This window comes from Lachnellula hyalina (genome assembly GCF_007821495.1).
Source record: "Lachnellula hyalina strain CBS 185.66 chromosome Unknown contig00101, whole genome shotgun sequence".
NCBI lineage: Eukaryota > Fungi > Ascomycota > Leotiomycetes > Helotiales > Lachnaceae > Lachnellula > Lachnellula hyalina.
In genome coordinates this window covers 1-112,926 of record NW_022157215.1, presented here as the reverse complement: position 1 = coordinate 112,926, position 112,926 = coordinate 1, and the positions used below count along the sequence as shown (strand labels likewise).

The 112,926-nt window shown below is 47.0% G+C and overlaps 23 protein-coding genes and 1 non-coding gene across 24 annotated transcripts; 6 read left to right on the top strand and 18 right to left on the bottom strand.

Moving 5' to 3' along the window:
• Nucleotides 1–10,161: 10,161 nt before the first annotated feature.
• Nucleotides 10,162–12,160, bottom strand: patC_0 (Efflux pump; the record flags this gene model as incomplete). Its single annotated transcript, XM_031151944.1, has 7 exons — nt 10,162–10,194; nt 10,220–10,667; nt 10,728–11,246; nt 11,294–11,455; nt 11,521–11,679; nt 11,744–11,913; nt 11,990–12,160. The coding sequence occupies 7 exons, from the start codon at nt 12,158–12,160 to the stop codon at nt 10,162–10,164; spliced, it is 1,662 nt and encodes a 553-aa protein (XP_031004034.1).
• A 5,693-nt stretch (nt 12,161–17,853) lies between these two features.
• BEA4_2 (Beauvericin cluster-specific repressor) lies at nt 17,854–19,882 on the top strand (the record flags this gene model as incomplete). The annotated part of the gene is made up of 2 exons (XM_031151943.1): nt 17,854–18,021; nt 18,080–19,882. The coding sequence occupies 2 exons, from the start codon at nt 17,854–17,856 to the stop codon at nt 19,880–19,882; spliced, it is 1,971 nt and encodes a 656-aa protein (XP_031004036.1).
• Nucleotides 19,883–22,399: 2,517 nt separating this feature from the next.
• On the bottom strand, nt 22,400–23,442 carry LHYA1_G007010 (putative oxidoreductase; the record flags this gene model as incomplete). Its single annotated transcript, XM_031151942.1, has 2 exons — nt 22,400–23,301; nt 23,355–23,442. The coding sequence occupies 2 exons, from the start codon at nt 23,440–23,442 to the stop codon at nt 22,400–22,402; spliced, it is 990 nt and encodes a 329-aa protein (XP_031004035.1).
• Nucleotides 23,443–24,759: 1,317 nt separating this feature from the next.
• On the bottom strand, nt 24,760–26,448 carry hpxO_0 (FAD-dependent urate hydroxylase; the record flags this gene model as incomplete). Its single annotated transcript, XM_031151941.1, has 5 exons — nt 24,760–24,961; nt 25,052–25,187; nt 25,275–25,425; nt 25,540–25,842; nt 25,987–26,448. 5 exons carry the CDS (start codon nt 26,446–26,448, stop codon nt 24,760–24,762), a joined length of 1,254 nt encoding a protein of 417 aa, XP_031004044.1.
• A 5,976-nt stretch (nt 26,449–32,424) lies between these two features.
• LHYA1_G007008 (uncharacterized protein) lies at nt 32,425–33,080 on the bottom strand (the record flags this gene model as incomplete). Its single annotated transcript, XM_031151940.1, has 2 exons — nt 32,425–32,454; nt 32,622–33,080. 2 exons carry the CDS (start codon nt 33,078–33,080, stop codon nt 32,425–32,427), a joined length of 489 nt encoding a protein of 162 aa, XP_031004045.1.
• A 4,691-nt stretch (nt 33,081–37,771) lies between these two features.
• Nucleotides 37,772–39,070, bottom strand: APP1_0 (Phosphatidate phosphatase; the record flags this gene model as incomplete). Its single annotated transcript, XM_031151939.1, has 3 exons — nt 37,772–37,973; nt 38,025–38,430; nt 38,473–39,070. 3 exons carry the CDS (start codon nt 39,068–39,070, stop codon nt 37,772–37,774), a joined length of 1,206 nt encoding a protein of 401 aa, XP_031004047.1.
• A 2,816-nt stretch (nt 39,071–41,886) lies between these two features.
• LHYA1_G007006 (Acyl-protein thioesterase) lies at nt 41,887–42,726 on the bottom strand (the record flags this gene model as incomplete). The annotated part of the gene is made up of 1 exon (XM_031151938.1): nt 41,887–42,726. The coding sequence occupies one exon, from the start codon at nt 42,724–42,726 to the stop codon at nt 41,887–41,889; it is 840 nt and encodes a 279-aa protein (XP_031004048.1).
• Nucleotides 42,727–43,218: 492 nt separating this feature from the next.
• Nucleotides 43,219–44,549, bottom strand: LHYA1_G007005 (uncharacterized protein; the record flags this gene model as incomplete). Its single annotated transcript, XM_031151937.1, has 2 exons — nt 43,219–44,358; nt 44,436–44,549. 2 exons carry the CDS (start codon nt 44,547–44,549, stop codon nt 43,219–43,221), a joined length of 1,254 nt encoding a protein of 417 aa, XP_031004046.1.
• Nucleotides 44,550–44,623: 74 nt separating this feature from the next.
• Nucleotides 44,624–44,867, bottom strand: LHYA1_G007004 (uncharacterized protein; the record flags this gene model as incomplete). Its single annotated transcript, XM_031151936.1, is given in 2 exon segments — nt 44,624–44,662; nt 44,682–44,867. The coding sequence occupies 2 exon segments, from the start codon at nt 44,865–44,867 to the stop codon at nt 44,624–44,626; spliced, it is 225 nt and encodes a 74-aa protein (XP_031004033.1).
• Nucleotides 44,868–46,158: 1,291 nt separating this feature from the next.
• Nucleotides 46,159–48,279, bottom strand: SEF1 (putative transcription factor; the record flags this gene model as incomplete). Its single annotated transcript, XM_031151935.1, has 7 exons — nt 46,159–46,292; nt 46,341–46,414; nt 46,471–46,909; nt 46,972–47,261; nt 47,321–47,399; nt 47,474–47,832; nt 47,882–48,279. Coding segments are annotated over 7 exons (1,773 nt in total), but the record flags the coding sequence as incomplete, so codon positions are not given.
• Nucleotides 48,280–49,227: 948 nt separating this feature from the next.
• Nucleotides 49,228–51,439, bottom strand: LHYA1_G007002 (putative transporter; the record flags this gene model as incomplete). The annotated part of the gene is made up of 9 exons (XM_031151934.1): nt 49,228–49,497; nt 49,554–49,834; nt 49,901–49,989; nt 50,037–50,177; nt 50,238–50,607; nt 50,662–50,759; nt 50,830–50,946; nt 50,995–51,058; nt 51,247–51,439. 9 exons carry the CDS (start codon nt 51,437–51,439, stop codon nt 49,228–49,230), a joined length of 1,623 nt encoding a protein of 540 aa, XP_031004052.1.
• Nucleotides 51,440–55,104: 3,665 nt separating this feature from the next.
• On the top strand, nt 55,105–56,258 carry andH_1 (Oxidoreductase; the record flags this gene model as incomplete). The annotated part of the gene is made up of 3 exons (XM_031151933.1): nt 55,105–55,180; nt 55,231–55,509; nt 55,561–56,258. 3 exons carry the CDS (start codon nt 55,105–55,107, stop codon nt 56,256–56,258), a joined length of 1,053 nt encoding a protein of 350 aa, XP_031004049.1.
• Nucleotides 56,259–66,621: 10,363 nt separating this feature from the next.
• Nucleotides 66,622–68,515, bottom strand: cyp51 (Lanosterol 14-alpha demethylase; the record flags this gene model as incomplete). The annotated part of the gene is made up of 5 exons (XM_031151932.1): nt 66,622–66,803; nt 66,875–67,364; nt 67,431–67,819; nt 67,871–68,007; nt 68,184–68,515. 5 exons carry the CDS (start codon nt 68,513–68,515, stop codon nt 66,622–66,624), a joined length of 1,530 nt encoding a protein of 509 aa, XP_031004050.1.
• Nucleotides 68,516–69,622: 1,107 nt separating this feature from the next.
• Nucleotides 69,623–72,808, bottom strand: NCL1 (Multisite-specific tRNA:(cytosine-C(5))-methyltransferase; the record flags this gene model as incomplete). The annotated part of the gene is made up of 4 exons (XM_031151931.1): nt 69,623–71,106; nt 71,191–72,370; nt 72,536–72,733; nt 72,788–72,808. 4 exons carry the CDS (start codon nt 72,806–72,808, stop codon nt 69,623–69,625), a joined length of 2,883 nt encoding a protein of 960 aa, XP_031004053.1.
• Nucleotides 72,809–73,650: 842 nt separating this feature from the next.
• Nucleotides 73,651–74,748, top strand: LHYA1_G006998 (Fluoroacetate dehalogenase; the record flags this gene model as incomplete). The annotated part of the gene is made up of 3 exons (XM_031151930.1): nt 73,651–73,854; nt 73,919–74,020; nt 74,047–74,748. The coding sequence occupies 3 exons, from the start codon at nt 73,651–73,653 to the stop codon at nt 74,746–74,748; spliced, it is 1,008 nt and encodes a 335-aa protein (XP_031004037.1).
• Nucleotides 74,749–75,482: 734 nt separating this feature from the next.
• LHYA1_G006997 (uncharacterized protein) lies at nt 75,483–76,480 on the bottom strand (the record flags this gene model as incomplete). The annotated part of the gene is made up of 2 exons (XM_031151929.1): nt 75,483–75,933; nt 75,960–76,480. The coding sequence occupies 2 exons, from the start codon at nt 76,478–76,480 to the stop codon at nt 75,483–75,485; spliced, it is 972 nt and encodes a 323-aa protein (XP_031004043.1).
• Nucleotides 76,481–77,169: 689 nt separating this feature from the next.
• On the bottom strand, nt 77,170–78,145 carry mug14_0 (Meiotically up-regulated protein; the record flags this gene model as incomplete). Its single annotated transcript, XM_031151928.1, has 2 exons — nt 77,170–77,808; nt 77,879–78,145. The coding sequence occupies 2 exons, from the start codon at nt 78,143–78,145 to the stop codon at nt 77,170–77,172; spliced, it is 906 nt and encodes a 301-aa protein (XP_031004042.1).
• Nucleotides 78,146–85,486: 7,341 nt separating this feature from the next.
• On the top strand, nt 85,487–86,565 carry LHYA1_G006995 (uncharacterized protein; the record flags this gene model as incomplete). The annotated part of the gene is made up of 2 exons (XM_031151927.1): nt 85,487–85,907; nt 86,072–86,565. The coding sequence occupies 2 exons, from the start codon at nt 85,487–85,489 to the stop codon at nt 86,563–86,565; spliced, it is 915 nt and encodes a 304-aa protein (XP_031004054.1).
• An 11,162-nt stretch (nt 86,566–97,727) lies between these two features.
• Nucleotides 97,728–99,042, bottom strand: LHYA1_G006994 (Altered inheritance of mitochondria protein 6-like protein; the record flags this gene model as incomplete). Its single annotated transcript, XM_031151926.1, has 3 exons — nt 97,728–98,706; nt 98,768–98,963; nt 99,024–99,042. The coding sequence occupies 3 exons, from the start codon at nt 99,040–99,042 to the stop codon at nt 97,728–97,730; spliced, it is 1,194 nt and encodes a 397-aa protein (XP_031004041.1).
• Nucleotides 99,043–101,063: 2,021 nt separating this feature from the next.
• Nucleotides 101,064–101,589, top strand: LHYA1_G006993 (uncharacterized protein; the record flags this gene model as incomplete). The annotated part of the gene is made up of 2 exons (XM_031151925.1): nt 101,064–101,178; nt 101,351–101,589. 2 exons carry the CDS (start codon nt 101,064–101,066, stop codon nt 101,587–101,589), a joined length of 354 nt encoding a protein of 117 aa, XP_031004040.1.
• Nucleotides 101,590–102,299: 710 nt separating this feature from the next.
• On the bottom strand, nt 102,300–102,420 carry LHYA1_G006992. Its single transcript has one exon. It is a non-coding gene; the product is annotated as a tRNA-Leu (tRNA).
• A 1,442-nt stretch (nt 102,421–103,862) lies between these two features.
• LHYA1_G006991 (uncharacterized protein) lies at nt 103,863–105,832 on the bottom strand (the record flags this gene model as incomplete). Its single annotated transcript, XM_031151924.1, has 2 exons — nt 103,863–104,345; nt 104,393–105,832. 2 exons carry the CDS (start codon nt 105,830–105,832, stop codon nt 103,863–103,865), a joined length of 1,923 nt encoding a protein of 640 aa, XP_031004039.1.
• Nucleotides 105,833–107,702: 1,870 nt separating this feature from the next.
• ITP1_2 (Itaconate transport protein) lies at nt 107,703–109,298 on the bottom strand (the record flags this gene model as incomplete). The annotated part of the gene is made up of 2 exons (XM_031151923.1): nt 107,703–108,974; nt 109,029–109,298. 2 exons carry the CDS (start codon nt 109,296–109,298, stop codon nt 107,703–107,705), a joined length of 1,542 nt encoding a protein of 513 aa, XP_031004038.1.
• A 349-nt stretch (nt 109,299–109,647) lies between these two features.
• Nucleotides 109,648–110,354, top strand: rutB_1 (Peroxyureidoacrylate/ureidoacrylate amidohydrolase; the record flags this gene model as incomplete). The annotated part of the gene is made up of 2 exons (XM_031151922.1): nt 109,648–109,660; nt 109,723–110,354. The coding sequence occupies 2 exons, from the start codon at nt 109,648–109,650 to the stop codon at nt 110,352–110,354; spliced, it is 645 nt and encodes a 214-aa protein (XP_031004032.1).
• Between the last annotated feature and the right edge of the window lie 2,572 nt (nt 110,355–112,926).

Below are 112,926 nucleotides of genomic sequence, written 5' to 3'. Positions count from 1 at the left end.
GTCACAAGTGTTGTTACGTCTGTCATCCCACCTGTAACGATTACTACTTCGATTTCAGGCTCCCTGACTACGCTCATACTGCCTGCTTCGACCGTAACAAGCGACATTACGACAACGGCCACAAGTGTTATAACCTCAGTCATTCCGCCTGTCACAGTCACTGATACCATATCGGGCTCCCTGACGACATTTACGCAGCCCGCCTCAACTATTATCTCAAGCATTGGCCAAACATCCACTCTCACTCTACCAGGAATTACAATCACGCTCCCCGGATCAATCTCAACGCAACCAGGCTCGACTATTTTGTCGACTTTGCCGGGGTCGGTAACTACAATAACCGGCCCTGGGTCAACCGTCATCTCGGTTTCCACGTTGCCGGGATCGCTGACTACGATTGTAGGCCCCGGTGAGACTGTAACTGCCCCAGGCTCAATCGTTACCCTATCTGGAGCTCCAGGTCAGACTGTCACCATCACTGGTCCATCTGGTGCTCCCGGTACGACGGTAACACTTCCAGGTTCTCCTGGAGCCACCGTCACTCAAACGTTGACCCTCATAGACGAGCTCGCTTGTCCAAAACCCTCAAATACAGGTCCAGTGACTCCTCAACATACCGGAGATGATGCACTCTGGGGCTGCGCACCAGGATACGTCTGCAACCCGCCAATGCCTGATGGTTGTACCTTGTGGGTGGATCCACCTGATTATGATTATATCTGCGAGGCCCAGTATTGCAAACCGGCTATGCCTTTCACAGATGTCGTCTGGGCTACCAATACGACAACTTACTACCCGCCTCCCAAAGGATACTTCAACCTCAACCCTCATGCGTTTGGACTGGATTATGGTATTTTCGTAGAGAAAATTGTGACTGTGTATATCATTGGAAGTGATGGAGACGCAATCGTCTCAACACAAACAACAGGAAACTGGGAGTCTCAAACTAGCTTATCGCATTACCCACCGACCTCGACTGCCTCGGACATCAAGCGCCAGCTGACTAAGAGAGATTTGACGATCGTTCCTGCTAAATGCTACGCGCAGTGCAACAATTGCTACATCGAAGCGCAAAGGGTTGGATTAACAAGTGCTCTTTGCGATTCCGACTCTGCCTTTGAATTCGATTATGGATCTTGCACCTCCTGCGTGGTTGCCAACGAAGGTACCATCAAGGTTTCACAACAGGTTTATATCGATCCAGAATTCCAGCCCTTCATCAGCTTCTGTAACGCACAGTCTGCACAGCTGGATCTCGTATCAACGAGTACTGGAACGGTGATTCCCGTTCGAGCTACAGAGAGTGTTGCTTCCTCCACACAGACCCCAAGCGTAGCTGTCACGAGCCAGGCAGCCGCAAACACAAATACGATTCCCGGGATTATCAGCTCGGTCAGCTCGACCAGCTCGCCTTCCCAAACTACAACCACAAGTAGCAGTTCGCGGCAATCCATATCCTCTTCATCCTCAGTAGTAAGCTCGAGTAGTGCTGCATCGAGCATCGCCAGCAGTATGCCGTCTTCCTTGTCTTCTTCATCCTCAGGAGTGAGCTCGAGGAGTGTTGCATCCAGCATTGCCAGCAGTACGCTGTCTTCTTCATCCTCAGGAGTGAGCTCAAGGAGTGTTGCATCCAGCATTGCCAGCAATACGCTGTCTTCCTCATATTCCTTAGTAGTGAGCTCGAAATCATCAGCAATTGCAAGCGTGTCATCAAGCAGAGCTAGCAGCTCCGCCAGCGGTACACCTGGCAGAATACCCAGCTTTTCTTCCCCCGCTTCATCGTCATCTCCTTCATCTGTTGTCAGCTCGACATCAGCTAATGCAGGCGTTGCAACGAGTACAGGCCGCAGCTCAGCATCGGCAACAACATCATCTAGCTCTCCGCAAGTCACCGGCTCTGCAAACGCAGCGCGCCCTTCGACTTTCTTCTCCATGGCAGCACTGCTGCTCATCTCGCTCTTCACCTTGCTCTAAGAGCCCGATGAAGTTTAATTTTCAGCATCTTGTTTTAGCATTTACGATTCACGTGGCGCATATTTTAGCAGTATCATGATTCATAAGATTTTGGAATACGATACAGAGAAACAGACCATGATACCCCACATTCCTTAGAATAATGGATTTGGGACGAAAGAACCCCAAACGATACGACGCTCATTCACGATAGATACGACATATACACACTCTTTACGGCCTTTGCAATACATGGATTCAGGAAAATAAGATACCCACGGGGCACACTCATTCGACCACAATCGACCGGCGTTAAATGGGAATGGACATAGTAATAGGATGGGCACCATGATTGGATGGAAATTAATTTGAGGAAAAGTTCGAAGGGGAAGTAGTTTGCTGGATGAGATATATACGCGAGATATGGTGTTTAATATCTATTCTTAACTTCTTGTGTGGATATTTAAGGGACCCTTTTCGGGTGGTGGGATGGGAATGTGTCGAGTGCAAGGGGAAGAGGGAAGATGATACGTGTTGTCACTGATTGATTGACAGCATGGATGGAGCTGGAGAGAAGAGAAGATACATTCCAGGAGGAAGAAAATACAATTCTTGACTACATGTACTTGTTCTCGCTTTTATGCTTGTGATTGTGATTACGATTGCCATCTTTTCAATTACTCTCCTGCTTTACTATACTACCTTGTTACCCGCGCTTTCTGCTATAGCATACGTTTGTATATTTTCTCAAGGTGGTAGGGTTTCTAGTATATTAGCATCACGACATGCTTTCATGTAAAAACATATTCTAGAAGCGTTATGTTATATCTTTTCTTCCGTCCCATGCTCTTTGCAAATTGCAATTGCAATTGCTAGCTTTGAAGTCTAGGAGTTGGTTTAATTATCGCAATACTGACTAGGTAGAAAGAGGGCCGATTTCGGAAGGTTAGTGGTCCTGATTGAATTCTTCTGGGTGTGAAGATCCAGACGAATTTTTGGTATGCATCGCTGGGCGCGTGAAGCTTGAGGATACAGAAACGCTGAAGCTCTGATCTTCTCACGTGAAGTTGGCATCTATTCACATCTTCGATTCATATTTTTGTTTTGATTTTCAAAGTGAATGTCGTGTGTCCACCTTCTTGATGGTGGCTATCAGTAGTGGAGTGTGTTTCATCTATCCTTTGCACGCGTTCGACGCTGTTCGCTCTGACTTTTCTACCTGGACTGGTGCTCAAGGCATCTACCTAGTTGTCTATCCTCTGGTGTTGTACCTTACTTAACCTTACTCAACTCCTCCCTCATCAGCCTCTGCTCTGCGACACCCTCTTTCCCCTACTATACAGTCTATACTGTCTCGAGAACCCCAATGACCAGCTCTAACCTTCCATTCACGGACAAGCTAATCCAGCACCCGAAAAACATGAAGCTCATGCTGGCATTCCTAGGTCGTCGGTCCAAGCCCGCTCGCCGCACCCCAACTCACCGCACCAAGAATATGAGTGTGGCCTATACCCTCAATGGCAAATCCTACGATGCGCCCGAAGCAGAGTATCTGTCTGATTCGGTTGAGCGAGCGCACTGCAACCTCACCTTTGACTTATGCGACGAGTGGGAGAAGTCCGCCATCACGCTCAGCGTCCATGGACGCTGTGTGCAGAAAGTTTACGATGATGGAGCGCGCCTTGGGCCGGAGTACCATACTGTGTCTGTGACTTTTAAGCCGGAGAATATTGTTAGCTATCTTTCGTACCCACTTCAGGTAGGCTCATTCTCCGAATCGCTGTTCAGGAGCTCAGATGCAGGTCTTTAAGGCAGCTTCTACGCTTGGCCGTCTCCTGAAAACCATCCTTTACTGTGCTAATACGTCTTGCAGCCCGGCATCTCCATCCCAGCAAACTTCAGCCCCCCGGAAGGATACCTCACTAGCCAGAACTACCCAAAGCGTATCATCAACTTCAAAGCAACCAAAGGCACCATCATCAACCCCGCTATCCCCAGCATGACGAACCCATTCGTCGAGGAGCTCATGACCACTCTGGTGCGCGACGTCACGAGTTACAAGCAGCAGGATGAGCTCTTGATATTGCAATGTATCGTTGATGAGTGGCGATATGACAAGCTCGTTGTCATCAACATCAGACATCAGATCGAGCAAGAAAAGTTTGATCTGAAGTGCGGAAGATGCATGGAGTCGGGCCACGAAGCTATTCATTGCCAACAACTCTGGTGCACCGAGTGCAAGATGGTTGGGCATGTGGTGGAATGTTGCAAGGCGCGTTGGTGTCCGGAGTGTAACATGGCTGGCCATGTCTGCAGAAAGGTTTCCTATCCTTGCAAAGTCTGTGGGGAAGCTGGCCATCGCGCTACCGATTGCAAGCAAGATTGGTGTACGAAGTGTCAAATTTCTGGTAAGTACACCTTCCTTATTCGTATCACATCTTCTTCAGCCCACCCTGAAACACCACCACATGTACCTCAACTACTCTCAGTTTCTTAGAATGTGAAACTCAATTCCCTAAATTATACTTATAAGAACTTTCTAACTCCCCCGTCCGTCCTCCAGGTCACACCGCCATGGATTCCTGTCTGAAAGACAACAAGAAATTCTACTTCGCAAGAAAACGTTCTTCAACATGCAGCAAGACACGAACGTCTAAGGAGAGCACCAGTCAAACAATCAGTTCAAACTCCAAGAGCACGCGTAGCGTCAAGACGATCAAAAAGGCCACGGAATCGGCTACGGAGGGCGTCTACGGCGTCCACTATCTACACGGCGGCGGCATAATGTGAGGAGTGTCACTGTAGCTGAATACACATGTCTGTTTACCAGTACGTACGTTCCCGACGAATGAGTGGCTGGGTTCATGAGTGAGATGAGATGAGATATTACAATATATATACTAGGTTGAGCTATGTTAGTTACTCGGTAGCTCTGCTCACTTATAATGGATGAATTTTGAGGGAATCTTGCTGCCATTTGCTTTGTTTTCTTCTTTCCTTCCTTTCTTTCTTTCGGGCAAAAGCAGGGTGTTTCAGAGCTAGGGATATATGATGGTGGGCGGGCGCAATTGATGGCTTGAACCGCAGGATGAGATGGGAATATTAATGAATGAAGCATGAATGAAGGTGCGAACGTGGTGATTTGAAAGGTTGAGGACATCAATCTACTTGGTATATATAGTAGTATGCAAGAAGACGCTGTGATGGTTATGAGAACACCTTCTGCGCGATAATATGGGACAGAATATTGTTTATAAGACTATCATGCTATCATCCCACGAAAGCTCTCGCCCATCCATCCAAACCGCAAAGCCCGAGCCCCCAAACGGCTCTTTCCCAAACCGACCTCACCCAACCCCACCTTATTATATCCATCCTAAAGCCAGTACACCTGTCACTCGTCTCTTCCCTAAGTCCCAACTCCATTGTCCCCATTCCCTCGCTCTCAAACCTCCAGGCCTTTGGAGATCAGGAAGATCTACAAGAGTAGTTTCGAGACTTTTGACAGCACCCCATACGTAACTCAGCCCAAAATACCGTTCTTTGATCGATCGATCAACAAGACACACAGTCATGCAATCAATCAACCTGATATTCGTCTGCTTGAGTGGAAATTCGGATCCAAGATCTTGACAATTGTGTTCCGAATCGCAAACATTAAACAATCGCCGAAGAAATGCAAGATTTAGCAATTCAGTTCTCCGACATGTTCTCCAGTCGATATTCAACTCGTGATTGGATTGCGGTCCTATCTCCCACCACACTACCCCATCATTTGGATGTGGGTCTTGACAAGCTGCTGCGACATAATGTCTTTCTCTCACGAGCCCGAGAGATCTACGTCGTTCTTGCTCTTCTTGTTCTTACTGAATCTCACGGTACGTTGCCTCCGACTAGGTAGTGGTGGGTTGAACTGTATATCTTGGGTTTGTTGGAGGTGATGATGAGCCTGAGCTTCGTCGCGAAGTGGATGCAGCGAATTGTGTATGGTTGGCAATGTCAGGTAATTCCTACCTGATTTCTTTTCCATTGTCGCGAATAACTTTACCGAGCGACGGGTAATTTCAAGTCCAGCTGGGGGTACTTAATGTCCATTGTCTTATAAGACACTGAGAAGTTATTAAGAATTTATCTAAACTAGCGACAGCTTCATCGGGGCTGAGGAATGCCTCATGTCCAAGATTTCAAGAATCGAGAAGTATGGCGGTGGCTTTGCTGGGCTGATTCCGGGGGCGGACTCTTCACTGGGCCTCTAGTCCCAGTCCTCTACAATAGGACAAACCACAGGTGATCAACAACGTGCAGCCCTCATGCAGTAGGTTGTGATTTCTGCCGCCGCCCTATGATGGTATTCTCAGCAGATCTTAACCTGCCTTGTCCTTGGACAAGAACAAAGTCAGCCTTGTTATGGAGCGCGCGCGAAGTGATCTACCAGGTTCAGTGTCGCCAGAATTGGCCAAAGAGGGAGATGCAGGCGTGACGAGTTATCTATAGAGGCTTGAATTTGTTACCGCAAGACACTTTAGTCGGGCCAAGCAAATACAATGCTGTTCACGTGAACTTGCTTTCGACTGCATAGGTACAAGCTCTCTCTTTATAAGCGGAATGGTACTTCCTCTTTCCTCTCTATCTTTACCTAGATCTACTGTGGTGAGTAACTATACTTCCTTTACCTCCTTCGCTCTTAAGTGCGCTAGCACCTACCTCTGCGGCCTTCTTCTACTTCCGCTTAGATATAGATAATAAGCCAGGTAGCTAATGGCAATCTATGAGTATGATTAAAGTCCTGGAGCCAGGCGGGAGCATGGTTACTATAGAGTGCTCTATTTTATACTGTAACAAATGTAAGGTCTTAGGATGTTAATTAGGGACTATGCGCGCTGTGTTCTTGAAGCCCTCTTCCTCCCTGCTTTTAGACTATCATCTTAAATTTTATTACTTAGATCAACTATATAATTGTCCGTCAACAGGCGTAGAGACTTTCCCTGAGGATATACTACAACGACCAACCCCAGTTTCTGGGTTTATCGTGCTGTCAACCACACCCCACTGCACGGGCAGCAACCCTGCATCGCCTTCTTCTGGTGGAGCATGGCAGGCAGCGCTGATAAGCGCGCTAGAAGATCCAGACATAGGGATCCCAGGATAGAGCTTCCGAAAGCCGAGAACAATTGGAAACCCAATTAGCAGAACACTTACCGAAAGTACACAGATAATAGCAACCGGCGAATAATCAAGCATCCACCAACTGTTCAATTCTGATATATCAATGGCATTTTCTTCGTAAAGTCTAATATCCACTAGGTAGAGACTCGAGGAAACTAGATAGTGCATCACCGCCATGATTGACATAAGCGGTACTGCATACTGATATGGTAATTGCAGGAAGTATGTGCTTCGTTGTTGTCCTCGTGGAACTGTAGTTCGGAGCCTTGTCTTAAACTTTCCAAGCTTGCTCCATTCCCAAGCTCCCAACATGTCCGTCAGAAGGTTGTTTATAAGCAGATATCCTGTTGAGAGTACTAGTTGCGGAGTGTTTGCCAACAAGACAAATAAAAAGGGATTGCCTTCCTGGGAGGCTAGCACAGGCGAGTCACCGCCTGATCGAATGGTTGAATATATGGATGGTTGACCAAAGCTCAAGCTCCATATTGACGGATCGAAGCTCCTCGGCGAAGAAGCCTCGCGCGAATAATTATGGTAAATTTTAACAAGAGTAAGACCTAACATACCGCCTGTGGTTGCGACAAATGTGATACACCTGTGATAGTTAGAGCCAGAGAATTACATGTATTAGGACACGACTTACGTTAAGATCGAGAAAATCCATTTTAAACGGGATAGAGAAGAGCACCAACGCTTTTCTATACTAACATAGGGCATATCTTCTTGAAAACACCATTTTCCAAGGGGAAATCTGCGCCTTCCGGTATTACGTAGACCAATAGTAGTCGGGTCTTCGTCCTTCAAGAATGATGCTATTGCATCCCCACGTGTAATTAAAGAAGGATTTGTGAACTTTAATACCATGAGAATCATTACACCACACTTGACAATGTTGGCAATAATGACACCAACCAATAAGCCCGAATTAAGAAATAGTTGGCAGTCGACCTCTGCTGCGCCGGCCCAACAATCGGTAAGATGGGGGTAATAATCATTAGGCAGTTCCACACTGTGCCCCCCCAATGTGTAGTCTACCAGCGTTGTACTGTTGTTGTAGCCTAGGAGGTCCTGCACGAAGACAAGGACTTGGTATTTGTTTTGGAAAGTAGTTGCTAGGGTTTTATTGCATTCTGCTACCCCCACATGTTTCAACTGCTTTTGTGCAGCTTGTGTTCTGACTTTTGCTAACATTGCATTGTTCCAGAACGGAGGTGTATACTCTGCTGCTAGATCGAAATATTCAGGTGCGACATAGAGTGAATCCAAACCATTAACCGATGCGAATGACGAGGAGAGAACCGAGTTATAGCTGTAATCTCATTAGCCTGCAAGAAGGAAACATATATCCGGCGATGATTTACACCAAATGTAAGGGTACCGATGACAAAAAAAGAATTCCGCATGTCGCAATTCGATATTTCGATACCCATTTCAAGTTCCGGAAGGAAAACACCCCAACATCTAACCACTTCTGCTGTTGATGAGCCCTGTCGATATCGGCCCTGGAAGGGCTTGCAGAGATTTGTATCCCATAGTTGCTCGCAGCCAGAAGCAGGGTACTGAGAATGTTGATAATAACGTGGACCACTATGGATAAGTTTTCTGCTTTGGCACAATCGCCTGTGAAAACGATCGCGATGCCGTTTACGAATTTGAATTTTGCTGCAGCCCATATCAAGACTATAACATTGACCAGGAGGACAGCTCCTACAAAGGTGGTGTTTAGAACAATGCCACCTCTCCAACCAGAATATGTCCTTGTGAAGAAGGGTTTCTTTTCGTTGCTAGTCTCGTCATCTGCAAGTAGAGGTCTATTCGAGGGCTCCGGTGAATGGCTTCTAGGTAGCAATAGAGCCGGCGTTGACCTTCGGCTGAATATAATGTTAATATTAAGGTCTAGACGTTATATTTGGTGTTACTAACTCCGGAAACTCATCCAGCTCAAAAGCGTTCGTAACATCGCGTTCAAAATCACTAATAAATGCTAGCATGGTTGGCGAACTGATAACTGGCGAACTCGTCTCAACCCTTTGATATCCTGTACGAGTATCGGCTTCTCTAGATTGCTGCGACATTTTTCAAACGGAGGAAGAAGTTGTAGAATTTTGATTGAAGCAATTCAATTTCCAGACCACGATCGAAGCAACGGTGAAAAGTTTTTTCTTTCAATACTTTAGGGTTCCATGTGGCTCGGAAATATGCTGATAGACCTGGGGCCAAATAATATATCCTTGTTTTTACTACGGGGCTGAGTGAGGCTCTTGCCTGGGGCACTGCTTGAAATCGAGCGCTTCCCAACCCCCCTGTAATTTTCAACCCCATGGTTGGAGGGCGTAGAAAGAAGGGGTGAGAATTTCCGATTAAGGGAGGCCATGATATTGGCTCTATTTGTAAAGTCGCCTATTTAATGTGACCCTACGGTCTAATATTAGGGTTGTATCAATCAAAATAGATCCGCGTGCACCCCCCTACTTATTTAGTCCAATTGCAAACAGCTTTGGCGTTTTCATGAAGCGGGCGCGTAAAACTTGAAAAAGAAACCGTAGCTGAAGATAACGTTGTTGGTATACACATAGTGCACTGGGTTGGCCTAGGTTCACGTACTTCTCGATCGAGTTTATCGGTGGTTACGTGGTTGCATTTCTAGGTGTAGAAGAGGTTCTAGCTAAGGTTGCGGCGATGAGGTGAAGGCCTCATCGCTGCTTAGTCATCGGATTAATGGTCACGCGGTACACGTGATACATATCCCAACAAACGTAGTTATATTGCTAGTAGAGGGATACGAAATATGGGAGCATTAGTGTAGAGCATACTAGACGTAGTTTGGCTGCAATCCAATCATATTGTTATAAGGTTAAATTAGATGAAAAGAACTAAAGTACAATTTGGGTGGATATAGATCGTTTTCTCCTTAGAAAGTAGTGGCGGAGGAGTTCTAGCGTTCTAAAAGTAGGCTTAGCGCTCGTCAGGTTCTGGCCCTCGCAATAATGGTTAAATGAAAGTACTTTTCTTAACCCTTCAATCCAGAAAGTCTTTCCTTCTTCATAGCCAGAGCACAAACCAGCGACAAAACCCCTGCCACAATGCTCAAGATATAAACCTTCTTCATAGCATCCATAATCGCTTCCACTGCTTCCACCTTCACAACATCAGGCAGCCCTTCAAACACTAAACTTTGCGTTCCTGTGACCGTACTTCGGATCTCTGCATCCGAGAACCTCAAATTATTGTCATCCAGTACGCGCTTTAGATTTTCAAAAGCATAGCTTTGGAAGACCTGGCCAGATATCAGGAGCGAGAGCAGTGTACCGCCCACCTGGGAGATATTCTGCAGAGATACAGCGCTTTGAATATCCTTGACTGACCAGTTCTTGAGGGATGCTTTGACGCCTGCGATGGAGTAGGCTGCTTGGAAGGTGAGGCCGCTACCGAGGCCGAGGAGGATACTATAACCGTAGACTTTTCCGGTGTTACTATCAAGGCGGATGGTATACATCAGACTGCCGCCGATGGTCATGAAAACTCCGGTCGCAAGGTACATTACCCAACTGGGAAAAGATTAGCTCGTATAACTAAGTGCCCGGTGCAGCTGGCTTGGCGAAACGTACTAATAGCCCACTTTGGGAAGCAAGAACCCAGCGCTCATATTAGAGGCGATCAATATCAATACAAATGGAAGCAAGCGTACAGCAGCCATCATAGAACTATCGCTATGCACAAACTGAAAATACAGCGGGATGTAATACAGCGGAACTTGAATATTGGTGACTGTCACTGCCGTCTGGATGCAGAGCAGAACTTCACTCCGGTTCCTGGTAACACGTCCTGGAGGCATCATTCGAGCTTCGCGGGTTGTGAGGATGAAGAAATGTTGTTGAATAACTGTAAGTGCAAGCAGTACGCCGAACACGACGAACATCGAGATGGTTCGGTGGTCATTCCATGCCCATGTCGCGCTGGCAAATGTCAACACCATGGTGAAACAGACAAGCGTTCCCGTGCTGAGTATAAATCCAGCCCAATCCATACTCGCAAGTTTCTTCGGCGTGCTTTTATCAGATGTCGACGGGGGTTTCATTGAAGTTAGATAGATGAGGTAAATCGGCGCGCACACAGCTGCGATTACACTATTAAGAAATCAGCAACCATCCATCGTGAGTGCGGGTGTACACACAGGTTAATATAAAACGACCACCTCCACGTTGCTGCGCTAGTCGAAAAAGCACCACCAACAACTGGCCCCAGGATAGCCCCTATTCCCCACACAAAACCAATTAAAGACATATACTTTCCCCTCTCCTCATTTGTCGTAGTCATCGAGAAGAAGTTGAGGATCCTAACAGGGACAAAGAGTCAGTCTCTTTCCAAAGATCGCAGAGATAATGATCCAAGTGGACAAACCCAATATAAATCCCCGTGCCTCCCAATCCCGCAATCACCCGTCCCACAATCAGCGCATCCATGTTGGGCGCAGCACCACACAGGGCAGAGCCGGCTTCGAAGACTATCATGCTGGAGATAAACATCCATTTCAAATCAAAGACGGCGTAAAATGCCGAGCTGCTGTTTGTCAGCTTCTATGTTGAAGTTGGAATTGTAGGAAGGATAATTAGGTGAGATATACGCGGGGAGAATTCCACAAACAGATGCAAGTGGGAAGCCGGTTCCTAGCCAGGTGAGTTGGGATGGGCTGTTGAAGGAGTGGATCACGGCTGCTTGGATGTCGGCGCTTATTGTGGTGTCGAGGCCGTAGATCAGACACCCCAGGTAGAGGGAAGTACAGACTAGGAACCACTGGGATAGAGCATTAGTTGACGTTCATTTTCAGAAAGGTAGAGGGGTATAGAAGAACAAAAGCAGGGGTGTGTACTCTGTAGCCTTGTGGTTTTGTGAGGATATAATCTTCTTCTGAAGTTGGTATGGGCGGCGTGATTGTTTGAGGAGAGCCACTTTCTACTTTCTCGTTTTCAATGTCCGTGGAAGATGGAGAGGTCGACATTGGTCTATGTGATTTTGAATCGTTTTGAGTAGTGGAAGACATAATTAAGTGGCTAGGAAATGATGATGCAAAAGAATGAAACGAGAGATAACACCGCTTTATATTATACCTCCAGAACTTGACTTGACGAGCGTCAATTGAATTAATTACAAATCAGAAAAATAAAGAATGAGACCATGCGAAGATTGCAAATGAACGAAATGGTTACAAATCAGCATTGAGAAAGATGTTCAGGAGGCGGCATAAGTCATTTCGTTATCTGAGGGATGTGTATAATCGTGCGGCTAAATTCGCCTTTGCCATTGTTTCTATAGGTAAACAATCACGCTAAAGAGCATAACAGACTCAGTACCCGCCCTGAAAGGCTCCAATTAGAAAGGTAGCAAGTTAAAGAAGGCGGAGTGAAAACCCGGTCCCACTTTTGCGGGTCCGGCGAACTTCGCCGGTGCTGCATGACGGTAGAAGTCAGCCTTGGGATCTTACAAATAAAGCTTGCCATAAGGCTAATAGCATTAAAGCGGGATCAGGCTTACCTCGAAAATTGGCATCCGGGGTAGGTGGAAGAATTCATATAGTTGGCCTTTAGACTAACAAACCATGACTTTCAAGGAGTAATTGGAAGTGGTCTTCCGAAACCCGTTTTCAGACACCATCTTTGTAACAGCATCGTGTAAAAGAAGATTATACTTATGATGTATATAACCTTTCTAGGTCTATGCATGATAATCATATATGGATTCTCCATCAATCAAGACTTCCGCTAAAAGCTCAACACCATTGGCATCAAACCCAAGATTCAGGCTCTGTTCATACTGTGGCTATGGCAAGAGTGAGCAACGTCCCAAGATTATCAATATTCGAATGCCAGGCGTCGAGTTGGCCAGTCCTAGATCCTACATCAGCTTGTCGCTGTGTTTCAATGAGCTCACCGAAGAACGACATTTGTGCCACGTTGTTGATTTTGTACTCTTCTTCCCAGGTTGAACGATCTTTAGCCTCCCAGAGTGATTTTGCTGTGGGCAAAGGAAGCGCCTGGAATGCTTCTGATGTATCGCAGTGAAGATCTGTGGCAACGCAAACTACTCGAGTGACGAGAAACCAAAGAACTGCAACTCTGGATATAATTATCAGGTCTACCGATCTGCGAAGCAATGCTTTCAGGATGTTAAGAAGTACTTACCTTCGTCGAGATTCTGCGAATATCCAATCTTCCCAACTTTGTTTATCATCAAATTGTTCGTGGTGAGCAAATGGCCCAGGGCAAAGTTCTCGAGTTTCCAAGCACATCAACTTTCTTCATTAATCGAGCTACTGACTTAGACAGACTAGGTACTCACATGTAGAGACAACAGCATCTGGAAATCGGAATTGGTGAAACCAGTCGTATCATCAATCCTCATTATAACATATATCATGTAAGCTTGTATTGCAGCAAGTAGTTCTTCCTTCGGCAGGTCCTTGAACTAGAGATATGAACATTAGTCTGCAGGCATATACAAGGGTAGGGTCTATGAAAATAGCACTGACTTCATTTGCTAGGCGCTGCTGTTCCATCATTATAGTACGCCATACGAATGGACTAGTGTCTGCAGTTCGTGTTGAGAACATTTGTGCAATACTCATGCAATTTGCAAGGGGTGCTGGGAGATGGCCATGCCAATGCGGATGTATGAAAGGTGGAAATGTCGACTTTCTTAGCATCATCCGTGGGTAGGCTCGTAAAGTTTGTACTATGTACTTGGCGCTATGCTGAGCGACAGCATCTTGTAATAAGTATGGCTTGAGGACGCATGCATTTTGCTGCCGTGATACGGTCATCGGTATGGACAACTCAGAAGAGTACAGGCTCCAGTCAAACCCAAACATTTTCTGCGGTTGAGAAAGTGAGGGCAGTCCAGTTGGAAGGATATCTTGCAGCACAACGGGTTCTCTATATATCTCATGACAACGGGGTGAATCTATGTCTGAGTCAATAATTGGTGCTATTGTGTTGTTTGGCTCCGAGGCAAAGGGGTGTTGTGTCTCCCAGGCATCCGCTAGAAAAGCCGCATTTTCTATGGTCATAGCCCAGTCTGATGAGTCATTCTCAAGGCCCGAGTTGTCCCCGGCCACAAATTCCTCATTGAGATTCTTTGGGAGGTTGGAAGACATCGGTGAAGCCTTTGATTTCGAAGAGCAAGGCCCTCGAATCCTCCTAGAGTCATCGTAGATGCAATTGAGCCCCCTCGAACTGCATCGAGAACATTTCTCACCAGCGCTACATTTTGTCTTGGCGATACTGCATGCTTGACAGGACTTCTGACGAGTACGTTGCCGATTTTGACTCCGGCGACAATACGGAAGATGGCGATTGCGTGAATACTCTGCAATTTCATTAGATCTGAGCATAAATAAACTCAAAGAGGATAGCAACCGTTGCTGAATGGTTTCCTACAGATATCACAAAAGAACAATCCGAGTTGACCATCCGAATATTCGCTGGTTGGATTGGCGGACGTGGAACCGGCTGCAGACTCGTCCATGCTATTAATCAGGGCAGAGGTGGTCTAGGAACCCCCTATCATTAAATATTGGACATTGAACAGCAAATAATTGCATCACAAGTCGTGAACTGGACTGGAGAAAAGGAAACTCGGGAAATAAGATGTCGTTGGTGGGATTATAAATCAGCTACATCACGTGCAAGGACAATCTCTAGAATAAAGAGCTCTCTATAATTAGCCTTTTTCATAGGTTAGTAATGTCTAGTGATACTATTCCTAGTTAATACGAAGAAAAGTCGATTGATTTTCAAGCAGGAGCATACATATCACGTGTTGCCTTTGCTTCTCTACGGCAGCGACCATCCACCATTCACTTTCCCGAGATCTCAGCTTTGCTGCTTGGTTCTCGATCTTGTACAAAGATCCTCTGACACGACACACGTAAGATTGATTCTCATGGTTGCGTACTGGGGAGAACAGCCTTTGAGCATCACGCGGAAGAACGACTTGCACTTGAGGGATCAGCGACGCTCTGTGTCCATATGTGTTTTGTTCTTTGAAAATATTGAATTTGAACTGACGTTCTTCCAGTTGGATCTTTCTCCAAACCCCACACAAGTTTCTCGACAGATTGTCGCGATGAGTGACGAACCGACTTCACCAACCGCCTTGGCCGACGATAATATTTCCTCCAGCACTGCTACTGTTGAGGATGATCAAATGTTCGAGCTCTTGCCGAGACTGCCAGCTGAAGTTCGACTCAAGATCTGGGGAATTGCCTGTTCTGTCCCCCGAACTATTCCACTTTGGCTTCAACTGCTCGGTAGCGACCCAGAGTTTCACAAAGCTATTTCAGCTGTTGAGCGTGCCCTGATATCTCCGCGGGTCAACAAATCGATGTATCAGTTTGCTACCAGCACATATACACCACCAGTACTTGAGTCGTGTGCGGAAGCCAAAAGAGAGGGCTCAAGATATTACACACTTGAATTCGGTTCCAAAATACAGGACAAAATCAACGAAGTCGATCTCACTATCACAATCCCTCCCCGCATTTACGTCAATTGGGAAGTCGACACTCTATGCTTTATGCCTCCAAATTTTGATAGTGAAGTGGTTGAAATCGACGCAATGGGTATGCTCGAATCTTTTTTCGTCGACCTCGCCAAAGGCACGGAAATTGACAGGATGGCTTTCGGGGAAAGTTTTGCACGAGAGCTGTTTTATTATATTAAATTTTCATCACGTCGACGTTTATCACCGTTTGTTGAGTTGAAGGAAATCATTGTGTACTGGCCGTCCTTCGATCCCTTGATACCATTTCCAGCAATAGTCGACCCAGACTCCCAAAGACAATCGCCTCGCAATGTTCAGTATGCTCAGTTCGATCTGATCCCAGTGGACAATGCCAACGTCAATCTACCTTGGACTGCATCGAAAAGTCTCGAAAAGGCCAAGGAACACTTGGCAAACGAGCACTTTCATCCAGCGCAGCATTCATGGGCACATTTTGGATCGAAGCCTCCACTTAATGGGTTTCCAACCACCCAAGTACCTGCCAAGAATTGCCCTCGATTGCAGTCAGAGCACACTTCAGGTGGGTTAAGCTGCTTGAATGGGCCTAATTTAACGGATCAAGACAATCGACGCGTTTCCGTCACCCGCAGGAAGGCCAGGGCGATGTTTGGTGCTTTCAGCTCGTCATTTGCGTTAGATTTGGGGAACTGGCTGAGCTGAGCCTAGATTAAAGATATGAAGAGGACTTGTATTCAGAAGAACTTGGTACATAACGAAAAGTCTGCAGTTATACCGGACGGGGTCATTGCTCTATGCAATAAGCCTAGATACTAGATCTTGACGCACAGCGACGTGACATAACCAAACGTAAACCCACTCGGATTCAATAACCTAAATATTTCAGCTTGACTCCAATACAGTTAGTCTGTCAACGGCACGTAAGGTTGCTGATTCCATCTATCTTCTATTCTTGTCCTTCGGTGTGGTTACCCTCCACCTTCATCCCAGCCACTAATCTACCAATTCGCGCATCTTTTATCCCATCAGCCAACTAACTTGCCAATATAACTTCTTACTCTTCTAACTATTGCACAAATCACTTCCTTTCCAGTGTGAGAATGGAGACAAGGCGCATAATTAACCCATTAAACAGAACTAAATATTTGCGAGATTCTGACCCAAGGCCAGATACGCAAAAATCTAAAAGAGTGGTGGTATCAGGGCGGTGGTGGTCCCAGCTCTAAATACCCGTCGACATAGCACCTCCCATAAATTCATCCATATAGTATAAAGCTCTGAAAAGTCCAAAGCTTTAGTCTGCCAGGACCGTCATGCTCTCTACGCCCCTCAATATGAAGAAAAGAGCAAAGATCGTATGCACTGTGCCCCAAAGGTTTCTATGAACTTGAGGGAAACTAATGTGGAAGTACAGAAATTCACAGCAATGAGAAAATCATGAATGACATATAGATGAATGAAATGGCCGTTCATCAACTGCAAACGACCAACTAGAGCTGCGATCAAGTGAATGCCTCGACGGCAGCTTTATCAATCAAGGTTCACGGGGAATTTTTTCCAAGAAAAAGAAAATTCCTCAGAGTGATAATAAACATCGCTCCTGCGTTTCAGTCCCATAAAACAGGACGTGAGCTTCTGGCGCCTGGAAATATTCGCTTATTAAAGGGGCATGCGGCGCGAAAGGCATCAATATTTGCATGATTTAGTAAAGTCAATATGAGAAGTGCTTGTGCTAAATAAGGAAACGCTTCTCGAGCTCGGGTAGTCTAGTTTAGTGCTATTAGATTTGATATTTGCAGGTTGACGAGTTGCAGTAGACTGCCAGTGAAAGATCCAATGCACACGTGACTCGAGCTCCGACACGGACTGTATTAGAAAAAGGGGACGATGAATAGCGTCAAAGCTAGTATAGAGGTGATGGGCATATCATTCTGTGTAGTCCTGGTGGTCTAGAAGACGAGCTAATCATGATGAAGAGTTTTATGCCACAGACGGCTTATGTAAGCAGCTAAGTCCAACAGACGGTCGGTCCGCTTATCTGAGGCTTATCTTTCCGTGATGCATCATGCACCCGGACAATTGGGAATTCAAAGGCCTCAAAAGACTTTACGTTCAAGAGCATTCACTCTGGGTCTTATATGTACATCTTTGGCCCGAAGATCACTGCATACAATACGAAAGTTGTATCTGGAGAGCGGCCATCAGTGCTGAAAGAAGATGAACACCGGTACCCCACTTTCGGATACCAGTCTGCAACTCCAAAACGAAGCCTCTTTAGGGGAAGGTATCATGGCTGCTATCGAAGCGACTAGCCAAACTCAGGCAAAGAATCCAAGAAAAGCACCCAAGAGTCGTAATGGCTGCTTAAGATGTAAAAGCAAAAGAGTACTTGAGCCTCTCCCTGGCGTGTGTGGTGGAATATTGGGAGCTGACATCGCTGTAGTTGAAATGCGATGAGGGGAAGCCAGAATGCCTCCAGTGCAATCGCAAGAGCTTGTCATGCCCGGGATACAAGATAAAACCGCTTGTGTGGTCTACAAAGCATGAGAAATTGCTTGTGAGCAGTTCGCATGCTCCTCTTCCTGCGGCGTCCAAGAAACCAGAGTCACCACAGGACCTTCTACCTCCTTCTCCAGAAGAAGAGAAGGGGCCAGAGAGTTGTTTTGTTTCTCCCCAGCCACAGGATGAGTCCGATTCAATAGCAGAAACTTCTATGCAATCTGTTCCTGGATCCCCACTTATAGCAAGCGATTCTCGACGAGACTCCAACCAGACAGACAGTCTTTCAGCAATCCGGCAACAACTTCACCGCTCCACAGTTCCGGAATTCCTCTTACATCTTCCAACCATGCTCGTAGAATATTACTTCAACTATGTATGCCAGATATTTTCATCATTCGACGGAACCCTAAACCCATTTCGGTCAACGGTGGGGCGATTATGGGACGGCTCTGCTCCCATTTACTACGCCATACAAAGTATGGCTGCTGCATACTTGGCCAACCACTTTCCACGGATGACGCCTGTTGGGATACAAATGCAGCGAGAGACATACAAGTGTCTATATCAATCCCAGAAGGGAGTTCAAGGCCAGACAGAGAATCTTGACAAGACGCTTCTAACAGTACTGCTTGTTGGACAAACGACCGCGTGGCATGATCCGAAGGATCTGGGCCTCGTGCATTTGAAGACAGCAAAAAGGTTAAACAAAAAGAGAGTGGAACAGCAGGGCGTTGGTGTTGGAACTCGAGAGCAACGTCAGAATGAGTTCTTTGAGCAGTGTATATTATACTGGGATATGTTGGCTGGCTTCGTAGAAGATGACCTCGAGGAACTTGGGTATGCTGATATGTCAATACTCGAATCAACAACCTTGTCGAATGAGGCAAGCAGTTCGGCATCCAGCGCGGAGAAAGAAAAGGTCTTCCCTCATCCATGGACAGGTGTCGCTCCTAAAGTTCAGAAGCTATTCGCTCAAGTCGGTCGTCTCATCCGCAGTTATCGTAAGACCACAGCACAAGATGCAGCATCGCTCGACTTTTTCTCGCTCGATTTCTCGTTCGACATGGAGTTACCTGGCGGCTCAGGTGCTGAAGCGATTGCGAAAGCGCAATCTTTGGAAGAAGAGTTGCTCTCATTTGAGCCACCATCAGTGTCCGATCTTGTCGACGCAGGCGATGAAAACACACCAGTTCATCACTACGTCCTCCTTGCCGAAGCATATCGATGCTCTGCTCTGATCGAGCTCTACCGTGTCTTTCCGTCGATTCTTGTTCGGAGATTTCCAGTAGCGGATACCGCATTCGCTACATCTTCACCCTCACCCTCACCAAACCTCTTTCACTTCCTCCCCGTAGACAATTCACTCCCCCCAGAAGAATTTCTTCTCTCCCTCGCTTTACACACGGTATCAATCCTCGAAAAGCTGCCCCTGACTTCTGGAACACGCTGTTTGCAACCCATCATTCTTATTGTTGCAGGCAGCGAGCTCCGCTTCGACCCACTTTCAACTCTCAACCCATCCACATCGATCTTCAACAGTATTACGAATCGAGAAGTAGATATTGCTACAGCGAGACGGTTTGTTACTACTCGCTTGCAGGATTATTGTAAATCGTTGCCGGCGAAGCCAGTCAAGAAGGCATTGGCATTGTTGGAAGAGACGTGGACCAGACTCGATGCCGGGCTGGAGTGCTTTTGGATGGATGTCATGCAAGAGATGGGACTGGAGACTATATTTGGCTGAATCTAAAATCGAATAAACAGAAGGATAAAAGAAAATGAAAATGCGTCTGCTGAAGAAGGGGCGATTGATGGGATGGCTGCGATGCGCATGTTTTATTGTCGGGTCTCGCGATTGAACAACCACTAAGGATCTGGGAAAAAAGGAATCGTCTTCTTGAATATCGAGAACTGTTCCTCCTCCCATTAAAAATCTGTTCCCATGACCCAACACAAGTGAATCTTCAACATTCGTGGCGTCCCAGCGTTGTATGCTACGCTCTCATTCATGCAGACTCGGGATGATGTGGATATCCAAATTCCGATAACATTTTCACAACGTTCTGCTTGTCCATCCTCTCCGCCCATTCTAGAAGCGTGCTCTGGCAGCTTTTGGCGACTTTATCTTGTTCCACTAAAGCTGCGACAAGTAACCGCAAGACTTGCTCATTTGCATGGATCGTCGCGTGCCGCATATATTCGTTGTCAACACTGGCACCATACTCCAGAAGCAACTTGACCATTGAAGTATGTCCATTCTTTGATGCCCAGTACAAAGGTAGCTGGTCGATAGGATGAGTTGTGGGATTGTATCTAAAGGGCCGCTGCCCATTCACCATAGCGAGACGATCGATCCGTTCGCCTGGGGTATCGAGAAGAAGTTTTGCCACTTCAACATGGCCATTTTTCGCTGCATTTGCCAGTGCGGAACCAAAGCGATTAACCCCATAGTCGAGCAGGAGCCGTACGATAGATATCCGACCATGCAGTGCTGCTCTTTGCAGAAACTTTGGACGTCCAAGCAAACGGTCGCGCAATCCATGTTTGTCTAGTAGGAGCCAGCGGAGGACCTCATCCTGATCGGAGACGCAGGCTTCCAACAGCATACATTCCCCAATTTTGGCAAGTGACAGATCCTCTTTTATCTTTGGGTGTTCTATGAGTATCTGAACCAGGTGCTGATACCCGCCTTGGATGGCCGGGTAGACTGCACTGTCGGCAATTGATGTCAAAAAACTTAAACGATAAATAGGTGTGAGGAGAAGGTTCACTACTTTCTCGTGGCCATAGCGACTTGCAAAATAAAGAGCCCCTTTCTTTTGAAGATCCCTTGGCCGCGAGTACCCCAAATTAATGTTTGCCCCTGCCTCCAGCAGCAGAAGTACAATATTACAGTGACCCTTCCTAGCCGCTTGCTGGAGTGGGGGTCGAAAGTAGCCTTCCTCGAGATTAGGATCTGCGCCTTTCTGGAGGAGTTGCCGTACCAAGTCTTCGTGTCCCATCCAAGCAGCAGCACACAAAGCATTGAAAAGGGGCGACCACTCTTTGACCGTAGGCTTGTGCTCAGGAAATATTGGCTCCGTGTTTGGTAGAAATCCTTCATGTCTCATGCACGATCGCCAGTTCTCAGCTGCGCACAAGGCGTATCTGTACTCGTGTCGCTGTTCTTCCGTTTGATTGGGGTATTCCATCATCATATACTCTTCCGCTGCAAGGATTGTTGACAGATAATGATTGCGAGTGGCATACTTGCGGTTCAAACGCGACAATAGTGCACCTGTGACGAACGGCTCGGACACTGGCGGACCATCATCAATCCCATTCCCGAAGAGGTGCGGTTTGCTGAAATCAAGATTTTCTGAATGGCAAAACGCACGTAAGATTTCTTTGGCAAAAATCCCTAGGACAAAATTAATACACCTCAGAGGTATGCGACACAAAGCTCACTATTCACTAGCCTGGCGGGAATGATGTTTCTTAGGTCTGAGATGGAAACCGCATGATCGAGGATTAGGCTGAGCAAATCGGACGGTAGATTCATGAGTGCAGATTCTTCCATGATAGAAACGGCTTGTATTCGCGACATTTGTTAACAGCTTTAGAGGCACTGCTTGGTGTTGTTTGATTTTTCGTTGTCGTTGATTGATTATCGCCAAAGCCTTAGAACTTGATTGTTGCGGTGTGATGATGAAGAGCAATCCTTAGCGTCGCTGGTTCACTGTGGTTCTGGTGATTGGATCAGCTGCTTACATGAGCCTAGGTAGTATACCCTACCTAAACTAGGTAGGTAGGTACTAGTGATGGACATCTTCACTTACTTCTGTCCTCACTCTACACACATCAGACCGTGCCTCACCCAAAAGTTGAACCTTCACCTGACAATTACTACCTCTTATTCTAGCATTAAGGTACAACTCCTTCATCTTTGTAGCCTACCTATATAGGTATCCTTTCAGGGGTAGTACCACGTGATCATTTGTGCACCTACAAAGCACATGAACAGGTGCAAGGCGTTCAATCTACCATCCAAATAGATCATAGCTCATATAAGAATTTAGTCTTCAAATTATAAGATGCTAAGGACAATGGAGTGCAGACACCTTTCGGGATATGTAGCACGTGACTATATGTCACCACAAACACTTCACCGGTCCCAGCAAATAGAGAAGCGGGAACATTCAGGAAGTATAAAAAACCATGAACAGAACTACAAGGTCCCTTGTATTCCAATTACTGCGCCAAAACCTTCGAAACACACTACTTAATTAAACTTCTCCAGCTCCTTCTCAGTCCACTCCCACAGCCTCCTCGCCAAATCCCCATCCGTCGACGACCTCATATGCTTCCCCGGGACACCAACGGGCTCATAGTAAGAACCATTAACCACAAGACCCTTTTCACTCTCCTTCACACCCTCCCCGTTACCAACCTCCCCCTTATACAAAGGCGCAGTAACAGCCCACAACGCATTCCTACTCCCCTCCTCAGGAGTCATGAATTTATTCATACTCATCGCCACAAGAATCCGTCTACTCCACTGCCCTACATTCGCAAACCCGTCCGTGTAAACCTCGCCCGGATGCACCGACACAGCCGCTACATCCGCATACCTCCTCGCCAGCTCCGCACAAAACAGCACATTTGCCAGTTTACTTTGTGCGTACAATCGCCAAGGCGCAGCGATTCTGAATTCCTTCTCTTGCGTCGTGTGCAGACTATCGAACAGTATTCCCCCCGCAGGATGCATGGCGAACGCGCCCGAAGTGAACAGCACAATGCGAGGGTCTGGGCTCTTCTGGAGGAGCGGTAAGAGGAGTTTGATGAAGAGAGCGTGGCTCATGTGGTTTGTGCCGAATTGGACCTCGTAGCCATCTTTGGTGAGAGCTGGGGAGGCGAGGAATACGCCTGCACTGCCAATGAATATATCTAGCTTTGGGGTTGTCGATGTGAGGACTTGGTGGGCGGCTGATTGGACGGTTTTGAGGTCTGCGAGGTCGCAGTTGAGGAGGTGAAGAATTGAGACTGCTTGTATGCTGGGATTCTCGACCTGGATCTCGTTGACTAGGTCTTGAAATTTCGAAGGGTTCCGAGCTGTGACGTAGATTTTGGATGGTTTCTTTTTGATCAGGGTAAGAATGGCTGCTTTGCCTAAGCCTCCAGTGCCTGTAAATATCTTTATCAACGATGTATCTGAATATGATATTAATACTGCTCACCACCTGTGACAAAAATCACTTTGTTGGACAGATTTGGTATATCCCTGTCAGGAACAAAGTCCACGCCGGACCCTACTTTAAGTGGCATGTTCTGTAATTTTGATTTTGATTTGGGGTCCAATATAAGAAGAGGGAGAGAAAAGTATTCTTGAGACGTTGAAGAGTGATCGCATCCGATATCTTAAAGGTGATGTACTACTACATGGTACTTATAGTCAGTCAGTGATGAAAATCCTAAGCTTGGCTTCATAAATCTAGATTTGTAACGCGACTAAAAATACATTAAATCCGACGGCACGGCGCTCGACCTGAAATGAAATGACTGTCAATATCAATTAATAGTAAGAGTTCTGATGGCTGTGTATTCATTGGCTGTTGACCAGGGGTAGTCTCGCGGGTATCTCCCGAAACAGACTAGTGCCCATATTTAGTCACAGATACTTATTCATATAAGCAACCGTGCCTAGGAGGTTTTAACATGATGAGGCTTGGGGGTTAAGCCATGTCCGATATATCCGCAATGGGGACAATAAACATATGATGACAGAAATCACCCGCTAAATGCTGGCTGGTATCACCACCAGTAGTATCAATCTGGGGGCCTCTTTTGCCCTGACTAGTCCAATATTCGCACTCAAGAATATCCCAAACGCCTTTGACAAGTCTTGGATCCAAGGACATATTGCTAAGCTCACAGAGTATCTTTGACGATGACGGTCACATTATCTAGACTTCTGCGAATTGAAAGCCAGGGATTTCCCAAATGGAAGCAGAACCGACCTGGTGCGACCGCTATGATTTTGCGAATATTTTGATAAAACACGTATATGATCCTATTAATCCCAATGTATCGGGGCAGACACATCTGGTCATCAAAGAGAAACTCGGTATGCCTCTACTTCTAGTGACAGAGACTGTGGAGATCCAACTGAGGAAAAGACCGTTCTTCTTCCTTCCCCTCTTTCCTTCTCCCCTGTCTGGATCGGGATATGAGCCCAAAACCTCGCTGTGGGAGTGTCAAAGATGCAGGTGTAGAAGACTATATATGCGCGCGTGTTTGGGCTGGCTATCAAAAGAAGGGGACGGTTGTGCTGGTGTTTATGTCAGCTGATGTTAGCATTTGGTATTTGGTATGCCCGGGAAGAGATGACGCTGCTTAGACTGAGCATCACGCGGTTGCTTGTACGCCGTTTTAGGATTTGTTGTTCGCGAACTGGCCGAGGTATACTTTTTTGAGAGGGAAGGTTGATTATAGTGCAAGAGGATTGGTGGGGAGCGTGAAAAGAAATGTAGGTCCGGATGAAATTAAAAAGTAGACCGCTTGTATGTCCTACCTGCGTCTTTCAGGATTCCCGTTCAGCAAGAGTTTTCTTACTGTATTTGTGTTTACTGCGACAGTGTGCCACTACTTCACACTTTTTGCTGCTATTTTCCCGTCTACCCATTTCCTCCATACATCCTTGATATCATTGCCATATATCCAAGACAGCCGATCCTCCCCACCAAAAGCATTCACCCTCGCTTCCAAACTCTCCTCGAAGCTCTGAGTCGGATTCGCGGCTTTAGCGTTCTGCATACTGGCCTTTATCTGGTCGAGATATTGATACCTATCCAAGTCAGATTAAGTCAGGTGAATAGCAAGCCTTGCAAGCAGCATTCCGAACAAAAGGTAGGGAGGATGGATGGAAAGAACCCACATTTTATAATAATAAGGACTCCGAATCTCATCAAAGATATCCAGCGCCGCCTGCAAGTCTCCACGCGCATACTCAATAGCTCGAGCCAGAATCCAGCCGTCCTCCAAAGCAAACGCGGCGCCTGAACCAAACGCGCCTATAAGGTAGGGACCGATGCATCAGCTTCCAGGAGGTATCTAAAGGGGAGGGAACTTTCAGGCAGGTGAGAAGTGGAGTACTGTACCAGATAAAGGATGGCTCGCATCACCAATCAGCACGACACGTCCCTCCCACGCAACCAACTTCTCGAGTCTCGGCCCCGCGAACGCAGAGAACTCTTTCCACTGCCCCTCTGGGACTATGGCCAACGTTTCTCTCACCCTCGGATCATAGTCCTGCAACACACATACATATCAGCTAAACTCGACTAAATCTTATCTTCGAAACTTGACTCTTAATTTTCGGATTTCACATAAGAGTCAGGTAGACAGAAAAGAAATTCGGCCTACGGTAAAAAAGCTCTCCACACGTTCTTTAGTAGCTGGGACACCCCAACTAAACCTCTTCCCCGTCACAGTGGCCGGGTCACACACATCTCTCGCAGCAATCTCAAACATCTGCTCCTCCGGCCTTAATTCCGATGGGTCATCGACGAGAGAGCTGTACATGTGCCCCGTAGGACCATGCCACCAAGTTGTGGCGGGCGTCATATCAGGGATATGGGATACGGATGAGGCGGGGATGAGCGTGCGGAAGATAGTCGTGCCTGTGAACTTGATGCTGTGGTCTCGAAACACGTGCTCTCTCACAACCTACCACATTCATACCTCGTCAGCACACATAGACACAGTATCATCACCTGCGAGAAACAGAAAAAAGAGGAGGAAAAACGAACAGAGCGTATCCCATCCCCACCAACCACCAAATCAGCCACCTCCGTCCCCCCATCCTCAAACCACAACCGAACCCCCCTTGCCGCCCGCCACTTTCTCCATCCTTACCAACTTCCTCCCCAACTTAATAATCCCCTCCCCCACCTTACCCACCAACGCACTCTGCAACCTCGTCCTCCTCACCCTCTGCGGCTCAACCCCGCTCCTCTCCTTCACGCTCCCTCCACCACTCAACGCACCATCCAAATTCTTCTCCGCAAGCAACTCCCCACTCAGCCCATTCCTCTGCAGCACCCTCTCTTCCACATGCCCCTTCACACCATCCTCCGCACCTAGCAACCCCAGCACAGTCCAGCAATTAGCGCCAATGCGGATCCCCGCGCCAATCTCCCGCAACTCGCGCGCTTGCTCGTACAGCGTTACAGAGATGTGCGGGAGTGCTGAGAGGGCGATGGCGGCGCCGAGACCGCCGGGGCCGCCGCCGATGATGGCTACGTTGAGGGGCGGGGGCTGGGCTGTTGGCATCTTGCTGATTTGCTGAGTTGGTTGCTGGTGGGTTACTTTATTCAGTAAAAGGTTTATGGGGATGGTTGATGTTGGGGATGATAATGAATACTACTGTAGGATCAGGAGTGGTGATGGGATGACGTGCTTTGGGGAAATGAAGACGTGATGAGTGCTGATAAAGAATGCGTGGGGTTGGAAACACAACTGTCATATAGAGAGAATGCTTATCTGTGCATCAACGCGATATGATGTGCAAATAAGGTACTGAAAAGCAAAGGCAAAAGGTAAAGGCAGCCACGGAGCTTAGATTGATACAGTACTCTATTTTACCCCTCTAGACCCCTATCCGGCCTCGCGAGAACTTAAACCTCACATAAAATTCCCACACTCACTAGAGCCATGTCTCAAAGATGTTTGTATTTCATCTATAATACTAGCAATGTATGCTACTAGCATCCAATTACCAAGTAACGCCGACGCTTGCTCGCTTGGCCCGAATCATATCATACAGCAACCGAACCCAGTCCGCTCCAATCCACTTATGTCGCTCGCCATGTAGAGGGTATCAGCCATTCCAAACCAATGAATCAATCCACAGAAAAATGGCAAAAATGAAAATGAGAGCTTTCCTCCTGTCATATGCCGCTCTCCGTCTCCCGTGATATTCATATACTTCCTCTGTGATATACAACATTCGTCCTTACGATGAATAAGTTAATGTGTCTTCTTCCTTGGACTTGGCGTAGCAGCCATATCCTCCCGTGTCTTTATCCGCTCGCTCACAACAACAAATTCCTTGATAGCCTTCTCATGCACCTCCCGCGCATCCTGCCAATGCTTCAACACCACATCATCTTCCCTCAGTCCCCGTCTATAAAACTCAACGCCGTCCTCATCTTCCCATCTTCTGGCGCCGAGGGCATCGACTTGGTTTTTGCGGGCTACCAGGTGTAGCATAAATTGGTTGTTGAAGACATCCCACTCTTTCATATATTTGGCGAAGTTGGTCTTGAATGTAGAGAATGCTATGCGGCCGGGTCGCTCATAGTGGGATGGGATCTGCGGGGCGGCTGGTGCGGTGGGGGATGAGGGGAGGTTGAGTGATGAGATAAGATCTTGGATTTTCATGTCGTCGAAGTTTACTTTCAGACCCTCTGTGTCAGTAGGAGATTGTGGTTGGGATGAGCCAGCTGGTCGCTTCAGATTATCCTTATTGGTGCTCGGTCTCTCTGCGAATTGAGGAACAGTGTTTGTGATTGGTGGTGTGTCGACATCCATTGCATCTGGGCTAGGCGGAAAAGGTGTTGAAGGACCAGCCGGCTTAGCATCAAAGAGAGGCTTCTCATCAGGTGTTTCGCTGTCATCAACAACAGCAGCCTTCCCTCCCATCGTTGGTCGTGCGACAGACCCACGCCCCTTTTTAGTTGCTGGGCGAGGAGCACCGGGCGTAGGGGCAAAGAGACCAGGCTTTCCAGGCTTGAAGTATTGCGACCATTGTTCAGCAGAGAATTTGGTACCTCCAGGTGACTCGGTTGATGCTTCCTCTGCAGGTGCTGCGAAATTTGGTGCAGTTGATACTTTGATAGGCGAACGTCCCCTAGATCGACTGGCAGATTGAGCACGACCCCGAGGTTGAGGGCCTACAACTTTTGGGTCTAGCTTGAAGACATTCGTGCCAGCCTCAAACGTGCCAGCCCAATCCTCAGCCGCGAACTTGGTACTGATGTTCTCGGCACTGTTGCTAGTAAAGCCATTTTGAGTTGGTTGTGTTCGTTGAAAGGTATCATTGTCAACAGGGAAAGTAAATCTAGAAGGTTGGCGCAAGTGGTTAGCATTGGTATTCTTGCGCGCTATATCTGAATAAAAACCACGCGTCTTGCTAGTTGGTTGCAAATGTACTGAATGCAAATAATCAAGGGGTTTGGATTTCTTGGACGGGCCTGCGGTCTCAAATGGATCTCTGTAGTTTTGCCACTGATTAGACGGACTACAGCGATTGCCATTGATGGCATGCTTTCCATTCCGAGAGGCAACCGGAGACCCATCCTGTGCGCAACTATCACCAGAATTCTGACGCGAGGAGCTGTTGCTCTTGTTGGATAGAAGTTGGTCGACAAGGTTACGCTGGAGACCTTCAAAAGGATTCAGAGTATGCGGCTCACTTGCGGCCCCACTAGGTGTCGCGTGTTCCCCATCTCCAGTCGGGAAAAGATTGGGGAACTTTTCAAAGTCGAATGCAAAAGAGGTCTGTCTTGATGCAACTTTAGGATGCTTCGCTGAGTTCTTCTCCGATACTGTCGGGAGTTTGGCTGGATGACTGGATGTACGCTGTTTGCCGAAGAAAGGGAAGTCGGATGAGGCATACATTTTGTCTTTGTCTGATTGGGTGCTTGGCTGTTCTGAGCGGAGAGGAGGTCCATCTGGAATCCACGAGTCAACATCCGGCTGTTTACCAGGATTTTCCTTCGTCCACTGCTGGAATCGTGTGAGTTTGCTTTTGGGCTTACGTGAATTGGGGGAAGCCTCGGCGGCATTAGGATCTGGCTGCGCTCGTGGAAAAGCAGTGCTATTGCTTCGTCGCATAGAAGCTCGGGATTTACCAAATGCATGCCCATTCATGTGAGGTCCGGTTACATCATCAGAACTATCACTATCAATGTCGACAGTTGGGGTTTGATAAGCTGCCGAAGTTCTCGGTCTCGTGCTATCAGCAGCAAATGAGCGTGGCCGACGGGGCGAGGCTAAGTTCGGATCTGAGCCAGTTCTTGGAACATTCTTCCCTTTGATGGACGGTTCCTTGGTACTTTTTGATCTGTTAAGATTAGCACTCTCGAACGGGTTCAACTTTTCCCCCCCATGAGTAGCGTAAGGTGTGTAGCGTTTCTCCAGATTTGGAACCTTGTCATCACCTTCAATATCTCTGAATTGGCGTAGCGGATCCGCACCGATATTCGCTGGATTTACCGGCGGAGGATTACGCGGAGGCACTTGTGGTGGTGGCGCACGCGTCGTGAAGTATGCCCCTCTTGGTGCAGCAGGTTCATCTCCCCCCGGCGTATTTGGCATAAAGCCTTTCCTCGCTGATGCACCTGTGCTCGCACTTCTGCGATGTGGACTCGTATCCGAAGTTGAATCTCGGTATTCTTCATAGGCGGGCTTCGGAGGTGGTTTTCTGTAATCTTTTGCAGGCCTAGGTGGCTCGCGGGGTGGAGGTTTGGGAGCTGTTCTAGTCTGGCTTGGTTTCGCGGTGTGGCCTTTCATGTGTTCCCACGCCTCATATGTTCCTTTCCTCGCCTCTGCGCCTTCGTATGCGTATTGTGAAGATGATGTTTTGGGCGCATCGAACTTGTCGTATCTTCGAGCGCCGGCCGACGGTGGTGGAGGTGGAGCTCTATTCCGAGCAGTTGGGGCCTTCGGAGGTGGTGCCCATTGTGATCCCGCATTTGACCAGGGATTCCCTCGCACTCCAGATGCAGTACCGCCAGAATAAGATGCCTTGTAGGTTGTTCTAATCCTATTGGCATCGTACTTCGCCTTCTCGCTTGGTTCGCTGAGGACTTCGTGAGCGGACTGTATCTTTTGGAATTTTGCTACGACTTCGCTTTCTCGTCCAGGATTTCGATCCGGATGATAGGTAAGAGCTGTAGCACACCGAGGTCAGCTAAGAGTGCAGGATGTCCCGAGAAGTGAACAAGCCGTACCAAGCTTCTTGAACTGCTTCTTGATCTCCAGTGCATCAGCCCCGGGTGGCAACTCAAGGTCACCATAATAATCTCGTGTAAGATCTGCCTTCACCATAGTGCCCTTGCAGTAGGTGCAACTCCCGGCAGGAAGCGCAGTGGATGTTCTGCGACGTGGACTTCATGAACGGGGCCTCGCAGATATAAAGACGGGTACTTCAAGTACGCAGGTCGAGTGAATCAAGGTCTTTGGTGGGGGGAGGTTGTTGGTTGGCAAACAGCTTCCGCCCGGTCGACCAGGGTCGTTGGGGCGTACGGAGTAGAGCGAAGAGGCGGAGGAGCTGGAGGAGCTGGTGGAGCTACGAGTTATATTTCGAAAGTCATATGTGGATCCAAGACGCCCAAAGTTGATTTTGTACAAATGTCTAGCTTTCAGAGAAGGAGATGGAGACAACAAGTGCCCTCTAGATTTACGCGATCAGAAAGCAGAAGCGGAACAGGTGGACGTGTAATTGAAGCGACGGTGAATTATCAGTACGAGTAGCTTCACCCCCCGCTTTTATTCTATGATGCACATGTTACGTCTTTTACGGTAAATATCTATATTTATAATTATCCCACAGTCACAATATTTACATAGATAATTCTGCGCATGCTCATCTGCTATTTGTTTAATAATCCTTCGCCTCTTTTGCGCTCTGCGTTGTCAGCTGCTTGCTTCCCCGTGCGTGTTGAAGATCGAGATGGTACCTAAAATAGGTAGGTAAGGTGATCCTTGCATTGATGCCTTGATCCCGCGCGAGGCAGACACATACATTCTTCCCTACTCTTTACTTTGAGAAAAAAAAATCTAACCTCCTGAGATCCGAGATCGAAACATGTAGCTATTCCCAAGTCGTGTGAACCGGCTCTAAGATGAGTTTGAGTGGTAAACCTAGGGCCAGGCTCAATTTCAGAACGAGCGTACCCTTGGACGCTTCTAAACCGAGCTATGCCATCCCAACTTCTTTCTTGTTATTCCTACAATTCACAACCTTCCAAGTCAATATGGCCATTCTTATAGTTTCTCATACCTGGCTGGCACATCAATTGTTGTCTTGTTCTCAATTTCGTATGCTCAGATGGGCTTCCCGCATATTGAACTTTTCTGTTTTTTTGTCCAGATCTCTACCTAGTCTCTATTTAGCCTGGCAATTTGTGTTTTACCCTATCTTCAACCAGTATACTTCGTAGATTTATCTCATATCGATCCTCGGCTTCTTTCCTTCGGATTTATCACGTGATCAATCCATCTACGTATGATTAGATGTCTATAAATTCCCCTGTCACTCGGGCCTTTACTTGTAGCTTTTTGGAAATCAGTGTGTTTTTCTCAGAATACTTTGTTTCAAAGAAAATTACTGGTGAGAAGTAGCAAGGCGTACGTAGTCCCCGACGTTGTATAGGGTATTATCATAAATACTGCAACTTTCTATAGAATATGCTTTTATAAGGCTTGTATGGAGTCCCGCTACCTGAAACACCCTTTTTCTAGTAGAAAGTGGGGGTTTTTAGCAGTTTGATCACCAAACAAGTCAAATAATCTATCTAGGGGGGTTTTCAGCCAATAGAAACCCTCTATTATTCTAGTTACATCCTAGTTTTAAGTGGAAAATTATAGTATTTATGAGAACACCATGTACACGTCATCAGAAAGTCTCAAGATATGTACTGTATTTAACCTCTTCACGGCTCTGAGAGTCCAGGGATGTGAGACAACGAATTCAGAATCCACATGCCCTGTTTTCATCGGAACATCGGTATTCTTTGATTGTACCAATTATCTCCAAAATGATTCCAGTCTACACTCTTCCTCATGTTTCTTTGCTCAAGAATAGCATCACTAATTTCTTTGCCGGTTTCAAAATGTCCTCTTACATTCCTTCGAGGCTTCGCTCAACACCTCAAATAACCTTCTCCGTATCGAATTGAAACCCTCCGATCGACTTGTTTTGTTTTTTCTTTGCTAGACCGGATATTTTCTTGAAACCATTTGGCCGTGCGGCATGTTTTGGGACCCCAAACCCCGTCGCGCATCAGGGGCTAAGCGAGTGAACCCCTCGACTCACGCCACCCCACCTTACCTTGATCTACGAATTCGCCATCGTCCGAACAATGTCTTGCTGGACTGATATGATGATCTCGAGTAGATCTATGGATAATGCAGCACAGACTGTTTGCCCCGCTGAACAAACTTACAATAAACACTTGATGTTATCGTATTTCCCATTTGGTTACCTGTCTCTGATACACAATTCCCTTTTGCCAAACCCTTTCAAGTACACAAAACGCCTGGCTTTGCCATCTAAATCCAATGCCCAGCATCTCATTCCAAATCCCAGTGCGCCCTCATTAAAACAAGCCCAAATCACCCATCCTCCCTAAATCCCACCAAACTCCGAATCCCATCCCATCCCATCCCATCCCATTCCGATTCCCTCCACACTAAACAGTAGCACTCGTCGCACTAACCACCCCCGTCTTCTGCTGCGTCAACAGCTCCGGCGTACTAGCCGCCGGACACCCAACGCCCTTCTTGCCCGTGAAGTTCTGCAGCGTGATCAGCATCGCCGTCGCGCGATTCTTATTCGTAGTCGTATCCTGCACCGCCGCATTTGTATTGAACGTAATCGGCGTCCCCAGCACATTGCCCGCCGCTACATTGGTGTTGAGCTTCGCAATGAAGTCTGCGCGAGACGGGGGGCAGACTGCCGGGATCGCGACACCATTAAGGCCCTTCAAGGACCCGGTCTTGATGCTGAAGACTGGGACAAGCGTGGGCGAGACGGCGCCGGCGGCTGTGGTGGTGTTGCTCTTCACGGCAGAGGGGGAGGCGCGCACAGCTATCCCGTTTGTGGATTGGATTGTGGGGAGTGCGGATGCGCTGAGTGCGAGGAGGGAGACTGTGGTGAGAGTGCTGAGGAAATGCATGGTGGCTGATGTGTTGAGTTCAAGGAGGGAATGCTTTACTGATATGGTTATTGATTGTAATAAAACAGTGAAAAAAGACCAAGTTCCAGCTTTGGTAAAGAAGTAAATTTGAAGGAGTGACTAATTGTAGAAAGAGAGATTTCTCGTCGAGAGATGGGTAGGAAAAAGGCTGAAGTAGAAGTGCGGTAGAGAGAGTGGTTAATTGTGTGGCTCGATGCGACCTTAAAGTACTTCATCGCAACTGTGCTGTTTCCACACAACCCAACCTGCACCTCAATCACAGCTCGGATCAACCCCTAAAATCGACTCTATAGGCAAGCAGGCAATGTAGCAAGGTTGGTGGGATTGTTTGAAATCCTTGGCACAGCCCAAGTAGCCTCCCCTCCCCTCCCCCCAATATCCGATGAACAGACGAACATCACCTTATCGCGTGCGTAAAGACGCAACAAGGCCCCTGCCCTTTGCGGGGAGCGTTACAACGCATGATACCCTCCGATTTCATCGACGAATCCTTATCCTCCCGCACAACTCACTCCCAACGACCCCAGTTCTCTCACAGAACACGTTCCAGGTATCGCTAAGGCCCTGCTCCTACCCCTGACACACCCAATCATCGTTGAAACCCACAAGGGGGTAGCGACGTAAGCGAGCGTTTCAAGGCCGCCAGGCCCGACTAGGGAATTTCTAACCTCTCCTCTTTCTTCTGATGTGGAGACTGGGTAACTTCAAATCAACTCAATTCGCGACTAGCTTTTCAAACAGGATGGGTTTAAGATAGATTGATAAGATTAAAGAGATCAGTTTATTGCCTGCCTAATAAGGTATTGTTCTTCGATGTCTTGCAGTTTGCGCAAACTTGGTGCATGATCACCCGCCCGGTTGGTTGGGAAATCGGAACAGCAAACAGAGTAAGAGAATCCAAATCATTCATAATATTATGACCAAAGCGAAGTGTATGGGGAATATGCTTAGAGGCTTTCTGGTTATGTGACTTGGGCTAGCTGACTCAGCAATGGGGATAACCTCTTCGCATTGCAACTACCACTTTAACTAGAAAATGAACCAACAACCAATGAAACCACCAGTACCATCAAATACGGACCTACACGTGTAGTAAAGTGATTACCTTGTGATACCAACACGAAGAGTGATGTCTCCTTCGCTTACCTAATTTTCTTTGGATGGCCTGGAAGACACTAAATTATAATTCATAAATAAGCTAGTCCACTTGTAAATATAGTCTACTCGTGAATCTTGGCTTAGATTTACGAATAAACACTAGAAGAGATTTAAAGGGGTCCTCGCCAAAAAAATCACGGTTTAACACTAGGTAATTAATTAGTTGCATCGTCGCTGCTAAAATAGTAACCCAAGCTACACTGTAACTTGATTGATTTTGCTTTATCACTACGCACAACCAAACCAGAATATACACATCGTACTCCAACTATACATAAAGATGTCTGCCTCGTCTCGCCTTTCGATCCCATCTCCCCCCCCCTCTAATAATTCGAAAACGATTGCGAGCAACGACAAAAACCCTCCTTGGCGACGAATACCCCGAAACCTTTGATGAAATCGTGGAATGTCCTAAGCCCGGAAAGGACACACACGACTACAATGCCCGTAGAATCAGAAAGGGACTACGGTACGCGGAAATCAGTATACAAAGCACTACTCGTTGTTTTTCACCGTTGGGTCTACAAGCGTTACGATTCTATAAGGAGACCTGTGCCAGATGGCTTAGTCTGGATGCAGAGGAGGACCATACAGATGTAGAGAAAGCGGATATCATAATGATCCAGGAAGAGCTTGCAGCTCAAATTCATAGCTACGAACAATCTGTGCAGTACATCAAAGCTTTAGCGTACACCAAGACGGAAAACGCCGATGAGCTCCAGGAGGCTTTACTACGCCTACAGAAATTCGGATTCTATGCCAGATATGGAGACATTCTTGGCGATATTTGCACTAGGATGAAAGCTGACGCTATCAAGAGAGAGGTTTCGGGATGGAAGGCTTTGGTCAACAAATACTGGACCGACATCGATGCTACCCTTCAAAATGAAAAGGAAGCATACGAAAAGGTCTTGACAGGTGGAAATACCCATACACAATGTCCGACTCATATGGCAATATCCCAGGCGTGTGATGGAATAAGCTTCCAGCTGAAGGAAATGTTGGAGTGTATCCATCAATATGCCGTCCGGAATAGCCTCTTTCATACAGACATTATAGGCATGGTTAAGAAGGGGCACTATCCTCTTCTAATAACCGTGTTATATAAAGATCTTTGCGATATTCCAAAGACAATCAGCGGTTCAGAAAACATGTCAGGGGCGATCTTAACGTCTTTACTCAGGACGTTAATTGATCAATGGTTTATCTTTGATGCAGAAGACCTTGACAATCCAATGGCATGGGTGCCCTCCCAGAATCTTATCGAATATCGCACCAAATTAAAGACTAGCGGTTCTGATGACGCTAAGTTTGACAAGGCGATTACTAAGTCCATCATTGCTGGGATGGCAAGGAGACAGGAGGCTGAGAAGGCGAAGGAGCTAATCAAAGGGACAGAGGTTACTTTGTACTTAGACAAATTCAAAACGGTTAGAAGGGTTAAGTCAGAGAACCTTGACGCAATGAGGGAGGCGGTGGAACGAAGAACCAGTTTGTGGAACAGACTACAGGGATTGGCAAGAGGAATTCGTTCTGTCTCTACCGAGTATATCGAAGAGTTTGGAGGGATCATACCACCAGAAGAGATTGTTGAGGACGACAGCCCTGATTTGTAAGGATGAGGCAAGGCGTAAGGGTGTTTTGACAGTCTTGTAAGGTCTTCTCTTCAGCTAAACAGACTCTCACTAATAGGCGGTGTAGCCTTGGAAGTGATACTCTAGAGGCCTCACGAATCAATTTCCTTCAAGCGGCGGAGTCACGATGAAGGGGGGGGAAGGGGGGGGGGGGACATTCTAGAAACTTACTCATACTCATGACTATTTTAAGACTCTCGAGGGAATAAATCGTGATCAAAAATGTGCAATAAACCCTCAGCCTCTCCGAGGATAGTTACTACGAATTGTCGCAAAACAGGAAGGAATGATTTATTTGGGCCATGTGTATCACCTATCCTTATCACCAAGGCTGTGCTTAAGAACGTGTTCTGGAAGGATTTCAAGGGGCGGCACAACCCGGGTGTTTGAGCATTAGCTTAGGAGGGACAGGGGTGACATGGAGTACGTATTCTACCCAGCTCGCTTCTTTTCGAAATAATAATAATAAGAATCTACTACATAGACGCTTGATAATATCTAAGCATCTCCAGCACACAAAACCAAAAGAATAAGGCTGTTTCACGGGATCAAGGTGTGCATTCCTTTCTTTAGTATTTTTCAGAAGGAATGCAAGGAGGTGACGATCAGACGATCTAATCCCTTCCTTTAGCAATGCTTAATCTCTGTGTTCCGAAAGCGTTACCCACGTTGCTTACACGTTCAGTCGGCTCGAGACTGTCAATCTCAAGATCAACCATGAGGATGATGCCGCTCCATGGAAGGAAACTGCCAAGTTAAGGACTCTAAGTCCCGACGAAACTCCCGATCCGAAAGCGGTTGTCAAACAAGGGCTTCTGGCACGCGTTTTCGAAGGCGCACAAGAGCTACGCGCTATTCGATTGACTTTCGAGTACCCAACCCAAGAAAACGCAAGAGACCGATCTCATCTAGCGCGGGCGAACATTGAATAGTTAGCATGGAACAGCTCTTCGCTGGAAGAATACCTTGGCAGGAAAGTCTGGCCACATTTGCACACGCTTTACTTGACCGAGCTCTTGATCGATGCCAAGTCTTTGCTCAACATGATCGAGAGAAACAGCAACACCCTCAAGAACTTCGGCCTAAACAGATGTGTATTTCGCGGCAACCAGTGGCCAGATTTCTTCCTCACATTGTGGGAACTAAGCAGGAACCAGACATTGAAGCTGGAGACATTCTTGCTTAGGGGTCGCTGTCAATGGACTTGGACATCCGACTGAGATTTTCCCTCTGGACTCAAGCACCCCTACAAGCACACCGAGGACAGCCGCAAGCTGGCCAGATCGGGAGATGTAATCCCAAGCACTGTCACGTTGGGTGATGAAATGGCAAAGTATGTTCTTGAAGAGGTGGGCGAGTTTCCATGGGACTTCTACCAAAGTGTTCCTGTTGCCACTTTGCAGTCCTTGTTAATCGACTCCGGCGTGGATGGCAACTACGATTATGAATCAGAGAAAAATATTTGGGGCGAGTAGTCCCGTGACAAAAGAAGATAGTTGACGCACTGGACTTGGAAAACTGGAGATTTTGCTTAAACCTTAGAGTGGTACTTCGGCCTCAATATAGAGATGAATCCCTTTGATATTACTTCATGTTGCGCAATAGGAGTGAGGAAAACATTTAGTAGAAAAATTTAGGTGTTTTGGGTACGGTAGAAGTGATAATTAAACCACAGGAGCATGGGATAGCTAACAGCTAGCTATTGTTTTCTACGTCCTCCTGTCGAAAACGAGAAGTAAGCTCTACTAGCCAGCCCCCACTTGCCGGTGTTTTAGCCTAACTCGGCATGAAAGACATTACATTTCAGATTGAGTGAGACGAATAGCTTGATTCATTCAGCACAGCGTTGACTGTGCAATTTGGGTATCATACCCCGACTTAGCTGTTATTCCCTATGACATCACTGATGATCTTATAACACTCTTCAGGACTCTCAAAAACGTGCCAGACGCTATTTGGAACACCATCAAAGGCTTTCTCGAACCGTTTCGGCTCGTTCTTCTCTTCAAGACCAATAGCTGCGATGTCTGTGACTTTGCGGATGAGAATCAAGTGTACCCAGCCTGGGAATTTGTGGAATCTAACGCGAATCGCAATTAGTGTCCGAGGATAAAACAAAGAAAAGACTTACATTTCTCCGTAGGCTTCAGGGTCGGATTGAGTGGAGTCTCCAATGCAAATCATTCTGCGACGTGGGACCCATGAATTGATCTTGACCATCCGATCGACTTTGTATTCTTGGGTGCCAAGTGTGAGATTCGTGAGTAAACCGGACAAATTCATCCAGCTGGCATCTCGTAGGATCATGGTTCCTTGAGGGTAGAACTTTTGACGGAATTGGCTGAGGAAGTAGTATAGGTTGTAGGGCGAGGCGGAGAGGTAGAAGAATGGGGCAGTTTTTGTGATGAGGCTTTGGATATAGGTGTAGAGTTCTGGCATACCCTGTACAGGGGTCGCTTCGGAAACAAATGTGGAGCGTAGAATACCAATAGGGTCGCTAGTTTGAGTAACCTTAATAGTATCGTCGATATCTTTACCTGATTAGCTGAATGACGTTGAATGTGAAGGACCAGCCTTACCAGATATAAGACCCCATCCTTCTGGCTCTGCAAAGAATGTCTTCCCCTCCAATATTCCATTCGCGCCCTGCGGTACTCTTGCCACTGTCGAGACAACGCTTCCACTAACAAACCCCGGAATAGATTTGATATCGCTACTGATGCCATTCCGCCCGCCCGGTCCCAATTTCAGCACTTCCTTCTGCGCAAACTCTGCATTGACAACTCTTCCCGGCAGTACGCTCTGCACAAATGGCATCAACCGTTCCTGGATCGTAGCCTCCGCCGCATCCCCTTTTCCGATCCCTATTTTCTCCGCCACATCTGCCACGACAGTACTTATTTCCACGCCCGAGTTTTGGTCAAAGACAGCAGCCACAAACTCCGCCTGCCACTCGTTGGTCTTGGGGCTTCGATACGCGGTGTTGTCGAGCAGCCATACGGTGTCGTTCGCGGTTATTTGCTGGGGGAAGGGGTTCCAGTGCCCGAGGTGTGAGAAGAGATCGTTGGTGAGGGTTGGACGTTTGTCGGAGGCAGGGTCGGCTCTGATCTTGGGTAAGTTAGACTCGATGTCGTGGAACTTGCGCTCGTGGCGCATCTTTCGTTCGAAGTCGGACATATTGTTGGCGTTATCTGAGGCCAAAAACAGCTCTATGGTGATGTTGGCGGCTTTCTGGTAGGCTTCTAATTTGTGCTAGAATATCAAAAGAAAAGAAGTGTAGCTGTAGCAGTTGAAGGTGAAGGGGAAGAGAGAGGGGTAAGGTGAGAAGGAAACTGGGAGGGTAGCACGAGGCTGATGTAAGAGGACATATATTAGCTAATCTGCACGTAAGCTTCATGTTAGTTTAGACAAGTTCAGGCTCGACAACCTTAATATATTGTATAGAGAATATCGTAGATACTACCAAGTACCTTCATAAAGCTTCATATATTGCAATATGGTGGTGCAGTTTCTTACATGTCCAGCCAGGAGAGGAGAGGAGATAGGGCAGGATTGTGAGTGATTAGTCAGCCGCGCTAGCCAGTTAACCTTAAAGCCATGATCGATAACCTGTTTCACAAATCTGCACGCTTCAGGTCAGCTAGAAGTTTAGTCACGAAAGCTTTCTCTGTTCTTCATGTTGAGGATAAGAAAGAGATAAGAGTTACCTGACGAAAACCACCAGGTTTACCGTTCCTCATTCCCCTTCATCCAAGGTAGTATTGGGGTTCAAACAGTCGGCCTCTGGGGCACACGGCAGACTGTATATGAGAACATGGTGGCACGCGCACGCGGCTCTCGAACTCATGATCCAAAAGCATCATATGATCTGGGCGCTGCAGATATATGCGGTACACGCGGTAGTTGATAGAATTGTCGACAATGACCAATCGTAGCACTACTTCTCGATTGTCAGTCAGCGAGGCTCCCAACAAATACCCTGCCGGGCCAGGGTATCCATTTAATATATCGTGGATTACAACATGGCCTCAAACATCCTCTCTATGTATCCTACGGCTCTTGGGGTGCAAGTCCCATTGGAGTTTTCAGCTTTACTACGGGCTGCAAGACAGTCCATCTGAGCCATTCTGTACCAGAGTGGCTATATGCATGAGGGCTCAGGCGCAGCTCACTAGAGAGAGAAGCATGTGAGCCGCTATATAGTTACTTTGTTGACAGGAAGTTGTACTCGGCTGCACTCCAATGCACAACCTGCAAAGGGTATTGGATAGAGGGCAAGTTCGGCCGTAAAGACCGAATAATGGAATATATTTCCTTCCTCCCCATCACCATATCCTTCAAGTTCTTGGACAAGTCTTGCACGTCAATGCAAAATTCAAAATGGCTGACGAATTGATCCTCCAAGAGGAATACAACCAAGTTGGAATGCGAATTGAAGAGGGTGGGGCTGAGGAAGAGTTCCAGCCGCGCATCAAGAATATGGGCAAAATACAATGCGAAAAGATTACGGGGTTTGACCGTCGCAAACCTATGGTGGTTTATGGCTAACGGGATGCGACTGTTCATGGCACTAACGCGACCGGTATGCCATGCTCGCTGATCATCTTCCGTTGGTATTTGCACCAGCGCGAGCGCGGCAAGTGATTCAAGTCCTTGCATAACAGCGTCACGTTCGCGATAGAGCGTAAAGAGGGCAATCGTAGAGCGTTGTTGGCCATTGGAAGTATCAGATGAGGCATTTTAAGCTACCTTGGGTATCATGTGTGAGAACTGGAAACATCAGTGTTCTTCAGAACTTGGTCAACTAGTGGCCCAAGATCAAGGAGACCAGGGATATGCTGGGCTCTGTGATACTTTGCGAGGCGGTTCGCAACGGACAATCAGAAGTAGCCACACTGCTACTTAAGTATGAGTTCAATCTCGACTCTACTGAGGGCGATGTAGAATCCGTAAATATCGTTACTGACGCTTCGCAACTTGGATTTGTGAGCATACTGTGACTTTTTCTGAAGGAGCAACCTAATATCTCAGTTGTAAATGAAGAAGACTACAACGCACTTGTGGAGGCAAGCAAGCTTGGGCACGCTGGCATCGTTGAAGTCTTGCTCACCCATGGCGCTCCAATGGTTTCTTTACAGAATTCATCAAACTCTTCCTTGATTTGCTGCTGTCGAGTCTAAACACTTCGGTAACTGTCAAGCTCCTCATGCAAGCTCGCAAATTGAAAGCATTTGTGGCGGAAGGTGCTTCCGTTATATCCGAAAACGAAGAACTCGAGCAAGGAGCCGCTGAGACATGGAAAAAAGACATTCTCGACAGAACCAAGTATAATATGACTGCAATGCAATGGACTGGACTGCTTGGAATGGATTCAAGGAAGCTATTGAGCTTTTGTTGGAACAGAGAGCACCTGATGCCGTGAAGGAACAAGGACTTCTCCAACGCGCGGCTGGGTACGGACATTTGAAATCCGTCTAGGCTTTATCGACTCTCAAGGGTATCGATATTGTTAGAGAGAACCATAATAAGCGTACTACGCTCTATCTAGCCAGTTGGAATAGCCATGGTCTCGTGGTCGAAGAGCTTATTTCCCATGGCGCTTAAATATGGACGAGGGGTGTCTGCAGCGACTCGCCACTTCATGATGCTCTCAGATGCGGTAAAGAGGAAATTGGACAGAATCTATTGTCTCGAATAGACGATTCTGACCGTGTTGGACTCAGAAATGCGTTGCATATTGTAAGCGGAGGCGGAGAGCCACCAGCGGTGGCCTTGCTCTTAGCATTGGAGTATCCGATCCCCAATATTGGTGGCCCCCTCTCCACTAAGACACGCGGTTGTCTTTTGTGTCCCCAAAAGTCAAATTGCAGGATTGATGAATTCGAAGGATAACAATTTAGCGTTTGAAAACATTCATCTTCCTTATAGCCTAGCCTTTAGATGCTAGACTAAGCCTACGAAATAAAAGAACGTAATACAATTCTAGAACTTTCCTAGGATAAGTCCATCGATTCGGGCAATGCGTGGGTCTCGCTTGGTAGACTTGTCCCAGCACCTACTTTCTTAATAACATAGTTGTTCAGAAACTCCGCAGCATCATCTATTCCCACCGGCGAGTTAAACCAGTGTCCTCCGTTGGGATATTCCTTCCACATTACTTGCGCGCCAAATCCCCGCAGCGTGTCTCGTAAGACGCGGCCGTTTCCCACCAGAACAAGGGGGTCATCGATGCAATGTTCAAGCAACACAGGGGTGTTGCGTATAACCTCATCATCAGCCGTGACGCCCTCCAAGGCAAGCACTTTCCTCGTCTCGACGAGCGATCTCCCAGGGAATGGCATCCTGCACGAAAAACCAAGGAAGGCGCCCAGCCTACGTGACACCTGCTGACCGTCTACCAGCGGCGGCAGACTCAAATTCAGTAACGTATGCACGCTAGTCGCAGCGCCTTGGCTGATGCCAGCAAGCACGAGATGGTCCCATTGACCGCCTAAGACGGTAGCCTCACTTGGAAGGATGCGTCTTATATTGGTTACGCTTTCTTTTAGACCAGTAGCTTGTAGCTCCTCATGGTCGGAGAAGTTGCTCACGTTCCAGATATCGAACCACTGCGAGATTTTGTCGCCAGGGAAGGCCACACACTGCCGTATCTCTGCCTGTGGGAATACCCAGCGAAAGGAAGGGAATATTTCCGGTAGCGTGCGGTTGTGTGAGTCTGTTGAGTATTGCAGAGATGAAGCAAAGTTTTTGGCAGTGTCTCCGCGTCCATGTAAGAACACAACCGTATGCGTGTGGGGTGCGGAAGGAGAGATAGTGATCAAGGGAACATCCATTGTTGAGTATTTTGAGAGGGATAGTATGGAGTCCCTAGGAATTAGCGATTCGGAAAGTGTTTATCTGCGCATATATTAGGCTGTGTTGAAGATGAACAAGCACCGGAGCCTTTGAACCGCGCGCGGTTCGTATAAAGAAAACCGCTGACTAAAACCATGCCAAGCTAAGATCAGATTAAACAACACGTGATTCAAAAGAAAGAATTCCAACATGTATCACGTGGTAGACCAAATATTTCACAATATCTTCAACTCGATTTTAGATGAACTTGGAATGCACATCTAGAATGACATGTGCAGTAATTCTAGATGTTATATATGAGTCGTGAAGGATCGGCGATGTAGTAAATTCGACGCCGAATGATAAGGAGTAGTTAGTGTCAGCGGGACGTGGATCAGCTTTTGGAAAATATAACGATTAGACTCCAGATTCGAACTTGAGGACAAGCATGTCTTTTTCAATCAGGGGTTTAGGCTACCGACGCAGGATACTCATATATAATCACCTTCTTCCCAGCTCCTCTTCTCAACCTCAAACTCCTTTGAAAGATCCCCAAAAGCCCTGAAGATATCGTGCATAAAGTCACGCCACCGTTCAGTATACCTAAACCCCTCAAACAACGCCTTAGTATAGTCCCAGTATTCTGGGTAATACCCGGAAGTCTCCCAGTCTACAATCCCCGTCACCGTCCAGCCCCGTGTCCCATCCGGCCGGACAACTCGATCAACCAAGATATTCCAGGAATTCAGATCCCCATGCGTGAATACGATCTCATGGCCCCTGCGGCTCGGCTCGTCCGAGTTTCGCAGAACTTGACTAAAAGCCGCCTCGTCCAAGAACGGCCCAACTGGATTTGCACCTTTGATGCGAGGGTCTCTACAAGCCCCACCCAAAGTGTCGCATATGGCATATTCTGGGCTGACGACTTTGGGGATGGCTCGTATTTGGGCCAGATAAACTTGCATCTGAGCAACGATTTCGGCGCCATCTTCGTCAGATAGCATGTCCTGGCAGCGTGCTATAGGTATGCCCGGAACGCGGGACGTGACAAGATATATATCAGGGGAATAAAATGGATAATCTGATTTTGTTGGTGCAATGACCAAGTCAAGAGGCCGAGGTACCGGGACCGAACTATACTGGCGTACCAATTTTAGGGCGTTGAACTCGTTGCGAAATGCGTCTGGATCTCCTGAATATTTAAGGTAGAGCCCAAAAGGGAGTCTCTGGACGAGCTCGTAGGCGTTAGGTTTCCCGTAAAGGCGATGTCCTACCTTTTGCAACATCTTGTAGGTGACAATCCGCACTCCATCTGGGACCATGAGCCAGACTGCGAGAAACGCAGCTTTCAGTAGGCCGAGAAAAGAAAAAGGGCTTCTTTGGTCGGTCTGGGGGCCTGCTGTTGATTGGTTTTCGAGGTCTGTTGATGTTGATGAGTGAACTTTCGTGTTCCGGGAAATCTGCTTTTTGATGCCGAGCCAACGGATGCTCGGGCAGAGTCGAGCATGAGTCCCGATAAAGCGTGGATCTACTTTCTCGATACCGAGTCGAGAATGATCACCTAGCAACGGATAAGAACCGTTAAGATCAATTGTATCTTCCGTTCCAATAAAGATAGGTTTAACCTCATACTATTCCATGGTATTAGTAAAATAGAAGGGGATAAATAAATGGAAGTGTATATGTGGTGTATCAGTCGTAAACTCACTTCGACCATTGACGGCTGCAACCTGTCTAACTTCACAAGTCCTTCTGCGAAGGCGTTGGCTGCTGATTTGCGGACAAGCCAGTGATTATGATATGGGCTCATATCCTCAGGCATTTGAGCATAAGCAAGCCACCAGTCGCGATAAGAGGGGTAAAAAAAGCACCGAGCATGTTGAAGATTCGGGCCTTTCAATGACAAGTATCAGCTTCTCGTCGCGTCATGGTCGTCTTCGATCACTAAACATACCTTGTCTTCGAACCAGCGAGACGGAACAGGGAGAATTGGGACAACAACCAGCGGATCCATAAAATGACCAGCTTTGCCGGTAATACAGCACTTTCCCCCATCACGTTTAGTGATGGCAGCCTGAGTGGCTGCATCAGGAACTGCTGGAGGACGGCCATATTTTGAAACTTGATATTTTTCAGCCATCATGAAAAGAAAAGAAAAGGGTATAAATTAAGAGACGTACTGGCTTCGATGAGATAGCTCCAATCAGACACAATAGGAAGAAGGTCTATCTATTGACTATGACTAGACTAACATGCCTTCAATACATACTAAGCCGCCAGTCGAGGGCTAAGGGCTTCGGTGATGAAGGATGAAAGGAGCGGGCCAGAAGGGTGAGGCATCCTGGCGCTTTCAATGAGCGACAGAGCCTTTTTCACATCATCATCAGTGATATGGGATGCCATTCCGAGGGTTGAGTAGCGATTTGATAATGATGGGCCTGAGAGATTAATATTGTTTTTGGTAGAACTATAGGCGCTCGGGTCGGTTGTTTTGGTATCTAGCTTCCTAGCCTACCCGTTGACCTAAGTAGGCCTCGGTAGCTGCGCGCGCGCTTACAGTAGCAGATGGCCGCATCCAGGATCAGGACTGGGTCTCTTTTGCTTAGACCGATGTTGTAGAATAATGATAACGATTAGGCTGTTGTAAGGTTCAACGCTATCCATCTTTGATGGAAGTCGATTCAACGGGACGCTATGGTTCGTCTACATCGTATGGATCTCAAATGGAGGTCGACTCAACTGGACGATATGGTTCGTCTAGGTCGTATGGATCGCAATCGGAAGTCGAGGCATACAGAGGAGGTAGGGTATAATGCTTGGCTGGTTTCTACTATACATTAGCTCAAAGTCGGGTGAAGCAAATATTTTAGGGAAGAAAGCTGTCCTAATCAAGTTTTATATATGAGATCGTTTTGAATATAAAATTCTTAAAATTCTAGCCCCCACCCCCGCCTTTTCATTAGCAATTTAGAAAAAATTGAATAGAACGAACGACTTAAACAGGATTTTATTGTAGTTGACTACTTATTAGAAGTAAACATTTTCTTTGCTATTAATTAGGATTTAAATACGGATCGAATCAGTTGTAAAACTAGCAATAGTTTCAACCATTTACTAGAGGAAGGACGGAGGTAAAAAAATAGAAGCGCCAAAGGTTTATTTACTAGGATGTATAAATAGAAGAATGATGTAAAATTATATATCAAGTAATAGAATTCAGGGCTGGACAAATAGCAGGTCTTCCTGCGTCTGATATAACCTACTTTATGCACTAGAGTTATGGTTTCATTCTCGAAGTAAGCTTCTTATTTGAAAAGAGGAAATAATTGCATGTTTTACATTTTCCCTATGCGAAGTAAGTCTGACTATCCCTCTATTGCCGATTCTGATTTCCACTCCAATAAGCGAATCATTTATCACGACAGTGCGGATCACGTCGTAGGCTCTTCGAGACCCTCCATCCAGTTGGGATCATTGAGAAAATCTAAATCCACGAAAGACGCATCTTGGAAGACGTCAAGAGGCTGGAACATCATGGTTTCAGGTGGTGGGCTGCTAGGTTTGGCTTGGCAGATCAGCGACTGGTTTTCTAGTAAGAGAAATCTAGACTTACATCTCGAGGAAGGATACGCTTCCGGCACACCCCCAAACTCCTGTCGCCACATCCAGATAAAATCATAAATAATACTGCCACGCATCAGCAAACCTGAGATAAAACAGACCTGGGAAAACCTAAAACTGACCTAGCACCCAACCTCGACTTAACCAACAACTCCGGCGGCTCCTCCAGCACGTCCGTATCCCCACTATGCCAAACCTGCGCGACCATCTTCGCCAGCTTGCCCGTCGAGTCCCCACTGCCCACCGCAACCTTACTCGCGGCCACCGTCGCATCGTTACACAGCTTCTTCCCTGCCTCGAAATCGATATCATGTCTATAACTCGACCTTAGCACTTTTAGAAGGATGCAAGTCGCGACGAGGAACATGCGGATGTGGTACGCGCACATGTAGGAGAAGAGCTTGTGGGTGCTGTCGAGTGAGGTTATGAGAGTGGTGAAGGAGAAGGCGGAGGCGTAGGCGCGGAGGATGCCGGTTTTGCGTGTTGGTGTGGGGGAGGAGTCGAAGAAATACATGGAGTGCATGTAGAGACGCGCAGCGGAGACGTATATACGGTCGTACACTTCAACCAGTTGTTAGAATGAGAGGTTATAAAAACGGAAAATGGGGTAGGGAAGGCGTTACTTGAGAACATATGGGAATGTTGTTGTTCTATCTCGTCGAGCTCGTAGTTCAGGGCGTTGAGGTTACTTTCCCATGTTAATGCGAAACTAGGTCGATCACCCGCGTTGCTATCACCTTGGGGCTCGCGAAGATCACCGTAAATTACTTGGGTGACTCGATTGCAGTATCGCTGGAGTATTAATTTGCAGCGGAGATCGTCTGGTACTGTGTATATATTACCAGTCTGGCATGCAAAATCGATCGTTTTGTCGAATGGGGTTATGGGTAAGAGGCCCCATGTAGAAGTTAGACTGTTGTTGGTTTAGTATCAAGTTGGATGAACGCTGCACACGCTATAGGGTTTAGGTACCTTTGTGACAAGATGTTGGCGGCCGCCCAAGTCGCTGTTCTCATTTTACAATCCCTTTCACTGATGGTGGCTTTTGTTTCTGTATAAAAATTAGCGAACGTTCTACTATATAGAAATCTCATTTAGAGTGACTTGGTTTTGGGGCGAACGAACGTAAGAAGTCTGTTGCGTTCATGGGTCGATGAAGCCCAAGCTGCATGGCAGTGCTGATTGCAATAGAGCTCAAGGTAACCAACGCGGCTTTGTATGTAGAATCTACTGGGAAAGGCCACGCTGATATGAGAATAATAGATTGAACTGTGGATAGGCTATATGGTGGCGTGGAGATCGCGGACCAGACAAGCTTTGGCACCCATTCGGACAGCACGGCAAACAGCATGAAGTCTTCATCGTAGCGACGAGAGGCAAGTCCAACTATGGCCCAAAATAGATGCTCTCCAGAGCTGTAATATTCATCTGGAGACTTTGATGGGTCTAGGAAAGGGAGCGATGGATGGTAATGTTCGAAGAAGCTAGGGGGATTAGACGCTAGTCGGTATATCAAATAGTATGTAAGCTTACATCTGGAACAGATTATCAATCTGTGCAGCATTCAACTGGACCGTCTTGATCGATCTGGATGATACGGCGGGTGGCCTAGGACTACTATAAGTAGATGAGGTTTCTTCCGGGCTGTTGAGAAAGCTTTGAGAATCCGGGGTGAAGCTCGGTCCGTTCGCGGTAATGTGGGGTTGGGGGCTAAGCCAGGAGTTGAGATTGACTGATCCAGTAGCATTATTTAAAGTACCAGTGGAACCTGAATTGCTCTCTCGGGAATTTGAAGCAATATCGTTTTGAAGAGCCTGGGGGTTTGAAGGCCTTGGGTTTTGCGTCGATCGTCGCCTATCTCCAGGTTGAGATCCAGATCCACTAAACGCGGATGCGAGAAGCTGTACTTGCTTCTCAAGATCAGCAATTTTTCTACTCTCAATGTAAGTATGGTAATCGCACTGCGTGTAGAGCATATAATTACCGACTCTTGCTTTGTCTCTTATAGGTCGTATCCCTTTTACAGTCTAGGCCTAGCCGGGAGCATCTTGAGCAGTCCTCCGGGCCGGTGCTCACGCAACGAACCTTCTCATATCAGCCTCATATCCCCACGTGAGTGATTGGATATGGATAACAATGTACCTTAGACTGCCTACAAGCTGAGCACACTACTTGTTTCGTCCTTGTGCGACGGGATGTCAGAGCATCTCCATTGGTTTTGGGGGGTTCCAATTCGGTTGAGTCTCGTACACTACTAGCCATTGAGATGGAATTATGTAACTTCTGTCATGCGTGTGGCTTCTTTTTTATCCGAATAGGTCTAGCAGTCGGATATATATGTGCAAGAGCAATGTAGGAAAGACCCTGCGATATATTACATAGTTACGACAACGCCTGATGTCCATAGACGTCGCGTGGTAACGTGACTCGTGAGATGCCGCGAACGGCCCGATGCGTTCGGAGTTACTGTTTTAGCCAACACAGTACCTAGAAAGAAGATTCAACAAGAGCCGATTGGTGATAATGTTAGGGAGGAGCACGATCAATGGGAATGGAAATTGCGTGTCGCATGGGCAATCGTTCTGTGACATCAGGCGAAGCTACCTAGGAAACACGAATGATACAAACAGATGTACCGACGTTTTATTTTGGATACTACTCAAGTAGAAGACTGAACTAACATCTCAGGTACGTACCAGTGTCAATTGCATGGATGAATGGACAATTGATTGTTGAGAAGTCAGGAAACATCCCTTCCACTACACCACAAACGCTTATTGCCCAAATGAACCTTAACCTGGCTACAATTGACAGAACCAGCTCAGTAAGGGACAGTAAATTATACATGCCATCGCACTCTCCCTCTACTGCAGAGTTCTCTACATGGTATAGCGAAAATAAGGATTCAGCAGATCCGTAACATCCCTCTCGCCCATTTCCCTCCCCAAGCGCTCCTGCTCTTCCTTGCCAACCCCACTCTCAGCAGCCATGCGGTCTCGTCTCTTATTCTGCCACATATAATACAGACGCCATACAGCAATAAGAACGAATTCGGCACCGAGGCAAATGGCGCAGCCAATAGTTCCGGGGATGTATTGGGGAGCGTCTTTGGTCTTGAAGATTTGGCTTCCTGCTATGTTGCCTACGCACTGGGGATGTTAGTTTTGAGAAGATGCTTTTGAGAAGAATATGGTGGGGTACTTACGTAGCCGACAAATGTGGCGGATGAGATGACAGTCTTCTTAGTCCGCCCGGCGACGTTGGATGGTATGAGAGTCCAAGCTAGGAAGAGCGATAGCACGTAGGGTACGGTAATGAGGTATAGGAACCATTTGGACCACTTGTAATGAGGGGTGTTTGGTAGAAGAGCCATGCCCAGCATCCCAGCAAATGCAGGAAGGGTGGCAAGAGCCATAACGTATAATCGACGCTGCTTTACTCGACGAGTATAGATACCGACTATCAGGAAGATGATGAGAGAGACGACTGTAGACAATGAATATACATACTTAACATGCAAGCATAAGGAGTATTTGCAGGGGGATAACGAACCTGAGCGTGGGATGCCGATAAGTAGAACCTGCAATTCTGTGAAGCCGAAAGACTTGTACATGAGTGATCCGAATGATGTCAATCCGCTACTGAGGCATTAGTCTGACCTTTCTATTTATGAATGGAAGTGACGCACCCATTCGGAACAGATGACAAGAAAGCATTAACCATGCAGAAGTATAATTGGGGATCTCGAAATGCCTCGGAAACCTGCGGCCACGACCACTTTCTTCCGGTGACATCTCTACCAGCTTTGTTTCTTACAATACGGGCAGCACTATGCAAAAATGATAGTTAATTCAACTGCTAAACCAACACAGTGTCAAGGTTCACTCACGCCATTCGTTTTTCCTCCTTACTCAGCCACCTAACTTCCCTCGGGCTTCCAAGCAAGGCAAAACAAACTAGAGCCGCAACAAGTGTCAACGACCCCAAGAATAGAGACACCCCTCTCCATGGTTCTAGACCACCATGTTCCTCAGCACGCTGGCCAATTCCATAGTTGACCAAATCCGCAATTATGCCAAAGCCAGCGTTGGCAGATTGCCAAAACAGTGCGCGAGCTGCATGCTCCTCTGTTCGATACCAATTGCCGATGATTAGGAGGAAGCCAGGAGAGATCGTGCATTCGAAGAATCCTTGCAGGGCACGGATGGCCATGAGATGGGACCAGTTCTGGGCTGAGCTGATTGTTATTATGCAGACTCCTGTTCAGTGTCAGTATCGTACAGGTTTCAAGCAGGATGTGAGAAGCATTGTACCCCAGCATAGCATATAAATGCTCAATGTTCTCCCTAGCGCCCATCTTTGAAGAAGGAAGTTTGATGGAAATTCCCCACACATATACATGATGTAAAAGCTAATGGGAAAGAGTATCAGCGACGGTAGATCTCGGTTTATTATTCCTTGACGGCAGATTGTATACGTACATAGAAGTAAGCCATTGGTACTGCTGGCCCTTGAGATGAGTATCCTCGCGAAGACCAAAAAGCGCTTGCGTCCCAAGAGATATCTTATCAGTTTGCTGAATGCCGTAGCAGATCCACCTAGGTCGTCGTCAGCGGGGTAACGCGTGAATGAGAACCGTCATGCACATCAATGGTAGGAGATATCGATCTATTTTCCTCAGGAGCTTTCTGTACTGCTCTGGCGTGTAGTCTGGAATGGTTGTTAGCGTCTCGAACCGTCTTCCACCCTGTCCAGCGACAAATGCAAATTCCAAGGTGAGGACGCACAATTGATCCAATTCAGTGTTGCCTTGGGATGCAGCAAGTGGAATCTTGAAATAACAGCAGGATGAAGAGACATAAGTGTGAAAAGAATAGTACTACTAATCAAAGACATACCAGACTCCCGAATGATATCTCCATCTACCACAACGACCTCAACATCAGAAGACGACTGATTCTTCTCGTCAATTGGAGTCTTCAGGTCCAAATCAAGCTTTTCATCATATGTATGGGCATATGCTTGCTGTACAATGCCTTCCTGTGTCGCTATGATTGGGACCGGATGCGAGGAGTCAAAAGTCGAAGCCATTGTAAGCGCAACACAACAGTACGAATGTGAGGATGTCTAATGATAGTAAGGACCTGTCAGTTCTATCCACAGATATATAAATTATTTGTGTTTGCTTCTAAGACTGTACAGCAGAAGTCAATTGAGAATTACCCCTCGTTGAGACATCTGCCGATATATAGTAATGTACTGATAAGGCAAATCCCTGTGCACGCAGCCTGTCTGTCTGCATACAGCCTTGTTTTTTTGTGTCATGTTTTCCATAGTATCTTGAAAAGATTAAGAAGATGTTGCAAGAGATAACGATTAGGAAGGTGCATGCCAAGCTGCGTTGCCCGCCACTCGGCATGATTCCTGGAATGGCAAGATCAAAGGGCCAGATAGCCATAAATACCATTAAAATCAATTTAGATGCTCAATTGAGCAAATCCATAGCCCACTCGGACTGCCATCCGTCAAAGTTTTATTGTGCTTTTCTGGCAATGAATCACGTGACTAGCTTGCTTGTTGGCACCACTAACACATAGGTTGGAAGGTAAAACATCATTTCTGACTGGCTAATAAGCGTGGATCACGAGTGCCATCTAACGGGGTGCCGTTGGACATGTAAACTAAACTCACAGTGTATCCAGGCTTCTGTCATGGACGATGTCCAGCGACGTGTATTCGAAGCTCGATTGAGAGTAGAAATGAACCTTAAGATTATGACGGCGGAGAGTGCCAGGATTTCGGCTCACCTTGAGGCAAAAGGCTATGGCCAATTGCTGTGTGCTGGGTTATGGAGAAAGATCGTGAATGCGGAAAAGGAGTACTGGTACTCGAGTAAATCTATATAAATTCCTTTAGCCCGGCGCTGACGTGGATCTTCCCATTTCCGCGTTGTTGTTATGAGTAGTTGGATTTACTCGCAGATAATGGATTGGATGGACCTTTGAAGAAGTGGCTATAAAACACAGCAATTCCCCAGCCTAATAAAGACGTAAGTCTATTTTCCTCGGAAGACAAACCTACGGCGTGGGGGGTCTAAAGTTGATAATCGCGGGGTTGGGTGTACCCCACCACATCGAATCTACCATGGAGAAGCACTTACCTTTTCAACCCAGACTCGTGCAGATATTCGATATCCGTTATAGTAGTTTCTCTTTCAAAGATGAATGGTAGCATGATATGTTGTGTAGGTAGGTATGCCAGCATTGGGGGCCACATTCGGTGTGAAGCCCCCATTGGCAGATCAATTGACCCATTTCCACGCGACTCGCGTTCCTGACGGCCACCTTGATAACAGGCTCAAACGAGCTTCTAAATCAATTGCATCCTATTGATGTCGAGAATCAGTCGTCGAACGTGACTTTCGAGGAAGTCCGGGCGATATTTCCATCCAGGGATGAGACATCAAACCTTTCCGAATCAGGCCAGCTCAATCGGACTTCCAATATACAATCATTGTCATTCGAGCGTTCGGAGACAGTCAATGAGCAGGAATCGAGCACAACCCCTCCTTTAAAAGACGTAGGGAATGCAGCCGTAAGAAGACTGACATCATACAATGGACCCAACCATACCCAACCTGCTACGACGACAGAAATAAGACACTCTAGCAGCTTCTCAACCGCATCGTTTGCTTCGCTCCAAACGCTCGAATCATACTACACAGCTACCAGCTATGTCGAGTCATGGCATACTGTACCCTCAATCGTCGAGAACGATTCGAAGCAGGGCAAGGGATTCATGATTCGAAGGTCGTCTAGGAAGCTGCTTCAGTCAAAAGGACTTGCGTTTCAACCTTTGCTAGAGGACAAAGAGGAGGCGGATGATGAATATGATTGGTGTGGACGAGGGATGCATGTTAACTTTGGGCCGGGAGAGAAAGTACCGCTCGAGGTTTGCGATTCAGCGGGTCATGGATCGACGTCTTCGGTAGACATTGTGAAATGTCGACGGATCAAGCTAGCGAGGAAGCTCACGCATTTGACGTATCGGACGAACCAAAAACATATGTTGAGGGAGGCTCAAGCGTTGCAAAAGTTGAAGCACGCTCATGTTGTCCAGTTAATAGGAACGTACCGGCAAGGAAGGAAGGTTTGCAGCTCTTCTCTATCCTGTGGCCGATATGGATCTCGCAGAATATTTGGAGGAAGGGCGGTTTATGCCAGATGCTGACAATAATTGGACTGGAACCTCTTGGGGCTCTAACCACAAAAGACCTCACCAAGACGTGCTTTCGAAGGGATCACTATGCCTTATCTCCGCGTTGAGGTATGTCCATGAGAGTGGGGTCAAGCACATGGACATTAAGCCGGCCAATATCCTCCTCAAGAGATACAAACCGGCCAAGGCATATTCTGAAAGCATAGCATATAAGCTATACTTGTGTGATTTCGGCATTGCGCAAGTTCTTGATCCCGACGAGCGAAGTCAAACTGAAACTTATCCGGGAAAGACCCCAATGTACGCTTCCCCTTAAGTGGCAGCCTACACCGTTCATGGCAGGTCCTCTGATATATTTTCACTTGGCCGTGTTTCCCTAGAGATGGCTACTGTGTACTCCGGCTTGACGGTAGAATCACTGAATATGGTAATTCGAGGCAACAGCAAAGTGTTGAGTGTCTATCACACGAATCTTGATCGTGTAAGATCCTGGATCTCCACACTGGAATATATGCGAGTCAGCAACGCTATCATCTTGAGAATATTGGAAGAGTGACCAAAAGATAGGCCGAGCCTTGTGACGCAACAGGGCACGACGAATGTCACAGACGACGAATGTCTTCACCACCACGACCCCCCTGACTTATTTGAAGAGGACGGGCCAAGTCCTCTTGCTGACGAGATCTTCAACTCCAACTCGGTTCAATCCCTTCTGGGGGAAGGCGTTCAACGATTGGCCAAGCCTTGTGAGGCAGTCGAAGAATGACAAATATTATAGGCGTGGAATATCTTCATCGCCACCACAATCCCGAACTTATTTGAGGACAGGGAAAGCCATTCTGCCGCGTATATCTTCAAGCCTAACTGGACACTCCACCACCGCCGGTCCGGTGGAAAAGGACCCCAAGAAAGTTACTCGGGAACAACAAAGAAACATATAACATCTCCGCATGGATGGATGAAAGGCGCCAGATACCAGTATGAATTTTTATGACAGGGCAACGGACTGATGGCCACCATTTCCGGCATTGGCGACCACGGTCCACGATTCTCTATGTCCTAAACTGTAAATCATGAATAGAAATATGTTGGACGCTAAACTTTACAGCGTAGTTGTAAATGGTAAATGGTAGATAGTGGTAGTGATATCCTTGGAGGGACGTGGGGAATTTGCACCAACAAACTCAATGAGCAATGTTTAGGACGCATTCTTGACCTCGGTGCAAAAATAGAACATAACAACAAGTCAAAGTGAAATCCTAGAAATATATTTTGACTGCAATTGTGATGATGTGAGACGAGGTCCTTCGTTCTGAATTCGGAGATACACTTTATACTAACGCCGGCGGACGCTTCCGCGCAACGCGCACCTTCTTCTCCGCCTTAAGCACGGCCGAACTACCGCGTTCCTTCCACCAAGATCTACGGAGTACATATATCATCTCTCTAGTACCATGCATCACTTGCGGTGCGAGGGTGCAGATGTAGGAGACTAAATTCAAGCCAACAAGAATTCAAATCCCAGAATTTTACTCATAATGGTTGCCCTCGACGTAGTCCACGCCTCCAATAGCAGGCTCCGCGAGCTTGGCCCTGGCCTTGTAGCTTTATTCGGTCAGCATATCCCCATTCCCCCCACTGGAACGTACCTTAATACTGCATAGTTGGTGGAACCAGTGGCATTGGCGAATTTACTTTGAAAGCATTTGTTCAAAACACCATCTCCCCCAAAGTCTACATCGTTGGCAGATCAGCCCCAGCCGCGGAACGAATCATCGAGGAATGCAAAGCTATCAATAAGGATGGGAACGTTGAATTCTTGCAGGCAAATGTGACGGAATTATCAGAGGTAGATAGGGTGTGCAAGGAGATTGAGAAGAAGGAGTCTAAGATCAATTTGATTGTTCAGACGCAAGGAAACTTGACCTTAGCTGGTAGACTGGGTAGGAGCCATTCTTACCCTCTTACAACTAGCTTCACTGACATATCAATAGAGTCACCGGAAGGTATTGATCGTAAGTTCACCCTAAACTTCTACTCGCGCATGCGCTTCATCGAAAACCTCCGGCCCCTCCTCAGAACTGCAACGATAACAGCTCCTCACTTCTCCCGAACCCTAAGCGTCCTCAGCGCAGGCCATGGCGAAGGGAAGCTCGACTTCGATGACCTAGAGCTAAAGAATAACTACTCTGGTGTTCGCTGTGCCACCCACACGATAACCATGAACAGCATCATGATCGAGGAATTCGCAGGCCGGGATCCAGGCACCACATTCGCCCACTCCTACCCCTCGGGCGTCAACACAGGCATTACGAGAGAATTACCTGTTTGGGCACGCGCTGGCTTCGCCCTTTTCAAGCCGTTGTTATTGCCGTTTCTGGTCAGCGTTGAAGAGACGGGCGCGCGACAGCTTTTTATTGCTACGAGTGGTATATATGCACCTCTGAAGCCTGCTGGGCTTTTGGCAAGTGGTGTTCCAGCACCAAAGGGTATGGAGATTATGGACGGTGTAGATGGGAAGGTGGGAAGTGGGGCATATATCGTAAATTGGAATGATGATATTGCAACTAGCAAGATATTAAAGGAATATCGTGAGAAGGGGGTTGGGAAGACCGTGTGGGAACATACCATGGGGATATTTGAGAGGGTTGAGAAGGTCAATAAGCTAAGGGCTGAGGCTTATTCAAAGTGAGTCCCTGTGGTGCTTTCCGCTTTGGCCTGGCTTCCTTTGATATGGCTGCACTCCTCTCCCTCGGCTCAATTGTTTTTCAAATTATACCTCGTGTTTGTCAGGCGTTATCTTTTGGGAACTGCAGCGGCAGTAGAACGTTTTACAATCGTTCCGATATTCAATTTCAATTACTTTGCTATTGAGACAATCCACCATCCACGTGACACCTATCAGAAGATCCAGGCGTTCCGCATCACATCTTCAACTTCAATCTGGACATTGTAACACATTGAATAGGGTGTTCAAATTGCTACGGCATTCATCCTCTCTTTACGATGGCTCCATACGCATCTCAGCTTGAGTACATCCGCCAGCGGGCCCTCCCACAGTCCGACCTAAAACTCGCAGAGAATCTCACAACCTTTTATGCAGCATATGCAGGAATTGTCACACAGACTTGTATAAAATACCGGCTTGATTCAACAGAGGTACAGCAGTACGAGGCAGAGAAGCGGCTTTTCAAGATTATTTGTAAGTTACTTCAATCCACACACATAATCTTCCTCCCACAGCCTTGGATCTTATCCTGACTGTGTACGTATAGGGCCAAACAAGTTCTTCCCCGGTCAACCACCATACCGAAAGTACATCCTCAAACTCCACAATATCCAGCGGAAGGCACTCGACGCTGGGATCCCGCCAGAGACATTCGACCAAGTGTGCAAGCAGCTTGCTCTTGCGCGGTATGAAGATGATGAGGAGGATTTTGATTTGAAGCAGTATAGGACTGAGGAGCAGCTTTGGGGGCATTTCTGTAAGTCATGGTAGCGTCGTGGAAGGGAAATTCACAAGTAAGATAGATATTGAAATGCAAACTGATGGTTGAACTAGGGCCAAATGATGTGTTTCCTGGTGTTGACCCCAGCGTCCCTCCACCACCTCCACCTTCACCTCCACCTCCACCTCCGAACCCGACACGCAGTATCCCTGTGCTCATCGAGCCTCAAGTTACTGCTACTGCCACGGGTCTCTCCCAGGAAAAGTTCCCTCCTAGCTCTCGACCCACCACAATAAACGCAAAAGGATCGTCAGGGCAGCCAGGGCCTATCGCCACACCAACACAGCAGAACAGTTCCGCCCCCAGCTTCTCCGGATCGATATACCCAGCCTTCCACGCAGCGCCCAACACCTTCCTCTACTCCATCCTGCACAACGGTTGCCTCCCAGCCCCACTGTCCACCGTCCTCCGCTGCACGGCCCGCACGGAAGTTAACTGGTCGAAGGGTGGCTTGGATGTTTGGATCCGGTGTGAAAATGAGGGGGCGGCTGTTATGGAGAGAGCACATGTTTTGGTGGGGGATTGGGCGGAGATGAGTGTCGATGAGGGGTGGGCGCAGATGGTTAGGGTGTTGCGTGATTGTGGTAGGAGGGCTGACGGGGGTGGGAACGGGAATTAGAAGAAGAGGAGGAGGGTTCGGGACTAAGGGGGTGTGGGACTGTGGGACTGTGGGAGTGTGGGATGGTTTCTGATTGTATGATACGGTTTGTGGGGCGGTTGAGGGATTACTCCGTTTGCGTATTCAACAGTTTGAGTTGCACTCATCCAGCGACTGAAGAGAATGTTTTCTTCTCCTCTCAGGTGTGTTTATGTTATCCCAAAGCTTCCCCTTACCCTTCCTAAACTTTCGGCTCAACTAGCTCGGGAGGATCGAGCTTCGTATTAAATACACTTGCTCCAAGATATCGTTCAGAGACCTTCCACCCCTCATCCGTCATCTTCAAGCGATCAATCATCTCACTATAAAGCCACGTTGCCGGTAACCCAGCATTACTTTTCATAGAATATCCGCCCTTCAATTCTCCCGCATCTGCAGGCCACACATAGCGAACCAGATGCTCATGATACCGCACCGTGACTCCACCGACCCCATCACGATCGACAATGTGGTTCGTAGCATGCCGACTGACACCTGGAATGAGATAGCCGTATTTCTGCTCGAAGAAGAGTCTGATCTCGTCCCGTCCTTTGATTGTGCCGTGGAAGTGGTATACCATGCTATCCGGCATGAATGCGTTGACCATTTTGTCATGGTTAGATTCTTCGAAGAAGTAGTTGACACGATTGACGAAATCGATGGCGGTTATACGCTCGTCGGCTGTCACATTGCTTGATGTTGTTGGATTGATGGGTGGGAATTGGCCGTTGACAAGGAGAGACATCTTGAATGAGAGGCTTCGAAATAAAGTCTGTCGGCTATATGAAATACGACAGAAATGATCATAGCAAGTCTTCACAGAGGCATTGGGTTTCCTTTAAATCTTGTGAATGAAACCGTTTAGTAATCTGAAAGTAGAAGTCATCACGATTGATTATGGTGCATATTATATTATTCTCATCTCGGGAAGTGATTACTGACCAAATTTGTCGATTACACGAGGCCTTTCGGCGGCAAGGCCGGAAGACATTCCCCCGAACGCATGTTCAGATGGCCCAAGGCTGACTATGGGTAAATACAGTATTTGCTAAGTAAATATCAATTCATATACATAAGTCAAAATAAAATTCTTTATATCTTTCAAAAGAAACGCATGTATCAAATTTAACTTATCCAACTACCATTTCCGGCTTTTCCTCTCCGCATTTATCAAAGGTTTCAACCCGCTTCTTTAACCACTGCAGCAAATGCTTAAATCCTATAATCGTTCCGTTTGTGCTATGATCCGTCCGAATTTGAATCGCTAGCATAGTCCGACCGACCAGCGCCCATGGCTTCCTTTCACACTCGCAGTAAACCATTACTAAAGACAAATAAATCACTTCCTCACAAAATGAAAATTTCGGCCACACCCCAAGGTGATTTTATCCCGACAGCAAAGTACTCTCCTGTCTGTTGGAGTACAAAGTATAGCATCTCACTTAAGTATATCCCGAGAGTATCAATTCATTTGGGGCAGTCGGCTACACTTACAAATTTACAATTGCTAATTATATAATTTTGAGAACCAACAAGATAGACCGTTGAAAAGGGCAATCAATATAATCTAATATCAATGATGATGCCGTATAGCCATAGATTGTGTGAATAATGGCTTCTTCGGGTTTGTGAATGCAAGATGGGTGGTTGAAGAAAAACTACCCAGATCTCAGCACCCATAACTAACCCCGACTTCAAGCCATTCGTCTCTTTATTATTCATCTTGCTAAGAGTCTCGTAAGCAGAAGTTTTCATAGTCTCCTACCATGTCGAGCTTGAAGAATCTGGGAGAAGAAACCAGCCAATTCTACATCCTCCTGGACGCCATCAACAAGATAGACAAAAGGGTCTATCTACAGCGTCCCGAATACCACCTCGTCTATTCCTTGAAAGAGGAAGTTCGCAAATGGACGTGGAACAATCGTGCCCAGGGAATCGATCTCCCATACTACCCATGGGTAGCTCCGAACCATTCTAGACCATTGGATCACCGAGACATCATTCGCCTGACCAAAGAATTGCGCAAGAATAGCTTCGAGTTTCATATTCCTACCAGGGCCGCTAAGAGGAAAGAAAGACTCCAGCCACTACAAATAGCTCTTTTGGAAATCCTTTGGGGAAAGTGTTTTACCTACTTGCGACCTTCGAAACCGCGTCAAGTACCTCGTACTTCACAGAAAGCTACTGCACGCACACACTTGAAACCTCCAGTCCGATATTCCGCACGCTTTTCCAGCACAACCTGCAACCCAACTCACTCCCACGCCATCCTACCTTCGATCTTGGATCCGCCCTGCAACGCCTTCTTGTCACCTTCCGACGCTAAGCTTGTCAACGAACTTCGGTCGATAGCTGAGCTTTGGCTGAACGAAAACGACAAATGGGCCGCATGGGCAGCTTCAGCTCATCCCGACACCCGTATCACGAACCCCAAGGCTCTTGCAGATCTCATCAGGATCACGTTGAAAACGACTATAATGGAGAGATCGGAGGAAGTTCTATTCCAGAACTTCTTGGTCGAGATTGAAAGATGGGAGTTGGCGAAGAGGACGACACAAACAGACGCAACTCTCGAGTCTCCAGCGGTTGCTCTGAATGCACCTTTTACCCCTCACGAAGACTTGGGAAATACAGCTCGACGAGCGCAGCCGCCAAACAAGACAATTACCCCAACGACATTCTTAACACTTGTATCGCCTGAGTTGCAAATGGAGGACCCGGAAGATAACGAAGATGATCCATATAAGAAGCAGAGAGTATTAGGAAGAGCTTGGGGATTTGACGGACGAAAATGATGCCTTACCTGACAGAAGAAAACTAAAAGGTATTTTGGGTATGAAATTATGCAAAGCTATTGCGTTTGCTTCTGGCCTTCTCTATAATGACCCAGTTTAGCTAAGGGTATCGCAAGGGGAAAGCAAATGCGAAATACATCGTATGGAATTTGGAAAACCCCCAGGGTGTGAACTAAAAATACCTCTATATCGATACCACTTGAGTTGGTTTCTACCAACAGCGCAACAATATACCGCTTTTCATTTCCTGGCATGCAAATACGCAGCCATCATTGGCTATGTACTCGTATCCGATGTCTCCTTTTTAGTTTAATTGTGACTTCGCTTCCAATGACCCTCGCCGCACCTCCGCCTTATGGCCCTTGTCCCCTTCCTGAAGTTGGTTGGTCACAGCCTATTCTTGTCCATTGACCAATGACATATTATGCCGGTCGTGGGGTTAATCCTTCAAGGTGAGAATCATGTTGGCTCACATGCCGAACCCATTTTTTAGGTTTACAGTAAGCTTGTTGGCGAATCCTGTACACAGATACACCGTACGAAGGATGGTACTCGTAATACGTACAGCCTTTTCAATGGAGCGGAATGAGCTTTTCTAGGGTCGCACTGTTTGGTCACTTTTAGAAATAAGGCAAGCGATCTTCTCGGTCAGAACATCCACCTATTCCTGAAACCTTCATACAACAATGCAGCCCCCCTGAATGTAAATATGCGCGGTTGTTTCGTTTCATTGGCTGGGTGGTTGTTGGATATACTAAAGCAAATATAAAGGCTCGAAGATAGCCACATCTACATCTATTTTTTCAGCCTACAATCATTTACCTAGTCACTCATTCAATCGTCTATTTACTTCTCACCAACACTCATTGACTTCGTCTCTCCGGACTCCATTTACTCCAATATACTTCTAGATATCTGAAAAATCATCTCAACTACAACAAGTCCGTCCTGCCTATTACTTCACTGTTGTCTATCGAAATAGATCAAAGAACTAATACTGGCATAGGTCTTCGACAATGTTCTCCACAATCCTCATTCCATTCGTAGCCCTACTTGCGGCCTTGCCTACAACATTCGGCGCTCCATCTCCAGCCTCTGTCTCCGAACGAGGTTGTGTCACCGATGAGTGGGGAAATGCTGTGTATTGTGGAAGCGCCGGTGGACTTCCCGCAATTGTATGTCTTGCTCCCTCTTCTGTTGCGCAGTATATCTAACGTCCTTGAAGCTTCAATGCAGTAACAATGCTGTTTTTGAGAACTGTCTGAATGGGGATCAGTGCAAGCTTGGCACCTCCAACCAGGGAACACCGTACCTGTACTGCGGCTAAATGCGGATCTTGAGAGTATCGCGGCGGTGGAAAGAGCTGCAGATGTGCTGGAGGTTTTCGTTCGGCGATTCATTTTGTGAAACGATCTAGGTCACAATTATGTATAATTAATTCAAGCGGTTCACCTAATCTCACAAAAGTAGCCATACAATTTTAGTGATAGTCTGAATAGTTACTAACCCTGCGACGAGATTTCTAGTCTGGAAATTCTGACCAGAATAGCTATATTGCCTCTAGGACCTACGGATCCCTAGTAAAACTTCTGTTGTCCGACAAATGAGAAGACGATCATGATTCTATGAAAATTGATGTTGAAAAATCTACCTCGTAGTCGTGGCAGGCCTCAGGCCGAGGTACCCCGTGTACAGACGATACTATATCAAGACATTCAATCGATGACCCAAATGCTGACAGGTGGGATTGCACTATTTCACCGGACGATTTCAGCCAATAACTACAATCGTATGCACACTGAAGACCACATTCATACCAACCAGTATAGCCATCTTATTATAGTTGCTTCAGAAAGAATTCTAGTGAGCTCTCTTAATCTAGCTTCTCTACGTTTAACTTGACAGGTGGTCTTCCCATTGGAGCTGTCAATATCACGGCTCGACAGAGTATTAATACCAGGATTTCATTAACTAAGACAACTATAAAGAGAAAAGCTCAACATATAGAAATGAAGATGGGAATAACCTCAAGGGCACGGACCGAGGCGATAAGCGAGCCTCTAGCGCCTCAATCCATAACATGACAGTCAACCCAGAGATCAATTTTTTTTTTTAGCAAAAACGGATGTGCTAGACTTCTAGTTCAGATCGTCAATTACGCAGTCACAATAGTTAGTCTCCGCGGTACAACCCACGGTGAATACGAAGAACAAAGCACGAACTACTCCCTCGTCCCCCTGAACGCGCCGGATCTGCCGCACATCACTTGTCTATTTAAAGGGGGGGGGGGGGAATCGATCCGTACGAAGTACGACCACCTCCACATCCATGGTCAAAGCTTGGGAAAAGCTTGTTTAGGGGCCGGCATGTAATACTGTCTAGTAGGACTACAGTGCGAATCTCGCTAACCAGGTAGGTAGGTTTTACTTCGTAGTAAGCGCTATAATCTGAAAAGGCCAGGCCCCCAATCCCCGTGGTTTACGGAGTGGAAATCTCAAAAATACTGCTTCATACGGGTAATCAAGTATAACCCAATTCTATCGACCAAGAACGGATGCGCGGTTCGAGAAGCCGATGCGCTGTGATGGGTAAGCTTAACTATGGTTATTGGGATGAGGGAAAGTTGCACGATGGATGGATGAAAAAATGAAAAAAAATGAATAAAGTTATGTCACGGCGAAGTTTTGTTTCAAAGGAAAATCATGATTCAGTGACACTATCTAAGGTACTTTTCTATCTACCAATCCATCCAAAATCCATTCCATTCCACTCCACGCCATCAAATAATCTATCTCCTTCTGTATCGATATATCTCCCTCATTCTTATCGCATGTCGAGTTCCAGTAAATAGCTGTAGGGCTTATCATGCATCTGAAGATGCACGTAGCCAAGTAAAGCTAGGATGGCGAATTCGAGGTGTGGGTTTCAAGTTACGGTCTCTTCGAAGGACTGCGTTCTCGCGTTTCGCAAAATGCGGATGGGATGGGCGAGTAGAAGAAGAGGGTGTAACGAGAGGGTCGGGTTGGTGAGAGGATGAGTTGGTGTTGTGTTGGAGGAGGGAGGGGTTGGTGATGGCGAATGATCTTCCGCTCGATGGCGGGATAACAAGAACTGTATTATTCTTTAAAGGGAATTCGTAAATTTGTGATTCGTAAAGAGAATGCGTATATCGTGTAACAAACAAAGCTCTTTGTGATCAGGCTTAACGCCAGATCCGGTTGAAGAAACCGGCCACCCACGCCCGCGTTGCTGGAACAAACATTCTTTTCTTGACTGTTTGCATTACAAGACCCTCGTCGTTCTTGTCGCTATCGTCGTCATCCGCAATATCCTCACTGCCATCGCTATTGTCGCCATTGTCGCTGCCGATGTCTTGCACCTTCTGGGGTGGCACAGGTTGAAGGAGATCTTGCATCGAAAAGTTTTGATGGACAGGGGATATAGCCAACTTCGGCTTGGCCTTGTGTAGGCGATTCTTGCCACCTCTCTTTGTCGGCTTGGGTTCGGGGAACCGTCCAGGAAGTGATGCGACTCGAATCAAAGCGCTGGTGTTGAGCTCATACTTCTTGCGGTGCTTTTTGTGCCACTCCGACAAGGGAGTCATCGCAGTGTCTTTCATCTCAGATCGAGACGAGGTAATCATTGGCTTCATCTTAGAACGTTGGTCGACCTCGCAATACTGAAGTGAGATGTCGGGTCGGAGAGGGGGCTTGGGTCTCTGAACCCAGATCTTGCCATGCTGTTTATACCATTGAGTGATCGGTGGGATATAGAAACTCATATCAAATGAGCGATACAAAGCTGATGGTGTGGATTGAGAGGCTACTGGCTGATTAAAGGTGTCTGTCTGAGTGGGGCCTCATATGTTGCGAGTAATAGCCCTGCTTTATTGAGCCTACTAGTAACATCGTCAATTTTGTCACACGATGTCTTGACAACCAATTTCAGAGCATCGATGGTCTTATGGCATTCCTCGATCTCCCTCAGCGCAGCCGCCTTGAATGGCACAGTGCTGGCGGTCTCTGGCACAGCCAGTGCTGGTGTTTGGATAAGGGCTGGTGCTGGAATAGGAGTCTTGGAAATCAGTGACTTAGCATTGAAAGAATCACCCTTGCTCACACCAGCTTGCGATGAAGAAGATGATAAAGCAGCAGCTACCGTATTGCTGGTCTGGGGAGATGCTGTTGCCCATCGACTAGCTCCCATACCACCCAAAAACTTCGGCTTCGGCTTCAGCGTTGAACGAGGAGAAGGAGAAGGAGAAGGAGATTTGGTTTTCTTCCGCCTCTTATGTGCATTAGCATCAAAATCATTTCTGTATCTACTGGCCGCAAGTTTGGTAGCTTGATGCCTCTTGAGTGAACGAGCTGGACGTGCCATTGCAGGTGATGTAGGTGCATTCAGGGCATCGGGGTTCTGAGGGCCGTGTTGTGGTGGATTAGGCGATGTAGAAACTTTTGGGGTAGAGAAGCCTGGCTTGGTGTTTGAAGGAGGCGATCCAGATCTGGACATGGGCTTTGCGAGCAAATAAGGAGAACGAGAACGAGAGGATCCAGGGGTGAACTTGGACTCAAGCTTTGGTAGTCAAGAAGACACGCGAGGTGACTTCTTTGGCATATATGGGCCCTGTAGGGACTGTGAGTTGAGTTGAACAGGTGAGATTAGGTTTGAATTTACCTGTGTGCTCGAGGTGGTATTGTTACTGCCACCGGATGGTTCCGCCATGGCTGAAGACTGGCCGGCCAGCTCCAGGGTTATCGCTACGATCCGCAAGAGCGCCAAAAAAGGTGTGGTGTATGGAGTATGGAATTTAAGAAAAAAGAGCGACGAACAGTAAGGTGGTAATTCGCTTGAAAGTGGTAAAGGTGCACGAGAACGAGTATGCAGTCCGGAGAGTACAAGAGCGCAAAGCAAGATGTTCGTCGTCGTTCAAGAATGTTGAAAGCGCATTCCTTGTGGTCAAGGGTTTCTATACTCGTTATCTGGAAGGAAGTTCGCACAGAGCCAATTGAGAGTTGAAAGTGCGAGGAGACATCGATGACCTGCCGCGATGAGCGAATGCTGTCAAAGGAAGGGTGAATGAGTGCGCTTGGGCAGATTGGGTCAGTCTGCACACGAGTGAGTATATGAATGCTGGTGAGGGGCTCGGAGGATGACAAACGTGGGTATCAATCAATTGGGGAAGAAATATGAGTAAGTCAATATGGATTGGAGGCGGAGAGGTTTGGGAGTCGGTGGGAATTCTAAATCGCATTGCGACGCGAACCTTTTTGAGAAAATCATCTACTCGTACTTACTATACAACACCTCAGAAGAAACCCATCATTCTTCCCTATGCAGTAGCACAATTATAAAAGAAAACAAGTGAACGAATACAATCAATTCTCTACCCCCCCATATACCCATGATAAAACATCTCAAGCCTAATTTCAAAGTGCAAGGCAAGGCAAACAAAAGCCCCCGAATACAGATAGATATAGCAGCATGCATACATTCATTTATAAAAGTAATCACAAGAATACAATATACCCTATAACCCCCAACTTATCAACAGAACACCTGAAGCCCAATTCCAAAGTACAAGGCAAACAAACACAACTTCTAAATACACAACTTCGAAGAGCTGCTTCCTGCCTCAACATCTTACTACTTCAGAGCATTTAATTAATGACATTGTTTCGTTCACACACATGTTAGTAAGCAGATATCTATCTATCGCGCGGTGCACTTACTAAATCCAACTAATCAACGCATAGGGAACGGAAGAGAAGAGCTGAAAAGGGTATAATCACGTGAGGAAACGATATGCTAGAACACTTCTAGAAGAACAGGAGCTCTGAGGAGAAAATAAGGTAGCGAAGCGAAGCGAGAAGGAAGTGAACTGGTTATTAGAGCTGATGGATGTACTATGAATTTATACCTAGCATAGCTTATATTTATCTTTGTAGAAGCTTTTGTAAATTCATGCCATCCACGTAAGATTCATCCATGTTCACTATCCATGTGCAATTCATCCATATTATATCCATCCACGAAAAATCCCTTCATTCATCTCAAACTCCCCAACCCTTGATTGATGCCACAACGCCGTATGTACACAGCCAAAGATTTAGTTCAAGTCCTGAGCGTATACTTCAAATACGCGCCTTCTGCCCTCGTCGCTGCATGGCCATTGAAATCTACTGGTGGCGTTTGAAAGACCGGAGTACCCGCTTTGTCAGTAAGTTCGAAGTCGAACATAGCGAGGAAGAAGGCCGTGATTACGTTTTGCTCGAGTTTCGCAAATCTCATGCCCACTAGCCATCCAATCCAGTCAGATATGATGTAGATCAAGATGCAGAAGAGAAGAATAATTCAAGTGACTTACAACAAGGATGTCTCGCCACTCCCCAACCAACCCACGCATACGGAGCTTTCTTATCCTCCTCCCTGCCCTTCTCATACCTAGACGGATCCCACTTCTCCGGCTCCGAATAGATCTCCGGATTCAGATGATTGTCACCCAAATGATAAGCTACAAATGCACCGGGCGGGATCACTTCTCCATTCCCCACACTCAGCTCTCTGCCACTGATATTCTTCCTGAACGCACTGCCGAGCAATTGGAGCCGAATGGTTTCTTTGAGACAGAGATCGATGGTTGGGAAGCTGGATTCCCATGCCTCGAGGGTAAGGGTGCCGAGTTGGTCGATTAAAGGCGCGGATGGATCAGGGTGGGTGGAATATTTGGCGGCGGCTGCTGTGACTTCGGCACGTACGCGGGCCATCCATTCGGGGGATTGCGCGAGGTAGCACAGCACCCAGGCTAGATTGGTGCCACTGTTTAGTAGACCTGCGAAGAGGGCGCTCACAATGAACTATCTTCACGTTAATGCCAGCTTCTACGAAATAGTTTTACTGGGGTAGTGGACGGAGCAACACACTTCAATGATACTTTTGACATCATCTCCTTCATCAATCAAGAACTGCAACGGATCATCACCCCTGATCCCAGTCTTCTTCCTGTTCTCCACAATTTTATTAATAACCATATACAACTTACCCCCTGAAATGGTTCTTTTTATGACAGATGGGCTTGGGAACCACGGGAATAGCATCGTTGCAGCGGTCGCGCTCGCTTCTATGGTTTCGTAGAGCTGAAGCGTTCTCTCGAGGAGCACGGGGTCATTGGCGATGTCGCTGCAGCCAACAGTGCGCATGGTAAGTTGGTAGACGAGGCGGTAGAAGGATTCAAAGGGGTTTGTGATGCCTGTGGGGGACTGGGCGAGGGTGTCAAGGAAGGTACGGACATCTCGCATTAGGTAAGGAAGGCCTGGGAAGTATTAGCACATGGTAAGTCAAGGTCTTTGGGGTGTGAATGTACCTCTCTCGATGACCTCCTTTTTCATCAATTTGGTTATACGGCGTTGGAAGTAGCCTCCAGAACCACCGAAATTGTCGTCGTTTGCCGGCCTGTCTTTCTTGAGACTAGCTGGGCTTGCTCCAAATAGGATTGCGTATCTGAATTTACGCACGTTAGTGTCTCTTTCCTTGAATTCTTTTTCATCATCTTGAACACCACGTCATCCTCCTCAATCTCCAACTTTGTTTGGGAAAACGTCACGAGACGTTGTACTACAATGGCCCCCAAATAATCATTCACCCGAAACGAAAGAATGAAACAACACCACACTTACCCCTCATGCATACTCAACTCCCTACTCTCAAAAAAGACCTTGCGGCCCTCCGCACCAGTCAGTCCAACGATAGGATGCTTGCCCAAGAAAAACCGAAAGTTGCCAGTCTTGGCCGCATCCCTGGAAAGCCTGAAATAATCCCATCTCCGCGTGAAGAACTGCAGGGCACCGACGATAGGGAAGTTCGAGATAGTGGACTGGGAAGGAGCCTTTTGGGGGAAGGTGAAGGAGGGTGCGAGGAAGGTGTAGAGGAAACAGAGGGCGGGGAGCAGGAGGAGGGAGGCGATGGTGGGAAGCGAGAGGCCTAGGATGAGGCTGTCATGGGATGGCATTTTGGGATTGGGTTGAGGTTTTGATTCAAGACATGGAGGATGAATTGAGGAGGACAGGTAGAAGAGGAGAGAGATGACGAGAGAGAGAAGACGAGAGGATTGAATGTGATAAATGAAGTAAAGTCAGACGTACCGATACGGTAACGTGACTTGAACTGGACTCGGATAGTAGCGTTCCGTAGCACGTAGTACCTTACGTATGGCACCTGGTCCCGGTGAACCTAGCCAATCAGGAGGTGGTGTTTCAAATCCAAAAATATAACCTTATATGGTATCGATAGATAAGGATTTACATCCGATTTATATCCATTCTGCTAGAATATACCCGCCCATAGGTAAAATTTTATCCTCCTTTTCTCCTTATAAACAGGCCCAAATCCCACCCAAAACAACTTACAAACGCCCTTCTGGGTAGTCTAGACCAATCAGCCCCCTTTCCCCCTTTCCGCCAAAGCAGTCCATAAAGCACCTTCTATGTTTGAACCCTAAATTTGAGCCTGCTTTAGTCAATATGTTATATTCTGATTTAATGAATCAATATGATACTGTTCTCTATGACTAGTCTCTGTTAAATTACCATCTCAAACTTTGCTAGTTACTAAGTATATTTGCGCTTGGTACCCTTGATAACCTTGATGGACATGATACCCGTGCAGGGTAATCCCCGCCATCCCCTACTTTAATAAGCATTCTACGGGTTTGATCAGCATGAGGCTGGGCTACGGGAAATAGCCCAGCCCAGCCCAGAGGATAGAATGCGGGGGTGACCCACCAGCAATACTGCACAAGGGTTATGTACCGATTGGATGGGAATAGAGATACCGTAGAACAACCAGTAAACCACAACCTCTTTACTGTACATTCTGTGCTACGATCCTAGATTATTACCTATGGTAGGACATTATTCATCGACATAGAAATAGAAGATACGGATACGGGTGTAAGTTTATCACTTCATGAGTCCGTTGGGGAAGAGTACGTCTTTTACTCCACACAGACACGTAACACGATTAAGACCAAAACTGTAAATCAAGGAAAGTTTTATTTATTTCTACAGACCGCCTTTTTCATGTATGTGCATGTATGTTTAGTACCCCTGTCATCAATTTATGGAAGAGCACCCACTTGCCCTTCAATATCGCCACCCTCCGTGTCATCACCCTTGGCAATCCGCTCAGCTTTAACATCCAACTCCGCGCCTGTCTTCGGTGCAGAAGCAATAGTATCGTAAGGACCGGGTTTGATGTTCGCCTCTACAGCATCCGTGTTAACAGGCGCAGCGCCCTCTATTGACCCCACGATTCCCCCTACGCCCTTAATCACGCCATCCATCGCATCATCAGCCTCTACTTCGACTTCCGGCGGCGGCGCAGGGTCAGCTTTCTTGCCCGGGTTATGGTTGTTGACTAACGGTGTAGTGTCGTTGAAGATCCGTAATAGCATTGCAGTACGATCTTCCTTCGCTAGCATGAGGTTGAGAGAATGCAGACTGCGCCAGAGCGGGATGACCTGGCGCTCAGTAAAGCCATCAGCCTCCTCACTCGGCTCGATTCTCAGAACGCAGCAACCCATGCCGATATTGTTAACGCGCTCGCCGATCTCACCCAAGTCCTTCCATGCTCCGTCTGAGAGCTTAGGGAACATCTCAATGAGCAATTTGCGCAGGGTTTCTTTTTTGTAAAGACGGACGACGCGTTCCGAGCCGACGTAGCCCTCGAGGATGGGCATTCCTTCTGATTGGATACGCCATTTACAAACTCCTTCACCTTGGACATCTTGCTTCATGAACATACGCACACCGCCGTGTATGAATTTGATACCCTTGCCTTCATTCTCGGTCATAATGTCGCGGATGAGAGCAGAAGTGTAGTAGATTGTCTTGGCGGGCTCGCCTTGTGCATTGCGCACCATGAAGCGATCCCGTGGGAAACGAGGGGAAAGTTTGTAGAATGACTCGATGGATTGGACTTCATCATGAGTGCCGGATATGTATTTGAAGGGTTCTTCGAATTGTTGGTTGTTGCGGTTTTTGTTGGGGTTGGCGCGGAAAGGAGTTTTGTCATCGCGAAGGTCGCCGGGACGGGTGGTGAGGTCCAGTTCGGCGCCTGGCGGTGGTGGGTAGTGGACTTGTCGGTCTTGGAAACCTGCTGAGGCAGGCTCCTCGAGGTCTTCTTTGGTTTTGAGCTTCTTCGCCCGGGATACGGCATCAAACTGTAAATTCGTGAGTAAGAAATGTTCTACAGGTTTTGAGACATTTTGGGACTGAGCTACCTCTTCCTCATCATCCTCAGCACTGCGCTTTGTGCCACTAACGGTAGCATCTGGTGCCGGATTCTCCTGGTTTTGTCGTGCAACGGGTGTAAGCTCTGTAGTGCTTTCTGAGGGTCCCGTGAGGGCATCGGCTGCTTCAATCTTAGGAGCCACACTTCCTCCATCAACAGGAGCAGGCATTGACTCGATCTCATCAACGATAGCGGTGATGGTAGGCTTTACATCGGAGGTCTTCTTTGGTTCTGATTCGGGCTTGGCTCTAAACTCCGCCTTCTTCTCCAAAATTGCAATAAAAAATCCACCAGTATCTTGCATGTGTCCTATCAACAGATTAGCCGTACTTCAGATCTATGAAGGTCTAAGATGTCCAGAAGCTGGAAAATATTAGAAAATGAATGGCTTACCATATACCCGCATACATCTCTCAAATGGTATTTCCTCCTCCCCAGATTCAACCTTAGGTGCAAACATTCCTGGGGAAAGCTTTTCGGTAGCCATTGTGGAGCCATATTTCTTGTCATATTCTTCGACTTCCTCCATCGTAGACCATGTATCGCCAACCTTGTCCATGATGCTCCATTTCTTCAATCCAGGCGTTCGTTTCAAGAGGGGTAGTTGGTCATCGCTTGGTACCAATTGAACCATTTTAAGTCCACCACATCTCTCAATAGCGGATGCAATAACAGCCTCGTTCTCCACAGGGTTCATACTGCAGGTTGAATAAACCACACGGCCACCAACCTTGAGCATCTGAAGAGCCCTAACCAGGATTCGGACTTGAGTAATGTGCAGCCCAAGAGCATTTCCTGGTTGCCAGTCTTTCCATAAATTGACGTTCTTTCTCATTGTTCCATCTCCTGAACATGGTACATCTGCCAATATCCGGTCGAACTTGAGGTATCGATTAGTAGCGGGGTTCTCCGGGGTAGGTGGTAACTTGATGGAAGGATACATCGTTGCATCGTGGTTGGTGACAATCAGGTTCGGGGATGATAATCGTTTCAGCTGGTGGATCAACATATGACTGCGCTTATAATCCGAGTCGTTCGCAATGAGAAGGCCCGTAGCTCTTCCATAATCACTAGAATCGACTTCCAACTTCTCTGCGTCATCCAATGTAAGTTCTGGTCCAGGACTTATTTCTCGCCCATCTTCTTGAGCATGATCGCGTAGTGATTTATGGACTCGAGCCTCTTCCCCTCGGTGGACCATTTCCAACAATTGTGCCGCCTTGCTTCCTGGAGCTGCGCACATATCCAAGACAGTCATGCCAGGTTGTAGATCCATGACCAAAGGTGGAATCATACTAACAACCTCTTGTCTGCTAATATTTCCCACACTTGTTTCGGACACCAAGAATTTCTGGAAGGCTGCAAAGGGAGGGAATCGACGGACGACATTCTTTGGAGTCGTCATCCACCACGCAAGGTCATCTGGATACCAAGGGACTGGCTTCGGGGGCTCGACGAGGTTGCCATCGTGATGCGAGATGCTAGATATTTCGGGAATGTATCTATCTTGGAAAAGCTTCTGTACAGCGAGCGCATGGCCTTTGGATCCTGTAAATCGGAAGCTATTTGGCAGCTGTGTAGGAAGGGTCAGCTTTACTTCTCGCTGGACAAAAAGCCAACATTGCAACAATGACCTAGGAGCCGTGAGACATTTTCAAAGCAACTATAGGTACTCTGCAAAGACTACAGACTACTGAAACATCTTGGCAGAAAATAATTGGGTTCTTCGATAACTCACCTCACGCTTATATGCATCCCAGAAAGCCTCCCTCTCCTCCTCGGGCAGTCCCAGAACATCGTTATAGTACTTCTCCAGACGGGCGTTATGCTTGGGAACTTTGTCATAGCTGACTCGGTTGTCGTATGGAGCTCGATCCCCTCCTCTACCTCCTCCTCTACCCCCACCGCCCCCGCGTTTGCCTCGAAATCCACCACCCTGGAGATGTTATAAAGCTGCCGAGGACAGGATGAGTTCAATTGAAGTACTTACTCTTTTGCCTCCTCGAGCCATGATTATTGCAATTGATCAGTCGTTTGTGGAAAAGTGGTACTCGTTGCGCTTCAAAACTTCTTGAATATTTGCGATTTTTCAAAGCTCAAGCTTACTTCAAGAGTGGACCAGGATTCTCGGCAGCTAGGATAAACGTATTGCCGACTACACGTGATCGATTTTAATCTCCAGATATTCTTCTTCCTTTATTTCCATCTCAGCTCTATCTATCAATGGAAACCGATACCTATTCCGTGTCTATCTTGCCGTGGAAAGCCTAATCCATTTGCATGATGCCTGCCTAGTGTATCTTGGGGTTTTTGTGGTCTGAACGGACCCCGAATGGGAATCATCTCCTTGTTTACAATCTTTTACGGCCTTCCAGCAGAAGGACTGTCAATTATGAACCATTTTGCTCTTGATTTGGCTTCCCTAGCTGGACACAAAGCGCAGCACTTACTTTACTCACATCTACTTTTCATACCCCACGCTACCTGGCACATTATAAATTGTCTGCCGCTTTTTTTCTACCTATTTTACTATTCAAAGTCTTTATCCATCTTTCCAGCATATTGAGGTATCAAGCGTATCTTGCTTGGGGTTGTTGTTTAAACGGACACTTCACGATGGATCGGACTGAGCATTGTATCTATACTAGCTTTGCATGTGCCACTGGGTTTGAAACATTAAAACCAGTGGTCCACCACCCAAAAGCGCTCCTTCCCTCGTAGGTTGTATATCTTACCAATGTCATTACATCCCCTTTGTCGAACTCATGCTTCTTCGTTCCCATCTTCATCCCCATTTCAATATCCTTTTCCACAACCCGCTTCCTTCGCTTATTCAACCACATACCGTATACCATGTACCAACTTTCCCCCGACAAAAGGAATACCTTGGAAAAGGACAATGACATTCAACACATGGTCTCTCTCGGTTTGCGGTTCAACATCACCACAACCGCAAAGGGAAATATCTTTTATTATGAGCGTGGGCTGTGGGATATAATGAACGGAAAGCCCATTCTTGTTTTGCTTCATGGCTATCCCCAAACAAGCTTTATGCACGTATCTGTCTGCCCGCAATCACTCTACTGTTGCTGACCTTCTATCTGCAGGTGGAGGCATATAGTCACGTGCCTTCCACGAGATATCCCGCTTTTCATCCCAGACGTACCAGGCTACGGTCGGTCATCACCCCTCCGAAGCCGCCCCCACGACAAACGAAGCGTCGGTCAAGCTATCCTCAAAACCCTTCAGTTTCTCCTGCTACGTTCGAATAACCGTCCACGCAAGCATCTTCGCCTGAAGCATGCAGATATAAGGCCTATAATGATCGCTGGCCATGACCAAGGAGCCCGGATTTGTCATCGTCTTGCCGTCGACCAAGCCGACTACCCTGCCTTTTCCTTCAAAGGAGCAATCTTAATGGACATCATCCCGACTGCCATACAGTGGGGGTCCTTTGTGGTGGCAGAAACATCTGTAGCATCGTTCAATTGGCCATTCCTGGCTAACGTGGATGTCGCAACGGAAATGATCATGGCACAAGGTGGCGACGCCTTTGTGAGAATGTGTCTCAACCGCTGGGTTGGAACCCGCAAGCAGGGACTTGCCATGTTCAAGAGCAACGATTCGATCGATATCTATGCAAACTCTTTCAAATCCGAGTCCGTCATTAGAGCTACCTGTGATGAGTTCAGAGCCGGTGCTCAAGAAGATATCCGACTTCAATACGAAGACCAGAGAGCAGGCAGGAAAATGGATATCGATGTCTTTATCTTGTACACCATGAAATGGGTCGACGAAAACATATGGATGGGCAAAGTCTGGCAGGAATGGATGGGAAAGGGTCAACTAATCGGTAGAAACTTTTCGGGTGGCACTGGTCATTTTATCGCTGAAGAGGCCCCGGAGGAGGCAGCATGGGTAATCCTGAGATTTTACAACGATTGCAGCTGAAAGCCACCAAATGCATGCTTTCTGCTCTTGTACTTCAGACATTCGCGTTTGTGTAGTAGGATACTCACTGTAGACCAGCTTAATGTGCCACTAGGCTTGAAAGATGAAAACCAGTGCCGTCTTTTCTTCAGCGTTCTTCGTTTTCGGTCAGCCTTGCAATGAGCAATATCTCACTGTCTCAACGCCACCATTTCCTCGTCTCACGCACTTGACATCATGACATTTAGGATTTCCCATCCATCCAACTTCATTCTATCTATTCTCTGAAAGACGTCACTTTTGCATGCAACGGCCCTGTAGTGTTTTACGTCCCTCTCTTAAAAGAACCCCCAATCATAATTTATAAACCATGTTGTCCAGTTTTGCCTTTTCGATTCTAGCGTCTGCCGCTTGTGTTTTCGTTATTGGTAGAGTTTTGATATCAGTTTACGAAACATCAAATCTTTTTTGAGTCTTTTTTGTTTCTCTGGGTGAAATACTACGATACTCCGCGTCTAGAATCTATCCGCGTCCTGTATCTGTTTCGAAACTATTCAGGTCATATTATCTGCCACGCGTCACGTCTTGCGACGAAGTTCATATATGGTTGAAGGAGCTATGAAACATATGAGTTTAGCTCAGGTATACCTGTCACACTTCTACATTCTACTAGGCTTCCTAACACAGGACACCTTGAACTGTGATTCTCTGTTGGTGGTGGCATGTCAACACATTCCCCATCGGCGCTCCGCTCTCTATTTGGACTCGACCTTGCCCAACCCCTTGGCGCCATCAAGCGACAAAGCAGCACACGCGTCCGACCAAGCGCCATCACTCGCATCAAGCTCACTGTGCAGATACGCGCAAGTAAGCCTCTGAACCAACGCCACCCGCTCTGGGCTTTCCGTATCATGCTGCAACGTCTCCGCACTATCGTACCCCGAAACCCCGCCCAGCAAATGCCCCGCCCCAAACACAGTAAGCATGCACTTCGGGCCCTCGCTCAGCCGATACGGATCCTCGTGCCAGTCGGCACCGCGCGTCGTGAGGTGCGGACTCACATCCGCATCGCCGACCACGACGAGCGTCGGCGTCGCCATCTCGGCGAAACTAGGGTTGCGGAATACGGGCATGTGCTCGTTGGCGAAGACGCTGAGGTCTTTCCCAGCGGCGCCGTTGCCGATGGGCGTGAGCAGGATCCCGGCGCTGATGCGTGGGTCTTTGAGGTTCACGACTCGTCGTCGACGGGATCGGTCAGGCGGGCGCCGAGCAACATGCTGGCTGTGTGGCTGCCGAGCGAGTGGCCAGCAACGGCGATCTTGCTACGGTCCAGACGGCCTTTGATGGCGGGGAACGAGGTCTCGATCGCGTCTAGGCTGTCGATGATGTGCGACATGTCTTCGACGCGAGACCTCCAGAAGAGAGGTGCCTCGGGGTAGGTTGTGGGATCTAGACTCAGGGTCTTTGAGGAGAGGTGCGTGGGCTGGATCACGACGAAGCCGTGCGCGGCCCAGAACTCGGCGAGGGGGCTGTAGCCGTGCAAGGAGGAGAGGTTGTTGGAGGTGCCGTGGCCGTGCGAGAGGAGGATTATCGGGAGGGTAGTGCCGGTTGTGGGGGCGGATACTTTGAGGGTTATGGGGATGGAACCTGGGCGAGAGGGGGCTGCAATGGTGAGGGGGTGGATGGAGAGAATGGGGGATGCGGGGGAGGTGGGGATAGATTTTGCGGCGCCGATTAGGGCGTGGTCCTCCATTTTAAAGGAGGTGTTTGGAATATTGTTATCCTATCCTCCGTTGAACGGAAGAGTAGGTTGAGTTGAATTGGGTTGAGGAAGCGTATTAATGGAAGTTGAGTGAGTAAGTGGCATGTCAAGAAGAGGAATTGTGATGAATTTATAGTAAAAAGCCGCGCCATTCAGTCGGAGTCCAGTGCGCTTCATAAATGCGCCAATATTGAAAATACTAAACTAGAGTAGGTTATACTCGCGATGTATAGAGTCTGTTTAGTTGTTAGATAAAAGCGGGTGTAGCGTGGTTGTGTACACCGGAAGTGCTAAATCCGACCAAGCTAGTCCGTGTTGGGAGAAACCCGCGAAGGGTGACGGAAATAGCGTGAGTCTCGATTTATGTTAATTCCGAGCTCGCCGATGGATGGACTTTGATCTTTGGGGGGGGGGGGGTTCATCAAGTAAATAAATAAAAATGAGGGTAGAGTGATTCCTACTTGGGACTGGGTTATATTGACGTGAGAAACGACCCTTGGTTCTAGACTGTTGACAGGGCTGGTAAATTCTCCAAAGTTGAACCATCAAAGCTTAAAGTAGAAAAGCAAGAAGATGATTGGTTTTATAAGCAGGAAAATAACGAATGCCTTGCCATTATAATCGCCACCCAACAATGCAAATATAGAACACCTCCGCTCCCATGCGACCCCATTTCAAACTCACCCCTTATAATCCACGCCTGCTTCATGCTCCATTACATCAAAAGTAGGCTTTGCACTAAACCAACCCGCCTTCTCGGTGCCCAAAGCCTTATATGTATAAGCCGCATCTGCTTCATCAATTTTGACCGTCGTTGCCCCTACCCCGCCCGCCGCAGCATCAGCCAGCAGCTGCGCATGACAGCATTTTTCCAAACTCATAAACCAGAACACAGCAGCCTCAATACTCTTCCCACACGTCAGAAGTCCATGATTCTGCAACAGCGCCGCTTTCTTCTGTCCCAGCGCTGCAGCAATAGCCAACCCCTCATCTGCAGCTAGCACGATACCGCGGAACGAACTGTAGAGAGCGATGTCGTTGTGAAAGGCGCATGAGTCTTGCGTGATGGTATCGAGGTTCTTGCCGAGCGTGCAGAAGGAACGTCCGTAGATGGAGTGCGAGTGCGCGACGCAGTTTACGTCTGGACGTGCAGTGTGCACGGCGTGGTGGATCATGTATGCGGCTGTGTTGAGCAAGCGTACGGGACCGCCGTCAATGACTTTCCCGTCGGCGTTGACGAGGATTAGGGAGGAGGCTTTGAGGAGGGGCCAGGCTACGCCGAAGGGATTGACCCAGAAGGAACTTGGGTCTACGGGGTCCTGTGTCGTTAAACAACACATATTAGCTTCTTACTTCTTGTCACGAGAGGGGCAATGGTGCAAGACATACTCGCAACGTAATGTGTCCCGCAACACCCTCATCGAATCCCAGCTTGGCAAAAATCCTAAAGGCTAATGCTAACCGTCCCTTTTGATATGCACGCTCCTCATACTTATCCGTGAATGTTGGAGCGGTTTGGATGTTCAATCCTACCGTCTCGCCCTGCTTCTCTGTGAGTCCTGGCTCCAGGGGAACAGTGGCGGCTTTTTCGTGCCCATTTGTAGGCACTGATGTGCCGGTGTCAACGACTTCGTAGGTAGCGGATGGGGGAGCCATGTATGCTTTCTTTGCGTGAGAATAGCGCTAGTGGAGAGGTTTGGCGGGGAGAGAAAGGATACTGAGTTGGAAGAAAATGTCAAGAGAAAGAGTGAATTAGAAGGACAAGATGGTCATCTACGAGCGAGTATCCACACCCCGCCCACAAGCTACCCCACCCTACTCCGCTCGTCGCAGGATGGTGTTGTCAGCACTCAAGACGTGGGGTAGGAGGGCCGAGGATGTAAATCCTGTAGGTACCTAGGTATTGAGTGGACGGCCAATCACCTGATGAGAATTTGCAAGCATCACGAGTGGTATCCAATTTTCACGTAGCCATGATTTTTGAGGTTCGATGTTATGAGAACAAAGCCGGCTGGTTGAAAATGTATAGATGCTATGATACAGAAGCTGCAACGAAGGTTGCGAGACTTGGTGATGGTCTTGCGTAATGTTGCTTAGTCATGTCTTACTATCCCACTGCTTTACTTCAACCTCACCTCACCTCTCTTCACTTAAACCAGATTCAATAGCAATGGTAGCACGATTTCCTGGAAAAATATCTTCTACCCAAGTCATGACAGAGTATCTTGAGATCACAGGACGTGTTAGTCAGAAAATTCATTTTGAAGTTTGCAAAAAACACTTTGACGCAGGGTCAAGCTCGTCGAGAAAGTAAGATCAAGTGAGAGAAGGGAAAGGAAGCGAAGTTTTTGTCCTTTTGTTGCTTCCTACAGCTACTTTAACTACATTTGGATGATGGAGAGGAAATCCCAATTGATGGAGGGGTTCTCTTGTCCTTATTCACCTTAATCCTTCTTAATGGTTGTTGGAGGTGATGTCTTTGCCAACCTCTTGCGCTTGCTTGCTTGTCCCTTATTCCTTTCTCCAACTCTTTCGATTCAGGGATATATCATGTGCCATGAATGGGATGTTACTCACATGACAAAAGACTGTTCATGCAGGGAGAAGTAAGGAGGAAATCGGGATTGGCGTGTACATAGGGTTCTGTTCTTGGTGCTGCTCTTCAAGTATGTGAATTATGGATAGCGTCAGATGACTTTGTTACCGCAAACCTTCATTCGTATTGCTTTTGTTTCAATTTATGCCCTTGCACTGTTTAGAGATGCGTTACTGTTATCAAGATGTTCATATCGCCAATCGTCATAGTTGTGTGACCGATATTACGACATGGTTGACTGTTTGCTTGCGGTGGACAATCATATCTTATTCGCTACTTGTGGGCCAAAAGCCTGTCTGTGTGGTACGAGGCGTGGACTTCCAAGCTATGACTGATTTGGAGGGATGACCCCTCCGATGAATCAGGGAAGTCGCCTGATTATTTGTGGCTTAGCTTCAAAGATTGCCGGTTATGCGAACACTTATTCCCCAGGTATCAAAGCCAGCAAGTCCACTTGTCCATTCCTTTGTTGTATACGATGCCAGTCTTGTAGTAGAACTCCTAAGCTTTGCGGATTGAAGGCTATGATAACAAAGCAAATGATTTAAAGTAATCAATCATTTATTTACTGCGAATTTTGGGGAATTTCACAGAGAAGGGATAAGGGCAGTGTGGGTGTGGGTGCGGTGGATTCTACCTATTCACATATACCTGATCCGTCCTTCCCCCCGCTCCACCTCCATCCATTCACCTGCTCATTGTCCTGACTTACGCCATCTTACCCTGCCATGCATGACGCCTTACCCAGTTCGGCTGGCCGAAGGTGATCGAACTGTCTGGTATGTCCCCCTCCGCGCCCGCTTAGCCCCAACTACCCGTTACACAAGGCAGGTCAGGTAAACAAACGTTTCGCTTCCCACCCATGACCCATCAAGAAATTCGCACATTGGATTATTGAATACTTACACCTTGGTGTTCTTGCTCTTGCTCTTCTTCTTCTTCTACCTGCCTCTACACCACCTACTTATACCTTCTATTGCATTGATTGCATGGTACACATACAGATAACTCTTCCTGCGCCCACATATTTCAAGCACATTTCTCTCTCCCGCTCTGTCAGACCGCTGACGGGTGGGGTGCGGACGCCGCAGCGATGGGCAAAAAAAGTAGAGTAAAGAAGGCTGCTCAAGCTGAAGCAGAGCTTAGGAGAAAGAGTGTCGCCCAAGTTGTGACTGACAAACAGAAGCTGGCAGATGCTGAGGAGTTAGAAAAGGCTTAGGAGTTAAAGAAGGCTCAGGAGTTGGAGAAAAAGCTCGCTGCCCAAGCTGTGCTTGACGAGAAGATTGATGCACTGGGTCAGGAGTTGGAGAGAGAGCTCGATACCCAAGCTGCAATTGACCAGCAGAAGCTGGCAGATGCCGAGAAGGAGCAAGCAAAGATCAATGCGCGACCAAAGAAGACTCCTAAGAAGCCAAAGCCAACAATTCGCCCAGTCTTGCCCCCTGGTAACGACCATTTATTTCCTGGGTTCAAGAAGCAGAATCCGGTGCCACCGAATCTATTCGGTCGGACTGTGAAGCAACCAGATCGTCCAGAACGCTCCATCGATCTTTCGTTTGGTGGCAACCAGGATGATGAGGATGATGAGGATGTTAATACTTCGTCATCGAGTGTTCCACCAGTTCCTAAATTTCAATTCTTGACCGCCACCCCGCAGAACCCCTCAGTCTCCTCTAGTATTCCGCAAAAAGCTAAGCCATTATTTGGTGGGAAGCACAACCCCAAGACCAACCAGGGGTCTTTCGCATACACAGCACCCAATCCTCCTCTTGGTGCTCAGTCCTCACCTCTTCGCAATGTCGAGTATGATCCAATCTTGACACAAAATGTCAACATCAACGAAGGTCCTTCAGTCCCTTCTGTGGTCATTACGCCATCTGAGGCTATTACGCCTACATTGGACTCCGGTCAACCATTCGCCTGCGGCCAAGATGCCAACCCCTTGCAGCCACAAACTCAACCACCACATCCCACAACTCTCCAGCAACCTTCTGTTCCACAAGCAAGCGAGGTCAATGACCAAAGCATTAGTATGAGCGATAGTGAGGACGAAGATATGACAGTGCCATCCGAAGAATTGAACCCAGAGTTTCACCAGAAACAGGCCAAGCAGTATGAGGGCGTCAATATCGATCTCAGTACTTCCGAAGGCACTCTAGCCCAGGACAGTGAGCATGAAATGGGTGATGTGCCTGTGGATACCTTGTCAGAAGTCACTCCAATTCCACCAACCATGAATGCGTCTGCCGTTGGAGGAACCAATGCCACCACTTCGGTTATTATACCGCCATATGTCGGCAATGCGGTGGAGGCTTTTGGCGGCAACACCTATCCAAGTGTCCCATCGACTGCGAATAATGCAGTGTTGCCCACTGGACCCAGCACTTCTCCTCTTCCACAGTCAGATAGCTTTGAGGTACCTAATATTCCTGTTGTTCCCCCACCGCCTCAACCCACCACTCATCATGAGACGGAGTCCAATGTGGAAGCCGGCGCTTCGGATGATGTGGAGATTGACACCGCTCCTATTACGAGCTCTGATGAGCAAATGTGGGGTGATTCTAATCTCAACACTGGCATCTGTGAGAGCAATAATGGTTTGGACTCTGTCAATCATGAGCAGGATAATGATCTGAACGCATCCAACTCTAACGGCGATAATGGTTCAGACTCTGTCAACCATGAGCCGGATAATGGTTTGAACGCATCCAACTCTAACGGCGATAATGGTTCGAACTCATACAACCATGACGTTGTTGATTACACCTCTTCCCCATATAATGACGGGATGGGTATGAACATTGCCAACTATGATGATACAGACTCTTCCCAATATGATGCTGGGATGGGTAGGAACATTGCCAACCATGACGATGCAGAAATGCAGCCTACGCCAAATTATGACTTGCCCTCTGAGCAGGACTTCCGCTCTGAGCAACTGCCTGAGCTGGCCCCCAACTCTGTGCATCTGGATGGAAATCCATCCGACTTCGATCAATCATCTGGGCAGTTCGACAATATGAAATACTTCGAGGAAGTCAACACGCAGGCTCAGAAGCTTACTTCCGAACAAGCCTCTGACTTGAGGTTGGACTCCGAGGACTTGCCCGAGCAGCTTACTGATGAGGAATTTTCTGCGCTGGTTTGGGACTATGGGCCTGTCTCTGAGCCTGAGCACATCTCCGAGCTTGAGCTTACCTCTCTCCGAAAGGAACTGGATTCTTCGAAGGACCAGTTAGTCGAAGCTCAAGAGTCATCAGTAAAAGACAAGGCAGAAATCAAGTCTTTGAATAGCAAGCTTCGTGACTCAGCCCAGAAGGAGATGAGTGCGGCGAAGGATTACAAGGAGCTACACGACAAATTTGAGAATTCAGAAGCTGGAAAAGTTGCAAGAGAAGTCAAGCAATTGAGAGCAAAGAATGATGCGTTCAAGGCAGCTTTGGCCGAGAATACCAAGGAGCTTTGCCAGACTAAAGCACAAGTTTTGAAATATTGGAAACTCCTCAAGAAAAAGAAGTCTGATGCTGTCGTCGCACAAGATCTCAAGAAATACCAGATTGACGCGACACCACCTCAAAAATACACGATTGCCCAAAAGTTAGAGGACCACCGCCTTTCCAAACAGTCCTGTCCAAGCAATTTGCAAAATCAAGACAGCCTGGATCGCAGACTGGAGCGCGAACGCGTCAAATGTGGGATGGAGCCAGGCAATGCTGACGACAAAGGTCCTTCTTTCGGCCATGCCAACACGGGTATTCAAGAACCTTCGTCCTCCAATGTGCAAGTCGGAAGCAACCATCCTCGGAGCAACTCCCTTGGCGCCGTTCCTTGTGCTGAAGATGGCGATATGACCAACGACAACGGCCCTCTTTCATCTGGTGCTCTCAAGGCAGGTATTTCACTAACTTCGTTCTCTACTGTTCAAGTTGGAAACAACCGTCCTCGAAGCTCTTCACTTGGTGCCGTTTGTCGTTCAGCAAAGATCATTAAGTCTTACAACAAGGTAGCCGCAGATGGCTCCGCTGAATCTCACACTGCTTCTCCTGTTTCGCCACTTCCAACTGTTGAGTCGTTGAGACCTCGATCGGAATTATTGCAGATGGCTTTGCCGAGCCTCCTACTGCGTTTCCTATTCCGCCACTTCCGACTGTCGAGTCATCTGAGACCACAGTCCCTTCCTCGGAGCCAGAACACAAGCTCCCCGACACCGACCCAACAAACACCTCAGAGCCAGAACACAAGCTCCCCGACACTGACCCAACAAACAACGCTCCTACTCGTAAGAATAACCCCTTATACCTATTGTAGCGTCTGCTAATGTTTGATTCGAACCTGCAGTTGATCGAGCAAAGTCAGATGGTCGTTGTCGCAACATCTTCTTCCTCCTTTTCAGCTTCATTCTTGGAGCAGCTGCCTTTTCTGCCTTTGGCCATCGTACCTCCCAGCCTTTGATCTCATCCAATGGTACTACCAACAACAACGCTTCCTCTTCTCCCGAAGACCTCTGGCATCGTCCGAACCCGGCGATCGCCCTTGAATCCCTTGTCTGCACTCTTTTACCTGTTTTGGCCAAACCCCCATTTCCGTGTGACAATGTCGAGCCCTCTGACTACAAGATGTACTCCAGTGCTCAGCATATTGGCATCTACAAAGCCTTGAAATTGCAAGCCGCCACACAGCGACCTCCGAAGCTAATTCCGAAGCCAACTTTCAATTACCACGCTGAATCTATGTTGAAGGTCACTGACCACCCTTGTACTCATGTCCAATACATCCCCGAAGATCCCAGCGCTTCCTTCTTCACACAGTCCCGCGAATACATCTACCATCAGTACTGCCGCACCAAAATCACCCAGAACCCCAACTCCTTCGCTGGCGAAGTGATCATGGGCCCTTGGGAAAATGTGGGCGTAGGTGCTAGGGGCAGAAGTGTAGAAGTCAAAGCTCCTCCTGGTACGCAGCGACTTGATCGGATGTACGCCCCGCGGTTCGACATTCGTCGGCCTGACAAGGATGATTGATCGATCGCCCACAACGCATAGACTCTACCATGACCAATGCATGGTGGCTTACCGAATACTTTGAGCTGTTGAAGAGATATCATCAGAATACTTGCAGTCTCATTCCTTGTACCATCACATCACCACCTCCAAGAAGAAGAAATGGTCAAAAAGCACAAAAAAACACGAAAAAAGAAAAACAAAAAAGCCGAAACACAAGAGCGGAGGATGAAAGTGTTTCATGTCATGATTACGGTGGAGGACTTGGAATCACTTAGGATCAAATGGGGACGCCGTCTTCGATGCCTTCTGTGCTTGCCAACTGTACGGCGTACGGCGCACTTGGCGCATTTCTTGTTTTTTCAAAAAGACTACAGTCCAGCTGCGGCTCATTCTTCATGTTACTTTTCCTTGCCTTTCCTTTTTATTGTCTTGCTATATCTCTTCCAAAGATCGAGATAGGCATTCCATGTATTTCACAGCCTTACTCTCCATCACCCAAACCATCCCGCATCACTCAGTGGCGGGCTCAGTGCAGCGCACGCATCTCTCCGGAGATGCCAGCTGTGCTGTGTCTGTTCACTGCGATGTAGGATTGGGGTGGGCTCAGTGCAGCGAACGCGTCTCTCCGGAGATGCTCTGCTGTGCTGTGTCTGTTCACTGCGATGTGCGATTGGGGCGGGTTGATGGGCTTTGGCTTTTTGTTTGGGGAGATCGATTCGTGGTTTGAGTACATAGAATAGTTACATTGACTTCATAAAATGAAAGACATCATAAATAAACCTCATCTTGTGTTGCTTCTGCGTGATAGTAATTTCGATTGTGATTAATCCCCAGTCCAACTGCGTCTAATAAACGACTAAAATTCATGTGTTAGACGTAATGTAGGTATTACATGATGGGTTCGTCTGCGGAATCGGGTCTTTAACATTTTATTACAAGATGAATGAGCATGTGTGATATATATATGGCACTCTCTATATCATAGGTACGTATATAACCGGTGGATTTAGGCTAAACAGGCGCTTCCTGCATACATATAGCCCGAGAAGGGACACAACTAGGTATTCGTAATCAATTAAAACATTACTAACAGGACTTCTCATTCGCCGTTGATATTCTTTTCTATGCATGCATACCCGAACATATGTACCGCATCAATCAATGCCCAACGCATGCTTTTGAGCCGCACAGCCTTTCTCCGTACCTACACCAGAGAGGTTGATTAATACAGCCTCATTTTTCACGATAGGCACCAGTACGCTTTACTCTTGTCTGCGAAACGTAGGTTGGTATATAGTAGCTACCTGATCTACTCTAAGACTACCATAACCTCGACGTCGTTAAAGCAAACAGCCGCAAATCACTAATATAATATAATATATTACAATACAATACAATATGGCTGATGCAAGACACCGTGATGCAAGACACCGGGGAAGCCACGCCTACGATGACGAAATCCAGCAGCGTCACAGAGCTAGCCACCCGCCCCTGATAGAAGAATCCCCCGCGCCTGCACCTCCATCACCCGCCGCCGCCGCCAACGACAACGACAACGATAACGGGGACTTGCCCGCTCTTACGCTCTCGGAGCGTCTGCGCTCGGAACACCGCGGCCAGCTTATGTATTGCGTGGAGAGTCGGACGGTGGCCAACAAGGACGTGTGGGTATTAAACGTGGCGGAAATGCAACGGCTGAACCTGCAGGTAATGCGTAACAGGCTTGCGAAACTGGCTGTTGTGGATCTAAGGGTGGAGGTGGGTGATGCGTGGAGTGAGAGGAATGCGAGGGAGTTGGAAAGGGTGATGCATGCGTACTGTATGTATATTGCTTGTAACTTATATACCTATCTACCTTGAGCGTTTCATTCTCCGCCAGTACAACACCGCTTCAGCACGGAGTGTATAACTTACTCCCTACCTACCTACTTATCCATCACGCAGCTCTCTCTACCCCATGCTAAGCAATAACTCCCCGCACAGGCGACGCGCTCCGCGACTGGGACTACATGAATAGCCAGCGGTCCGCGCACGAATTCATCAACGACCCGTTCAAGCTGTGCAGCTCACAGGCCCGCGACCACAGCCTGATGGAAGAGAGCGGGCTCATGGACAAGATGCCGTCGCGCTGGCGCGCGCTGCTGCCCAGACGACAGGTAGTACCCGACGATGCGGAGGCGCCGCAGCTCCCGGGACATGCGCGCGGGCACTGGAAGAAGACGCGGGACCTGCGCGCCGTGACGGAACGCTTGATGTATGGGATCCTGGGCGGGCTGGCGCTGGTTGTGCCGATGTTGGTCATGGTGTTGCATAATACTGTTCTGACGGCCCTGCTTACCGTGTCCGTGGCCACGATCCTGTTTGCGGCGTTGTGTGCGTTTTATGCGGAGGTTGGACCGATGCAGCTTGTCGGGGCGACTGCTGCGTATGCTGCTGTGCTGGTTGTGTTTGTGGGGACTACGAATTCTTTGTCTTAGGTTAACTAATAAACGGGGAGGGAGGGTGGTAGGCTGGTGTGCTATGATAAGGAAAAGGGTTTATGTTTGAATGTAAATCTGCTCTGATTTCGGATAAGGCTGTAACTGATATGGGATGGATTGATTGATCGATCGATCGTCCGTATTTTTACCCTTCTCGAATTCTTCGAAATAAGCCGGAGTCAAGTTCTGTAATATGCGACTGGGATTGCCGATCCCCTTGTGGCGTTGCCTCTTAATTCAATGAAGAATCCTGGAGTTGTTGTCCTCTATAATTGGTATCTCCGGTTCTTCAAGTCCAAACGTGAATGTTCTGCCGGCATGCTGATTGTTGTCGAATCGAAATAAGGCTTCATCTGGGACTTTGCAGAATGGAATCCTAGCAGACGTAGATGATAGTGTGGAGCTAATCATGTGTCAGCTTTTCGCATTTCAAACGCAGAAATACATGCAAGTATTGGTAGGTTTGAGCTGACGGGATTTGGGAGAAGTTACTTGGGGGAAAGAGAAGCATGGATTCCAATGAAGATTTGTGTGGGCTGCTGATTCTTCACATTGTTCGGAGAAGAGAGAAGCGGAGAGGCAGGGTCTGTCCCAAGGCTGCTGGTGGCGCTCTTGCTGCGATTTGTCTGGCTGCGATCATCCTCCAAATATAGCGGAGAAGCGTTTTTATCACAAATTTGAGATGCTAGAGTTGACTTTATATCAAGCACCGAGAGATCGGCATTCTCATCCGTCTGTAGGGAGAACATGCTGGTGGTTTCTGGATGTAATAGGTTAGACGGGGTAGATTGTCGTGGCCGACGTTCTGACGAAACAGCAAGCTCACGTGTTAATCTTGTATAGTGCAGAACTGCGGAGCATGATTGAGTTTGTTTAACAGGTAGCAAGAATGCAATCAAGAACATGGATGTCTATTTTGTACTTGTAAGATATCTCATACATGGCCTGCCTACGTCACGTGATCATATCCCCGTCTCTGCGACGCAGATATAAGTCACTTATACGGAGAGCTTTTTGACAATTAGACAGTGAATATTTCATCATTGAGTAGTCAATGCATCATAGACAGAGATATCTCACGGTTTTATAAACGTGCTCGCCTTCAAGTTTAGCACGTGATAATACCCCCCTTTTCATCCCGTGAAATATTGGTGTCTTGCGAACGGCTCCTTGCATCATCAAAAGAGCGTCCCACTCGGGTTGGATTGCAAGTATATGATATTTATGTCCCGACCGATAGCTTTAAACCAAATATTCACAAATTGTTTGAGGTTGTGCTCTTTTGGAGTCGCGTCAAATGTCCTTTGGGGGTTCCTTTATGTAGAGTACAGCACCGCAGAGTGGATCACTCTGTCTAATTCATATAAATTTGGTTATATCCTCAAATGGTTAGTTGTGCTCCTATTCACCTAACTATTGTCCCACTCAACCTGATTACGTATGCAGCGTGGGCAGGTAGGCGTTGAGGGCATCTATCCATCCATATTCATTGTTTTACCCGCCATCTGCTTAACAACTTCTTCTTCCCCAAATCTTGGAGATTCCTGTTTCCTTCCACATCGTGTTTTGCAGATCTTCCGCATCGTGAAACAGCATCAAAACAGAACTTGTTAAGAGGATTACTTCCCACGTCTTACATTACTCGAGCTTTGAAAGGATTTCCAAGAGCATCAAGTTCTACCACAAAAATCAACATCTACTGATCCGGTGCCTCACAAGACCATGGATTCATCCGCAGAAATGGCTTCCACAGACGTCACTTCGAAGAGAGAGCGGGAAGAGTCTATTGTCGATCTATCCGAACAAGACCCAAACATCCATATCTCCGGTACTGGATGTTCCATCCCAATGCCCTCAATCAACTCGAGCGCCTACCTTCCACCCACGAAACGAGCCAGAACTGGTCCGGCTGCTCAATCCTCCATTCTCGGCACCACTTCTACCTCAGTCACCCCACATCCCAATACTAATGGCCCCGATAACGAAGCATCGACATCCGAAAATTCCACCACAAAGAGCCTAGCAACTCGGGATACCGCGTTGGATTCACCATCCTCTCCCTCCAATATCCCGGAAAAACTCAAGGCACCCGCCTCTCAGGCCAATCAGTCATGCAAAAACTGCAAATACTTCCAGGAAGACATCAGAAAATGGAAAGACAGTGTCGTAAAAGCCCAAAAGAAGACACGCGAAGTAAATGACGCGAATTCTGCCCTCACGACCGAGTTCGATGCGTTCAAAGCCAAGTACCAGCAAGCAATCAGCGACATGGAAGTCAAAGCCATTCGAAATGGTCAATGCGAGGTGGACAATATCGAGATGTCTGGTGTTGAGGCAGCAAATCTCGAAGATCTCCGAAACCAGCTGCAGGATTTGCAGAGCAAAATGCAGGCGGAGCAGAATGCACATGCTGAAACTCGAACCGCGAAAGGAAAAATGATTGTTGCTCACGAAAAGCAACTTCAATTGCAGAAAGACACGCGTCTGTTGACAGAAGAGCAGCTGAGGAATGCCAACCAAATCAAGAAGAAGGAAGTTGATGTTGAAAAAGCCAAGTATACCAAGATGGAGAAAGAATTTCACGCGAAGATTGCGCGGTTTGTGAACGATCTTAACAACGGCAACAAAGCTTATGCGCAGGCTTTGGAGCATATCAACCTCGTAATGCCCAAGGCACATGCCGACCAGATGCTCGAGGTGGAACACTACTATCTAGGACAGATTGGGGTCTTGGAGAAAGAAATCCAAGGATTGAGATTCACAAATGACACCTTAAAGACTGAGGGATACAAGCAATGTCAGGACCGTGAGCATGAATCTCAACTCCGTCTTGAGTCTGAGAAAAAGTCAGCACTTGAGCGTGAAGAGTTGATGAGTGCAAATGCCAAGCTGGCAGAGGCACACAAGGGTTGTGATGAGAAGCTCGCAAAGCTCACCCAAGATACCGAACTCGCACACACCAAGGTCCAGCGGATCACTGAGGATTCTGAGACCGCAGCGGTCAAAACAGCTGATTACATCAAGAAGCTCAGTGCTGATCTTGTTGACGTCCAGAATAAGAACGCGTATTCTGAGGCTGCAGCTGTCAAGGCAGCTGATGAAATAAAAAAGCTCAAGGCAGATCTTGTCGAGGCCAACGAATCAAAAGCTACCAATGGTGAAGCATCGGCAGAGCTCGCTGCATCAAAGGAGCAGCTTCAGCATTCTATCTCTGCCGCAGGCTACGAGGTTGGCTTGGAACTCTCTGGAGATATCGCTGAGAGTTATGTACTGGAGTCTGTTCGATGCATCAAGTCTCTCCGTAAGGATAAGACTGTTTTGAAGCAAGAACTCAAGAACCTCAAGCAGGCCAACGATGATACTTTGCAGAAGGAGCGATCAGAACATCAAAAGGCTGTTCAGGCAAAGCAGAACCAGATTGATTCTTCCAAGGACATCCAGCAATTGAGGAGTGCCCAGGCTCAGCTTCAAGCTCGTGAAGAGGATCTCCAAATTCGAGAAGAAGCTCTTGCATGGGACGTTTCTAACTTACGACTCGGAGAGATGAAGCTTGAAGATGAAGTGCGTCTCTACATGGCCTATTACGAGTCTCACGAGCAGGAGAAGAAAATACTCAAGTCCCGAAACAATGACTTGAAGACTAAACTGGCATCTGCGAAAGAAGCTCGCACATCTGGTAGACACCGAGAGATTCCTATCCCGGTATATTCTAGTAACTACCGTGACCGTGCTTCGCGTGGTACCAAGGGGTGCGGGGGTTTTGCAGAACGACCAGCCACCAATTCGAGCTCAACTCAAACTGATCCAGACCCTCAGTCCTCAACCTCCAATGCCACCGGTTCGACTACGTGCAACCCGACCACCACCTCTTCTACGCCTGCCGAGTCTATGCCCGCTTCGAATACTCCACACAATCCTGCTTCTCCATCTGCCTCTAAGAAGGATCAGGAAGATTCTTCAAAAGAGATTTGGCATGATGCTGTACACTACCAATTGGAGGAATATGATGCTGAGGATTGTTATGATGACGATGAAAACATGTCTCCATTTATCAAGTACCTGACACCACTATTCCTTTTCTTTGGGCTCCTCTTTTTCGGTATTTCAAACTACTTGTCCGGCCAACAAGATTACCTGTACGACCCGGCTTTTGCGTGTTGGCTCAGCAAGGTGGTCTTCTACGGCCTGAACCCGTTTGCGGATTTGGGGATGGATGGGTTTTTGAACCCGACCTCTGTGTTTATTACTGGTAAGTAAATCCCCATCGTCTTTGGCTTGAGAAATATTTGGGAGGAATTCAAACTGACTTGTTGCTAGTTGCCTTTCTTGCTGGCTCGTTCAGCAAGATCATACATGCCTGATGTTCTGCTTCCATCTTTTCGACATTGTCTCATTGGTTTTGATACATTTTGGTCTCATGTACGATTGCTTACGACGATTACGACGAATATACCCAAACATACATATCATATGGCACTACTACGCAACCACCGCTCTTCACCCAATAACCAAAAGCATCTCCACCCCCTTCGACATTCTTCCACCATCCATTCCCCAGGACATGGGACCTCAACATCCAACCAGGCATGTAAGCTGATTTCTGACTTCACCATGTCGGAAACCCCTCTACTTTGAGCGGGGATTAGTTTCCTTGGTTGCATAGGGTCTTTGTCCTTCGAATCACAAGTGGCGAGTTTGCTGCAAAATAAGGAGGAAGACATGCATCATCTAGCGTGTGGGACAAGGGACTGCGACTTCTTTCAACGAGGCATGTAAGTTGACCTCTGACTGTGCTGTGTCAGAAACCCCTCTACTTTAAGCGGGGATCACTTCCTTCGTTGCATAAATATCCTTTTGTTCCCTGGCGCTGGTGGTGATGTCTGGTGCTGAGTGAGTGATGGAGCTGTGGACAACGGATAAAACCCCAAAACAATGAAGAAAAAGGGTAAAAGATTGGAGGGGCTAGGAGATACTTTTGAATGATATATGGGGCGACGAGCAGGATGCTAGATTGAGCTTGGAAAGCTAAGTGCTCATCAGTGGTGGATAGAATTATTGAATCGATTTGGAATGATGGCTAGAATGTAAATCTTCGGTCTGTGAAGTATCTGCTGGCGGTGATAGATAGGCAGTTGGGCTTCTCACGCCTGTATTTTTGTTCTTTACTGCATTTGACAATCTCAATTCTGGAAACCCATCTACTCTGCTTATTTATGTGTGAGACCTTGTGGATTCACCGTAGCGCACTGGTATGATGTGAAACATGTACAATTCCGCACAACTCACGTCTCATGACTAGTGACTAGTGGCCGGTGGCTTGGGTTCTAAGAGATGCACGGTAGAATTTGATGAGGAACATTATCTCAAGCCTTTGAAGGTGATGTCTAAACTCTAATTGAGTATAAGTCGTTGACCTTATTTGACATAGGCGAAGCAAGAGATTATCTCAGCAGATTCTTCGAGTTTGCTGCTTTGAGTGTGGCTATTACCTATTCCGGTACCGTGGCGAGGTATATATATGTGCAACGCTTCATTCTATCATGTAGCTTACACGCTAGAGCTAAGCCCACCGCATTTCACAAGCTTATTCTTCTCAACAGGCTCACCATGCTCGTGACCGCACGAGTTTCTCTTTGAATAGTTCCCACTCTCCCCCTTACCCCAGTAGCTGTAAAGTCCCGCTACAAAGTTCCAGTCCGTCCGACGCTGCTTCTCCTTCTCGTTTCTCTTACAATTATCCTTGCATGATAGGCATTTGACGGGGATCTCACTGAGATGGTCAGATTAGAATTAAAACACAATTCCTGAAAGCGAAGGAAGGAAGGACTTACATTTCGATAGTTTCGGTTCGGAAGTGCGGACTGACGGTTCCAGGCTGGCGCCCATAGTAACCATACCCTTCATCACGGTAAACCGACGTGCTACTACGTTTCTCTCGTACTGTTCTCTTGGCTACTACTGCATCTTTTTTTTGGTTGGATTTAGATGGTGGGGATTTATATATGGCGGGCAAGTCGTCCAACCGCTCGGTATCATAGCCAAGATCTGGTTTCCGTGCGACAGCGTTGCCCCTTCCATCGAATACTGGCGCTCTATAGTTGTCTCGTTTGACGACAGTGGCTATATTGATCGTGTCAACAGATGTACTTTCAAGTTCAAAGGTATGTGGACCATATGGCTCGAGAAATTCCCCGACTTGGTGTGCTGTGCTATTTATATCCATTAAAGGCAGATTGCGCTCCATGAATTGCAAAGCTTGCTTTTGAGGGGGTTTGGAGGCATTTTTTGGAACTTAGCTGGGTATCTGGGGGACGATTTACTCATAGCTACATGAAGAGTGGAACCACAGTTGGAAGGAGATTCACACGGTTTGAGTAAACTAATAGGGTCATAAAGTTCTATGATTCACAGGCATTTTCAATGCTAGTTCATATTCACTCACTCACACCATACTAAAATCGTACAACTCCAATTCCAGCAAACATTCTGACACCGAAATTCTTCAAGAAAATTCAAATCAGCAAACACCACAGTCGTTTCTTTCCTCTTCTCAGATCCAGGCCATCATCACAAAGCAATATATCCTCACCTCCTACCCGAAAATCCAAAATGAGTTCACCAACCTCACCCCAAACCCTTCCTGATACAACCCAGCAACCCTCCTCCGACTCTCAACCAGCAATTCCGAAGCTCCACAAGCCCACTTCCTCTTTCCCGCCACCCATCATCGACTCACGCACAACATCACCTCCGCCGCCATCTTGCACGAAATGCAATCGCGTCTACCAGAGCGGCAAAGCCGAAGGCCTCTACGACGGTTTCCGAGCCGGCATACATGCGGGCCGCGAAGTGGGATATTTGGAGGGCTTCTCGGAGGGTTTGGCGGCTGCTATGAAGATGTATCGGGAGGAGTGGAGGTACCAGTATGGGTATGAGGTGATACAGATGAAGCAGAAGAGGTCATCGGGTACCTTTTTCAAAGGTTGATGTTTGAGGATATGAATGGCTCATAATTTGCAGGATAATCCTTCGGGTTTATGAGGGAGGGAGGTAGAGAGAATTTGTCGGAGAAGGGGTAGAGCGTAGTGCAACTTTATGACTTGGTCGTTTTCGTATTGGCTAGGATGATACGGCTTGTAGATTAACAAACTACACTCTTTTGAAGATTGTGATGGAACTCTAGCCTGTGTGAGATGATGAGATGTTTTTCAATGCTTACGTTATGTCATGATAATATTTCAAGCGTATAATACTTTTTATCAATACCTCACACAGTTAGTTAGTGTTGGTATCACAGGTATCGTATCAAGCAATGGTAATCACTCTCCCTAGCTGTTAGCTACTAGTTAAGACCCAGTCTGTGTGTTGCATTCGTGTTTGTGTAAGTCTAAGTGTGGATGAGGAAGCGAAGAGGTTCTGGTGGTTACACCAGGTTATGCCTCTGTCCCTTAGTCATCGGCGCTAAGGTCATGACCCACGTATCCCAACAGCTAATTAGGACCGCAAAGAAATCTACGCAGGATATCTCTCATATACTAATACTAATATTTCTGGCATTCTGGTGGTTATTTGGGAGTTAGAAGCTAATCAAAAGCGAAACAGCTAACTAGAGTACAGACAGGAAGTCAGCTAATCGATGGCTACTGTTTACGGAGTGGAGTATAGAAGTGAAGTTTTTTTCTTTTTCAGGCAAATGTCACTCGTCTCGGATTGTAGGAGGGGTCTGCTCCGATAATTATGGCAAATATACAAATATGCAAATGTGCAAATAGACAATAACCCAATATCCTTAACTATAAACCTCTCCTAAAAGCGTTACACATTTCCCTCCATCTCAATGTCCCTCATAATCCTCGCCGCTTCCTTGGCTAGCTCTCGTGTCGTCTCCTCAAGCTCGCCAATGTCTCCAATAGCCTCAAACCTCGCTCTCCAGTAAGCGTACCTCTCCTTCGACCATCCTCTTTCCCCCTTCCAATTTGTGGAGATCCAATCCCGCTCATCGGGCATTGGTCCCTCCATCTCGTACAGACCCCGTGCGTTGATTTGGATCCAGACTGTAGCAACAGGGACCCAGGTATTCAATTTCTTGACATCGTGCATCTCGCGTTCGTACTCGAGTTCTTTGTCTGAGAGGGGATCCTCTGGGTCGTCGGGAACTGGTGGGCTTTGAAGACTAGGGGGTAGGTGCTCCCATGGTGTTTTCTCAAGCGTGTGGCGCATTGGCCAGCCAGCGCGCCGACGTTGGTCTAACTGTGGGATATTATACGTAGACAACTTAGCACAAAACGAGTTCATGTTAATCCACGCCTGCCTCTTAGTATCGCGTTCGAGATCTGTTGAACTCGGATCCTTAACTTAAAACCCGGTGCCAAATTCGTTAGGGACCCCATTCAAATCGTGCAGTATGGTGACTTGGTAGACTTACAGTCAAAAGCAAACTCCTGCCAATACTCATTGAAATCACACATCGCTCCTATATATCCAGACGGATCCTCGACCCTCTGAAGCTCTACCACAAGCTCCACTAGTCGGTCATTGAGGCTGGTGAGTGCCCGCACGGCGTCCGCGATCGTTCGCCAGAGCCTGCCAAAGCGATCTTCGCAGGACTCCCCCCTTTGTATTTTCTCCACAATCTCCAAGAGGGGTTCTGCGATCTGCTTGGCGATCTGGGAGATTGGGACCGAGGGGTCTGAGAAGAAGGTTCGCAAAGCGGATAGTTGAGTTGAGGAAAGGGGATACTTTTCCTGTTCTTGCGATGCGAGAAAGGCTTTGTAGGGGGTAGTAGGCTCCATGGTTGCTTGTGGAGTCGATATCAAATGTCCTTTGGTGTTGGTGTTGGTGTTGGTTTCGTGTTGGCGTTGGCTTGGGTTTTGTTAGAAAAAATGGCGAGCTAGGCTGGAGAGTGGAAATGAATCAAGAACTGACCAGTTGATGGAGAAGATGATAGATGCCTACTCAAAATGCTTTGTTTGTACTTTATACACATTAGAAGGATTCAATTACGTGTCACGGGGTATACTCAATCTGCAACATAAAGGCAGGAGCAGGCGTAACTATCAACATCTATTTTAGTGACATCATCCATAGAAGGATTTGTCACACTTCGTATTATGCAATGATGATCCTAAACTCCGCAGGATGGTAGTGCGTCCATATTACGCCCGATGCAATGATGCGGTGATGCGGCGACGCTAAATGCAGTGGTTGTACAAAGTAGCCAAGATTTGTCTTATCTCAGTCAAACCCCGGGCCTCGTATAACACACATGAAAAGAAGTATGAGTGTGGAGTAGGGATGAGCGAATATTCCATTGATTAGTAATTATCAATCCTATAATTTAATTGAATCATAGTCTAATATATATTATCATGTCATCTATATAGGATTACGGTTTAGTAAAACATATTATATGATGAATAATAGGCATATAATAATACGTAGGGCATCATTGCTAACATTATAATAAGATCGATCTTTAAATCTCCTATGCTACATCTCTAAGGTGGGAGGCTATGCCCTAGTATACTTCTTGGCTATATATATAAGGCCACATCCTAAGTATTTTATTATCAATGTTAAAAAAGGTTAAAGTTGTCTATAAATCCTACAATCAGTGTTAAACTTCATTATAGTATAGTCTAGCATATATTATTTTCATTAAGCATCCCTAGGATGAAAGCTCCAAGGATTTGAAAGAATGTATTTAAAGGAACTTGGCATTGATGCTGGTTAGACACAAATCCTCTTATAAGTCTATTCTAATCACTTCGAGGCAGTGAAGCTTCCTTCCGCGTGGAACATAGTATGTCGTATATTGCTATGTAGCAATGAAAGGATCTTCACGTATAGACAACTCGATATAGGTGGCTGTGTGTAGATAAGAGTTCTCTCTTTTGAGTTGACGAGCTGTAGCTGGAAGTAGGGATTTGCAAAAAGTATATGAAAGACTCAGTGGCCCAAAGTGTCTTTATTTGAACAGACTCCCAGAACCCATCAATTCTATTATTCTATATTATCTATCCCATAGCTCTAACCCCCACAAAGACAAAATGCATTCTCCAGGCTCCCTTCTCACACTCATTCTCGTCGCTGGAGGCACATTCACCAGCGCTCTCCCAGCGAGCACCATCGAAGCGGAACTTCAGTCACCTGCTTTGAGCGTTCGTCGAGGCAATGGCCGTACAGTTTCAGTAGGGCAGTACCCAGAGGCACCCGTCACCTGCCCAGCAGCACCCCCGGGCCAAGCACCACCACGAAACTACCCGGAATTCCCATACTCGGTCAACCAGATCAAAAGTGCCTTTCTCACCGGAGCGACATTGGCAGCCGAAGGAAAGCAGATTGGTGACAGTAAGGCTTCATTTCCATCCCCCCTCCCCTTCCTAATACAATTACCTGCCAACTTAAGAAAAGAAACCGCGTTAAAAACCATGCAGGAAACTATCCCCATGTCTTTGGAAACGGAGAACAGATTCCTTTTCCATGTGGCACAAATAAGATGGAATTCCCCATTCAGATGGACGGGAAACCATATGCCGGAGACGGCGTGACTACTACCCCGGATCGTGTTGTATTTGAATACAATGATAAGGATGACAAGCAATTTAAGGTCAAGTTCTGTGGTGTTATGCGTCATGATCCTGCTGGATTCGTGGCATGCCCTACTTAGGCCTCCAAGTTTTGATGAGTTAAATGTGTTGTTGAGATGGAGGATAAAATGTTTGGTGGATGTGGTTCATATTATAGGCAAGAATGTTAGATTGAGAGGGGTTTATTCGTTTGATTTCTATGAAACTATAGCTGTTTTTATATTCTACATTTAAGGGTCTCTTGAATAAGAAATTGCAAAGTTCTACATTTTATTAGTCTGAGAACTATAGATTAAACAATGTGAGAACTTGTTAGTGTAGCACCGGCTCAGCAGTCTCTAGAGCTAAAGTATCGCGTTATACACCATTAACATAATAGCTAGTTTCCAGCTGATTTAACGAAGAGATCTATAAAGCGAGGGCCAAAATGAACAAGTTTTAACACTGCAAAGTTTTCTTCTATCACATCAGGCCTTTGAGTCGCATGATGAGGTGTAGTATGTTATTGGTGCTCTACTTAAATCTGAAGCATATTCATAGGACCAAGGTTCATTTGCATTTATTTCTCAATTACCATACAAGTCGATTTTGACCAAATTTAGTCAGCAAGGGGAAATACAAAGTAGAAGAGAAAGCATCAACATTCAACATCCCAATCCCGTTTTCTATAAGAATTCCCGAAACATAATCCTTGAAATTCACAGGCCACGTCGGTGTCTCCCAGTATCTAGCTTTGAGACCTTTCATACTCGCTGCATTTATTTGCTTGTTCATCTTCGCCAACTGTGCGGGACTGAATTTCCAAAGCCATTGCTTTCCAAGGGCGTGGGGCATCGAGACACTAGCATAGTACGAGTTCGTATTATCGTAGATGGGGTTTGAAATATCGTCTAGAGGAGCATCATAAAAAATGTCGCGGTAGGTAGTGTTGGAATTGAGAAGATTGAAAGGGGCATTTCCGGACGCGACAACGATGATTGGAGCCCAAGTGATCCCAGTTGAACTGTTCCAGTGAGTAAGCCAGCCCTTGGACCGGAAACCCTCAAGCTGCTGATTTACATAAGGCCAGAGTTCAATGCCGTTGGATTTGAAATCCAGGAGGACTATTAGCGTGGTGTTTGGACTCGATTGAAAGATGCCATTCCAATTACTACCATCTGAAACGGCAGAGACATTGTTCAGGTTCTCCAAAATTGTGATAAGGGGTTGAATATATAATTTCTGGAGTGTTCGGTCTTGTGATAGGGAACTTGAAGCGTGGCCTACTAATAGGTCTTCACTGCCTGCTTTTGTTGGAAGGTGTATGTCTGCTTCTACGCCTGTGCAACCGGCTGCTAGAGCTTCGAAAAGAGGAACGGCGCGAAAATAATCATTATGCGAATGACACTGCAATGGAACAATGCCTTTGGTAAAGTCTATATTCCAGGGTGAAAGGAGACCCACGGAATCTTCTGGTGTATTCCAATCCTCGACGAGAGAATTGACTCTGTTCGATGAAGCCCTAGGTTTATTACGTTGAGGGAGGCTAAGAGCTAATGATAGCCAAGACCTATAAACAATCATGGTTAGCTTTTGAAGTTCCCCAAGACATATTTGGGGAAAGTACTGACAATGTAGCAATGACCCCAAGAACAAGCAGAGAAGCAGTGACATAGAACCAACTCTTTCTATAAAACTTCTTCGCAGAGTTTGCCCGTATATATTGTTTCCATTCAACACGAGGTAGGTTTTTCCAGCTACTATCACTGGAGCTACTCCGACACCTAAGACTATCTTCAAAGGAAGAAAGCGACTCCTCTGCCTCTGCTATATGTTGTGACGTCATTAGCTATTAGACTATGTTTATCTCTGCATAACTATACGTACCAAGCTGAGGATGTGCCATCTCTGGTTTGTTTGCGTAAAGAGTATCGTGGAACAGTAACATGTAAGAAGAGCTAATTCAACAGGAAGAGAATATGATAGGGAGGGTGTTAAAATTCTTATGCAACTTAACAAGACCATCAAACACACTGAGATGAAAAAGCAGTTGTGTGTGTCTGGAAAGATAACCTAGGTTAATAGCAAACAGTAAGGAAGATCTTACAAAATACATTGTTTATTCTACAGCCCTTTCCGAACCACCCAGGCTTGGAAACTTTGCCTCTCAATTCCTCTAGGATTCCCAGCATTCGTCAACTATAGGTTAATGATACTGTACTATTTCCAATTCTTTTTGAAACGCTGACCAATATGCCAGAATCCTACTTTATCCTTTGATAATAATAGTGTAAAAGTATATGACGTCAAAGTTCTGTGCCATATACTCCTTTTTGTGAAACACCAACCAAGTCGTTGAAATCCCATAGGAATTATACGAGTAGCATGCTCAAAACATACATAGATTCATCGTTTTCAAAATTCGCTTCCTTGAAGGATTCTGCTGCCCCTCACCAGCCCCCAGCTTATATACACGATTGCGGCTCAGAATTTAGAATGTAACCTTGCGTCAGCCCCTTGTAACCTTATACGAAGCTGCCAAATCAGGGATCAACTCTAAATCCTTCATATTTAAGTGGGACTTTACGACAACCGCAGAGCCTATCTCCACCTTGATAAGGTTGCTAAAGGCTATCAATAGTGAACTTATGGCACTGTACCGTATAAGGCTGATCATTAACAATCCTGTATGGTAGAAAGCGAATCCACAAGCATTCTAATATTAGGCAACTCCTTGAATGTGACAAGTTAAGATTCAATTAATAAGATGCATCCCTAAAAGGATTTGACTTTTGACACTTGCCTCTCCCCGCCCCCTTATTAGTAATTATCAGAAATTTTAAGATATTCTAGATCTTATTTCCACTTCACCTATCCTTATTTTCAGCCACACATATCTCTTACTCTCCTGAGAATTTTTAGCAGTTTTCCACTTAACTATTTCTAACTAGCCTAGCCTAATTCAAAGCTGTCAAGGAGGGTAATTAGAAATCGAGGAGGCTCGGTATAGGTTATATAGTAGCTTAACCTTGAAACTCAATGTGCCCTATAATAGCTTTGCCCAAAGGCGTAGTAAACTATGGTAATCTCATTTATCTTTAGAGTAGTTGCCATTTGCGGTAAAGCTCCTATTAATTCATATAAGGGTTCAATCCTAGTTGGAGTAGGATTCAAGTGTGACTCGAGCTATGAGTTACCAGATCGGGTCAAGATGATCCATTCAGCTCTTATATATCTAAATAGGAAGAGAGGTAATCTGATAAATTCGTCTAAGTCAAGTCTGGTTTTTATGATTCCTTCTAAGTCCTTGTCGAGACAATTAGAAAGTGACGGGTTAGAATCCTATACGGACTTTGGTAAGACATGCTCGTCGAGGGCTATGGTGGAACCTTGCCGCAACCTCTACAAGTAGCCTTCAACACCTTCGTTTTTTCAATACTACAATCCTTTCAACGCCAAGTCTAGAGAGACACTATACTATCTTGGCATTTTCATCCAAGTCCAGTCATCTCCTAGTATTGTGACCGACGAAGAACCCTCTATGACATCATTCTCGTATACCTCACTTCTTTCCAGGGTAATCACAGGCACAATTGTTGGTCTTACTTCCCTTATGCCAAGCAGCTGAAGGGGAATTGCTATCTACTCCTGCGTATGATGAATCCTCCATAGGATTGATCCAAAGACATCTTGGGTCAGGAATTGTAATCTTAGGAGTTAGGTCAAATGATCTACTATTTGAATAATACACGTTCTTGACGCCGAATTTCAGGTATATATGAGACCGTTTCCTTTACTCTAGAACAATTCTTCACCTCTCATCATTAACAACAACTTCCTTCTTACTTGCAATCCAATCTCAAACAATACTCAAGAAACTACCAACAAATTTATATCTCAAAAACCATACTCATATCTACCTTCAAAATGGTTCAACTATCCACTATGACTATTGTCCTCACCTCGGTGCTCTCCACCTTGGTAGCTGCTAAGAGCTGCAAAAGGGGTGGCATTTACTGCGGTAAAAGCCTCCTTGACCGGGGTAAGTTATCATCACTTTTCTTTCATTCTTCCTTTCTTTCCAGACCCCAGTCTCGTATCTCTCTTCCCCCGATCGACCAATTCCCCAAACCTCAAACAAGCGCTATCCCATCCCCTACCACGCAAGTCTTCAAAAGCACTTAAATTCTAACACCCCATTTCTGCGTATACAGGCGACTACATCACCAAGCTGGACACCAACCTAAAAGCCAACGACAAACCGGACACGCAGCAATACCGACTCGAGTCGCTCTGGACCTGTCTCGAGCATGGCGATATCAGCTTCATCCAATACTGCGCCACGGGCTGCCTGGGAAATGGAAATAACGACGACTCTTGCACTGATGATGCAGCGGCTGATGCAGCGGCTGAGGCTGCTAAGAGAGATGTTGGTATTGCTTGGGTGGCTTAGATTGAACATTGCGGGATTAGTAGAGTAGGCTGACTCTTGGTTTGGAGAGAGTTTTATGTACTATAGCTTGGCTTTGGTTTTGTTATAGAAGGAGGGTGATGAGTTGTAGAAGTCGTAGGAATTCGTTGCTCTTTAGAGATCAGGATAAGGATTTCTATATAAGTTGTTCTTATACTTAGTAGTTAGCTTACTTTCGTATTTGTCTTGCTTTTTAAACCAATATAGATTGTTATGTAAATGTGCGATTTTAAGAGATCAGATTAGATCGTGACGAAACTGGTAGATATAAGGAAACTTTAAAGAGTAAAGAAGTTGTTGGTATCACAGGTGTTGATATGCGTGATCACTTCTATACTACATAGTAGACTTGATACTGGTTGATGTTGCTTAGCATTCATGGTGGTGTAGACGCGAAAAGAGGTTCAGTTATGCCTCTTTGCTGACTAAGCTACGCTATGGTCGGTATGCGTTCCAACTTACTTAGTAAGAGTTTTTGCTCGAGCTGAATCAGCCGATTTTAGATCCCGCGGTCAAAAATCAAGGTTCGCTGGTCACGTGTAGTGCTAGACGCCACAAAATCTCTGCATCCAAGATGGATTCTCAGATCCTCTCAAGCAATCAAAACATCGATCATTGCAACACCCGCTCGCATCGCTTCGGCTATCAAAGCCGCAAACCAAAAATTATATCAAAAGTCAAAATAGTTATGATGAGAAGAAGGGGATTCGAACCCCTGCAGGTTTCCCTATGAGAAGTCTCACTGATCTTTAGATCAGAAAGATACGAAATCGTATCTTGAGCCACACGCCATAACCACTCGGCCATCTTCCCTGATGTTTTGAGATAACACGCCTATTTCACTACATGTGACCATTAAAGAAAATAAGTGGAGTAAGCGTAAATCGACCCATGTTTTATCGCTTGGCCTTTCCTATTCTAGTATAGTAAAGCTCCTAGCCGAAGTTCCCCTTTCCCCTTTCCCCTTTATCCTTGATATAGATTAACATGCACTATCCCAGTAGGAAAATCACCACGTTTGCTCTCGGAAATCTGTATAAGCGTATGGATACGAATCAAGAGGACCTCGATGGCAGAAACGCACCAAGTCAATTTAGCTTAAGAGGAGGCTGTCCTGCTCCGTAGACTTGTTTATGCGAAATCAATCTCTGTGCTTTTATATCACTATCTATCATTTACTAATTGATATCTACGCTGATTATTACATATCTACCACTCCACACCCCTCCTCTTACATCATCACTCTAAGCGTTTCCTAGCCTAGAGCCGACTCCAGATATCATACACGATTCCCTAGGAGATCTAGATCTAACAACAAGTCTTCCACTACGCTTGGCAAATTCCACATGTGATAATGTAGATGAATAGCTTCAGCTGGCTGGAAGTAAGTATATCTGAACTTGTAATAATGAGCCATCCGAGTTTTAATATGTATTCCTGTGCTAACATACGTGTAACTAGAATATCCCGTAATGTTCTTCGTCGTAGACCACATATATGACATGGAGATAAGATCCAGGTCAAGGGTAGCTTTCTTTTATGCTTTGGAATGATCAAGGGATTGCAAAGCAGAATGTCAAAATCAAATGGACCGATTTGATACTGTACGGTTTTACAATACCCGGATCAAGAGCAATATTATCATCATCACGAGGTATCCCTAGCATTCAGCAGTCCAGCACACAGCCATGCGCTATACAGGCAAATCATCACATCACAACACATAGTACACAAGAAGCGGACTCGTAAACCATCCATCGTTCATATGCGAATATTTCTTCTATCTACACTTCCTCATCCCCATTTCTTCCCCCCATAATTCCCATCATCCATAGCAAGCTCAGCTCAGCTTCCATCCGTCCTCCACGACTTCCATCTCAACCCCAAAAATCCACCATGGCAAGAAAGTGATATAAAAATTTGAGGACGATTGATTAGATACACATTATTGTCTTTTTTGCTTCGCGCCATCAATAACGTAAGATGTATAAGGTCAGTGTGTGTATCTGCCTCCACAAAGTGCACTTCCAGATAGCAGTGGTGCAAATTGCTTCAAGAATCGAAGTCTCTCAAATCGACGAGAAAAAGGAAATGATAAAAGGAAATTGAAGATTTGATCTGTACAAGAGAACATCCGATTGTCGTCATTCGCTCGTCACTCCGCTCCAAATAGCCCATCCAACCACCCAAGAACGCCGGTAACTCAATGTAATGTCTTTCCTATCCCAAGTTGCATTTTTAGATGGGAAGTACAATCATAGAGCTTGACCTGGAACTGGTTTTCGGGCTGGGGGACCGCGGGGTTCAGAAGATTGTCTGCCGTCAGATGGTGGTGCATTTGGGTTCATCCGACTTGGCCCAGGGGGGCTGTTTCGTCTAGCTTGCACCTGGGAGGCAGATCCGCTGCGCTGACGGCCTTGTTGGTTGTTTGGTGGACCTCTCGGGTGAGATCCATTGGGAGTCATGGGCCTGCCAGAAGGTGAGTGCGAACGAGGAGGTCCATTGTTCATAGCAGGTGACATTGGTCTTCCGGATGGTGACTGTGAGCGAGGAGGTCCGTTGTTCATGGCAGGTGGCATGGGGCGGCCCTGTTGAGGAACACGCATGCCTGGTGGGGGTGGTGGTCCTCGGGCAGTTGGAGGACCCTTTTGCTGTGGGCGAGGCTTGACAGGGCGGGTTGAGAGACAGGTTCTTGGGACGACACCTTGCTGAGCGCGATCGAGACGGATGCAAAGGGCCTAATTTGATTAGTTGACAATTAATAAAACGTGAAAAGGAAACTCACCCATCCATCATCATACTCATGCAAGAGACGGATCAGCTGACCGGCGCGCAATTCAAGTTCATCCTCCATAGAAGGCTTGAAGTCAAGTTGGACGCGATGGACAGCGCTGTTAGCAGGACCTCCAGCGGCGGCGATAGCAGCTCCAGTTTCAGTCTGGGCTGGTGTTGAGGTGGTATCCGAGTTGATGCTGAATTCAGTACCAGCAGGACTTGGAGGACCTCTGAAAGGACCAGACTTGGTAAAGTCCATCTCCTTGCGTCCATTCTCACGCTTAGATGCTCCACGAGCAAGAGCAATGCCGACAGGAATGGCAGTGCTGCTAGGTGGGGTACTTGGAGCACCTGTTGCAGCGGCCACAATTTCACCAGTGGGGCTCATGACGTGAACCTCAGCTGGACCGCTGGCGTTAGTCGCATCAATGGTCTCGGCATGGTTGCCAAAAGGATTGGTTGTATCGATGGTCTCAGCATGAGTACCAAAGGGGTTGGCAACGTTGTCAGCCTGTGGGGTTATAGGTCTCTCGTTGTAAGTCTTCTCAGACATTGGTGCCACTTGCTCGGCAGTCTGAAGAACATTGCCACGGCTCTGGCGCTTCTGGGGAGTAAGGTTGGGCAAGAATTGAGTAACTGGACGAAGAGATAGACGTGGTGCATTAGGGTTTGTTCGGGTAGTCTGGACGCTGGCTGCTCTACCAATACCATCGGCAAACGGATCGTTCTTCTCATTATCGGCAAGTTTTTGCTTTTGCTGATCTTTACGCTTCTTGAAACAGAAGAGGACGATGGACAGGACAGCAGCGAAAAGTAACAACAGACCAATCGCCAATCCAGCCTTTCCACCAGCACTCATACCCCCAGAATTGGATGCGCTTGTAGATGACGAGCTTGCGGAGGCTGCTGCTGCTGTACCTGATACTGATGACACCGCAGCCGCAGCAGCCTTATGCGAAGAAGCTAGAGTGGTAGAGGCGGCAAGAATGGGGACCGAACTTGCGAGGGATGCGAGGGACGAAGCAGGAGTAGAAATCTCGGTTGGCATGGAACTCGACAAGGCATCGGAGCTTGCAGCAACAATTGACGTGTTGCTATCTGACGTAGCTGTAGCAATTGAGCTGTTATCATCAACACTCGCGACAGAGGACTGGGCTGCTATCACGGCAGATGTTGCTGCGGTTTGCGCCGTGGTAGCTTGCGTATTTGCCTGTTCAGTGTTTGTTGCCGCGGCCACAGCCGCAGCAGTCGTGGAATCAGCAGATTGACCAACAGTGGTGTATCCTGCAACCGGGCCATCAAAAGTTTGAGCGGCCGTCACGTAGACCACCGATACAAGAGTTTGGGCAGGATCTGGATTTGCGACGGGTGCTCTAGGCTCATTGGCGACCATTTCAGGCATAGCAGCGCGTGCGCCGTGGCGACGGTGGAAGTGATCGTGAAAAGCCATGGTGTTTTACGCGCTCAGCTTCGTGATCTCGTGTTTGGTATTATGTTGTAGGCTGCAATGGATCGAATTAAGGTATTATCGTTTCAACGAGCTGGACGCATAGACGTTCTCGTGAGGCTTTGCGTTGTATTCGTGTATTGTCGCAAATAGAGAATGTGGTGGGAAACAATTCAACGATTGTGATTACGGTAAAAGAGTGTGATGGATTGTTTATTAGGAGCGGAAAACAATCAGGTCGACAATCAACAATCGAATGCGAGTCGGTAAAAGAAGGACGACCGCGTAAATGGCGATATTGATGATGGACTCGTCGAAGAGGAAGACGGCGATGAGGGTGAGGGGAGGGGAGAGTCGAGCAGAGGAGGTGGAAGAGAGGAGGGAGGGAAGGGAGCGACAGGAAGGTCGGGAGTGCGCGAGAAAAGGAAGGTGATGTGAATAGGTGAATTGGGCGAGTGCCAGCTTGATTGGAGAGCGAATTTGGCTAATCCCCACTATGCAAGGTACAGCGGTACTTTAGCCCGCCACTAAGTATTAAGCTAGACCCAAAGTAGGACAAGTCAGGTACAAGGTATCCATAGCAGCCAATCGCTGGGCGATATAAAATTACCCAACTCCACACTTTCAGGGATGAAAAGCACAACTCGCTTGTAATCAAATCACCGATTTACCGTAATTACCTATAGTACGAAGCACAGTCTGTACGCGCCTCCAAGTCTATTTACAGAAAAAGCCTCAGAGTCATTATTGGCTTGTTGCCATGTGTTATTTCGCCATACAGTGGGAACCTATGCAAGATGGGACGATGTGCAGTACAGTACGAAGTATATGCAAAGGATTCTGGAGTGAGTGATAACGGTGGATAAAGGATATAAAGATAAGAAATGTTTGTTTCCATCCCGCCACGCGGTTGCAGGACGGTCGCTTCTCTTCAACTTCGTTTATCCCCTTAGCCTCAATCTCACTCTCTGCCACTTACTCACACAATAAACTTTATACACCCCCACTACCCAGAATTCCAGTCACACACTCAATCTCTTACGAGAACGCGTCGGTGATATGAATGATATGATACCCGAGACGATCCATCCAGTCTTCATTTTATCCCTCTGATCATTTCCTGCCCAAACAATCGCCGTGGGTCGTTCTTTTAAAGTTGTTTCATTGTTTTACGTCCTCTTTGTACTCGGGGTCATGCAAGCCTCTTTTGGAATTGAGAGATCCTTCAAGCCACGAGGGACCGAGCTGCATATGCTAGCTAATGCCCAATGTCACGTGATGCAACCCCCCTTTTGTGTCTCTGAAGGATTGTTTTCTTGAAAATTCGACTTGAGCGAATCCTTTCGAAGAGATAGATATGATGATAGGCTACATTATCTTCTTATTTGGACATCTTGTTTATCGCCTTTGTTCAACTTACATTATAATACTAGCGCTACTTCCTTCAGGAATCAATGTTATATTTGGACCCGTTTGGTATTTAGTCATCCCCGATTCACAATCGTACCACTAATTATATTCTTGAAAATGTCATTCAAGAAACAAAACTCATCGCTTGAGAAGACATATGTTCCGGTTCATTCATGAATCTTAGCGCATTTACGAGTAAACCACCATAATTCATGAATAAACTAGTTTATACGTGAATCCCGTTCATTCGTAAATCTTAGCGTAGATTCACGACTAAACTAGTCAGATTCACGAATGAACCGGAATATATATGAGAGAAGCTCGTGCTAACAGGAAGGAAGTTTTCCCCTTTTGCATTAACGTATTGCAAGGTGCGGCCCTGCTACAACTCCACTTTCATTGATTGTAGAACTAACAGCTATATGAAAGCAGTTTTCATCACTTCCTTCTACATCGACTCAGCTTATATAGCAGTCGAGGCCTGCGCCTCCTTTTCTTCCGCCTTAACCCTCTTCTCCTCTCTCCACCCCGGACCCCACCTAATAACACAAAGCACAACCGGACTCATCAACGCCCAAATCCCCGCCACAAAAACAGCCACCCATCCAAACCCAATAGCACCAAGCAGCGGCACCACAGCCGCAGCACCCGCAGCGCCCAACCAGCACCGCGCCAGATTCATCGCCGCAGTAGCACTAGAAGGACTATCCCGATTCAGATCCACAATCATCGTCTGTAGCCCCGAAGACGTACACGACATGAAGAAGGTAGAGAGGAACATGAATACTAGAGGCGCTGCAATGAAGACGTGTTTCTCCATACACCAGCCTAAAGCAATGACCGTCGAGCCCGCGGCGAAGGCGAGGGGGAACACTACTTCGAGACGCGCGCGTTCGATGGGGAAGTTTCGCAGATCTTGTTGTCGGGTGTTGGAGAACTCGAAGCCCAGACGCTTTGCGTGGCGCTTGAAATTGAAGTCTAGGAATCGTCCCATTACGAATGCGGCGGTCATGCTACCCAAGCCGGATGGAATGTAGCAGAGACCGATATGCAGGGAATTGTAACCATAGTGGTCTTGAAGCTGCCCGGGAAGTCCAGTCTGCACCATGTAAAAGCCGCAGAAGAAGAAGGCGCCGTACAGGAGCACGATTCCGGACTCTTTATCAAATAAGATATATAGTGACTGAATCGGACTTGCACGTTTGGTGAAGGCAATTCCTTGAACGGAAGTTGGTTGAATACCTGCTTTCCTTTGTTTCCTCAAGCGCAAATAACTGAGCAATGAAGTATTCCACAGAGGCGCTGGGATAGAGCCATTACCCACCACCCGACGGCAAGTCTCCGGCAAAACAACGAAAATGAGTATAAAAGTGGCGCCGGCGAAGATTGTAAGAAACCAGAAGATTGCACGCCAGCCAAGATACTTGTCCAGCAGACCTCCAATAACAGGTCCAAACGAAGGGCCAACCATGGCCGTCATAGTCACATAACTGATGTAGCTTCCTCGCTGTGCGGACGTCACCAAATCGGAAACAAGTGCACTTGCTAAAGCGACTGTCCCGCTGCTTCCCGTGGACTGCAGCATACGGAGAATGAGCAGTCCAGCGTATGTATCCTGAGTTGCTAGACCGATGTTGGCAATCATATAGATGACAAAACAAGCCAAGTATAAAGGACGTCGACCATAGCTATCGGAAAGACTCCCGACAAAAGTTGGTGCTGCTCCTTGGAATATCTGCTCACTATTAGCATCACATTTCAGCCCGATGAATTAGTTGGGAATACTTACGAGGTATGTTGTGATTGTCAGATTAATATTGCCGAGACTGGTATCGAAGTCTGAAGCTAGAGTATTGACAGCGGAATAGTAGATGTTTGCTGAAAGAGGAGAGAACAATGCAGCTAACCCCGCAAGGAAGACGAGGAATCGTTTTTCATTGACGCTGTAAATTGAGAACACTGGCTCGGATGATGACGCTGCAGTGCCTTCGTCAATCTCTGTTGGTAGCTTTTGCTCCGCGATTGCTTCAATATCATTACGTTCAAGCTCTGGTGGCATGGTCAAGCCTGTAGTTCTATTCGTATACCTGGTTGAGATATATAGTTCGAAGAGCTGCGAGAGAAGAGTTGTCGTTTTTTACAGTATCACCGGTTTTGAATAGTGACGGATAACAAGTAAAACACACTATCACTCTCCTCAAAACTTTTATATCTAATGTGCGAATTATCTTCCAGACCCTTGAGTTTCCAATTCGCGGTCTTAGTCGGAAACGTTATAGCGAAGTTCTTAAAACCGCGATTCGCGGGACCTAACTTTAATTCTGCCCGATCCAATCACAGGCGCCGGCGCCCACGGATTTAATCGGTTAAAGCGCCTCTAGCATAACTCCGTTCCGTACTAGGCTGCGATGTCCAACAAAGGTATATACATAACCCAAACTTGGACGAAAATATACAAATATTCCTCTCTTTCTCTCCCCCAGAAATCCCTTCTACAAGCCAAGAAAACAATCCCACCTACTATCACCAACAACATCCCTTCTCATCGCCCACCATGGCCGAAACCGCCTTCCTAGTAATGGACGTCCAAGCCGGCATCGTGAGCCGCATGGCCGCCCCCCCAAACTACCTCCAAAACCTCCAAAAAACTATAACCGCCGCCCGCGCCCACCCCTCCACCAAGGTAATCTACATCACCGTAGCCTTCCGCCCCGGGCATCCGGAAGTGTCGGCCTCAAACCCGATCTTCGGCCCCATTGTCTCGGCCAACCTCTTCGTGTCCGGCTCCTCAGAGACACAGATCGAGGCGGCCATCGCGCCCGTGGAAGGCGACATCCTCGTGGAGAAGAAACGCGTGAGCGCGTTTACGGGAAGTGGACTCGATGTCGTTTTGCGGGGCCTAGGGGTCGAGAAGCTGGTCTTGGCGGGGATTAGCACGAGTGGGGTGGTGCTGGCGACGGTTGTGGAGGCGTTTGATAGGGATTTTGGGATCACGGTGTTGAAGGATTTGTGTGTGGATGAGGAGCCTGTTCATGAGGTGTTGATGGAGCAGGTGTTTAAGAAGAGGGGCCAGGTTTTGAACGCGGATGAGTGGTTGGAGAAGTTGAAGGTTTGAATTTGTGAATTAGGGAGCTGGAATCTATGGTTTCTGGATGCTGATGTAGCAGTGTTGATGAGTAATGATCAATCGATTAATGAAATGCAAGCAAGTTGCTTCCTGAAATCAAGCCTTTTGAATTTGATGAATAATGCACCTTATCTCCCAATGAATATGCGCCCAGAACTTCTAATGCTGGCCAGTATCACAGTATATCAATATCTCCCTCTCAGCGTTTGAGTTCATCCATTATGGCTGGACTTAGCACTTCGCGTGACCAGGATAGGCCTTTAAGGAAAAGTCGCCCCTAAACGATGATAGACGAACTTTACATTCATAAATGTATCACCAAGTTTCAAAGCGTATTAAATAATCTTTAGCTTCGCTCCGCTTCTTTTTTGCATTTTAGATAAATAGGACTCGTCCGCTAAAATTGCAGGTGATGAAAGCTCAAAACGGAAATTGGGATTCGAGGGCCCGATTCTCTTGATTCGAGGGGTAGCTGTGAATTTCTAGACTTCTAGGATCTTCAATCCTACTCCGGCAATGTGAAGAATTCGTAAGCAAAGAATTAAGATCCGCCTATCTTGCTGCAATTCTGGGTATCTATGACTGTTCAGTTGACTGTGGAGGACATTGGTTCAGCTCGATGGCCGTCTTTCTCGAAACGGACTCGGGGATATCCCAGCCTTGTTCATCCGTATCGACATCAGAATACTCGTCGCTAACATTGCCATCAGCATGTGTCAACTTCCAATGAGCAATCCGCTGGAGGCGTCGCTTGTTCTGAGAAATGAGCTTTTGGGCGGGTGTTTTCTCTTTGGATGATTTAACAATCAACGCAAGCATCTACTCCTTCTCCAGCTTCGCATGCCTCGCCTGCTCCTTCTTTCAACGTCGTTGCAGATTCTTCATCATGATCTCTGCCCCTTGTTTCTCAACGTCCTCCTCCTCCTTGACCTTTGCCTCATAGCCCGGGATTAATTTTCTAGCTGCGCCCGACACACCCTTCAACCGCAATAACAATGATGATTCTTCGGAAATCACGGTCGAAATGGTCGTTGCCGCAAGTGTCTCTACGTTCGAGGGTTCATTGATCTCTGATTTCGGGGTAGACTCTGCCAATTCAGCCGTTTTCTTGAAACTTGTGATGGCTTTCGGAGTGTCTGCATCTCCACCCCCTTCAACCTCGGCTTTGATTCCATTGCGTCGTGCGTTGATCTCCTTTCCAATTTTGATGAGGCGTAACTCATTCGGTTCTTTTCTCCTAGCAGGCCATGCAGGGGTTCTCTTGCTCTTACGCTTCTGCGATTTCGTCATTGGTTTCGGAGTGTCTGCGTGCAGTAGATTGTTTGGGGGATTCGAAGAAGCTTCATTGTTGTTGTGCCGCTGGTTCTTGGACTGTGAAGCATTGGCATTTACAGAGCCATCTTCATCTCTGGGTCTCTTAGATGTGATGACCACCTCCTGCCTGGGCTCGGTCGCCCTAAACAAACATATCAGTAACTTCCGGCAAAAGGCAAAGTTTCAAGTGTGATGAAGACTCGAAGAAGCTAATAGCGGTCTCTAGAAAGCAAACACCCAACAGTTCCGCAGGGCCGTGAGGCTTGGCATAAGTCAAACTTCATAGAACATATAGCTTAGGCCCTTCTCCCCCGGCGCTAAACACTACTAAACTAAACTGCAGCACGTAATTACTTATGATATAAAATCGCCTAAAACACAATACAAGGACAAGATCAATATTTGGCTATAAGAATTGAATTGTTCATATTAACATATGATGGATATTTGTACGATAAGTGCGACTACATTAAACATTAACCCTTGCTCATTTCCTCAAAGTAATGCAACAACGACCACACCAGCAGCAGCTGCTGCCATCTCATATCCGCCAGCAACACGTCCGGCTGCAGCAGTGACTTGCAAGGGGATAGAAGTTGTTTTCGAAGCACCACCGGCTCCAGATCCACTAACAGGTAATGTCCCACTCGCAGCTGTAGATTTGAAAGTTGTGGGTGCAGCTACAGGAGCGCTCGGCACGATGAGTGTCCTTGTCGAAATTGCATGAACGGTCGTGGTGAGATCACCAACGGCACAGCTCTTGATAGATGCGGGACATGATGAGATGGTGTATGAGGCAGTGCTGTATATTGTAGATGTAGATTCGTAACCGGTTGTCGTGACTGGAACAACAGTCGATGTAACGGAGCCCACCGGGCAGCTTTTGACTGAAGCGGCGCAAGCAGTGATGGTGTGATATTTTGTAACAGAGATTGTTGATGTAACAAGTACTGCAGGTGCACTTGGTGCGGGTCCAGACGTCGCGACTGAAGAGACTGGATAAACTGTAGCTGAAGAGAGGAGGTAGACTGTAGTGGAGACGGGGATCGATTCTGTTGTGACTTGTCCGATACTGGCCGGGCAGTTTGTAACAGTAGGGGCGCAAGAAGTGATAGTGTAGACTGAGGTAGTGTAGATGGTTGACGTAATCAGAGATACGCTGGAAGGTGCGCTAGAAGGGACGCCTGGAAGTACGCTGGAAGGTACGCTAGAAGGGACGCCTGAAAGTACGCTGGAAGGTACGCTA